At 36.2% G+C, this 144,179-nt stretch overlaps 1 protein-coding gene and 1 long non-coding RNA gene across 6 annotated transcripts; both read right to left on the bottom strand.

The window, feature by feature from the left end:
• Window positions 1-61,151: 61,151 nt before the first annotated feature.
• On the bottom strand, window positions 61,152-71,830 carry LOC135444234 (uncharacterized). 2 transcript variants are annotated; one of them, XR_010439183.1, is made up of 3 exons: window positions 64,623-71,830; window positions 64,413-64,532; window positions 61,152-63,124 (listed from the first exon to the last, which is right to left on the bottom strand). It is a non-coding gene; the product is annotated as an uncharacterized LOC135444234 (long non-coding RNA). The 2 variants fall into 2 exon arrangements; XR_010439182.1 differs by having other exon boundaries at window positions 64,413-71,830.
• Window positions 71,831-88,940: 17,110 nt separating this feature from the next.
• On the bottom strand, window positions 88,941-123,981 carry VSTM2A (V-set and transmembrane domain containing 2A). Of its 4 annotated transcripts, none has more exons than XM_064705580.1 (5): window positions 123,318-123,981; window positions 120,422-120,588; window positions 119,430-119,480; window positions 115,765-116,101; window positions 88,941-100,039 (listed from the first exon to the last, which is right to left on the bottom strand). In XM_064705580.1, exons 1-5 carry the CDS (start codon window positions 123,394-123,396, stop codon window positions 99,963-99,965), a joined length of 711 nt encoding a protein of 236 aa, XP_064561650.1. In that variant the 5' UTR covers window positions 123,397-123,981; the 3' UTR covers window positions 88,941-99,962. The 4 variants fall into 4 exon arrangements, with proteins under 4 accessions (XP_064561650.1, XP_064561649.1, XP_064561652.1 ...); XM_064705579.1 differs by having other exon boundaries at window positions 88,941-99,917; window positions 123,318-123,980; XM_064705582.1 differs by lacking the exon at window positions 88,941-100,039 and adding an exon at window positions 100,055-100,177 and having other exon boundaries at window positions 123,318-123,979.
• Window positions 123,982-144,179: the final 20,198 nt, after the last annotated feature.

Here is a 144,179-nt window from a genome sequence, read left to right as displayed (position 1 = left end):
TTTAAAATGCTAAATCAAGACAAGTTGTTCTGAAAAGGAACACTTTGTCCCTCACATTTCCTACCAGGCACAGATATTTTCAGGACTCTCCAAACAGTAGGAAATCTTTCTTATAATCTGTTCACTTCATGCACTTCAGCATCAAAACACCATGTGTGGGCAATGGACCAAGATGATAATGTGACACTACAATTACTAAGATTTTGTAAATTTTAGATATAGACATGATCTTATTTATTTATTTTTAAAATATGCTTATTTCCTACTTGTAGATAGTAAATGTAAATAAAATATGTACCAAGGAATTGAGCTGTAAATTAGGAAAACTTCTTTTAAGCCATTGTTATCTATAATTAACTACATATTTGAACAGTCATGAAATTTCACCATTTACACAGTAGAACATAAAGTACTCTTTGTCCTATAAATACAGTTAGGGAAGAAAAGGTAAAAAAATTGCCTTTGTAATTTTTTATGGAAATACGAAAATAAAAGGAAAAAAGCTAGAAACTGTTTTCTCAGTAGAGTACTTGGAGCCAAGGAGATGTCAAGTACTTGCCATTACACAGGACTTGCACCACCCATAAAGAAATTACTTTTCATGCAGAACACCCAGAATTTTCAGCTGAGGAATGCAACAAAATATCTTGAGTCTTTCAGCTGGGACACTAGGCCTTTTTGAAATCACTGTCCTCAGAACAGTCTAATCTGCAACAGAGAACAGAACATCTTTCCTGCAAATGGCAATGGAAATTTGTCACTAAATTTTTAAAAATGAGGTCTGCTCCTCAATTGTAAAAAAAAAAATAATTGCTTTCTTTTTTAAAAGTTTTGTTATCTTTTAAGTGGAATAATATTATGACATAAATTGGTTTTAAACCTTTTGCTTCACGCTTCATCAGTCTGCCTCTCAAAGCAGGAAAAAAAAAATCCTAATTGGTAAAAACTAGATTCTAGATACAAATTCCAGTTGGTAGAAACTAGATTTCCCGTTGTGAAAGAAAAGTGAAGAAGCAAAAATCAGCTGACAAAAAACCCCTTAACACTTCAAGTAGTGGAAAGCTAAAAGCAAATAACCTTATTGAGAAAACACGTGTGTAAAGCAGAATTAATTTTCTTCCTTCAGAACTAAAGAATTAAGATTGGCCTTATACTGCATATTGAATATCAAGATACAAATATGAATAAGGAATGAAAAGGAACTAAAGGTGATTTGGGAAAGAAATAAGCAAACACATTAATGTAATGGACTGTTCAAAGTTGAGACAAAGTAGAGGCAAATGAAGATATTATCTGCTTTTAAACCAGAGAAAAATCAAGTAGTATAGTCAACTTTTATTCTACAGAAAATAAAAGACCATTCTAACTCATTCTTAAAAGCATGGGATTTTATCTTTTTGAGAATATTTAAGGTTAATAAAGGAACCTTATTTCTCTAGAAATGCTCATTCTCTGTGTAAAACATCTCAGTCACACTTTGACACATATACCTTGAATAAAACTGCCAAAAAAATTGCAAAAATGTAGCAACACATTTTATAATATCCCTCATTTTCAAAACCTTGCCTGTATTTATGACAGTAAATGCATGTATTTATCATATTGGCAGGCACTGAAAGTACTTTAAAAGAATGTTCTCTCTCATACTTTGTGAAAGCTTCAAAGTGATCTGTAATAGCTGGATGTGTAGTTTGTCAAATGAACAATAAAAGACCCATTGCTGCAATGTATCTGCAGGGAGGAAGCAGAAAATCGGTGTGAATGTGTTAATCACTGTAAGGAATTCAGACATTCCATTTTATATTTTGAAAGCTGATTATAAGAATGCAATAAAGGTACCACTATTTTTTTTTTCCCCTGGGACTATGAGAATAGGAGTCTGTTTATTTATAAATAGTAGCATCAACTGTATACATTTCTGGTCTAAATTAAATTTTATTTTGGTGTTGTCTTATCACTGAGAGTCAGATGGGAATTAAATTTTGAGAATATGGGGTTTTTTAATTATGCTTTAGATAGTCACTTTTATTTTATTTTTTTAATTCATCCCACGTGACTGAATTCTAGAAACAAAAGCAATCTCAACCCTAATGTAACTTTATAGTTTCTGCTGTCCCTTCTCTCTACAAAGTAAGGTGGATGGGTGGAAGGACAATTAGATGACCATCCCCACAGATGGCTGTTTAATCCTTTTATTAAAGTGTAAAAATATTAGATAGCTGTTGCATGTTGATTGCATTTATTTAACTTTGTTTTATGGGGTTTTGCTGGTTTGGTTTTTTTTTTTTTTTAGATAGTGTATTAAAGTATTTTGAAAGCATTTAGGAAACTAAACCAACAAAAAACGTAATAAATCACCGAAGGAATATGAGGACTTAAAAATAAAACCACACAATTTTCTCAGTGTAATGTTTAAAAGCACATAAAACTTAGAAGCTGACTGATATGAAAATAGAAGGATTACGGAAAAATAAAGTAAGCTGATGTTTTGGTGAACCCTTTGAAATTTTTCAGTTGTATTAAACATATAACTTCTCTAATTTAGACCTGATTTAAGGGGAATATGGGTCCAAATCTAGAAACTGTGTGGATGTGCCTGTGCTTCATAATGGAATGAACTATAAAGATAATTAAGTTTGCTGGCCCAAGCTATTTTATGTACATAATTCAGTGAGTACTAGGCAAAGATACTGGTTAAATCTGGAAATTAGACCATCAAAACTTACTAAGTATTTTCACAGAGCCTTATCTGATATAATTTTTCCCTTTTGTTACAAAAAACCCAAGAGGATCTAGACTACCACTGACAAAGTATTTTTAGTATGCAGGAGAAAACAGTATTGACAATTTAACTAATTTAAGAAAAGTGACCAAAAAGTATTGCCTTCCTAAGACATGAAACAAAGGCTTGATAATATTTTAGGGTGTGTTTTGACTCCCCCTCCAAAAGGCTGGGAGCGAGAGTTTGAATTCAGAACTCATACTGTGGTGAATTGTTTTAATCCTCCAGAGGCTGGACATTCTTGGATGTGTGTCAGTCTTTTAGAAAGCACTGTAAAGTAGAAAGGCAACCAGCTATTTCCCAGAGATGGTCCTGGTTCCAGAGCAAGAAAAGTCAATGTTGGTCCATAGCAAATAGCTTGGTAGTACTGTCGTTACTGTGACCTTTAGACTTTAATACTGGAAAAACTGAATGACAGGAAACCCAAGAGTGTTTGAAATACTGAGGGATGGGTACATTTTCTATTATAAAGAAATAGCTTCAAGCAAGGAAAGAAGATCTTCATGTGTCTAGAAATAACACCTTTTTAATTGCTATTTTATAAGGAAAGTACTGCGCAAGGCTGTGATCAGACTTCATTTGAACAAGTCAGATCATCCTTTCTGGAGGGGGGAGGCAGTAGTTGCCAAAAGGCAGAGACAGCCTGCTTGTGAAGCTCTTTGGACTCTGCTGTAAGAAAAGTCCAAAGAGCTAACCAAAAATCAAAACACTGACTGAGAGAGAAAACCTGGAAACCTATGCTGAGAGTCTAACACTGAAGAGGCAAAATAGCTATTACAACAAAAATGCTGCAGGAAAAAAATTATATAAACTACTGATTATTGGGCAGGAAGTGTAATGAGGAAAAAAGGAGCTTTTGAAACAGCTATCATAATGGAGTGAGTAATGTACGAAAGAAAATTCAACTTAAATACAGATAACAAAAGAACACAGTGATGTGGTGATAAGATTGGACTGTGACCCATTACATCTTTTTCTCTGTTATTAAACTTTTCCATGTTGTGTGTAGTATCTATTGTTTTGATATACTTGGTTTGAGTATCCCACAAGATGATGGGACACTTAAAATTTGGGCCTCTCTAGCCTCAATATTAAACAGCTATGTCACGCAGCTGCTGCTGACATTGCCATAGATAAGCCTAGATATCCTTTCACCACTTTTCTAGCCTCACCATTTCTTTAGATCTCCTGCTAGACAAGCCCGTAGAAGTATGCCTTATAAATTATTCTCTCAGGTATGGCTTTCCAACATCTTAATTTCTTTCATCATTAATCATTTCTAGACAGCTTCAATTAACTTTATTGAAGCTAACAGAGTTAAAATTAGACCTATCCTAAGTAACTTCCCAAGATTGTGAATGTTCCACTTAAACTGATTTTTTTAAAGCTTTGTCCATTAGACAAATGAAGATACAGTACTATATGCACTGATATCCTTTTTCATCATTGAAAAATAAACAATAAAAATATTGTATAAAGCAACGGCATGAAGGAAGATTTAGGCAACTGAAATGTGTAAGTAATGCAGAATCTAAATCTCATTTAATAAAATTGAAGCTGGAATTAAGATCTAGAAGCTGTCAAACTTGTGTTTTCTTTCTGCAACATGTTATGTTTCCAAAATAGGCATGCATGTTTACCTCACAGATGTTGACAAGTATATAAACTACTCATTTATGTTCTTCTACTGTAATGGCTAGCACAGTCTGAAGACTGGAACTATTCTCTATAAGGGCTCAAGGTGGTCCTGAAATGAATTCTACCTGACAAAAAACTTGTATCTATATTCTAGAACTAACAAAATCATTATTTTCTGTAGCTGGAAGGCACGCACTTATTACTAAGGGTTGAAAACAATTTCTTAAAATCTAAATCTGCTACTGTTAAAATGGTAAATTTTACTGTAGTATTTTTTGTTTCCTTAAATACTTGTTTATATTATCCTAGTGGCTAGAAATCTCAATTGTCAGAAAAGATTCTTGTTTCTTCACCTATTAACTAGAATCAAGAAAATACAAGTGTCTGACAAAATAAGCCAGCTTCAAAGAAAAAAAAAACATCCTTAAGGATAGTACATCTGAAAAAACAGGTAGAGGGAGGTACATCTGAAAAAAAATCAGTCTCTGTTTAGAATTTTCAATATTAAATTACATTGTAAAAATGACATCATGCAATCCATGGTAGACTTGTTCAGTGAATTTAAACATTTACTAACTGAAATTTTTTACCTTTATCAAGGAAAGTAAAAACTATGTTGACCAAATAATCAAATGACACTGGAGAGCCTTAAAGGAAAAGCTTATTTAGCTGCTACTCAGGGACATAGTTCTGTGTAATTAGCGTACTTCAGGTAGCAGCTCTGTGGTCTTGATAGCATATGCGATGGATGATTGGTAACAGAAATAGATATTGTATACTTATAGTTATGCTTTCTTTAATGACACGTGTTTTAAACTCAGTGCATCTAAAGAAGAAGAAAATTTTAATTTTTTAATTGCTAGAAAACATTATCATAACTCATGGAAAATGTCAGAAAAAAGCATTCAGTAAGGTAATGTATGCTGGTGAAGAATATTCTCAAATGACAGCACCCTCTGGATCCAATCCTGTAGAACTTCAAATATTTTTTTTCCTAAAGTAACTTTAGGCAATATTAAGAAAAGCACTCCCATAGACTTCAAAGGAACTTTGCTTATACATTTTAGATTGACTGAAACTAAAATAATCCATTTATCTTAGATGCAGAAACAGACAAAAATTATGTTATCAGATGCTTTGTACTTGTGGGACAGAACTGATAATATCTGTTAATTTGTTTCTTGACAAAAGGCAGGAAAAAATTTGTTTGTACATAGTTTTTTGGCAAGATGAGTCTAGAACATGTGTCTTGTGGTTGAAAACTTCATTTAGAAAAGGTTATTTCATTTCCTGTTTCCTAAAATGGAGCTTAGCACAGGTTTTTCCTGAGTTGACCTTGATTAAATATCAAACTCCAAGTCACCTATCTTCCCTCCTCAACACAACAGGAGAAGAAAGTATGATGAAAAAGCTTGTGGGTCAAGATAAAATCAGAGTGATACCTTATTAGTTACTGTCAGAGGCAAAAGAGATTTGACTTAGGGAAAATAAATTTAATGCCAAATAGAAGAGTTTGGGGATGGAAAGAATCAAAGATAATAAACAAAATGTCTTTCTTCCCTATCTTTCAGATTTTTCTTCATGCCTTCACTCTCCTTTCTTCCTATCTCCTCTGCCCATTCTGCCCCTGGAAGAGCACAGGGGACTGCAGACATTTCCCAACAGCTTCTCTCTGGCACTCCTACTCTTCACACACTTTTCCTGCTCCAGGGTCTGTCCTTCCGGATGCCACAGTTTCCTGAGGAAATGGGCACTGGATCCATCATGGGGTCCTTTCCAACCCTAGAAAGCAATGTTTGCTTTGCCTCCTGTAGTCTCTCCTTCTCTGTCTTGGGCTTTTCAGGGTGCTATCTCCCTATTTTTCTATCTCCCTATGTTCTCTCCTCCTCTCACCACGTTGTGCTTTCTGCCCTTTCTTATGTGTGTTTTCCCCAGGGTACCACCCCTGGAACTGATGGGCTCAGTCATGTTGTGCTGGGTCACACTGGGTCAGTCACTGGGTCTATTACAGAGGCAGCAGAATTGTCTGGATTTAGCTGCATCCAACACAGGGCAGTCCTAGCCTCTCCTTACAGAGGCCTGTTCTGTAGCTCCTCACTGCCAAAGCCTCCTCACTGGGCTCCTGAATCCTAACAATATACAAAAACTGGGGTTTCACTAAATCTATTGAAGAAAAAATAAAAATCCTTGTAAATGTATTCTTTTGAGATTTGTAATGACGAACATAACCACAGGGTATATTAGCTCACAGTCTTAAAAGAAGGAGTTGTTTATGCAGATGGAAAATTCAAGTCATTAATCAAAAATCATCAGGAGCTCTGAACTGTTTTCTTTCTTTTTTGAACACCTGTTTTCACATGACATTTCTTTCTGAAACACCTGCTTGCTCTGTTACGTATTCTGAAATCATCAGGTATAGGAAAAATACAGACAAAAGATCAAGCTTTCCATAGGAACTCAGATCACAGATAGAAAGAAACTGTGGCTAAAGCTATTTTACAATACAGTAGATGTCAGCGGAAGAATAAATAGAAAAGAGGCAACTCTTATTTCCAGAGGAGACCCTGTCAGAGGCTATCTGAATTTGCAGTATAGGTGCATTGGCTAATGGGCTGGCTAGTAGGAGTTAGTCAAGAAAAACAGAGAACATGACCAGTGTAAGTTATTCATGTTAATCTGAATTGGTTGCAGAACAATCATGAGGTTTTGGCAATCCTACAGCTACCCTGGAGAATTTCCACAAGCCAGTGAGCTGAGGGCTAGCTTAGTATTTTGATTAGGAGGTTGCCATATTGAGACTTCATATAAGTAAATTTTACTATCTCTTGCTTTTTTATCTCTAGACTGCGTTCCCAGGGCTTTGGCTTTGATCTTGCAACTGTCTTGATGTCCACAATTTCAGCTCTAAAACCAGCTGGGCAGTATGTAGAGAAACTGGAGATACCACACTGAAGATATGGTTAGGCCATGGGGTTTTTTCAGCCTTCTGCTATTGGACGGGAATGCTGACAGCTTGAACCAGATAAATGCTAGAAACTTTCAAAATAAGCTTTCAAGCAGTCAAACTGTATAACTCTTCAAAATACCTATTTGTGTTATGGGAACTAAACCCATTGAATTAAATCAGGTTTGGATTCTCACTCAGGAAAAAGATGCTAAAGTTGAGAATTTGAGGAAAAATTACAGGCTATTGGACAGCAGAACTGACTGTAAGCATAATGCTTTTTTCCAAATTAATCTTTGAAGTGCAAGTTAGAGAATGATTTTCCAGAAGCAATCCCCAATTACTTCAGTGGTATTATTTATGACTGAAGTAGACTCCATGTCTTGTAGATGATACAATTTTTTTATCTGCAGGTTTACTCTCCATTTTTCTGAGTTAGAACCCTGAAACTTCACTGGCACATTACCTGTAGTTTAGGTGTTATTCACCAGAAGTAGTTCTTCTTTTTGCAGGACATTATCACAATTAAATCAAATACACTGCGGCTAGAGGGGGTGATGTTTCATTACACTCATCCCCCAAAATCTTAAATTAATTCCTTCTAAGCTTTCAAGCTTAACTTTAAACAGGAAAGACTGATCATTACTGCAAGTATGATCCCCAAAACAATGTTAATTGCTAATAAATTCATTCCCAAGTAAAAGCTGGAAAAGATGACTCCAGAAAACACATTTCAAAGAGATTAAGCTGTCACAGGCAAAGGTTTTAAAATAATTAAGATATTGCTCAGTATTGTGGATGAATAATCAGGAATATCATCCACAAAAATTAAGGTTCTATACCACAGTAATACTGTCTAGGAGCAAAATCCATCTCTTATTACTGATATTTTAAAATAATTCTATCTCTTAAAAACACCCTGTTGATATTATCCCAGCAAGAAATGTTATATAAACACAAGTGGGATATTTCATCATTACAGATTTTTTCATACTTCTACTTTTTGAAAGAGCTGGCTACTTCTTCTGTGTGATGTTTTCTATTATTTTATTCTCTACTAGGATATGTAAAGAAGAGCTGGACATGAACATGACTAGAAGCTTGTCTCATCTGTTAAATTGTTATTCTCTTACCATCTTGCTTTTATTTTTGAGCATATCTCATACTATTTTCTATAAATAACTTATAGATCCTAGTGGATCTGTAACTGTTTTATTGAAAACATCATGCCAAAGGTTACTTGGCACATTCTCTAGACTTTTAATAGAGAAATGACCTGAATAGTGTGACCAAAATACAGTCAGAATGCAAAGTTTCCTTCTTTGTGTCTTGGCTATTAAAAGTGATAAAAGCAGCATAGATAGAAGAAATTATTTAAAAAGTTGTCTGACCTGATGTTTGTTGTCTTGATGTAATATTAGATGTATGGTTGTTTTTAAAAACAAGTACATGAAATACCAGGAAAGTTTTCTGGTCATGAGGATGTAGGGGTTTTTTCGCACATGTATGACTTACAGGAGTTAAAAGTGAAGGTAAAAATGCGAAACATTCCTTGGAAAATTGATCTTCCAGGCATTCTGTAATGAAACAATAGTGATTATATTTGTTTGGAATCACTGAAATCTTTACATGTGCACTGGGATTGGGATTTATGGAAATTAATATTCTGAAGAAAGCCTTTATATAGGTAGCATGCAACTCAATAATAGAATAATTTAATCTAGCCATACTATTTTAGGTAGACACCAACCTCTACTTTTTATTTGATTTACGCTAGTCTGAATGATGAGTTGCATAACAAAATTATCAGCCAGTGTCACCAGTAGGTGTTAAGAGTCCTCCAAGAAAGCATCCTGATATATCTAACTTAAAAGGCAAGTGTTGCTTAGGGTTATTTAGGGTCTCCAGCCTCATTCTGTATGAACTTTTGATGTGAACGGTAAAATGGAAAGGTTTAGAACTGAATTTGGCTCTTAGAGTGGGACAGAATGGGATTTGTCTGTCTGTAATAATATGCAAGCTTAAGGTGAAATACCCACAGGAAATTTTAGCAGGGCCTTTGATCACAGGTATTAGAAAGTTATTGGTTAGGTATGACAATACCTTAGGTATGACAATACCTCAGAACACATTATGAGCTTATTAAATGCTTGGATGTATGTATGGCTTGTGCTGGTCTAGTAATGCACTGATTTCTCAGCCTGGTTCTGAGTATTACACATTTGAGTTAACTGGACTTCTGTTAAAACAAAGTCTAGTATCTTATTCATGATTGCATTAAAAATATTCACTGGACATTAAATGAAATCTCTTATTCCTCAGAGATATTGCAAAGATGACTTCTAAAATTCGATGGGGATTTCCTGGTTCATTCATATTCTGTGTGCAGTAGAAATAATCAGACCTGTCCCTGCTTTTCCCAGTATAAAAAAACCTGTCTATATTCAACCCTCAAAACTATTACTGTTTTTCTTTAGCTTTATCCTGGAATAATGGGTGTTTGTTCACTTGGATTTTGAAAGAGATCTGAATACAACCCAAGACTGACTAAATTAGTCTGTGACTTATTATGCTGGAATAAACTTAAATTAACAGCATGTTTCAGCCATATCAGCCTGTAAGAAGGATGACTTTGGGTAGTTCTTCGGTGTTAAAAGAGTAAAAGTCTAACCTGTAAAGAAACACATTGTGGAATTTATATCTTTTTTTTAAGATTATTTTTGACTTAATCTAAATTTATTTTGGTTCTCTTTCCTAATCTATATCAGGGAATGTATTACTGCATTTGTTGTTTAGAGCTGTTATGAATGTTTTAATTAAAAATGTTGGAGAAATATGTTGAAAGCCTTGTAAGTATCAGGTATCAGATGTTTGGGGTTTTGTTTTAATGGAAATGCTGTAACTAAAAGATAAATAGAAAGATTTTTCCAGAGATGTCTAGTAACAAATATGATATTTAACATCTTTTAAAGCTGAATTGCTTTAGAAGCAAAAGGAAGCTGTGAGTCAGGGTGATTAAAAGTAGGATTTAAATTTTCATGGACAAATATTAGAGGGATGGGCAATCTCCAGCCCTGTGAAGTTTAACAAGGTAAAGTGCCAGATTCTGCACCTGCAATGGGTCAGCCTGGGTTGTGTATATAGACTGGGAAAGGAGAGGCTGGAAAGCAGGGCTGTGGAAAGAGACCTGGAGGTCCTGGTTGATGGCAAGGTGACCATGAGTCAGGAGTGCCCTGGCAGCCAGGAGGGCCAACCCAGTCCTGGGGTGCATCAGGCACAGCATCACAGCCAGGCAAGGGAGGGGATTGTCCCACTCTGCTCTGCACTGGGACAGCCTCACCTCGAGTGCTGGGGGCAGTTTTGAGCACCACAATGTAAGAAAGGCATTAAATTATTAGAGAATGTCCAAAGCAGGGCCATGAGAATGGCAAAAAGTCATAAGGGGAAGCTGTATGAAAAGTGGCTGAGGGTGCTTTGCCTGTTCAGCCTGGAGAGGAGGTGACCAAGGGGAGACCTCATGAGGGCAAGCAAAGGGGCAGGTGCTCATCTCTTCACTCTTGTGATCAGGCACAGGATTCTGAGAATGAGCATGAAGCTGTCAGGGGAGCTTTAGGCTGGATATTAGAAAAAGGTTCTTCACTCAGAGGGCAAAGGCTCTCCAGGGCTGTAGTCGCAGCACCAGCCTGACAGAGTTCAAGTGTTTGGACAATGTCCTTGGGCTGTGCTCCTAGGGTGTGCTGTGTAGGAGCAGGAGCTGGACTCAATGATTCTTGTAAATCCCTTCCAACTCAGCTTATTCTATAATTTTATGTTTCTATGAGAGAATTATTTAGGTTTTCCACATTAGTGAATACTGTCTTAAGATCTACATTATATTTAAAGATGAATCATAGAATCATGTAATAGTTTGGTTTGGAAAGAGCCTTAAAGATCATCTAGTTTCAAACCCCCTGCCATGGACAGGGAAAACTTTCCTAGACCAAGTGGTTCAACGACCTATCCAACCTGGCCTTTAACTCTTCCAGGGATAGGGCATCCACAGCTTTTCTGGACAACCTGTACTAGCGTCTCACTATTGTCACAGTGAAGAATTTTTTTCCTGACATTTAATTTAAACCTGCCCTCTGACAGCTCAAATCCATTCCTTCTTGCTTTATCACTGACTGCACTTGCAAAAAAATCCCTCTCCATTTCTCTTGTAACCCCCTTTAGGTTACAAGAAAACTGTTTTAAGGTCTTCCTGGGTCCTCTTCACCAGGCTGAGCAATCCCAACTCTCCTAGCCTGTCTTCATAGGAAAGGAGCTGCAGATCTCTGATCATATTTGTGCCCTTCCTCTGACCTATCTCCTACAGGTCAATGTTGTTCTTGTGCTGGGGGAACCCAGAGCCAGACACAGCACTCCAGCTGGAGTGTCATGAAAGCAGAGTAGAAGAAAAAAATTCCCTTCCTTGCCCTGCTGGCCATACTGCTTTTGATGGAGCCCAGGACACACTTGGCTTTCTGGGCTGCAAACACACATTGCCAGCTCATGGTGAAGCTTCTCATCAAGCAGCACCTCCAAGCTCTTCCCAGCAGGGCTGCTCTCAATGAGAGCAAGTATGAACCTGCATTATCTCCTGCTGAGCTGGTTTCTTATGCAGTGGTACTCAGTGCCTCCAAATATTTATTCAACACTTCTAAATGGCCTCTGAGAACTGCAAGACTCACTAGACTAAGTATGACTGGTGTGGGGGTAGCTTCCTGCTGAAATACAATTTAAGTAAATCTTTGTTCATAATGTAATTACTTACCATTTGGACACATTTCCTGGGGCTATGTTTTAAAAAAGTAGTGCAGAATGAAGTTTTATTCTACTGCTGTCACTATTCCAACTATTTGCCTTTTTTTCCCATTTTAGAAACTTCCTTAGCCCAGATTCTGAAGTTAAGAGGATGCAATTACATTACACCCTTACAGATCAGGATTGGAAAGCCACTTGTGCTTAAGATGCACTTGATTTCAGTGTTATGAAGACTAGGATTTCTTGTTATTCCTACATCTTTTCTAAAGCTGTTCTCTACAGTGCACTTTCAAAAGCCTGTTTTTATTGCATCTGTTCGCTTTTAAGAGTATCCCCTGGTGCAATTGCCAAAGCCAGGAAATGGAAAGGCTGAACAGGCATCTAACAGTAAGATCTGTAGTAACTTGAGACATGAGTGTTAAGTGTGGTGGCTCTTTCTAGGTTACCAATTCCAAAGTAAATAGGATCTGTTGCCTTTGAAACAAAGCTAAATTCTGCTCAGAAGCCAGTTAAGTGAACCCAAGGAGTCCCTGTCTTCTCCTGTAGTTTGCCACCACCATGGAATTTAGCAACAAAAGGTCTCTTCCACTGTTGGCACTTCCTAGTTCCAAGAATTGTCAAACAATGTCTTTGTATTCATTGAGGGACAGAGAAATACATTTTTTTAAACTGTCTTAATTGTCTAATCCAGACAAAATAGATTCAGGTATAAACTATATTTAGAAGAAGCCTATCAAAATAGCAATCCATGTGAAGATTCAAAAATCAAAAAGAAGTACGGATTTTAATTCCAAAAGTTGGAAATTACACCTAATCATGGAGAGAAATAAAAAGTCCCTCTGAATGGAATGCTAGTTGCAGTAATTTGTGTAAAGAAGTGTGAAAAAAGCTCTGCATTTCAGATGAGCACTAAGCCACAACATACATAGAGTAGGCAGGAACCGATGCCCAATAGGATTGAGAAAGAGTGGAAGAATTAGGACTCTGTAAGAAGAAAATGTAAGACTTAAAGTTTAGAATGTATGACCCAGGAAATATTCTTTGCCAATAGCCTTTAGTGGAATTTTGTGCAGAAGAAAGATTGCTAAGATCTAGGCTGCCAAGTGATCTGACCTGAGGTAGATACATTTGTCTATAGTGCCTAACACAATCACACACAAAAAAAACCCACCCCCCCCCAAAAAAAACAAAAAAAAAAAAAAAAAAAAAAAAAACAAACAAAAAAAAACCACCCAAAAAGAATAACAAAAATCCCCAACCAAACAGAGGTAGTTCCAGAAGCCAACATCCATTCATCTAGCCCAAACAACTGACTGCTGCCATGCTTAGGTTAGATATGCACTAAATCTTAGCTATTGCCATTTTACCAGGATAAGTACAAAGAACAAGAAGAGGAAAAAAAAAGAAGAGGAAGAAGAAGAAGAAGAAGAAGAAGAAGAAGAAGAAGAAAGAAAGAAACAAGAATCTGACTTATCACCTAGAAAATTATTAGGAAAGTGTTAAATATCTTTGTCAGAGGAATGTATAGCTGAATATGAAGCAGGTTTGGGAGATAAGTATAGAGATGACCACGTTTACACTTTACTAGAGGACAACTTACTGGGTTGTTGACATGCGCTTCTAAACAGATAAATTGCTATAAATCTGGATTGTGTAATTTATCACAATCAAAATAATGTTGGGTTTTTTGCTTCCAGATTTAAATGTCTTGAGTGTAGTAAAAATTGTTTTCATGCTAAAAAATATTTTCAAAATATATGGAAGCCCAAGTAATCAGTCTGGAGTTTTACCCTGTTCTTGCTTACACTTTACAAAATCTTACCAGCTAACTTTTAGTGGGAGTTGGGTTTTTGGAGATTTTAAAAGAGTGTATCATCTGTTTGGTTTAATACTGTATTATTTTCCCAAAGTCTTATTTAGGTTTTTTCAAAAAGAACTTCCAAGCAGAAATGGTAGGTCAGTCAATCAGTGTTGTTTTTCAACAGCTTTGTTAGGATAAAAAGTGTCCTATACCATTTGATTTTCTCTCAGCATCAGAAAAAAATTGATAGTGATTTCCCCTCTGGTGTTTTCAATACTCTTATGTGAACAGACTTGCATTCCGATCTAAATTATGAAACTGATCTGTGTGCTGCTTGTGCTAGAAGCATGAGTGCCATCATGATATAAACAGAACATCTCCCATTCAGGAGGTAAAGCTGAAAAAATTGTTCCTGGAACACAGTATTTTTTGGTGAGATCATAGAATCCTCTTTTAGTCCTTTTATTACAAACATAATATTGTACTATCCTGAGAATTTTGCCTTAGCTTTTTGAAACATATTTCTTATAAGAAGCTTAGCTACTCAGATTTTATTTACTATACTTTTACTACAGAGAGGAAAAAGATAATGGAATACAAATATAGGTCACTCTCCTAATCTTCATCTCCTTTATGGTTGGACTTTCAAGTTGCAGCTCGAAAAAACCCTAGTCCCCAAGTTGTTTTACACTAAATACAGCTATCAATAAGTAAGTAATGAGAATAAAAGCATTTTTTTGAGTAAATAGAAAGAATAAGAAACTGGTAGAAGCTATCTAATATAAACATTAGTGGGAGGACAATTGTTTCAATTGACACAAAGGACAGAGAACAAACACCTAGTGAGAAGAAAAAATAAATAAAAAGTCCCAGGAGCCACTAAAATTTGAAACCAAAGTCAAGTTACAATAGTTGAGAACTGTAACAGACTCAAATGATAAATGGAGTGATCCTAGTCAGAATTCACAGATAACCCTTTGGCAGGAATACATTCTGAAATGTTATTCATCCAAAATAAACTCCTTAGAAGTCACAGTAATCCTGATGCACCTTATACCTAAAGCTGCATTTTGGCAGAAAGGGTAGTCAAACATTCACCAGAGGCAGAGATTATAGACTGTATTTGTAGAGATATTTTCATTTTCAGTGATATGGTAAATTCTAGAAACATGTGAAAAAGTATCAAGGGGACAGACATGAAATATCTTTGATAAAGGAATAACTGAAGAATCTGAAGTCCTCTCCATTGGGATAGGACTGTGCAGGATACCCTGTCACTCTAAAGTAACAGCCTGATAATTTTCACATATGCAGCCTGTAGCAAATGCAGTGGGGGGAAAAAAAGCACATAGATGAAGCAAGAATGGAAACATTTTGCTCCTGACTAATTTGTTTTACCAGGTGCTAGGTAGTGAAAATATATTAATCACTTATGTGCTTCAGTACTTGAAATGAATGAATGACTTGCTCTGTGAATATCCACTGTGTGGATTTGTAGAGAGGTAGGGGTGGGAACAAGGCAGCTGGAAGTTATAGCTGAAACTCAGTGCCATTGTTCTTTTAATTCCAGTCAAAAAGAAAATGTTCACAACCATATTATTTGTCTTATTTCTCTTAAGCTAAAAGCTCCCTTGCTTTTAGCAAATGCTAAAAACAGCATTCTTGATTTTGTATAGCATGTGCTATAGTCTTCAAAATACTGAGGTTGGTTTTAATACTTTATCCTTTTTATCCCTTTTTTAATCCTTTATTTTGTCACTTTGGTATATGCCAATTAGAAACACAAAAAAAAATCATCATTAAATCATGCAATCCCAAAGTAATTTGGTTTATTTAAAAGGTCTTCTGAGCTGCATTGTCAGTGTTAATGCAATACATATCCTAAATCAAAATGGATCTGAGTGTCATTAAAGGATTACAACATTTGCAACTTGCATTGGGCAATGGACTGTTCTTTCCAAAGTGCAATAGGAAAATGTTTAGTAAAAGATAATTCTTGGCAGACCTAAGAGAAGAGAACATGCAAAAGTAGCTTTGACAGAACAATAATTCTAACTAAAAACAAAATAAAAATCTACAAAGCCATACTGAAACAGCATAGATGTAACAGGAACATGAGCTGAAAAAGTATCAGTAAAGGAACCTATGGACTAACCACAAAAACTGCTCAAGAGGGATGTAAGAGTACTTCTCCTTAGCATTTTAAATGATCTGCACCATGTAAAACAGTTACAAATATTTCTTCTTTACTTTACTTTCTTTAATTTCTCTTCTTTATTTCATTTACTTACTATTTACTTCAATATTTGTTCTGAAAAACCCTGAACAACAACAACAAACCATTCCAAAACAGCTCTCAAAAAACAGACCACATTTTTTCCACTGTACTAGAAAAACAAATTACTTTGAAGTCCGATATTATCTTGTAACTCTATCAGATGGAAATTGAAATGAACTTGAAAAGGAGTAGAGATCTATTAATTTAAGAGATATTATAGAATATCCCCAAGTTAAACAGACTTTTCAGAATGAAGTAAATATATCTCAAATAGTTTCATATAATAAGAAAGAGACATCAGAGATTTACGTCATGTGTGATATGCTCACTAATGAGAAGTGTAGCCAGGATTATGTTCTAATGCTAAGACAACCGATTGTTGCACCTGGAGAAATTTTGTACAGTAGAAATAAAAATTCTTGCCAGTGGTATAGGCTGAAAATGGGTTTGAGATCAGTTCTGAACCTGAAAAATAAAATTAGCCAAATATAGATTTTTGAATAATGAATCCTTTGGCTACACTTACTGATTTACTTTTTTTTTCTGACCTAATTAAGTGCATTGAATTACATGAATATATAATTATCTTATTGGATTTTTAGGAAACATCCAATCAAAACTGAAAACAAAATCATGCAGTGTAAAATTCCTTATTTGTCTTCTTTATCCCCTTCCTATTCATTGTCATTTTTGCATCTGTCACCTGCATTGTACCACCTGGGAAGTTTCAATTAATTTTCATACTGTTATGCTCAAGTGTTGACATTAATCTGTTAAAATATTTATCAATTGACAGGAACAAATGTGCCCACTAAAATTTATATAAGAGATGAGCAACAGTTCTGAATGCCAGATTCATATGGGTGGACATCCATGCAGAACAACCTATTGTTATGTGATTAAAATGAACAATTTAGTAAAATTTTTACTGAATTAAAACTCTTAGTTTTCAAAGAACTATGGGAAGAGAAGCAGTTATCAAGCCAACTTTTTTTGACTGTCCTTTAGCAAAAGTTTCACAGGCTTTGTGGGACTTCATAACAAAAGCAGCTTGTAGAGCTACAATAAGAAGAAATCTACGGTGCATCCATATATCCAGACAGAAAAAACAACCTGATTTTCTGTACTTGTTGACAGTGATTAATACATGAAGCTCCTTGGAAAGCAATCACATGATGTGCTATAAAACTGAAAAGATGTATGGAGCAAAAAACACCTACAGCCCTGAGATGCAAAATGCCGAGAATGATGAAGACCTCCCTCTTCAGACTGGGACCTCTACCACCAGCTTCAGCTTTCAGCCAACAGAATAAAATGAGTCACAAAAGAATAGGAAAGGAAATGGAGCATCAGAATATGTGACTTTAAATTAAAGCAGTTAATTTGGGTGTCTGTCCATAGGGCAGAGGAGCTAACATTTTATGTTAAGAGGTTTTATACATGAAGCAATGGAGAGTATTTTGCCTTTTTTGTGAAGTCAAGGTCTTGGAGCAACATTTTGGGTGTGTGATACTTCTTTCTATGAAGTAGGAAGGAAATTCAATGTATAGGGACCAGAGAATTTGAGTCAAAGTCCTCCTACAAGTTTCATGCGGGTATGCTCTGCAAAAAACACAGATGGGAGTCCGGAACCAGTAGATCCAGAAAAACTAGCCAGGTATACCAAAAGCAGGAATATCACATGATTGAAGATCTTTTATAAAAAAAAACCCAGAGAAGACAAAAAAAAAAAAAACCAAAAAAACCAAAGCCACAGCAATAAAAAACTAAACATAAAAACCAAAATAAACAAAAAATGCAAACCAAACCAAAATCCAAAACCAAACTCATAGTACTACCACGATTGTACTTTATGATGCCCTGAAGTATTTTTCCATTACAATAATTCTGAGCAGGGAATGGCACCTAGGGTCAACAGTAGAAATCTGTTCTCTCCTGATTTCTGGCCAGTGTCAGGTGGACAAAGGGAAGCTAATCTTCTGCTTGTAACCCCTGGCCTGCTTTTTCTATTTCAGTCAGAGCTGTCCTAGTCTATGACTTGGAAACATCAACTTCTGTGTGCTCCAGGAAATACCTGCAGCTGTAGAAGAAAGCAGACTGGAAGCAACTACTAATCTGAACTCTGAGCCCCTATTGAGAGAGTTCTAAGTGAGAAAAAATCAAGCTAGTTGCAAGTTTGAGGTATTCTTATGGCCAAAGTTTTTCTTAACTCTTACTTGAGCATGTGCATCTGGGGGCAGAGTACAGAAGATCAAGGAGAGCAAGACTACTCCTAAGGTTCTTACAGTAAGCAGCTTAGAATTTCAAAGAGAAAGTTTGGAGGAGCTAGGTTTTATTAATCCTCTCCCACTGTGCTGCTTCAGACAAGTGAGCTGAGAAAGGCACATGATTCACCCTTAAGTCTTCAAAAGGAGGTGCTCTCTCCTCCATCCCCAATTTCACATACCGCTCCTGCTTTGAGGGTAGCTCTGCAGAGCTCATGAGAATGTGCTTTTACTCTTTATAGGAAGGGATCATCGACATAATGGGTGTGAAAATTTTTAGCTTAAACCCATGGATAAGCATGAAGAAGCAGAGGTCGCTTTTGAAGATTAGAAGCAGTTTGATTGTTAAGTGCTACCTTCAATTAGTATAATCTTCCTTTTCCTTGGACCATGTTGGAACATTCTGGATAATAAAGTTTAAAGCCTTGTTTGTCAGCTGGCCTTCACAGAAACCATCTTTTTGCAGGTTTGCTAACCATGGGCAAACCAAATAGTACTTTTTGGATATTTATAAGTATAGGAGAATGCTACTTAAGAACTGCATTTAACAAATATTTGGAAAAAGACCTCTTGATAATCTTATTGGAATGAGAAGGGTTCTAAGATGAAGGACATAGAATAGCAGTATCTCTGGAAAAAGAATTAAAAGAACAAATATAATTATATAATCTATAAGCTAGACTTCACTGCTTGGTGGATAGGAAATATTATTCCATCTGTGATTAACTAGGCAGGTACCGAGTATGTTTGAGAAGGCTTGCACTATCTAGATTTTCAAAACAGCCCAAGTTCTTTCTTCTGACAGACTTTCATCCCTCATTTAATTGAGTAGAATTGTGTGATTTATTATTATTTGGAGTGAATTTATGTATTTTACTGTGTTCATGAGATTTTGTTTGGTTACTAACAGATCTGAACAACAGGTTATTATTTTCCCATGAGTATAAGGAGTAATTAGAATCAGTTTAGAAAATAAAAGATCTCAGCTAGAGGACACAAATTCAAAAGAAGTTATAACATTTCTGGATCATCATTTACTTAATTAAATGCACTATTTTTCCATTTCTGCGGGGAGAAAAAGATCCAGACTATTGATGTACATGATATTCACAAAATTGGTTGGTTGGTTGGTTGGTTGGTTGGTTTATTTGTTTGTTTGTTTATAGGGTTTTTGTTGCAAGCATACCACCTAAGTATAATTTTGTGAGTCAATCAGTAGAAGGTCTTTAAAACTTCAGCTCCGATTACTAGACTGGACTTTGCAGACCCTTGAAGAAATAAGTTGCAGCTGATGCCATAGGTATAAGCACTCATGCCTCATTATTGCATCTTCATTTTACCACCATGTTCTGATTTTGCAGGCCAGCAGCATTTAATGCAATTAGTGATCTTCTATGATTTAAAGAAAGAGAAAACTATATCCTGACAGTTCACATTGTAATACTGGTGCCACACAAGACAAATTGGAGTTCTGAGGACAAAGAATTTAAAGAAAAAATTCCTAATTCAATATTTTTAGCTTCAAATTTCAAATTCTCAAACACAGAATTGTAATTAAGGACTTTTTTTGCATTAGATATCTGTAGTTGTATGTTACCCAAATTTTGGATGTGGGGAAATGGCTGTGAATAGAATTTGATAAAATAAAAAAAAGAATGGTTTGAATTTATTTTTTCCTTGGACTATGTAATGTGCAGAATGAGATGCAGTTGAACTACTCCCTAATATAAAGTTATATCATTAAAAAAAGTTTTACAGGCTGCATTTACAAAATGTAAGTGTGAATATTTAACAAAAAAAGAAACCAAATGAAACCAAGTCTGTATGGTTTGAAGATAGTCAGATGTTGATTGGAACAGTAGTTTGCATTATGAAACTGTTTTTTACAAAAAGTAGTAAATACTAGGGAAAGCTGAGTAAGAAAACTGAGTGCTCTGTGTATCTTGCTATTCTGGTTCCAAAGGAAATACTCTGGCTTTTTGTGTCTATGCTCAAAATAACTGTATTGAAAATTTAGGAGGTACAGAGAAGAGGCATTAATTAAAAAGGAAAAAAAAAAGAAAAAAAACCAACAACTTGGTGAGTTCAAACTGACTGAGTTTTTTTGGGTTTTTTTGTGGGTGGTTTGTTTTGTTTGTTTTTAATTTTTTTATTGTTGTTGTTTTGTTTTGTTTTGTTTTGTTTTGTTTTGTTCTTTTGTTTTTGTTTTTTTTTTCTGAGAGAGAGCTGCTCAGTGATTGGTCTACAGGTAGTTCAGTGTGAAGCGATCTTTTAGATAGCAATAAAATATTGTGAATGCCCATGTTTGGAAGTTAGACTAAGACAGAGTAGAAGTAAAATATAAATATGATGAGTACATTTTAACTGTGAATCATTGATTAAGTATGATTTTGGTGGATTATTCATCATTTGAATTCTATAATTGAAGATGGGATATTCCTCCTCCAGACAGTGTTTAGTCCAAAGAAAAATTACTTATGATTTATTCTTCTTACAGAAACTCTTCTGCTTATCTCTGTACTTGAAAAATATGAATACTTTCTTATACCTCTAAAGTGAAAGACACTTTCTGAAATAGGACCAGGAATGAAATATTCAGCCCAATTAGACTTAAATAAATTAATAGAATTATTTATAATAAATCTAGCTGTTTAACTTACTGTGAGGCTGTGAGGGTTTTTTTTTTTGGTACTATATTGTCCTGGGCAGCTTTTGTATCTTAGGCTGGTTTTAAGAACTGAGAAAAAGAATAAAGTAGTCAGGGATCCCTGTGCCAACCCTTACAAAAATTTATAGGAACAAAGCAGACTGGTGTTCATTGTATAAAAGAAAGTTCTTTATGCAGATAGTAGTTATGTGTGAATTTAGTCACATTTGCTTTGACCTTTAGTGCAAAAAACTGTCAAAACAGACACAGAGAACAAAGCTTCTAGGTGGACTATTTTATGTTAAAATCCCTATTAAAGTGCTTCTCAAGTGCATTTTTAAGAAGAAAAATTAAATTACAAAAGAACTTTCTGATTAAAAAATTATTTTCCTGGGTCTTTTAAAGAAATTTGAGTGGATTATTTTGAAAAACTGGCCAATTTCAAAGAAGTAGTTATCACAGTGGGAAAGGCTATAACTTGTAACTACAATAATATCTCCACAGGCATGATAAATGTATCTGTGATTGGACCAATTGGGATTTCATGCTCTGAAGCATTATGAATTTGTCAGTTCTGTTCAATTGTTTCCAGCAAAGTGACTCCATCATATTGTTCGTATTATTTGAAAGAAAAAAAAATGTAAAAATCAAAATGAAAGGGTTTAAAATTAGATTGTGTTCTGACTCCAGGCAATCAGTCCTTGTCCAGAATCATTTTCCTATCTGTTGATAGATTCTTGCTGTAATATTCACGATCCATTTGTGGCTAGTCACAGCCCATTAGCCATCTGTTCTCCTATTAAGCAACTTTCTTTTTGTAATGTGAGTATTTAATTTTAATAAACTCTATCTGCTATGCATCTATCTTACACATAATAAGGAACCGTTTCAAACAAGATTGCTGGGCCTTATAAAAGCAATATTTTTTTATGTACTTCCTTAGATATAGAATGGAAAGATAAAATTAGAATAGCTTGAAAATTTTAAAATATTTAAAATACAGATTATTGTAAACAAATACTAGCTCTTTAAAGAGTGATATGAACAACAAATTTTGCATGCTGAAACATTGCTAGCTGTAACTTTGATTTTATAATTTGCAACAGGCAGCAAAAGATCTCATAACAGCAATGTTTATAAAACACTTCAAACATAAAGTATAGATGACTAGTATGTTTTAAAAAATCCACTTACCTGTCTTTCTTTCTTATGACAGTTTGGCAAATATAATGAAAAATATCAACCAACAACTATGGAATTATATCTATGAAGTTTAAAAAGCATAGCAGAAAATAAGAGGATTCTCTGAGTGATATTCAGTTTCAAAATGTACACATGGGCATTGTGATAATTTCTAATTACCTAATTATAATTAATTTCTGGCAAATTTCTCAATGAGATAGGACTCCCACAGAAATTCACATGTGGGTCAACCTAAAAGATAATGGAGGAACACTTGGCTTCAAGTGTTGAATTTTACAGCAGCAATAAAATTACCAGTTTTAGTGGAAGTGTTGTTACTACAGGGGGAGGGGGGAAAGTAGAGGGTGGGTTTTTTTGTTTTGTTTCTGTATTTATTTGGCTTTGTTGGTTTTGTTTTTGTTTTGGGGTTTTGGTGTTTGGTTGGGTTTTTTGTCATACTGTTTGTCTTTGGTTACAGTGTAAGGTGTAACCGAAGTATGTATTCTACCACCATCCTTATTACCTTCTGATGAGCTGTTAAAATGGGTGGAGAGCTGCTTCTTTATCTTTGCCATGACTCAACTGTGATAACTCCCACTGGGAAAGCAGCCACCATTCTTAAGGGGCCATCTCTGCTAATGGACCTCCAAGGACTCCCTAGAACAGCTCACAGAATTACACCACCCCATTGTGAAATTCCCCACCCTGGGGGTGGTACCAAACATTCCTGCCTGTAGATAACCTGGGGCTTGGGACACCAAGATCCCACTATTGGATATCCAGAGGACAAGAGGTCCTGACAACCACCACTGGGACTCCAGAGAAGAACCAGACCTTTCGACAGAATCACTGCTTCAAAGAGATCACATTCCATCACTCCAACAGGACCGCAGCCACACTTCAGTCAGACTGCTACCACCACACTGACCAACAGATTGTCAGGTCGTATTCTGGCTTGGGCAGTTTAGGCCAGTGTCTCTGTGCTATTGTCTTTCTTGTAATTGTTCTATGAAATTGTAGCTCTGACTTGGAATCTATCAAAGGTGTTTCTGTGGGGATATTTCCTTCTGCTCATTAACCTTGAAACCAGCACACTGCATTTTTTAAATTGAGTTATGTAGGATAATAATAGAACTCACTCAAGCTGTGAAGGCTAGAGATCCTACCTTTGATTTGGAATTTCAATAAATAGTTTGTGGTGAACTCGTATTATTTGTCCCAGTCTCCCATTTTTTTTGGTTGGCTTTTGTTTTGTTTTTTTTTAATAGTACTGAAATCATCTGCTTACCAGTCACCTTGGAGAAAACACTAGTTATCCTATTCTTCAGTTCACTAGTGTGTTGGTTTCTTTGTTTTTTCCTCTCACTCACTTTGTTTCTTGGCTTTTCATTTCTTTCACTTAGGTGAAAAATGTTCCCCTGCAGTTTTCACTGCAGTTGGTCTGGTTAGCATAAATCTGAATATTGGTCTCACTCCAGGAAATTTTTTTGCTTCATATTTTGGATTTAACAGGAAATAGGAAGGTGATGGAGATAATGCTGTTATTGTGCTACATATAAAATAATGAAGTTTAGACTAAAAAGATGTACTTTAACGATAAACAATTTGGTTTAAGTAAAAGAATGTCTGAAAGAATTCCTTTAGCAAGACAGAAGGATCTTTCTTGTAGAAAGAACTGAGGAAATGACAGCATTCATATTCTCTAGAAATGTTCTTAACATTTATATGCTTTTAAAATTTTCTCTTGAAACAAAAGAAAAGTTATCTGTGAGGCAAAATTCCAGAAGACTCTGCATTTAAAATTAAAATATGGTCATATGTTTTTAAATATTTGGACATATCTAGGAAAAGAAGTTACTACAGCAAAATTTCCTGAATAACTGAATTTTGTTCCACTCTCTTTGTGACATGGAACTTATTCTTCAGTAACTTCTCAATTCAAGTATCCAATCTGGATGGAATTGAACAAGGGATAGTCTTAGTCTTGAAGGCTAAGCTCCAGCACATTTTATTAAAGGGCTGCCAGAGAAGCTTCAACAAAGATACTGCTTTATTGCTTTATTTTGGTTTCAACTGTGATAGAGTTATTTTCTTCTTACTAGCTGCTACAGTGCTCTGTTTTGGATTTAGTATGAAAATAATGTTGATAACACATTGATGTTTTAGCTTTTGCTGCCTAGTAATGTACATAAATCAAGGATTTTTCAGTATTTCATGATCTGCCAGTAAGGAAGTGCACAAGAGACTGACCTGAACCAGCCAAAGGGACATTCCACGGCATAGGACATCATGCCCAAAGTGTAAATTGAGTAGTGTTACCTGGAAAAAGCTGATCTTTCCTTGGGGCCAAGCTGAACATTGGTTAACAGGTGGCGAGAAATTGTATTGTGCATCACTTGTTATTAGTATTATTGCCATTATTTTTTACCTTATTTCAATTATTGAACTCTTTTTATCTAAACCCACAGATGGTGCTTTTTTACCCTTATTCTCCCCCTATCCCTCCAGGTTGGAGGATGTGGAGAGAAGTGAGTGAGCTTACTAAATTACATGCTCACTTGCATAACAAGCATACTAAAAATAAAATAATACGTAAGATTAACTGTATTCCACAGAGAAATCCAATCTCCATTTGTTTGTTGCTAATGGAATTATTAAATTGATTGTTTTCAATATTTTTGCTTTTTACTATTGCCAGTTGCAGTGCCTTCAGAAAGTACAGAAATTGGATGGAATTTCAAGAAGCTGTGCTCTCAGCTGTAAGACCGTTTAACGGTTTAGAGATTTTAGTTTCCTAAATTTCATCTAGTGTACACCAACTTTCAGAACAAAACACCTGTCATTTAAAGCTGAATTTCATTATTTTTAAGCTCATATAGAGTTTCAGTAGTGAAACATTGGTGTAGTCTGATTTAAAGGTTACATGGCAGCCAGAAGATTTTGAGTAAATAACAATTAAAAATACTAGGAGAAACTAATAATACATTGGGAAAACCACCATGTCTGTCTAAATTTCAGAAAACATTCTCTCCATTCATTGCTCCTGACCCCATTGTATTGTGCTTTTGTGTTTATTAAGAACTCATGTCAGACCTTTGTCTTCTCAATGCACATAAACTTGTGAATGTAAAACATTCTTCTTCACAACTGGCTACTCTGGTCAAAATCACCTGCCTATTTTGCTGCCCAAAAAATTTTGCATTAATTTTTCACAGAGGTACAAAATACATTGTTAATGAAATTTTGAAGCTGTACTGCTATGCTCATTCCATGTCTCTTTCTCTTCAACACTGTATTCGAAAAGAAAAATAAAATTAGTTGTCATCTCTCAGCTACATTTAGATCAAACCAATACAAGTAAGAAGGAACATGATACAAATGGTAATTAAATATTGCAAATAATTTCAGACAGAAGGTGAAAATGGATGGGTTTGTGTGTATCTTTCCAGCTCTCTTTTTCTTACCTTAGACCTCATTCCACTATATCTAAGAGGGGAAGAAAGCTGAAAAGTGAAAAGACAGAGTGCACAGTATCTGGCCTAATCACTTTTGACATCTGTGGGAATATACATGCTTCCGTTTTCCTTGGCCACTGAAGGTAATGTTGGAAAGTTCTGCATTGGACTTCGACTGCCAGCAGTTTGGAAACCAATCCCAAATCTGTAATTGAAGTACTATGTGTTTGGAATTAAAATCCACAGCTGATGCTAAAGCTCACTTCTTATATAGATTTTTTCATGAGGAAAGTTATTTTTAGCAGCAAGGCATAAAAATATGTCCTAATACCAGTTAGAAGGAATGTTGGTTCCAGGCTAATTATAATCAATTCACCATAAAGTGTTAAATAAGTAGTTCATTTGTTTTGTTTTTTGCTTTTTTGATTTTGGCTGTTTTTTTTCTTTTTTTTAATATATATTTAGCAATCAGCCTTGACATAAAATATTTTAGATCACAGTTTGAAACCTGAGCATGTAGATGTGCATTTATCAATGTCAGGACAGGAACTTCATCTTGAACATTCAACAGGAAAAAATGTTATGATCCAAATTCAATTTTACTTGGGTTAATATTGATTTAAACATTTGCCATCGTCTTGCTTTCAGAGTTGCCCATTCACTTCAGAGAGTGTGATCAAAAAGTTCTCTCGTCCTGAACAAATGTACTATTCATCTCACACAATATGAAGGGCCCCAGCAGGTGTAAATTGGCTTTGCTCCATTGAATTCAGTGAAACTGTGTCAGTTTTCCATGACTGGAAATGTGGCCATTTTAACTTACAGAATAGGTTACGTTCAAAGAGGTCTTTAATCACAAAGTTTAATGAAGAATTATTCTTTCATCTGAATGTTGCCCTAACTCCAGCCTTGACTGTCCTTTCCCTGAGCTCTATAGGCAGCACTGGCTTCATGATACAGGCAAAGATCTTTTATTGCTTTATGTAGTTGTTAAAATCAGGTTTATTTAACAAATTTAACCACTAAAATAAGAAGATCTTTTGCTTAATTTAGAGAGTGTTTATAAATGAAGTAGAGTTGTTTTTTTTTTTGTTGAAGGTTGCTTAATAGACTTCTCCTGGGAGTTGCTATAGTAACACAGTACAATAATTGAACCTTTAAGGTGATGTCTCATTTATGTGGAAGATAATGCATACAAAGGGAGAGAACATAGAAGGTTTTTTTTACTAAACCATTTAAGGTCTGTTTAAAAAGCGGTATTAAAATGGCAAAATTCCTAAGTTGTTTTTTATTTTTTTCCCAGGTTTTGTTTAAGGAAAATGTGAAAGATAAAACCCTGATCAATCTTTTTTTTTTCTCTTAGGTGTTCAAGTGAAAAGGAATGCAAATATTCCTTTAAACAGAATTTAAAATTTTTATTTAACCTGTAAATGCAATTCAAATTTGACTCATCAAGAATTAAATCTGCTTTCATTATAAATGTTGCCATTCCAAATGACTGCATTTTCATACTGAAATCTGTAGTCATTCACTTGTTCCCAAGACCATGAAAGAAAGAACTTTGTGGGGCATGGTGGTATTCAGAAATTTCTTGAATTTTGCATAGCTGGTATCAGTGATAAGGCTTAAGCATCATTTCTGGCTCAGCTAGGACACAGCTGAAATTATTTTCTGGGTTTGACATCTAAGGGTTACACTGTGCATTGACATCAATATCAAAACTAGGTAGTAGAATTCTAAAATAATGTTCTGTCATCAGTTATTCTCCACCTGAATTACAGTAATCTATATATCTTGGTAAATTTCATTAATATTTAGTAACACCTGTGCAAGCCATTAATTGATTCCTTTCCATAATCTCCAGTGTATGCAGTGCCAAACAATACTAAACTTTGTTAAAGGAAGTTTGAGGATACAACCACAGAAGAAAAAGTGGATTTTGTTTCCTGGCATTTCACCTGCTTGAGCCATTGCTGAGATAGAAATTGAAAGTTTAGTTTCATTTAGCTGCCATTCAGACGAGACGTTTTGGATCTGGTGCGTGCTAAAGGACATGACTGTATGGTTCACATCATTTAGAAGCACTGTCAGAGAAGTGAGGTTTCTATCCTTGCAAGCCATGAAACTAAAGATATGAATTGAGGGATATGCCAGGTCACAGCTGGAAGGAAGGGCAGAGCAGAGATACATTAGATGGTGTTAAAGTTGTGAGAAACATGGAGTATGAGGCATCAATTTATGTCACTTTGAACTTCTTTTTGCACTCAAAATTCAATCATCCACATTCAATAAAGAATCATGAGGCTACAACTCATACACCTGTAAAAATAGGAAATATACAGGTCTTCTGAGAGGAAAATCACAGTGTTTTACTGTACTATTTCATAGATTAAGGGTATGAGTGGAATCTCTAAGGAAGTTAAAAGAAGAAAAAGGAATTAAAATACTTTTGCTGATATAAGAATTATCTGAGAATAATATTACGAGGTTAAATCTTTCTCATTCTATTAATTTAAACCATGATTCCTATATGTGAATGGGATTTAAAATTAATACAAGAAGATATGAGAATTTTAATGAGGCTGATACTAAGGTGAAATTATGTGTAGACTCTAAAACTTATCCCTAATAACCTGACAAAATCGTCATTTTTTCTACAACATGACAAAAATTATAATGTATTTTGCTTTGAAATTGGTTCTGATGGATGCTACCTGCGTACAGACAAGATTTTTCTCTTCAACAGAAAGCTTCAAGTAATTTTGTGATTTTTCTGATTTTTTTTTGTGTTTGTTTGTTCCCAGGCTCCATTTAGGTGCTGGAAGATTGCTATAATGTATCCCTAGAGCCTTCTCTTCTCAGGGGTTGAACAACTCCAAGTCTTTCAGCTTTTCCTTATAGGAGAGATGTTCCATGCCTCTAACAGTCTCCATTACCCTCCTCTGGACTTGCTTCATCAGGTCCACAGCATGACACCAATGTCCATCAGGATATGAAGCTGTTGACCACAATCCCTTTAATAAGAGCTAAATTGCCAGTGTTGTTTAAGTGCCCATGTTCTATTTAGAGTCTGCTCACCACTGATTTTCAGTGAGATGTGGGCACCAAAATTAGAATTTTTTCCTCCTAAAGAAGTGCATAGCAGAAAACTTTGCCACTAGCAAGATGCTACAGGCATCAGAACTGTACCAATGAACTCAGAGAGATATTTAGTAACTGGAATGCAATGGTAGATAAATTCAGAATGCATATGATGTTGAATATCCAGATGTGGCACTGCAAGTTGATTGTACAGTAACCCTTCCTGGCCAGTTGCTCTGACTAACCCACAGTTCTTCTGAATAGACACCAAGAGAAATTTAGCCTGAAATTTTGAATTTGGCATGAGAAGGAAAAATGAAGTGGTTTTGTCTGTGGTTTTGTGTTGTTTTTTTTTTTTTTTTTCCTAATGTATTTTTATTTTAACACAGGCACAGCAGCAGGTTGATCAGGACATTAGAAATATGATGTAGGTCAGGAAGGAGATGAGCACAGTTCTGCAGCAGAATGACCCCACACAACTGCACACACTGGGACTGACTGGTGAGTAAGCAGTCCTGCAAAAGAGAAATGGAGTTTGACCTGAATGTGAGTGGGCAGTGTTCACTGTAGAAGACAGACTGCATACTGAACTACATTGCTGTGACTAACAGATCAAAAGAAATTATTAGCTCTTTTTGTTCAGTGCTACTGAGGCTGCATTCTTCCTATGCCTTTTATTCTCCCAGTTCAAAAAGCTGTTGAGAAAACCAAGTCCAGTGGTGGAAAAATCAAGATAATCAGAACCAACTGGAATAAGAAGTTGAGAAGGTTGGACTTTTTTTAAGCTGATGTAGTTTTTGTTTAAGGGTAATTGGAAACTACTTGGAGAGGAATTACAAAGGTCACAGACAATTCTCAGTAGTGACAGGAGAAGTGATAAAACGATGGCCATGAGCTGCAGCTTGGAATTAGATATTGGCATATTAGATATTATCCTTCCCTAGCCAAGTTGAAGGGGATGGGAGTACAGATATATATATATTTATAGATATATGTAGGCATGTGTGTACATAGATATAGATATATATACACATATATACATATATACACATATATACATATATACACATATATACATATATACATATATACACCTATATATATATATATATATATACGTGTAGCATTGTGTCAGTTTACCTAGAGATGTCATGGAATCTCCTTGGAGATTTCCAAGACTTCAGTAGGCAGAGTCATGGCTGATCTGACCTAGTTCTGAGAAAGTTACTCTTCAAGTAGAAATAAAATTAGGTGACCTCCAGAGACCTTTTTCAGACAACCCTTTTATGACTCCATCAGCTGCTTAAAGTTCTTACATCAGCTGCTGAACTACATCTGAAAGGACTAAAATATCACAATGGGGAAATTGCCAGGAATGTAAAAATGGCTGAGGAAAGAGAAGCCTCTCCCTGTGTACTCCACCTACTAAAGTAGTACTAACCAGAGGAGTGTGTCCTTTCCCTCTGAAATGACACTCAGTTTATGTACAGATGCAACATGATGTAGTACAATTTATATAATGGATAATTTTGCCCTCTTACAATTTTTAATTTATTTTTTAACTGGCCAGTTGCTTTAAAATATATGTGAAAGAGACTGTATGGTTAGTTATTGCTTCTTCCAGCAATTTTCTTTCTGTGGGAAAAGTAGTCTCATTTTTTCCTTTCGAATGTTGAACCTCCTTGAAAGAGAGAAAAGGATGTGAGTGTAAACTTCCTTTAAATAAGCTTCCCCTAAATAAACTCAATTACATTTTCATTGAAAAAAAAATTCAAACTCTAATAGGCTTTGATTTTTTCGTATTAATTTATAATTCCATTTTTCTTGTTAATCTAGGCCTGGCAATACCTGGGTTTGATAGTCCAAGGAAAAACTAAAAACTTTTGCTTCCTGTATCCAGAGACAACTGAATGAAAACAGAAGATTTTCTTGTATCTACATTTCGACTTCTCTCTGAAGGCTGAAGACAAAGGCTTTTTTCTCTCAGTAATTCTCTGACTGATATTTCCATCTGTGCTGTTAGTTTAAAATACTTTTAGGTTTTATTATGTTGTATGTCTAGTGTCTGGTCATAATGCACAGAGAAAAAGACCCATTGAGGATCAGATGATCAGACACATTATACAAGAAGGAATGCTTGTGCCTTTCTCCTAAGGCTATCAGAGGAGAACAGTCAGCCCCACTGTGACCCACCAAGAGAGTTCCATGAAAGAAACTTCTTTCCTGGACCGCCTTGAAGACTGCAGTAAGCTACTGATACAGTAGCCAGTATGGGGCAGAAAGAGATTTGGGGAATATCTAAAATTTGCTAGAGGATATTTCAAGTGGGAAACTGAATATGGGGTTCTTAAGTGGGGGAGCAAAGGTAGGGAAAGGGACAACCAGAGGTAGACCAAGGAAGAACAAGCACATGAAAACATGCACATGAACAAGAATATGAAAAGGCAGAAAAGAAAATGTTACTGTCAGTTGACTGTAAGCAGATGGCTAGCCAGCAAATTTATCCACATTTATACCCTGTGGTTGTGACTGTACTGTGTCATGTCTTCTTTTTAAACCCTATCCTTCTTTTCCTGGGTGGAATATTCTGTGTTTGCACAGCACTAGTGAAATAATGAAGAGACAGATGTGAGAGTTAGCTGCTGCAGGGAACATAAATCCAAAACAGCTTCCAGAAAGACAAGGGGACCTGAAGGTCAACATCAGCAAAGATCATCAGTCTGGACAACTTATTGGAGAGAATTGTTGAGAGAAGGAGGTGTAAATGCACTGTCTATGCATATGTTGGTAATGACAAGAAATCCAAATACCATCAGCTGCAGTGGGGCTGCAAATCTCAAATTCTTGCATGTCCTGGTGAAGGTAGCCAAGGAGACTCAAGATGTCTGGGGGAAGGCCACTGGATAGACTTGAGTGCCTAAGGCACTCAGCCTCTGGAGTGATCCATATTGTCTGCTCACTGTTGTGCAGTAGCTGACCTCAGTACTGCACAGATGGACAGGAGGAACAGGACTGGCCCATCTGTGCTGTTCATATTTGTAGGAATGTTACTTTTATTCTCCTGTGTGTTCTGCTAAAGTAACATTTGCTGCATGTCCAACTGTGTATGCATGTGTAGCCACATATGGGTAGTACGTGAAGTGCAATTTTTCATATATTTACTGTTATCCTCACTATTGGCCAAACCTGGGGACATGTAGCTGCAATGTCATTGCATCTTTTAGTCCATCATATTTTTTTTTGTAAGATACAAGATGGTAAAGTAAATATAAAATGCCATACTTCCTCAAGTTTGAAACAAATTAAAATGAAACCAAAGCAATAAAATATTAGCTTGTGAATGCTCCAAAAATTAAATACTAACCAAAGATGACTGTCAGAGTTTGAGACTCCTGGAATTTGTAATAAGAAAAAAGGTAATCTCAGAAGAATGAGATGGAAAGGAAAAATAGAAGTCACAATCAAATTTTCATCTATTTTGCCTATATATATAGACTATTTATAAATACTAGAAGAAGGCAGGGGGAGAGCCCTTTAATATTATTGCATACTACATCAAAGAGTCATCTTAGACATTGCAGAATCTTGTTGTAAAATTATTTCAGGCATATATGAACCAGGTGTGCTGAGAATAAACAATGGACCAAATTATGCCTTTCAGAACCCCTGGACAGTTGAAACTTCATAATCAGAAATGAGAGCAGAGACTATAGCCTCTGTTTTCAAAATATATGGGTAGTGTTTGATGTCTCGTGGGAAGTTAGAGTAGTTCCAGCTGAATGGCTGGGTGTGTAAAGACTCAGCAAGGACACACTGAAAATGCCAGTCAGACACCACTGGGCAGTGAGGGCAACAGACAGAGAATGACTCAAAATATACTGGCATTAGGCAATGTGGGCCAAATGCAGTTTAGGTAAAAGACTCCAAAACCTCACATTACAGTTTCCCCTATGCTTCTCCAAGTTCAGGTGTGATGATGTGTTTTTTGTTATCTGACAGTGGTACTTGCAAGTGACTCTAGTTGCCGGTACAGACTTTAGCAAATTCATCTTTTCTGTGTGAGTTTCAGATTGACACTTTTGCTTAGGAGTAGTTTAATTTAAATGTTTGTTTCTAGAAGTTTATATTGTTTGCACCTCTCCCATCAGCAGCCACGCTAACCCAGAAGATTTGTTCCCATCTGTTAACCAAAAATTAAGAAAAGAGAAAAACACTTCTCAGGTCTGAGTTCCTTGATTCCTGAGGTCCCTCTCTTTCTCTGTCCAGCTCACATAATTGACTTAGTTTCCTATTTTTTTACCTTATAATATGTGATTGAGGCCTTGGGCTGCAGAGCTAATTCCATTTATTGGCGTTTCTCTCAGGGAATGAAGTCACAACTACATTCAATCCTCTTGACCTGTCCTTCTGGCTTGTATTATTTAGCTGTCAAAGTCATTATAAAAATATTGTCAAGGGCAATTAACAATCAGTTGCTGCATCCTTCTAGGAATTCGGCCCTGTGATAAACTGGTGAGGAAATTCCATTAACATTTTGCGAATTTAATTTCTCATGACAAAGCAGTTCCAGTATTAGTCTCTTTGATAACATAAGCACTCTCAGATCATATTTTGGTCTGGCTCTAAGATTTTGTATCAGATTCCTACTACTGCATTAGCACTTTATTCTTGATTATCTTTGTACAAATTATATAGCCATATCTGTTACATCTATTAAGCCTTGTTACTTTGTAGTCTTGGGCATCATGAACACAAAATGTTGATTCACTCTCTCTATGCTTTTATTGGCTTGACAGGATATGAGTATCTTTCAAATACTTGCTTTTGCCCCAATTACTTCTCAACATGATTTGTCATGAAATGTTGCCATGAAATTCGTAATGAAAATTTTGTTCTGTACACTTGACTCACAAAACCCCTACATGATACTTCCAGTTCTTTTACTTAAATTGTATAATGTCTGCTATTGTTCTGACAATTAATGCAGTAATAAAAAGAAGAAATATTTCAAAACTGAATATTTTGCATAGGTGACTTAAAATTGATTTTATTTATGGAAGGTTTTTTTAATATTATGTAAGTTTCAAGTTTAAAACACAAATGCACTTGGTTTCTTCACTTATAAAATACACAAGGAATAACAATAAAATAAGGAATTCACAAGGAATAATTATAAAATTCATGAGAATTGTGCTGAAAGCTAACTTAGTTGAAGACAAATACATATTTAGCTCAAGTATTAGACATTAATAATATTTTGCTAATTAAAAAATAGTTTCCTATTCAGTGGAAGTTAATAGGTGAGTTATATCGAAATTCTTTGGATCATGACCTTCAAATGTTGTCATACTTAGAAAAATCCTGAGTCATGTTTTGACAACACGTAAATATTTCTTTGCTTGTGTTACTTGTTAGCCAGAGACAACAGATGTGCAGTTACAACACTATTTCAATCACAAGAGCAAAGTTACTTTTTCTGATTATGTACACCTCTTCTAGAAGGAATTTCCCCATAAAAATTCTGTAATATCTGCCTACAAAATTAATTAAACAAAGCTTATGAGATAATCTGGGAGAATGAGAGAACTCTTAAAATTATAAGGGAAAACCAGAGGAAAAGATATGAAATAATCTGCTACCAATTTGGAATTTCTTTAAGTGTTTTATTATGTTACTAGTGCTTCATTATGTTATTATTTATGTGCATTATTGTTTAAATATAATTTTTTAAATGTCTGTAACATCACTCTTTCATAATACAGCCATACCATATAAATTAAACACATGTATGGCATATTTCATTTTATTCTTCCAATGGAGAAACAGAAAATTCTAATAAATTTTCATACAATCTATGAATTTTATAGATATATAAATATCATATATATAATACATAATAGGTATATTATGAAATGTACATCCAATTCTTATTTCTTAGTTGAACTTGCTGGAAACGACTTTTCAAAGATTTTGTGGTTAAATTGAAAAAATGAATGTTGGCGAGAAAGAGGAGTAAGATATTCCCAAATCTTCTGTAGTATTGCACTGATTCTGGGCAATGATTGATAAACTTAGACACTATTAATGTCTCAGAGTTCATAGGCAGTATTGTGTCATGCAATTTAACCTCCTCCTTTTACCCATGGAGAAGAATTTCACAGATTAATTAAAAAATCTTTCTACCAATTTAGTTATTGAATTACATATTTATACAGTGTATAAGGTTCTTGTCACAATGGCATTTGTAAAATAAATAAGTTTAATTTTTTTTTGGCCACTCCTTCAGGTGGATAAATTAGTCATCACTCAAACCCAGTCCTGTCAAATGAATTGCAGTGATTTAGACTTGTATTGTGGGTTACATTTTGAAAAGTGTAGAGCTGCATATTTTCAAGAGAGTCTGTGGGTGCACAGATTTCTATCTCTTATTGAATCCTTATAATAGGATTTATAACTGTGAGTCATGCTGGTGCCTTATGAAAAAGGTTTAATCATCCCTGGAAATATGTGTACTATCTGACTATACAGTGACACAGAGACCAGAGATTCAGGGTGAAGAGCAGAAACAGGGTATTACCTGGTCAGATCTGCTACAGTTTCTGGTGACTGACTTATTCATTACTTTACCCAGGAGCACAGGGGTAGACCCCTCTGGAGTCAGGGGGCATTCAGGCTTTGTGCAGCTGCTGGCCTGCCCCAAGAAGGAAAGGGTCAGAAGTGTGCCTTCTTCTGTGTTCTGATTTGCAGAGTGGACAAAGAGGTGTTGGAGGCAGAGCAGAAAGTATTTCCAGCATCCTCGGATGGGAAGCAAGGATAGTTGAGGTGTATCAGGGCCACATCGTTGTTCCAGGCCTGAGAACAGATTGCTCTGGCAGGGCTCTAGTTGAAACTGCAGCTCCTTCTCAGCAACAGTGCTGCAGGAATTGTAGTTCGGCCCAAGGACAAGCCAGCACTGCCAGCTGAGGATGGAGCCTTTAGCTAGCCTCTGTATGCTCCTCACTTCTAAGACATTTTCCCTGTAATAACCAGGGAAAGGAGGAATCTTATGCTGAGAGAAAGTCTTCTCATTTGGGAGCAGTGGCAGTGTAATGCTGGTGCATCCCAGCCGTACCCAGTGCTGAGCAGCTGAGCTGCTCTGTGAGGTGTGCTCTTCCTCCTGCCCAGCACACACCACCAGCAACCACCACCTTTGCCTTCAGGCTTGAACTTGCACCTGCTTAAGGAAGAGCTCTGTCTTTGACCTTTAGGTAGGCTATTTTCAAGTCAGCATTGTCTACCTGGTACTTCTGCACATAGTCTGAGCAAGATGGGGCTGTTTATGCATGCTCTGACATGAAGGCTTACTCTGTGGTCTGGTCAAGATGCCTGTGAAGGTATCCCTTGCCAGCTACTTGGGAACTCATGGACAAAAAGGTATCTTTTTGGGGGTAAAAGACTGGAGAATATATCCTGAGGGATGGAAAGGTGTTCCAGTGCCTCAGAACATGCTTTCAGTTTATAAAATGAGATTTCAGTGATTGTGGATACTAAAAGGTTAGACAGTGTTGTTCAGGAAAAGAATGTGATGCACTCCACACTTGAAAGGGATGGAGAAATAGGCAAAAAATCACAATTTACATTCCATAGTCTATCCTATTTTGGCACATGTTAAGAAGAAAATACAGTACTAAAGAATTATTCAGATCTACCTGTAACAGCTACTGCTCCAGCCCAGGAGTTTAATTATGAATTGATGCTATGCATCAATGCATAGCATAGTGTGGTGATGTTCACAGGGATCCCAGGAAGAGGGAAGAGACGAGGCTCTGACTCCATGTTTCAGAAGGCTGATTTATTATTTTATGATATATATTATATTAAAACTCTAGTAAAAGAATAGAAGAAGGGATTTTATCAGAAGGCTTGAAAAGAAAGAGAAGAATGGAATGATAATAAAATCTTGCTACTGACCAGCCCATTCGCGAAAGCTGGACGGTGATTGGCCATTAATTAGAAACAATCAACATGGACCAATCAAAGATCCACCTGTTGCATTCCACAGGAGTAGATAGTTATTGTGTACATTTTGTTTCTGAGGCCTCTCAGCTTCTCAGGAGAAAAAATCCTAGCAAAAGGATTTTTCATAAAATGTGTCTGTGACAATGAAGGGGTATAGAGGGCCAGGACTCAAGTCAAATGTGGATTATGGTCCTATTATCCCTCTGGTTTTGTTTGCTCCTGTTTATTTTAGAGAGTCCAATAAAATCATCTGGAAGGAGATGGGAAAATGATCCTTTTTAGAGGCTATTGAGGTGTCTCAATATGCAAAGTACTTAAGAATTTAAAGTGTAAGGCTAGAGAAGAATTTCTATTTGCAGTTTGAAGCCTGAACCTCATGGATATCAAGAAACTTTTCAAGACTGGGAACTGAGAACCAGACTAGGGATGACATGAGCTATGCAAGTGTCTGCAACTCTGAAAAAATATCCCTGAACTGGCTGTGATAAAGGCCTTACCTCCAAGGCTGCAGTGTGGAGTACTTGTCAACCCTCCTGTTTCCCTACATTGGCTGGTGTTTTGTGTATTTAAGAGTTTAGAATTTTTAATTCAAATGATCTATGGGGCTTTGCTGCTTTAGAAATCTTTCAGTCTTTTGCAGAAAGTCTAGCCACAGTTATCAGTAAACCTGCAAACAGCACAAGAACCACTTGTCAGTAAAATTCCCAGCGCTCACTATGCCCGAGATTTTGGTAAGCTTACTTTTGTTATGAAACACAAATTTGCTGGAAGCAGCAGAGATGGAGATCAGGCTCTTTGCCTCATAGAGAAATGTGTGATGCCTGGAACCAGAGTTCAGCTGAAGGATGCCATCAGAAAAGAGAGCTGCAAGCAGGGAAAGAGGTTTAATCTGCTTTATTCACACACACTGCATGCTCCTCTTTAATAGCTCTGCTGCCATGAGTGCTCCTAGTGGTACCAAAAACATGAAACCCACTGAGCTGGTGAATATTAAGGGTTAAAACACTTTTACATCTCTCAATAAACTTTAATCTTAAATAGACACATAGAGAGGAAGTCCTGTGCTGACTTAGGTTCCTCAGGGGTTGGTATCAAGAACAGTGCTGTTAAACATTATTGTCAGTCTCGTGGACAGTGGGATTGAGTGCATCCTCAGCAAGTTTCACAATTACTCCAAGCTGTGTGGTATGGTTGACATATTGGTTGACATGGTGGGGAGGAATGCCAACCAGAGGGACCTACACAGGCTTCAGAGGAAGTCCTATGCACACCTCATGAAAGTCAACAAGATCACGTGCAAGGTCCTGCACCTGGGTCAGGGTCTGATCCTCTCCACCACTGATGGGAAGAGGACATAGCAGGAAAGATTTTTGACCTGAAAATTTTTATTTCTAGCTTTGATTTCTTTTCTTACACTGATGTTGCACTTGCACTCTTTGAAAGATGTGCTATCACTTCCAAATGTGCTTTGTAGAGCAGTTATGATTTCTTAGGATTTGTGCTATAGAATTAATTACATTTTGGTTAGTGCTGTGCACTTTACATGTGAGGTTCCTCAAGCAAATTTCCCTAGGTTCTCATATCCAATCTAATTAACAGTAAGCAAATTAGTTTCAATCATAAAGATAGATAAGTAATGTAAATATTTGTTCCATCTCTTCTGTTTTGCTTAGTACATAGTGGGATTGCACCTGCTTTAATTTATTCTGGATTTATCCATTTGCTTATGACCTTCCTGCATATTTTTCAGGTATCTTTGATTCTGGTTCACATCATCAATGGGAAACCCACCTACACCTCCATGTAACTTTTAAATGAGCATTATTTTCTAATTTCTTTCAAAGTGCTGTCAAAAGTCCTGTATTCTCTAAAAATTTGTTCATTAATGTGCTAACAAATACAGTTCAATTTTTACCTTTTTTTTAAAATTTAGAATGGTTAAACAGTAGTTGCACTTATGTTAGGTAGATGTTCATCAAACACATCCAGAATGTGAATTCAAGTTTCTCCTTTCACACTCAAGTAAGTGCACATACTATAAATGTGTACTGTGGGATTTTGCCACTCTAATTTGACATGTAGCAGTGATTTTCATACTTTTTTTAATGCAAAATCTTTTCATTAAGAAAATATTACCTGACAGCTGGATTCTTGGGGTTGCTCAAAAAAGTTCAGCCTGTCCACCTTAACTGTGACAGGCTTTAGTAAAAAAAAAAAAACTTTTGAAATCCTATCCTTGCCATTTGGAAAAAGTTGCATTCCTAAGATTTTAATCACAAATCATAGAAGTTAATTAGACCTCTAATTGCCCTGGTTTTCTAATAGCATTACAGGGTCAGATTACTTTAACATTCACTCCTAATAATGACAAATTTCAATCCAAAATGTGTAAAGCTCACTTTAGCAGAGAAATTTGGTTACAGTGAATATTAGCAGCATCTGACCGAGAACACCCATGTTATACCAAGTGGCTTTCAAACCCTGGAGCAAAGAAAATTAAGTCAGGTACAGAGTTTGTTACAAAACAGAGAGAGATGAAAATAAGGAGACAATGAGTATCAGGGAAAATTTGTAATGCTGAAATAATATGTGTTGTGAATATAATGAAAGCCTTTTTGATTCGGATTCTAAGTGCTGCATAATAGAAAAGCTATGGGGAACTGTCCTGTGCCTGCAAACAAACTGACCAGACTAGCTAATAACTTGTTCTGCATTCAGCTATCACCGTGAGATAACAGACCTGTAGATCAAAGAAGTAAATTTGAATTTCATGTTATGCAGAATCAGACTAGTCACTAAACCTAATGGTTTTTTTTGAGTACAGATCTGGATTTCCCATTAAATAATCTGGGGGGTCCTCAAGCTGATTTACAAGCTTGAGAATAATTGCATTTTAAGCAATAGATTAGAATGGAAAGAGAGATCTCTCTTTTCTGGCAGCTTTCCATTTTTGCAATTTAGAAGATAATTTTTATTCTTTTACTTGATAATTTTTATTCTTTTACTTGATCATACTGCCCTCCCAACAGCACAATATCAAGATGCAGTGCTACTGCCAGTCTACAGCCTTGAGACAATTGCTGGTGAGAGGTTAATTTCTAATGTCACTACCCTGAGAGGTTAAGGGACAGTCAGGTGTGGTACATCATGTTAGTACATCTTGACCTGCAGTTTAGGTACATCTGGCTTGTATTATTTGAGTTCTTTATTCTAAACGATGCCAGTTTTTGTCAGCTTGTAGAAACCCCAGAGAGTGTGAGATAAGGTCCAACTTTGTGTAATATAACAGGGGATTTTAATTGTGGATCTTGTATTGATTCTTTCCCAGCTACATCTGAAGTGTGCATGCACCAGTAGAGAAATTAATTCTTCTCACAAGTTACAGTCTTCTGCGTTTCTGAATTGTACATGTTAACTCTGCAGCCACTTTAGTTTATTGAAAATAAAACTTGGAGTCTGTACGATCAGTCTTGAGGTATGAAAAGTACCTGTGGTGGTGCTATCTCATAACTTCCAACAGGAAACACAAGTCTGTTGCTGAGTGTGCTGGCAATAAAAACTGGGGAAAATTTGGAATTATGATAGCTGTAAAAAACAGTTTTACAAAACCAGTCAGATTCTGTCTTTTAACAATATATGCCTGATCTATTTGTTTTGTGAAGCTACATGGGAATTTTATATCAAGTAATATTGAAGTTTGTAGTCATTGCTTATGGGTAGTACCAAGGGGCTTTTTTTATGTCTAAGAAATTATTTATACACTGTCATTCCACAGAAATCTAGCATTTCCTGAGCCATTTCAGTCCCAGTGGAGATGAGAAGGTGTAGTTTAAGAAATGGCAAGGACGTGCCAAGAGTAGCCTGCATAATTTTGGCAAGCAATAGAGTTACAAGTAGAATTTAGTCTGTTGATGCTCAGGCAGTTTGTCATGCTACCTGAGTATTAATAGAATTGATTAACTAAGATAATTATGCCCCTGGGGTGAAGGTGCAGGGCTTCTCAGCTACTTTTAATTTTTCATATTCACAGAAACTCTTGTTCTTCATTCAGAAACTTTGAAAGAAAACTGAAAAATGCAGTTTCCAAATTAATAAAATTGCACTGCTGCAAAATATTTTGAGGAAATTTAAAAGGTTAAACTTTCATAAAATAATTCTCCTTGCTTTCTGCTTCTTGTATGTATTACACTTACTGAGGCACTAGCCCCTAATATTCCATTTAGTTTAAGTCTTGAACCTGAAACTTTTTATCTAGCTAAAATGTTCCTTAAAGTAAGAATTAAGCATGCCTGTATCTAGAGTGTGTATGCTCCAGACTCTTCTCAGCCTTTAAAGAAATACATTTTTATGCAAATCAAAGAAACTGCTCAAGGTAAAAGTTCAAGAGTATCTAATGTGTTTAAATATTGATGTATATTCTATTGCAATTTTTTTAATGTGCCTTGCCAGAGCTTTGGGATGCATGCACAAATCAATTTAAAGACACACAATCTTATGTGGAAGCATGGAAAGAGAATCTTCAGCAGAATTATCAGTCAGAGGAAAGCTTATTCTCACTAGTTAATTGAGAAGGGTATGGTATGGTATAAAATATATATGCTCATTTGTGTTTTCTCTTTATAAACTTAAAATTGAAAAGGGAAGGTCTTCATTACTTTTGGCACAAGTAATAGAGCTGAATATAAATTCACTGCTAAATCTCAGTAGCATTTTTGATAATTCATTTGCATTCATCTAGTATAATGCAGTATAATTAAATAGCTTTTTAGACCAACAAAATATTTTACTTAAAAGAATACTTTATGCTGAGGAAAATTTAGTAAGGATAGAATGCCAGGAGAGGATGCAAGCTTAACTCATTATCTCAATTCAGGGGGGAAGAATAGCTGTAAGACTGCAGCTGTAGGGGTAACATAGGGTTAGCCCAAATGTCCTTGTGTATATTGTCCCACAGAAGTCTTCCAGGGTTCAGAAGATATCAGGCATTTAGGGAGGAAAACTAATCTTTGCTCTGGAAATAATGTCTTCATCCAGAAACAAATGTTGAGAAAGCCAGGCAGTGGTTATATTTATGCACTATGCTGTTTTTATTTCCAAACTGTGGCCTTTACTGTTCTGGATTCGATATTATGCTGAAATACATAGACTTCTTTTGTCCAACTTAAGGTTAGGTGTTTTTCAGTGTTATCATCCATTTAAAAGTATGTGAAAGTTTTTTAGTTAAACCAGTGTGTTTTCCCAAGAATTTTAACAGAACTGGTTTGATATGTATCATTATCTCTTGAAATAAGATGATATGACAAAATACATTGAAACTCACAGTTTAACTGGGGATGAATATCAGTAGAGTATCCTTGAATGTATTTCTTTTGTGATTCATATTTATAAAGTGCAGAGTCACTGCTCTGAATTAATTTGATGATTGGCCTGTACATATCAATGATGTCAAGCACAATGATGTAATTTTTCCTTAACATTGAATAAAACCCCTGTAGATCTCCCCTGTGTGCCTTAAATGAGGCAATTAGTGCACCTTAAACCTGTTCCAGGTTTCCTGTGACATAATACGCAGCTTTGGGAAGTACATCTCAATCAGCCTGTCACTAGGATTAGTTTCATTTTTTAAACCTCTACAGCTGTGTCTATGCTAGCAGATTAATCAACAAGCATTTCTACACACTGAAATATGACTGCCTAGTCCATAAAACTATTCCTATGTTCCCTAAATGCAAATTAGTGAATCCTAAACAGTTTCTTGGAACAGCTTGATGTTTATATAACTCCAAGGGTTGTTAAGCTCACTGCAGCAAGTCCAGTGGTGGAGAATAAGAGAATATGATCATAATTTTTGAATACCAAAAATCCGACAGACTACTCCTTGCTACTCATATTTGGGGAAAGTTCCTGGGCACACTCAGTCAAGTATTGTAATATGGACAGTGTCCTGACAGCCTTCCTTATACAAGAAACTTAAAGGGAAGTCTTATCTCTGCAACCTCTATATTTCTGGAAAGCATAAGATCCAAATAAGAGTGTTTTCTAACTTTTCCATTAGTAAAATTGGACTAAAACTCTTGCATGCTTACTGCTAAAAGAAAAAATTAAACAATTTGTCTGCAGAGTGAAACAATAGCACCTGAGATTAAACAAACCCCAAACATCATCAAATTCAAATTCTACCACTTCTATTATGTAAAAAAAAGTGTAATTGCTAAAGCCAGTTTGATGTTAAACCATGCTAATTGAATGGCATGAAATAATGTTATTTGAGTAAGAAGAAAACTAAATACAATAGATTCCTTTTTCTACAAAAGATTTTTTGGTTTTTACTCACAGAAAGTATAAGGCTTAGAAGAAAATCAAAGCTTCCTTCAGAACATTCTGAGCTTGTGAAAACTGCATTTCTTACAAAATCATTCTGATTAGAAAACTGTCCAGCTCTTCCTTTGATGTATGTGTACCAAATACTTGTCCAAATTTAATTTGTATTTCAAAATCTCTCCCTCTTCAGAGTCTTTCTGTAGTTAAGAAATTTTCAGAATATTAATACTTATATTCATGCTGCAATATCTGCAGTTATTACTGTAAGATTAAGCACCCTTTTTTTTTCTTTAGGTAGGCTTCCTAAGATAAAAGTGGAGAGGAAGTGATTTAAAGCCAAGATTACCATTACTATGTGTGTGTTTGTTTGTATATTTATCCACAAATTTTGTGTGTAATTTTGTTTGTATATTTATCCACAAAATTTGTGTGTGTATAAACATACATTACATGTATGTTTATATTAATTTAAAATAATGTATTTTAAATATAATGGATTTTTTTTCCCTTCCAGCCAGAACTGGAGCTATTATCATGTAGTGATCTGAACAAAAAACAAATTTCAGATCTACAAAACAAATTATGATTCTTTAAAAAAGAAATATTTTTCAGTTCAAGAATAGAGAGATGCTGTAAATCTACATACATGTATAAATAATTGGATGCCAGTAGATGGTGCTCACTGTGTAGCATAATCTCTGGGGTTACCAAAACCAGTAAAATTTGTCACTGTGCAGTCAAACCGGTGTCTGTGCACTCTTTACAGCTACTCTGAACAGATGGTAGGAATGTTCTGTCTAATTTAGTGTGTAGTACTAGCTTGAATACAGATCCATATACCGCATGAAGACTGAGAGACTCCTTTTGCTGGCAGTAGAAAGATTTCTACTGCCCTTGCGGGTGACTGCTTGAAGTAAACATGCTGGCCCAACAAGTGAAGATAAATTGGGAGGGATTCAAAGGAGCAAGGGTGTGAAGGGACTCTCTTGAAACAGCAAATAACTAATGCCAAGAAGAAAAAATCAAAGGATACCAGCAGTGGGCTAAGGAGAAAAAATAAAGTGATAGAAAAGTGGTTATAATATTTAAGGAAATATTGATGGAGATGGGATAATAGCAATTGAAGTGGAATAAATAAAGCTGAATACAGATAAAAGACATAAAAACCAGAAGATAATTAAGAAGATTATTAGAAAAAATATTGAGGAGGTAGATATTAAGAGACAATGATACATACAAGGAAAAAGAGTCATGAGAAAAAGCAACATGTAATGGTTACGTGTAGTACTAGGAAAGAAATATTATTGAACTACTGATTTCATATTAGTCAATACTATGTTGATGTAAGATTTGAACAAGAAGAACAAGGATTAAATGTCTTGAGTTCAGTGTGCTGACTTGTGCTCTCACTTAAAAATTTGGGAATAGTAAATATCTTTTTGCTTATTTTGCTTGGGGTAAGTCTATACAGAGCATTGTTTTCTGTCTTTCTCCTGGCGGACTGTTAGATTTAGAGCAATATTTCAAGTGATACCGTTTTCTCTGTGTGGTGATATTGCCTTTAGTTGTGATTTTGGTCGCAGGGAAGCTGCTTGGTGTCCCTCAGCCTTACCACTCACTGGATTGTGCCATGGGACATGTTCTTTTGCTGATATTTTCTGCCAGGCAATAAGGCTGATAGATCTAAGATACAGCAGCTGGAAAACACCACTAGCTCATTCAGAAGGTCTCACTTCGTTTTTCTGTGGCACAGGTAAGGACAGCAGGGTAACTCTGGGCCCAGAGGACTTTTGTACAGAAAACTCCCACTGAGAATAGAGAAAACAGGGAAATGAGTAAAGCCTTCTTCCTCTCTTTCAGCAGTTCATCAATAGATGGAAGCAGAGATCTTTCCCCAGACAATCCTCAGCCAACCTGAGGTTCCCTGTTTTCAGTTCTGTGGGGCTGAGGTCACGACATAAAAGCAGCAAAATGTCTTTGCACGGTGGAACAAGTGAGGAAAGAGAGATGGGACTGTGGAGAGTAATATTAAAAGAGCAGAGAATGTCAAAGCTATTTCTTAGGTCTGTGTACACCAGTGCAACTTAATGGTGTGGAGAGGTAAACAGGGCTTTTATTTAAGACATCATTTGTGTACCTAGAATTCTAAAAGGTTTACAAGAAGTTTACTTAAAAGTTAGTTAAAAAATATTCAAAACTCATTGATTTAATACAGTTTTATTGTATTTTTCCATCTATGTTCTGCTTTATATGAAATTAAAACACCTGTAAGAAGATACTAAAAGAAATGTAACTAAACTATAGAGCAAATAAATCTTTCAAATACTATTAGTATTGCTTATTAGAGATTCAGTTAGAATATATTTAAACCTACTTTATCTACCAGCTCTTCATTTGTCTTTGCTCTTTGTGTATATTTTGTAAGAATCACTAGCACCTAAATTTAGTGAACACAGCTGATTACACACAAATTTGAAATGCAAAATGACCTGATATACAATTCATTCTGTTTAAGGTATTTAATGCTGTTTAGCTTTAGCCTCTCCAGGAACCTTGGATGTAGAAACAGGATAATCCTGCTCTGAACATGGAAATGGTGTTCCAAAGATATAATCTAAGATTAGTCACGCTTTAGCTCTTTCTGTACCTAACTAATATATCTTGTGTTACATTATTAATTACATGCAAAACATTGCACTTGTTCTTCCATTTTGGTATTTCTTTAGCTGACTGGTTTTGCACAATGTTGTGCATTTAGAGATTTTATACGATGGTGTTGTATAGGGGTGAGCATGGACATACCACCAGCTAGAATAATGGTGTATATCTGTCCAAAAGAGTGCTGCAAGTCTCTGACAGCCAATTGTAGATTGGATTGTTGTGTTTGGGGCCTGGAAGCAGCAGCCTGGTCACCCTTTCACTCAGCCTAGGCAGGTGTTACAAATAGGTGGATGCGTGGCATGAAGTGCCAGTATACAAGCTGGAGAGAGACTGAGTCCTGCTACAGCTCTGATTCAGCCTGACTTTCCCAAGTGTGCCTCTCATTAAAGATATAAATACTTCCTTTGGAATCAATGGGACAATTCACACACTTAGTCAAGCATGTACTTTAAGTAGATTGCTTAAGTGGGACCATTCTGCACCATTGAAATGACTATACACACTTCAGGAGAATGGAAAATCAGTCTCACAGTTATTTTAAACATGACTCAGAAAATGATTCAATTTGTCTTCAAATGTCTTCTGGTGGAAATGAATAGTTCAAGCAAAATATGGAGAAACATCACTCACAGCATCAGAAAAACAGATATAAAAATGTTTTCTCAGGCCATTTTGAGAATGTTACCCCTGATTTGTGGTGCTGTATCAATAAGTTAAGGAAGTGAATTGTTATTCTAACATTATCTATTTGAAGAAAGTGCTTGAAAGACGAATAAGGGATGATTATCATGTTTCATTTTTTAAACCACAAATGTAAAATTTGCACCCTCTGTAAATCCAAGCACCTGCTGATTTTAAGTTCTTTTTTTCTTTCCTAAAGAATATAGGGCTCAGTCTGTACAGACCTCTCCTCTGTTTTCTTGAAATGGTTACTGTGCAATTGTTCTTAACAGAGATAAAATTTGATATATTAAGAAACTCATGAGGTTTTCACAACACTGATATTTTGTTAGTAGAAGAAATAGAAGAGTAAATAAAGGTAAATAAATTTTAAATTAGAGTTCACTGTTATGATGACTTAAACCAGCTAATGATGGTTTTCAAAGGTCCTTGATCACCCTTGCCAAATGTAGCTTAGTGCACTATGTAACTGGAACCCAGGTGAAGCAGAACAATGGGAAACATCTAAAGTAAAGACAAATGTGGTCTTTCAGCATGTATTGGACTCAAGGTACAGATTTTGTTTTAGAGTAGCAGAATTTACTTGCTCTGTATGCTTGGATTTTATGACTCTGAAATCCCATTCCTGTTTCATTCCAGATTCTGCATTTTTCTCATCCAGCAAATCAACCTGCATAATTGCAGAAAGGTCAGTTTTTGTTTTTATTTTTCTTCAGCAAACATTAGCTCTCTATTTATGTAATTTTACTTGGTAGCTACTGCTTTCCATTATACTCGAAAAATTTTATTTATAAAATCCTCTTGACTTGTTGAACTGCCCCCATCTCTCTCCTTAATTGCCCAAATATAATTAGAGGTCTGGATGAAATTAATCACCTTGGCAAAAATTCATCCAGTTTTATTGCCAAATTCAAAGACTGAGTGAGGGGAAAATGGTACACTGGTACACTTGATTTAAAAATAATTCTAGATGTAGCTGTGTGTAGTATTAATTCCAGATGAAGCTCTGGAGACTGATTAATCAAAATGTATTGTTGTAAATCCTTTGTGATACCAAAGTGATGCAATACCAAGTGTACCAGGCCAGATTGTGGTTCAGCATCTGTATCCTAGAAGAGAGTAAATTGTCAGTTGTCTCCTTGCATGGCCTTCTACCAGAAGGAGAAAATGGGATAGAAGCAGTAAATGTCTAGCTGCTATTTTTTATTTTCTTAGCAGTGGCCAAACAGTGGCAGGAAAGAGTAAGGAGCAAAGACTGATAGCCAATATGTCTAGATTGACTCAAGAGGGACCTGAAACTGCTGCAAAGTGGTACACAAAGCACTTCAATTAATTGATAAAATAGGAAGGAGGGCAGATCAGAAACCACCCATTTTTTTCTTTGTGTGTCATTCTTTCTGCCCTCAGAATGTCACCTGAGGACATTGTTTCCAGAGTCTGAAACGTCTGCCATGCCTTTCAGAGTATGAGTCCATGGCTCATGTTTGGAAGAAGATTGGGGTGCACCAGCTGAGGTGCCCAGGAAAAAATAGGTACCTGCTGGAGGTGTGGTGGCATGGGCTCTGCCCGAAATTGAGGCGGTGGAGGCACAACAAGCAAGGACAGCTCAGCAGCTTCAGCTGTTACAGAGGGTGTGTTCTGTGGAACGTGGAAATGGGGAAAAAGGAGTATGTGGAAGAATTGAAGGGGAAGGAAATGGTAACTTTGCTATGGTTAGGGGAGTCATAGCAGAAAAAAACCTGAAACTCAGAGATATGTGGTAAACTTGGAAAGTTTTGTGAGAAACAAAGATTTTCTGCAGTGGATAGGAGATGTAGGGAACAGCTCCCTAGGCAGTCTAAAGAAAAAAGAAGCAGGTTATTTGAACATTCATGTAGAAGAGGCTTGGGATACCACCTGAATGCTTCTATAGGATTATTAATCAGGGACTAATACCTCTTTCACTTTGCCTCATCCCCTGAAAGAAATATGAAAATGGTAAGTGAAGAAAGAAGGAGGTGACACCCATGGACACCCATGCTCACTCATGCCTATGAAAAAATTTTCAATGCTGATCTTACTCTTGATAGTTCATTATATTATCATTTACATCCACAAATTTCTCTGAGGCTGTGCTTTTTAGTATTAAAATCAACTCTGGTATATCTAGGTTATATTTTCATTCTACCTACTACCACCAGCTAATTGTTTAAACTTGTACTCTATTACAGTTTCTGTTTGAATCTCTTTGAACAATTAGTTCTCAAACAAACGATTATTTATGGCATTCTGTTCTTGGGGACTCTTCACTGCTCCTTTCCATTCTTCTGTCATCATTACAAGACCAAGCCATAGCTGCTCTGAACTTTTTAGTAGATTTTTAATTTCATCTGGCATCATTATCATTCCTTTCCAAAAGAGATCCTTTTGGGTTTGTTGTTTGTTTTTTTTTTCCCCTTTAAATACATACTTCTGTGTTTCAGTTATCAAAAAGTCATTTTTCAGTTAATATTCAAATGTCTTCAGGCTAGACACTCTGACCTGGGCACAAAATGTTGACAGCACACCTAATCCTTGAAATATCACTCACTGAAAAGTTCCCACTGTATTTAACTTAATCTTTCTCAGGATGTAAATGCTCAACCAGAAATTTGTAAGTGTGAGTTTCCAACCTGGAAAGCCAAGACACAAATAGTAAACACAACAGTGTTTATAGGATGGATTAAAAAACAAACAAGACATTGCTATCAGAATATTTATCCAGAACTTGTCCAAAATAGACCTTCAGCTTTCTGTAGGTTTTACTAGGCTTTTTTTCAATAAATGTGAGCAAAAAAGTTTTAAATATCTTCCCCATCTTTTTATTTTTACTTCTTACTTACAGCTGCTTCCTTCACACTTCTCCTTTTCATAAACATGACAAAAAACCCCATCTGATTTGTTAATTTTCTTCCTTCTGCTAGCTTCCTTAGAGATTACATTCATCTTCCACCATTTTTATATCCACAAGCTAAAAGATGATTGTGGGAGGTGTTTTGACTATGGAGAGCATGCTCTCCCATCTATGGCAGTATACAAATGTGTCTACTTACAGAAGGCTTGTTTGGGGTTCTTTCTGGATAGATACCAAGATGTGTAAGTTTATTGATGAAACATGCTTAAGTGAGGAGAGATTGTAACATAATTGCATATTTTCCACATCCTGCATAAGATACATGCTTTAATAGTATTCCACCTGCTCTTGGGTAGATTTAGTTTCCAACGACAATTTCATCTGCAGCTTCTTTGAGAAGGATTTGCATATGGAATACAACATTAAACTCCAAAATTAAATTTCTGAGTTTTACCTATCTCTGTTACCCATTAGGAAAGCAAGATGCTATATTTGCTCATCTTCACAGAGGTTACTGTATATGAGACAAACTAAAAGAGCAGAAGAAGAAAGATTCTCAGACTAATTTACACATATCTGAATTCACTGTTAACTCCATTTATCATTTAAAAAATTATGAATGATGTAGATGAGGTAATGAATAAAAAGGAGAATATAGAAAAATGCTCTTCCACATACTATTTTGTAAAGTTCTTTCAAATTGTTTCATTTTCTACATACTTTTCTCACTCTCAGAAAAGAAAGAAAATGGCATTACCCAGATGTTGTTTTCTTTTCAATAAAGTGAGGCTAAATTGCTGATCTAACTGTACCATAGGTAGGAAATTATATTACATGAGCATTCCTTAAAGATGGTAAAAGCTAGTGCAAGATCATTAACTCAAACTTGAGCATGCCACTTTTACATATCAGCCAATGTCTGCATATTCAGAAATGCAGATCCATGGTGAATGTCCTAATGGTTTAATTTTCACAGTATAGAACTGAAGTAGGAATTTCAGGTTATTAGCTGACAAAATCTGCTTCTGAGATGAGACTCTGAATCATGTATGTCAGTCGTGCATGCGTAGCAGAAAAAGAAAATTTAAGTATAGAGAAGCATAGATACCCTAATTAAGTATTGGAGAGAAAGTTAGGTTACAAATCTGGCGTTATCTTCACCACTTTGTGCCCCTGCACTGGATTCCAAAAAGGACTGTCATGGTCTTACCCCAGCAAGCAACCAAGCCCTGCTGAGCTACTCTCTCACTCCCCCACCAGCGAGGTCAGGGAGAGAATCAGAAGGGTAAGAGCTAGAAAACCTACAGGCTTGGATAAAGACATCCAAATAGAGAAAGCACAAGCTGTGCACACAAGCAGAGAAAAGCAAGCAATTCATTCACCTCTTCCCTTGGGAAGGCAGGGCTTCAGCCAACCCCTGGTAAGCAGGGCGAGGAGACAAATTCCATCACTCCAACAAACACCCTCTCTCTTTCCCTCCACTTTACGCATGAGCATAATGTCATATGTTCTGGAATATCCCTTTGCTCAGCTGGGGTCACCTGTCCCAGCTGTGTCTCCTCTCAATTTTCCATGCACCCCCCAGTTTCCTCAGTAGTGTGGCAGTACAAAAAGTGGAAAATACCTTGGCTCTATGTAAGTCCTGCTCAGTGAAGGGGAAAACATCTCTATGTCATCATCATTTTGTTCAGCACAAATCCAAAATGCATGCTAGGCACTGTAAAGAAAATTAGCTGTAACCCAGTCAAAACTAGCACATCTGGGTCATAGATGTGAGCTTTTATTGCAGTACATCTTGCAGCAGTCAGCATCAGTTTAGGCAGTGTTCTCAAGTTCTTCTTGAATCTGTATTTTTTGGAATCGAGATCTGTGTCCTGACTGGTAAGAGTATTGTGGGAGTTGGGGTAAATGCAGTTCTGTTATGTGTGAGTTTATTTGTAGACAAATTTTTAAGACTTTCTTTTTAGGACTGATACTCACTCTGGTATTGTTTTTATTCTTTCAAACCAGACTACCTTGACTTCATCACCAAGAGAAAAAACATCTTTCTTGACTTGAAATTATTACCAACCAGTGTTAGCAATCTTATCTACAATTACAAGCCTCTGGAGAGACAGAAATCTGTAAAATCTAGCTCATATTGTAGATAGTTTTGTTCCATTGAAAATTAAGTGTGCATATCAGCTACTTTGTTTGTACATCTGTGGAAATGCCTCAAAAATATTTATCTGATGTTAAAAAGTCTTAGAATTAATAGAGCAACAGATATTTTGCAGCAATAATAGTGACATCTCAATGCATAACAAGGTAGAATGTTGGACTCCCCTGACAGTCTTATTTGTCTATAAGTATCAATAAAATAACTTGCTACGATTTATGCTACAAATTGTATGCTGCAACAATGTATGAGCACCATTATTTTTACAAGCAGTTGGAAAGGTATTCTACTTTAGCAAATGATTAATACTAACAATTTGGATGTGTTTTCAGTTCTGGAGGCCCATAACGATTATCAGGAGCAGATTAAAGTGGAGTTAGCCACTCTTGGAATGCCAACAGGACACTATTTCACAGTTGTCTGGAAAGTGAACACAAAAAAACATTGGCAGAAGAATGCTTATCAGCCTAGAATAATTACTTCTGAAGATCTGAAGATATTGGGTCCTTTCAAGACCTGGCCTGGACAGAATTTCAAGAACTAGAGTTAATTTACTGGTAAAATTCAGTGCTTTAAAAGCTAAGCAAAACTCAGGCTGCCATATTCCCCTTGCAACTGTGCCTTGTGGTTGGTTCTCCACTGATCTGTTTCCTCAAACCTGCTTGTTTGCTGAAGGGAGGAGGTGGGAGCAAGGGAATGAGTGATGGCAAGACTGCAACTGTGCTAGTGTAAATTACCTGAGGAGAAGCAGCCAAAGCCACAGTGCCACAAGTAGTGGAGAAAATTAAAACTTGTGGAAAATTCCTATCTTGGCAGGGAATTAAATGCTCCTTGGAAGTGACTTTGTGTGGCTAATTATACCGGGCAATTTAAAAGGATTGGGCATTTCATTAGAAAACTTAGGTGACATAAATGCCATCCAAAATATAAACTAAGAATAACATTGAAGAAAATAAGAGAAGTAATGATTAATAATGAGGGAACTAAAAAAATTGAGAGAAAAGAGGTAAGATATATGATTTGAAAAACAGCATAATTTTGTGTGAGGAAAAAAATAGCATTTCTATCCTGCTTGATCTGTGAAATAAATAGCTGATAAGAAAATCTAGGAAAATGGATTCTTGGGGAAAGCTGCAATTAACTGTATTATGTAAAAAAACCCCAAAAACAAACAAACAAACAAACAAAAACCCCCATGTTTTTGGGGGTTTTGTTTTGTTTTGTTTTTCTCTAAACTCTCTTTTGACCAGTGCTACAACAAAGCATAATTTGATTCTACTTTATGGCATTTTGAAGCCATATTAAAGCACTAAAGAGGATCCAAATATTTTGTTTTTACACATCTTCATGTAGACCTTACTTTTACTATGTGTGCTTTGTCCATTTCAAGAAACTGGAAGCTCAACTTAAGTTAGAAAAGTTTAAATATTTGCTTCTCTCCTGCTCACTTTAAAAAATAAAAAAATGTAAAAAACAAAACATGTTACTTATGTCTGGAGTCTTATTTTTATTCCTGCAGCTCATGCTCCAAGATTCAATCAGTTTGTGTGTCATGGGTTTGTAAAGAAGTATTTTCAAGGAAAATTTACTATTGTGAAACCAGATAATGTCTTCTTATGGAGTATAGGATGGCAAGCAAGAATTGTGGTAAATATTAATTCTTCTTTTCCCATACTGGTTACTTTAATAGCTTTTCTTTCAAAGGATAAAAGGTATAAATCCAGGGAAAAGCAAATGAGAGCCTCTGACAAAGCATAAGTTATGGAGATTCCTATATAGACTAATATGCCATTGTAGATTAGAACAAGTCAAAATTTGCCCAGTTTTACAGCCTTTAATATGGTCTATATAATTGGTTGGGGCTTATTATTTTTATTAATTGTGTTGGAATTATATTTGTACTCTGACTGAGAGTAGCACATTATTTTGTTACTTTGTTCTCGAAAAATATGCAGCTCATCATTGTCCCAAAAGACTGCAGGCTGAATAGACCAACAAGAGGCTAGGAAGAAATTGGAGACACAGCTCTGAAGGTCACACAAGTGTCCTGCTAATGACAGAATCTTTGTGTTCTGATGGGAATCAAGAAAACTCCATCTCAAAAACATGAATTGCTGAAATCTAGGAAAAGCTGGAAAAAGAAATAAGTGTTAATGGTCATCCTATGCATCCATGTGTACCTGATAAGTAGCATGAACTAATTTGATTTATAGTGTTAAAAAAAAGTCATAATTACTTGAAAACATAATTGATTGCAGCACTTTGGTGCTGAAGTGGTGAGGTTTTTTACAATTTATGTTAATTGCTGGTTGGTGTTATCTGTTTTTTCAGCGATTAGGAATTTTATTCATTATTTCTCTTTAATAAAGATAGAAAAGAATGGGGTAGAACTCTAGTAAAAATGCAGGATGAGTTAATGCACACTAAGTTTGCACTGTGCATTTGAAGGGAGAATAGGTCTTCTAGTGTTTCATAATATGAAGACATTGAAGACATATGAAGACATTATAACAATAAATACAAATATACATTAGGTTTTTTATCATGGTGGTGGTGAAACACTGGAAGAGGTCGCCCAAGGAAATGTGGCATCTTGAATTGTTTCCATGCCTGAAACATTCAAATTTAAGCTGGGTGAGGTGCTAAGAATCCTGATCTATTTGAAGATATCATTGATCATTGTATGGGGATTGGATGACTATTAGAGATTCCTTTCAATACAAAGTAATCTATGTTTCTATGATATCCAATCCCTAATTTTTCCCTCATTATGCCTGTTTGCAGAAAAATGTTTAACTGGTGTATGTGTCAAAATTACTCTTGAAATGACAATGATAATTTGACAAATAAATGTCTTCAAGCAGTAGTTAAATTAATGCTTTCAGTAGTATGGAATAAAAACTTAACGACAAACACTAGCTCCAAAATATATCACAATGTTTCAGCCTTGGAAAACTCTGTACACCATAATATAATGAGACTATGCTTTATATATAATTTTCCAGGGGAAATTCAATTCTTTTCTGTGAAGTCTGTACATCATGACTGTTACTCTGCCTGCTATTTTCCAACAGTAACATTCTCTCTTGGATCAAATGTATCTTTAAATCTTCTCTTCTTTCTTAGGGTCTTCTCATCATTTGAGCTGCTGTGACAGATGTCAAGTTCAGTGCATGGTGTGTTTGTATGTAGGAATTTGACACCAAAGAAAGTCATGGTTAGTGCTGGTCTATAGCATGCCTTCCAGTCTGTAGCACATGCCATCACTTGCTAAAGTTCAGAGATACAACTCAAGTCATATTTCATTAAGGTGTCTTCACACAGGCTGCATAAATTCACATCAAAGCTTAGCAACTGTGTGAAAAATAGTCATTTAGCAGACAGCATTTGTGTTAGTCTGTCATGATGAGGTCTTCCATACCTTTCCTTGATAATAACTAGAGACAAAGAAAACTTTCATCTTCACCACCTCAAGCTGAAAACTTAATTTGTGAAATGATGATTTTGCTTAGGTTTTCATTTCTCTTGTGACATGTTCCATGCAATTAGAAACTGCTTTTTTGAAAAGCACTTGGTGTTTCCAAAGACAGTAGACATACATTTCTTGTAGAAGAAATTCCATTCTAAAGTAATATTGACTTTCCTGAATTCTTGTGTCTGAAAAACCATCTCAATTTTGAGGATTGTTTTTCCTTGTAATATTTCCAGTATTAACTCATTTATACTAGAGGGGAAAGAATCATCTCTCTGACCATTTGTTGCAAATGAGTGTTTTAGGTTGTTCAAAGGATCAGCAAATGCATCAGCAAAACCAGGTACGGTATTAAAGTGAAAGAGTGACATGATCAGTTGTAAAAATTCACTCTACTACTTACTGAAGCACACAGAGAAAAACCAATCAATCTAAAACTAAAATCAACCAAAAATGATCTGTTTGGAGTTTGAGGACGTAAGAACGGTGAGGACAGAAAAGGGTAAGGATAAAAAGGAATAAAAGACTCTCCCATTGAATCACAAGGTTCAGAGTAGACCCCCTTGCCAAACTTCACCCTGGACTTGACCAATGGTTTAGGCCTAAAGGTTTTAGCAGCACTTCAACTTAACAAATACTAAATTTATAGCCTGTTTTAAATAATTTAACAAAAGATTTTATGGGATTCATTATAAGCACAACAGTAACTCATTTAAAGGACTATCTCACTTAGGAATCTAAGTTACTTAAGAATCTATGAGAGCAAAGTTCATAATACATTTTCTATTGCATATTCACAGCCACACACATACAGACCTAAAGAAGCATGCATGAGATATATACCTGTGAAAAATTCTCCTCAAATTTAGTGAAGTACTCACATTTTTGCATCTCTACAATGGACAAAATGTAGAGCCTCAAGAAGTGGGGGTATCAGCTCAGTTTCTGTTGTCATTGTTCAGTCCTCCAAGCACAGCAAACTTGAGAGTTCACTGTCTCTGAGAGGCCTCACTCAGAGGGAGGTTGCTGGTCACAGCCCACTGGGGTCCAGGAGAGCTCAGAGCATCTCACTTAGAATGGCTGTTCATATGGTTGCAAGAGCACTGGATTCAGATGTGGTAATTTTCCATCCTGCCAGAAATTTGGGTCCCTAACTTTCTTTGAAAGTTTAATAACAAAAATGTTGTTCCACTTGGGTTGTTTTTCAGGCAAGAAATGTAAGTTACCAAAGCTGTTTGTCAAAAAACAGGAGCTCATTAGACAGAACTAGTTCCTGGGAGCTGACAGTGTTTCTGAGAGGCTCAAGAGGAGCTTAATTCTGGTGCTATTTGTCAAGGCCAAGGCCTAATGAGCATTTCTGAAATCACAGTGGGGGACAAGGAAAGGATGTGGGTGGCATGCACCATCACAACCATCAGTTGTTCTTTCTGTCCTAACAGAAACAGAGAACCTAGCAGAGCATGGACATAATGCCAGTAATTCAAAAATACATAAAGGAGAAAGACCTCAGGGTTCAACTTCATATGGAATATGTTCTTATCAAATTGCATCATCCATCCATAGTTAAAATAAACTATACTGCATTGGAGGAAAAAAAATGTAATACTCAAGAAAGATTATATAAAAAGTCTTGTGAAGATCTCAAATGAATCAGCATTAGCTCTTATAGAAGCAAATCAGCATATCGTTATAGTCCCTGCCAAATTTCAACTGCTGCTATCTAAACAAATCTATATTAATTTATTCAAGTGCTTACAGTAAATTTTAATAATTCACTGCAACTGTTTCCTCCTAAATCAAACCATTGAAATCAGAATGCTTCAAATTCCTGCGGTTTTGTAGAAGCCTAAATTGAGATATATTTGAAGAAAGCTATTTAAAAGGTAATGGTCTCAAACTTAAATCTTTCCTTTAAATAAAATTTTCATCAACTAAAATCTTTTCCACTAGTAGTGGAAAATGCAGATTTTTCTATCTGCATTTCTTTCCTGTTAACATTGCTAGATTTGCCTGTTCAACCAGGAACAACTTAACTGCAGGGTTTCCTTTCTTGCAATAATTTGCATAAATATTCTTTTAAATGTTTATATTTTTACACCTAAATACTGAGTTTGCTTTTCTAAGAGTATTTAGTAATTAAAAGCACAACATATTTCTGTATTTAATTATTACTTTTAAATGTAATTAGACAGTGTATTCCAAACTGAGACACTAGATAATTTTGAAAAATAGTTACACTTTCATGTTCATGTACTTTTCTTGCTTTTATTTTTGCAATGTTTTTTCTCCTGTCTAGTACTTTAGGGCATATACCTAAACCATAGATATTTTCTTCCCTCAGCCCTAGCAATTGAAGGAGAGGATGAGATGAAAATGGAGTCCCTCTGTCTACAGAGGCAGTGGCCTGAACAAGGCTTTCAGCTGCATTCATAGCAGGAAAGGGGTTAGTGTTTCAAGCTGAGGGTGTCAGCAAATAAACCCTTGTTTTTAAAGGGTTTTTTTATTCTTGTTTACCAGAAGTGCTTACAGATTTTACATATTGGCAGAGAACATTAGTTTTACGGTGGTGCAGCATGGTCTAAAGAAAAAAAAAAAAAGGCTTGAGTGGAGCATATGAATAAGTTTGCATGTATTAATATTTTTTTTAAATAGATAGTGATTGTTGAATTTTATCTGCTATCATATTGCCCTTTCTTGAAAAGTTATTTTAGAGCTTTTCACCTTCAACCTTTATTTTTATGACCTCGAATAATGCATTATCAGGTTTATCGCCTCTCTATTCACCAGATTTTATCATTATTTTAGAAATATTCTTGACTGCAGAACTCAGTGGGCTTTCAGTCCTTGCTTTGTAAAAACTGACTTTTAATTCCCACATGTTGGTAGCCCACCTTCTACTAGTTATTTGTTCAAGGCAACAGTGCCTGTCCTAAAACTTCTGGACAGCAATTTAAACCTGCTTCTTCTGCATATTTCTAGTGAATACTGAGAACAGTTTTGAATAGTGAGAACAATTTATTTTTTTCTCTGACTGCGTAATGACTTTGAGTTTGTTTATTTGAAAGAATGACTGGTCTTATAAAGGGTTTTCCCTTTGATTAGGAGATCTACTCTCCTTATTCCCTGCATTTGACTGTTTTCTGATTGTTTATGTTGTGGAGAAAGCAATGGATTTGCTGCATCTACATTCTCCATTCTCTTTTATGCCCATAGCAGGGAATAACTCACACAGAAAAGTAACAGGCAATTATATTCCCTTATCAGACTGGAAGTTAACCAGCTCACAGTAAAGTCCTCAAAGAAAGAGAGCAGTAACCTAAATGAGTTCTGTATTTAATATCTTAGTCAGTCTCCAATTACAAGTGTATCTCAGATTTTCCACAGCATCAAAGGAATACTGATCCATTTAACAATGCAATAGTCTATAAAGCAGCTGTCACAGCAGTAAAGACAACCATTTTAAAATCTAAGTTTGTGTATACTGATTTGAGTCATTAGTCTTTCAGCCCATTTTATATGGTTTAGTAAGTATTGACCTCAAGGTATTTTTAATTGGCGAGACTGCAACTGTCCCTTATACTGCACTTCCTCTCAAGTGCTTACATGAATGCTTCATTTAATTGCTGACCTTGCTTTGTTCTCTTCTGGCACTCTTCCTGTCTTAGGAGCCAAGGGAAGGAATTAGAGTTCTCGGGACCTCATATGTTTGGTGGTACTTCCCTGAATTTACCCTTCTTTCCCTGGTAATGATGTTAGTCACTAATGAATAGTCAGTGCAAAACTGCTAAACCAAGGCAGTCTTTGTTTTCCTTCTCAGCTGAGAAAATATCAGTAACCAAATAGCGTGCATGGAAAGCAGTTGATCAGTCATGCTGTCTTCCTGCAAAAGTACACTACAAGCATGAGAGAGAACAGGAAATTAGCATGCATCTGTGAAAAGGTGTAATCCATTTTCATTGATCCAGAAAAGATCAGTTGAATGGCTGAAGAAATGACAGAAAACATATCCCAGGGTTGTTTCCTCCCTGGCATCCTCCCCTTTTGCATCCAATTTAATGAGTACTATTTTCCTAAATTCTAATTCTTTGTTTCATTCATGTCATTTTTAGTAAGTACTAATTTGCTAAAAAAAATTACACAGAATGTATCATCTCTACACATCATTGGATAACTAGGGAGTTCTGATGTATTCTGCGACATCCTTAGGGAGCTAAAAAAATGCTATAGGATTTCATGAAGAGAGCATTATAATTAATACATTCATAATTTGGTCCCTCTTTGGTTTTAATCAGAACTATATAGTTATTGTAGCATATTATATTAAATGAAAATCTCCTAGTTACTTTACATTATACTGCAGTAGGAAAATATTATACATTTCATTAAATAGATTTTATTTTATTCATTAAACGACTAAGTAGTTTGCTTGTTTTTTTTGTGTATTATTTATTTATCAAATTTTCATTGTGACTTCAGGGACATCTTTTCATTAATGCAAATTTTATTTAGAACAGAATCATTTAGTTTTTCTCCAGGGTAGCCTATTGCTAAACGGGACCAGATATAATGGAATATGTAATAGCAGGAATGTTGTAGGCACTCTCTGGTCTGGGCCTCTGAGTATTTCAAAATTCCATGTACAAAACAGGTTGAATGGAACCCTTTCACTTGCATGACCATATGTATATGCAAAAAAAGATTTCTTCATGTCACTAACAAGACAGGGAGAGTCTGCAGCCAAAAAACAGTTTGTCACAAGCAGTTGCAGTACCCTAGATGTTGTTGCATCTGGTTTCATCATACAAGCAATACCTGGCTCTGCTAATACTAGGTTGGGAAACCACTAAGATGTTTTGAGGAAAACAGGGCTATGACTGTGACTGAATTGTTATTGAGCATGGAACTGAACCAATATTGTTGCATAGCTCTAAAGCTCAATTTTCTTCCTCTGTGTGAAATACCAAAAACACCGCAAGAGTTACTCTGTCTTTTTGGTCATGGTGGAAAGAAGAGAAAAAGAACTCCCAAACCATTAAATAAAAAAGGGGAAAAAAACCCACAATTGCTACAATACATAGAAATTCAACTCATATGAGCAGAGTATACTGGCTATAATGGAAATAGGTGCCATCACTTCCAGATGACTTTCAGAATTTTTAATCTGGACATTTATTCTTTTTTGTTGATTTGTTGCTTGCTTCAGTTCCATACCTTTTTCTCCTTCAGGATGTTTGCACTATCATCCCTCCATTTTCCCTATTTGCTTTCTTTCTATGTTTTCATGGACCTTTTATTTCTTTCTCTTCAGTTATTTTTTCCCTTTCTTTCTTACCCTAATAAATTCCTTCTGTTCTGTCTAAATTTTCACCACAGGAAATAAACAAGTATACACAGCTGCCAAAATAAAATAGAATAGAAGAAACCCCACACTTCTGTGAACATGTCAATCTTGGCAGGATTAATTCATGTAACAATAAGAACAGGCGTCCATATTTTTCTTTCTGTGAAAATAGTGTTGTGCTATTGACAACCAAAACTTTGAAAAATAGAAATCCTGTTCCTTTTTTTTTTTCCCATTTGTGATAAAGTGATATGCAATCATACCCTTTAAAGCACTTTCTTGCTAGATATATTGAGTTCTTAGCAAGTGTGGTGGGGTTTTTTTTGTTGTTGTTTTTGTTTTGTTTGTTCATGGTGGCAGGGACTTAAATTGATAAGTGGTACCCAATTGCTAAAGAGTTAACATTTTCTACAGTTTTGTTGCCTTCCAATACTTCCACTGTAGTGGTGAAATGGCAGTAGAAGGTTGGCAAAGATTCTAAAATTCTTTTTATTCAAGAAGTGCATCAGTTTTTGATAAGGTCAAATGGGTAGCTATTGGTTAAGTTTCTTGGGTGGAAATATTCAGCAGACTAAAGGGGAGAGAAGACACCTGTATGCCAATAAAGCAATTTTCTGAGTTTGAATATGTTCTGCTGGTTTGGACCGGATAGAACTAGAGTGTTGTTTAATGACAGGAATGAATAGAGCTGGGTTGAGTTGGCTGAAATAGTCTGCCTCAGGAACAGTCTTGAGCTCCCTGGTATGCTCCATTCACTAATAAGTGACAAGAGTGAATGACACGGCACTGCAAATCAAGAGTCAATCTCTTTATTGTCAGAGAACTAACATTCTTCAATGACATCTTAGCATTCAGAATAATCTCTCACCTGAGCCTCACTTAACTATAAGAAGTTAAAATGTACTGCCAAATGTAGCTTTGTACATGCAAATAATCAAAAGTGTTTGCTGTAATCTGAATTCCAGATGCTCAGCATGCTGTCTCAAGGGCTAGATCCATGTGTATGCTTTTAATGAAAGCACTTAAGCATTTATCTTATGCATCTATACCTGTTCACATTTGTACATCTATGTACAGAAATTATTTGTTATTTAACAAGAAAAAAAGAGTGTGAAAAATCTAAAGGTAATTCTTGATAAAAGACATAATAGTAGGGTTATCTCTTCCTTTTGCTTTGAGTCCAATCCTCTAATCTCCTCATATATACATTTTTGCATTAGACGATGATATTTGATAGCAAATAAATCTTCCTAACTTGTCCTATATATCTCTGGTATTCAGAACTCCAGGAAGTAAAATAATTTAACTCAAAACCATCATGAATCTTGCATTAGAAAGCAACTTTGACCATTGTGAGGCATTATGACTAATAAATAGTAGGTTTGGGAATCTGAAAATATATTCACAAAATATACATTCTTTTATATCTTAATCTTAAAAAGAAATCTTTTGAGGGCTGCAAGATGGACATTTATTCTAATGTAGTCAAGTACATGGGCAATTTGTTGCAGCAAGAGTTACAAAGGACTGTCTGGTACATCACGTGGAGCGCATTCTCACTCTCCTTGTCAGACCTTGTTGCTTGCAGGATCGTTTCTCACACTTTCTCCGTTCTCTCATCTCTTTAAATATACTCTGATAGTTGTGGGTCCATTGTGGAGAAGGCTGAAACCAGCTGAGCCTGGGACAAGACTCATTCTGATCTCCTGTCAAAGCAGCCATCCCTGTAGCCCTCATGTTGCCCAAAATCTTGCCACCTACACACAATACAAGGGGAATTTCAGAGATGTATTTAGTTTCTTGGGTGTTTGCAGCCATTAGAATTTGGACATGCTATGTCTTTGATCATAGAATCATAGAACTCCTGGCTTGGAAGGGACCTTGAAGAACATCTCCTTCCAACACCTCTGCCATGGGCAGGGAGTTTCCAATCCCAATGGGGATTGGGCCAGGTGTCTCAATCCCCCTCCAACCTGGCCTTGAACACTTTCAGAAATGGGACATTCTCAGCTTTTCAGGGAAATCTATTCCAGTACCCTCACAGTAAAGTATTTCTTCCTAATATCTGTCTAAACCTATCTTCTAGTTTAAAAACATTGCCCCATGTCTTGTTGCTATATGTCCTTGCGACAAGTCCCTCCTGCATTCTTGTAGGTCCCCTTAAGGGACCTACAAGGTAGTGGAAGGGTGCTATAAGGTCTCCTTGGAATCTGCTCTTCTCCAGGCTGAACAACCCCAACTGCCTCAAGCTGTCCTCACAGATTAAGAGTTCCAGCCCTCTGATCATCTCTTGTGGCCCTCTTCTGATCTTGCTTCAGCAGGTTCACATCCTTCTTATGCTGGGGAACCCAGAGCTGTATGCAGCCCCCCAGGCGGGGTCTCAGGAGAGAAGAGGAGGAGGAGAATAACACCTCCCTCACCCTGCTAGCCATGCTACTTTTGATGCAGCCCAGGACATGATTGGCTTTCTGGGCTGAAAACACATTGCCAGCTCATTTTGAGCCTCTCATTAACCAACATCCACAAGTCCATCTTCTCTGGGCTTTTGTCAATCCGTTCTCTACCCAGACCATATTTGAGCTTGGAATTGCTCTGACCCAGATGCAGCACCTTGTACTTTGCCTTGTTCAGCTTCATGAAGTTCACATGGGCCAACTTCTGCCTGTCAAGGTCCACCTGGATGGCATCCCTTCCCTCCAGCATCTCAACGAGACCACAACCTTGGTGTCATCAGCAAATTTGCACTCAATCCCACACTCTGTGTTGCTGAAAAAGATATTAAACAGCATTGGTCCCAATACTGAACCCTGAGAAACAATGGTTTCAAATCATGCGGAATTATGATAAAGATAACAACTTTGGATGTATTCTCAGTCTTGTGTCCTTAGCTACACTGAGTGAGTGTTTCTCAAATTATGTGAAACTCTACCAGCAACACTATTCTATGGATAGTTCAGTGCTTTCAGAGATGGCCCAGTTTGCCCCAAACTTTTCTCAATATACAAAATTATGAAGATATGTTTAAAAACAGGGATCAACTTCTCCTTTAGGAACATATCAGACTGACCATTTTCAGATTGAAAAATTGAGCAGCTAACTCAGGATTGCTAGAATATGCACTTAATATGTGGGATAGTCTGATACAAACTCCAGTTCCAATTGCAGTTGGAAGTTGGTACGAGACTGTGGGCTATTTTGCAGTCTATGTCCTTCCTTTTTGCAGCAGTTCTACTTTTAGAAAAGATATATGCCTGTGTATGCCTGTTATCAAATAAAAAGAGACACATTATCCCAAGATATTTAGAAAATTTATACATTTCCAGCATTCTGTTATGATTTTGGGTACATGCCACAATCAGTAAAATGTATTTTACTTTCTTCATCATGCATACTTGTTTCGCATAAATTCTAAGGTGAAAGAATGTCTTGAGCCTGAGGAAAAATCATTTATTGGATTTTGTTCATTTAGTATTAAAACAATGGACAGTGGCCAAAACATTATATATAGAGAATGACCATATTTAATGTCTGTAATTTTCAGAGACTTTGCCAGGGTATTGGCAGCAATATAGAATGCTTTGAAGCAAGGCTACTATTAAAAATACAGTTGTTGGAAACATTTGATAGTGATTAGGTTGTTACCAGCATTTGAAGCCTAAATGAAGGAGAAAATACAATAACAAGATGAACAACCCTGAGAAAGGATTTCTTCTTCGACTGGAATCATTAAACTCTGAAACCTAGCTTTTCAAGGTCCTTCATTCTAATCCATTATCTTTCATTCCCCTTTGTGCTACAAAATTGTCAGTTTGATGATATATTACACATAACAATGTCATTACATTGGCATAACATGACAACTGGGACTCATTTGAACTTTTAGAAATTTCTAATCCCTAAAATAAATTATGAACTGAAGACATTTCAGACATAGAAAATAAGTCACTTGTTAGAAAGAATAAGGTTCTTCATATGTTTTGGAGAATTACACTTTTCTGAGACATTTTCTTTTTCTTTTTTTTTTTTTTTTTCTTAATGCATATAATAAACTTACCAGGAAATATAATCCATAGATGTCCTTAAGCTTCTTGTCCTCAGGCTTACTGAAGTAATGAGTCCTCCTGTAGACAACAACTCATCTACATCAAATCTCACCACATTTTAATTCATTTTCCTGGAACCAAAATAAAAAGTTTGCCATAATTTTGATCAGAAAAATTGTTAACTGACCCCTTAACTGCTCTTACTTTAGTTTTTTTCTTACCTTTAAAAAATTTTGGGTGCTATTTCTCTCTTCCTTCTCTGTTGAACTGTTTTGATTCTTGATTTTGGGTATTCAGTGAGACATATAGCAGACAGGAAATAGCAGACAAAGGAGTTTGGGGTCAAGTGCTACCAGATGTATGCATCCTCATTGTTTCCAGCCTGCTCAGCAGCTCAGTACACAATCACAACCCTTGAAATGCCGGCCTGTAACCACAGTGCCTTCTGGTCAGTCACAACTTTTGGACCAACAATTTGCAGCAATGGAAGATGCTTATCTTGAATCTTCTAGGCATATTTCCCTACTGAAGTAAAGCCTATGCAGATAGTTTCCAGGAAGAAAAGTCAAGGAAGGCTTATCTCTTTGTGCTGTTGGTGAAGAAGGAATTCTGTGGATCAGTTTCAGGTAGAAGACAGTTCAATTCCTCTGAATTGTTTTCTGGAGTATCTTCAACAAGGATATCTTGTCTCCGGAGTTATGGTTGGATGCTCTCTGACATTTGGAAGGCTGAGAGTATTTATCAGTTTTTTGCATGGTTTGAAAGCTGCAGAACTTGTCTGGAGCTTGCTGGTTGCATGTAGCAGTCTGTTTTGGGACAACACTTGAATGTGGTTGTATAGCTTCAACCACATTTGCTCTCTTGTGAGAAAAGGTGGTCAATGGGTTTCAGAACAGTGGCCAACTTCATGTTATTATTCAGGTGCTTTGGTTTATAGGAGATTGAAAACTAAACATGAAGCTGGAAGTGCAATTGTAGATATTTTTAGGGTCCTCTGCAGCTAGAATTCTGATGCAAGCTGTGTGCCTGTTTCTCTTGCAAGCTGCTTTTTAATGAAGCATGTTGTGAATGTGTCTTGTACTGGAACATAAACATAACTGATGGCTCTATCAGGAAATGTGTATTTTCTGTACATTATAATAATGTGACATAAGGGATAGTCAATTCTATTCCAAATAGTTGTGACTGTGCCTCCTACTAGGTTTAGGGTTAATTTAAAAATTTTTAATAATATTATTCTTGCTCTGTAGTATATTGTAAAGTTCAGCAGATGTAAGGTTCAAATTTTTAGTCTCTTGGCTTTACAAATAAATATAAAATGTGTTTTCATTTTGCAGCTAGTATTTTAAAGCTTCTCACAGATTTGCATGATGATTCAGCTCAGCTTTACCATTTTGCTGAATTCGCACAGTTAGTAAGGAAATAGCACTTGTTTCAATCAAAGCCCATAGTCTTTCAGATTTTGAGATCTGCTTGAAGTAGCTGTAACATGTGTGCAAAAAAGTGAAAATGAGGGGATTTTTCGGATGCCTTCAGCTTGAAAGTTTTTACCTGGTGCTGGAATAGCTTCAACCTACTTTGCCTACAGGCTGCTTGTCCTGCAGAAACATTTCCGTGGGGAAACCATATTCTGTGTAGTCTCTTCTAATGTTTTCACTTACATGCTACTTTTTTGCAGGTAGCAGCCAATATATTCTGGTAATATGTGGGGTATACACTCCCTCTTTTTTTGTTTTGTTTTTTGGAAAGGACATATGCAAAAGTTTGGCTAAAAGTATTCATTTTCACTTGAGAAGGGATGATCCTAATATCACTCTGGTGTTTTAACATGCACTTTGTGCTGATGCATTGCCCACTTTACAGTTTAAGGGATATGTGAACAGATGCTCCAGTTGATAGCCTGAAGTATAATGAAGCTTTGTCAGAGTAGGTTGTTATAGAAATAAATGCATTATATCAAGTGTTTCTTCCATTCCATGTTACTTGAAACTGAAATAAAAACTGTTATTCCAATAGCATTCTGTTAGGATTAAATATCTTAGACGTAGACAGAAAGTCATAAAAGTCTTTTTCCTTCAAATGCCTGAACAAATATATATAGCCCTGCGAATTTTTTTTAAATGCAAAGGTTGGTACATACAAATTGGAAAGAAGGGTATGTAGAAGAAAAAACAATGTGTAGAAGATTGTAGGAGAAACTGTTCCAAATGAACATCAGGTTGCATGAGTTTAACTGAACTAGAGGGTTATTTCCTTGTGATGAAACACTAAAAAAATCTTTCAGTACCATTTTTCAGGGATCTAAACTTAAGTTTCTATCTTCCTAAAGGCAAAAATCCTGCAAATCTTATATATGTACACTAAGTATTTTTTCTTTGGGTAATTTAAATCTTAAATAGCTATTTGAAGAATATTTATTCCTTCAAATAAAGGAATTTAGGAAATGAAAGGAAAATAAAGAAAAAACAAATTAACAAACTCTTTTTTATTGTGGAAGAATCAGTAATAGTAATAAAGTAAAATTATTAAACATGGACTTCTTTTTATCTACCCCTTTCCTTGCATTTATATTCACCCTTCTACTGCTTCTTGGCCTCTTGCAGTTGATATCTTCAGTTGGACATGCAAGTTTTCAGGATCCTGAGTGCATTGACAAGAGCAATATAATGTTAATGGTAACTGCCTCCCCCTCACTGTAGGAGCTGGTTTGGGTCATTTACTTGTTCTTCTAACACACCACGCAAACTTTGCTCTTTCTTTGCAGGTCTGTAGGTCCATGTTAAAGCTGAATTTAGTATATAGAAAGTGTGTTGCATATACTGGGCACTTCTTGCTTTTTTCCTAGTTACTCTGCATTCCTTTAATTGTCCATAGTTAAGTTTACAGGTCTAGGCTCTCTAGAGCCAACCCTGAGTCACTTCTCTTACCATCCCATGCCTGGGTTCCTCTACATTCCACGCAGTTTCCAACCCGCTTTTAAATCCTCCACTGCCATAACAAACCTGCATTTCTCTGCTTTACACTATTATGTCAGAGCCATTACTATTTTGTTCTACTTGTTGCAAGAGTATGTACAGGATTACAGTTATTTAATACAGAGCTGTACAAAAATAAAGCAAACCAGTCATAGACACCTAGTCAGGCTTTTATAGCTGAACGATCGAAAACAAAGTTCCAGGCAGGTCAAGAAAAGTACAAGTTATTCCTGACAAAGCTAATTTCTGAGTGCTTGCAAAACCAGTGCAAAACATATGGCCTAGTCTTTGCAATACTATGTTTGGTGGGCTATGGGGTTATACTGACCTCTATGTAGTGCACCTGGAGGGAAAGAATGCAGTTTATGAATTCCAGTAAAGGAAAATTTCATATTCTGAAAAGACAGAACTCTTAAATGTTTTTAAAGTCTGTGAGTTGTTTTCCTGAATTTCTGTGAGAAGTTTTCCTGAATTTCTTTTGTTGGGATGAGATACATTTAGCACCAAGCAGCTTTTGTTTCCTTAGCTGTGGCATTCATATTCCTTACTTGCCTTCTGATTAAGGTGCCTCTTGAATTTATTAAGCTGCTTTTTTTTATATATATGTTGCATGTGAAAAAAGTCTTCTGTGTAATATTTAATACACCATAGAATCCATGACAAGGATTGATTTTATATTTTTTTTCCTTATTTAAAATATCTTAGAAAATAAGTAAGGCAAAAACTATGAATTTTTCTTTTAAAGGATGGAATTGACCAATTTGTATTTACAAGCCTGTGTATTCACATTGTACACATCAAATAATATTATTTCTAGTACTCATCAAGTCACAAATATATAAGAAAAAACTGCGTGATTCTTATATTTCACAATGATTCATCAGAGCTGAAATGATTTGAAGTTGAAAAGATGCATTATAATTTTCTAACTCTCTCAGTAATCAGTATTGAAATACACATTCTAAAATCTGTATTGAGAATTCACTATTTTGCTTGCAATTCCACCCAAAAAATTAAGAACATTTTAAGTGGTCTTGGTGATCTATCTCTTTAACAAGAGGATATAGCCAGAATAATTGCTGTAAGGAGAGATTGTTCTCAGCCTCAAATAGAAGAGCTGGACATTTAGATGGAAATAGCCCATTATTTATACCTTTATCTCAAAACATATGCTGTAATTAGATACTAAAGACAAGACTGTGTACTTTAAAACACCACAATGAGTACATGACTTACTCTTGTTTGTGAGAGAGACTTGCCTTAATCTTGAAAGCTCATCTAGATTGCAGTACAGTGATGTGTATCCTGCTGATTCAGACACCAGTTGTCTCTGTAACAAACTTTCCACTCTCACCTAGGTCCTTGAATTGGTTTAAGTGTCTGAACTGGGGGTGGAGGTGAAAAAAATAAACAAATTTATACATGTACACACACACACATATATATATATATATATAGATAGATAGATACTAAACCAGTGAGTATTTCCTTTAATTTTTCTGTCACCTAACAGTGGATGGATGATTTATGTGTTTTCCTCAAAAACCGTATAAATATGTAGTCAAATGCTTGGGCAGCCTCACTGAATGTGGGAAATAAATTCATGTTTGCAAAATTTCAGGGTGCAGCATGAGAACATACAGACCTTGAGGTTTGAAATCAAATCAAATAAAACATCATATTGTGTTATTTACAGCTACAGCCTCCCTTTGAAGGTAGTAATTTTAATGCATTAAAGTGACTTAGCTTGCTAGCCCTGTTTTTCTATGACTACACCTTCTTAAAAGAAAGCTTGAAAATCCATGTTATAATATTCTAAATGGCATTTAATTGTGCACATTTTACTGAATAATTTATTACTGTTAAGCTCCCTCCCCTAAATAATTTCAAAGACAAAACATCAAGGACTCTCATGTAGGGGTTTTTTTAGAGCTAAAGTGTTCATCATCTCTCCTTCAGCTACCCCATGAAATCTCACTTTTTAAGTGGCAAACAAGGTGGATGAAGACATTATTAATCACTGAAAAAAAAATTGAGATCTATAACTGTTTTTGTAAAACATATTCAATTTGCTGTTGTATACCAGCAACCACTTGTATGCAATAAAAATAAATAAGAAATAACTTTTAAAAAGAGCATATGATGAAGAACTGCTGTAACTGCTTATTCTGTTTGACTTTGAGGGGATGTTGAGTAGATGGCTTATATAGCTAATTCTCTTTGCCAGATTTACCAGGTGAGCTAAAGAAAAACATATATAAAAAACTGAGGCTTTGGATGGTATAACCTTGTATTGCATTTTATCTTACAACAGAACTTCTTGTCTGAGCACCTAGATTCCTCCTTAATGCTGCTTTTATGAGTGAATTTAAATCAGTCTTTACTCTGCATGCAATGAATTCAATTTTGTACTGAGTGCTTGCCGACAACTCATTTTTTGTTCTGATTTTTGTTAGCATTCTGTAGATATTCCTGTTATTCGCATTTATCCTTTTCCTTTTTGTTCCTCTTAAAAACAAACAAACAAACAAACAAACAAAAAAAACAACAAACAAAACATTAGGTCTCCTATGATCAGGCTTTGCAGAGTAGAAGAGTGAAGGAAGTTTTTGAATGCTGGGGATTTATTTTGATTTGTTTTTGTTGTGGTGTGCCAGAAATGCAGTAGGTTGCAGCCAGTCAGATTATATTCTATTACACAATTACCCTGGGAGTCTTACGTGCCCACTGGGGATCTAAGAGCACTCAATGAAGGAATTGTGTGGAGTTGTGCTGTGGCAGCAAACAGGAATAAAAGATGCTTTGGATGCTGTAAAGTTAAATTGATCCCCACAATGACAAGCACCAGCAATAGATAAGGTTGATGAAAATTTTGCCCTTTTACAGAGCACTGAATCTTTGACCCAAGGTGAATCACCCTTCCTCTTTATGCAAACTATGGCTAAATTTGACCTGGGTAATGGAGACACTGACATATCCGTGGTGACTGAAGCTATTCTTTTCACCTTGTTGCATGTGTACTTCTCAAGTAACAGCCACCTGAAATTGCAAATGCTTCTAAGAATAACTTTTTTTCAGTTATGTCCAAAGCATGCTAAAATTTCCTAGGCAACCATCTGTGAACATGTGTCAAAATCCACATTCATTTTAAATAAGGATGAAGGACTTTGTGGACTAGGCACTAGATTTCGTGAAAACTGTTCAGGGAAACTTTAAAAGTGAAAATATTTTATCAATATATTTATTGCAAGTAATTCAATACCGCAGGTTATAATTTGTATTGTAGAAAATCCCAGCTAATGCTCTTCAGAAGCTAATATTTGATTTTTGTTTAGGCTACAACTGATTTCTTTAACCCTTTTGATTTTTCATAGATCAATTTACAAGACATGAACCAAAAATTAAAATCATAGTCTATTGAAGAGATTGCAAGGGAAGAAATAAAATTAAAAATTCTCTGCCATTAAATATGTTGTGAAAGAACTTTAATTAATTTTAAGCTAAAAGTACTTTAGAAAAATTAGAAACATTCTTGATTTTCACTTAATTCATCATTATGGGCCTTACTTGATAAAATATTTTACAGCTAAACTTTATGTATATCTTGAACTCCTTATTCAGCTAAGCACTCTGGCCTTGCCAAATTGAGAGTGTTGGTACCCTGTAGTCCCCAGTCTGGAAGCTATTTCAATTCTTAATGCTTATTGATTTTATTGAAGGTTATTCGGTGGCTCGAGTGTGTTTTAGTGTGCTTAAAGGAAAGCCATGTTGTTAAATTAAAATTGCACTCCTCTAAATTTTTGCTTAGAAGCAGTGTACACAATATTTTACGTCCAGTTTAGCAGGTCCAGAGACAGTTTGTGAAGCTCACAGTTGTTCATCAGCAGTTGGATTGTTTCACTAATTAATGTATTTTGGGGTAGAGCTAAAATAAGTACAGGTGAAGAGGCACAGTTGTTATTTTGACTCTTCATCTTCCTGTATGAATATTTATCCTACCTTGAGCAGGTGCATTTGTGTTTTATGCATTTGAGGAGTCTATCCTGACTTTATGCCAAAATGTCATGTGTTGAGTAATTGTAATGTTGTCCAAACTTCTAAAAGGTACCCCTAAATAAATACATTCATTAGCATTTTATACTTTGCATTATGATTTTCAAATCTGTATTTAAAATTAGGCCAGTGAACCTTCGTTTTATTGAAGTAGCAGACCATATGGTATCATAGAAGTGGTACAAAAAATGGTTACAAAAACCTCTCATATTCTTTATCATGCTCAACATGCTTCTTCTGCCTGTTTCATGGCTTTCTAAATTCTGTAATTTACCACAGTATTTTCCACCAGGAAGTTAGGTTAAAAAGCTATATCTGATATAAAGAATTTATTTGTTAATATGACTACACATTTTTCTGAACTGCATCATGATTTAAGGGTAGTGTTTTAATCACATAGAAATTTCATTACTGTTTTCATTGATGGAGGACATCCAGATTTGACTTTCTTTAATTTTTTCTTGTCATCATTAACAATTTAAAAGGTTCCATATTTTATTATATTTTTAAATGCATAAATAAATAATCAATAAGTTAAAATACAACTATAAATTTCAGATCTGCACACAAATGTTCAAAAATATTTTTAAATTACTTGGTATTTTTGCAATAAAGTAATCTAATCACTGTTTCAAAAAAATCACAATAGTCTTCAGAATTTATTGAAATTATGTAGAGAATGGAAGTGTTTGTCATGAACACATGTGCTGCATATAAAATACTAACTATTGGTTCCTCTGTTTTGTGCACACATATATTCTGCTTATGATTTTTTTTTCTTTTTGTTTGTTTGCTTGGTTTTATTTGTTATATTTGATTGTTGCTTTGTTTTGGGGGGCATTGTGACTATGGATCTACTTAGTACTTTCTGACTAAGTAGATTAAACATATAGTTGAAAACCAAAATTTTTTTATTGATGAGTTTACATTTATCTGTTAAACACAATTAATTAAAACAACACAACACAGGATTTGGACAGTGTTTTAAATTACAGAATTTGATAAATAATATCAAAATCCTTTATTTATATAATATAGCATGAGTGTCAGGATCTATCTTGACTTTTTAGAGAAGGCTAATGCAGAATGGATATTGAAACCAGGAAAATTTTTTATTTCTTAGTATAAATCTTACAATGTGGTGGCTGAAGGAAATGATGATTAGCTTTATGATGGGGGATTAAATTTGTGTAACATGCTTTTGAGACAGACATTTTATATTTTGAAATTTAAAAGTGATATTCTGTTTTGCGTATGACAAATAATATGAAGATAAATAGAGTAATTCAATGTTAATGCACCTGTGTGTAGAAAGTTTCCTAAATATATGAAGCTATTTAGAGAATGATCATTTGCCACTCTTCAAGGAAGGGGGCAAAAAAGTCTTATGAAAGTTAAGCAATGAATTTTTTAAAGAATATTGTTAAATCATGTACTAGGACTAGTATGTAGCTGTAATGAGAATACTTAATAAATTCTGTTTGGAGGTTTAAGACAGAAAAAATACTTGAGACCACTAGCAGGAAGAGTTTACTTAAGCTTTAGCCATCTTTTTTCAGTTGCTTCCCAAGCCTGCGCTCAGTTGCATGCTGACTTCTCTATGTTCTATTTCCATTTTTGCTTTGCATCTTCTGAATACCTCATCTTTGTCCATCCCAAGGTTCATCTAGTCTTTTCTCCTGATTAACTTCTGCTTAGAGTCATCAAAGAGAAATCCTTGCCAAGGATCCATAGGCAAATCCTTGCTTTTTGCAGAAATTTTCTGCAAAAGGAATTTTGTCACATAGGAAGTGTTGAGATAATGCTCTTTTGTCCTCAATCTCTTCAAAAGTGAAAATACAGAACCCCCTTTCTTCTGATTTAAAATTGTTTCAAAAATACCTTTGTATACATTAGAATATTTCACTTGAGTAACATTAGTACTAAACTGTATGTTAACCAGGTATTTCTGATGACTGATGAAGGCACTATTGTCTCTTTTATCTCATTCCCCTTTATAGCTCCTGCTTTCTTTTGCCCCAACAAAATGGGTAGGTTACACTGAACAGGTGCTAATTTTCCATTTCACCCTGATTTTTAGTGGGAAATATTCTGTAGAAAACCCCCTCCAGAAACCTCTTTCAAATAATGGGTTTGGATGAAAAAGATTTTTCTTTGAGGGGGACATTCTATGAATGCAATGCTGCTAGAGTATATGGAAATTCCTGTGGAGATTAAAAAAGAAAATAGATTCTCAAGTCTGGTTATGGCCCTTTGGCTCCACTGAGACTCTGTAAATGACTTTATCCAACCATAAATAACCAGAGGAACATTTTCCTGCAGGCACATCTGTGCCACTGATGAGCCATTAGTTTTTCCCCTTCGGGTCCTGCGCTGGTAGGAGGCATGTTGAGAGAGATGTAGCTGACCTTCATCACTCCAGATGAATCCTATAGTGGCCCTGGCTTCATTAAAGACCAGTGTCACTAGCATTACAGTGGCCATAGAGCAGATTGTCAGATGAAGAATATCTGCTCTCTAAAGACCATCATCATTTGTACTGAGTGAAAACTGTGTAGTTGAGTCATAGCTTAATTCTGAATACTTCTATGTACAAGAGTTTTTGGCCTAGTCTGTAACTGCAGTTAATTCAGTACTTGCTCAGGTCATTCTCAGTAAGGAAATCTGCCATTTCAATATTACTCCATGAACGCTTGAACAATACGAGTTACATTTATTAGCAAAGACTGCTGCCTAATGGAGAGAGTCAGGTTTTTTTTACGTAAGAAATCTTCAGATGAAAATGGCATTTATGCCTTTGGCTGCCTCATATGAGATTGATTCTGTCCACTTACTTTTCTAAGAGCTTTCTGTCCTTCCAAAACTGTGATGCAGAGCAGCATATGCTGAAACACTATGCCAAGTGGCTCATAGCCGAATTTGCTGTTCCTTTTTACCCTGTCACAGTACTGAAACAGTCCTCTCCCAGACAAATGAAACCATCTATCAGCATGATTGATTGTGAAGTTCCCCAAATAATAATTCTTTTGAAATATCTTTTTACTAACCAAGGAACCCTTTTAATGGAGTGCTAGGTTAATCTGAAGGAGTCTGCTGATAGATTTTGCTTAGCTGTCTTCATTCCCCAGCCTTCCTGAACTTTGTCAGCTGTGCATTTTGCAATATTTCAGAAGTTGGACATTTAAGCTATTTTCTCTCTGCTCAAAGTGAGTCTTTGAGGAAGAAAACAACCAGTTAATAGTTTGATTTGAAATCTGTATTCCATAATACTGCCTGATCTTTTCGTCATCTGACCATTGACTATCAAAAGAGTGTTAACTTCTACACTGTCAAGACTTTGTCCAGTTACCTGAGTTTTTTCTCAGCTAGGGTGTCCTTGAAGATACTTGGTGAATCAGGTTAGGTTAGAATATGTAGCAGCCCCTCAGCAACAGTGTAGTAATAAACGTTATTTTCACCAAAAGTTAAAAGAGCCTTCAAATTCTTGTCTCTGAGAGTAAATTACCCCAGAACTCTGCCACTGTAGCCATTTTGGCAGTTTTCTTGGGGAAAGATTAATCAGCCTCATAGCACTGCAAATCCATTTTTGTTTGAAGAACAGAAAAATATAAAAGTCAGATGAGCCAAGAGAATCCCTGAAAAATAGTTTTGTACCAAGGCAAAGGATGTGTGTGAAAAAGCAAGATGGTGAAGGGTTCTTTTTGGATCTTGGCAAGAAAGATCTGAAAACAAATGGCACAATAAAATAGCTGTTTTAATAGGATAGAGTAAAAAGTGGAATGCAGACAGCACGTAAATCTTGTATCCCTCCAGAGGCTGGGACCCCTGCTTTTATGCAGCATTGGATTGACCCCAAATATATTTTTGCATTACATGCTGTACAGATCTTATTTGTGGGTGCAAATCCTCTTTTTGGTCATTCAAACAATTATATAAATCACTATTTGACATACAATGGTTTTCCAGTGTGAATCAGTAGAGAGACACTTGGTTAAGATCTAGTACTGTCAGGAACAAGCTAGAAGGAAGCATATAGCTCAATACAAACTGGTAGAACTAGTTTTCTGAAACACAGGTGTTCAAGTCAAAAAGCTACAGTATACCGGAAAATAGTGTTTTATATATTATTGAAGATTTTATGCATGAGGAGAAAAGAAGTTTTTAATTCCCTATGGTCTAGTATTTGAGAGGTTGTGAAAGGAGAGTGTGATTTTACTTCTTTTAGAGACAATGACAAAACTCCCATGATTTATATGTGTAGTAAAATTTTTATAGAAAAGGCTGAAAAGCATTCTAAAAACCTGTATTTATTGAACTTTAAGTCCAAGTTTAATTCTTAAGCTTAAATGCTTCTTGAATTTCTCAATAAAATCTGTTACAGAGTGATTCTTTGCTAATGCCTGCTCAATTAGCAAATATGCAAATATGTCCTAGAAAGCAGGTGGACATAATTTCATACTGTGTTGGTGGTTTTTAATATTTATTGTAAATGATACAGAAAATTATCGACCACTAGTTGGGAACAGCTTGTGTTCATAGCAGGTCATGAGGCTCCAGCTTTCATGACCACAGCATATGCTGCACACTGAGGAACTTGCCCAATGACCTTCCACTCCTTGGCACCGTAGTAATTGTGATTGCTGATCTAGACAGTATCCTACTTATCCTCTGGTTCATTTTAAGTGAAGATTGCTTTGAATGATGGCACTGAAAACACGTAGGAGTCTTTTTAAAATATTTTCTTTCAGGATCCTTGTTTGGATGTGATAGCATATTTCAATAAAAAATTGCAAAATACTCTAAAATCTTCATTTCTGAGCCAAAACCTTTTTTTTCCCTATAATTTATTAGCTCCCCATGATTGTATGCTTCTTTTTTTGGACCCACCACTTGTTCTGCTGACTTTGAAGAAACTCTTGTGAGAGCTGTGCTCCTTCTCAGTATCACCATGAGTATATTGTCACTACAGGCTGTGCTTGCCTGTTGACTGATGGCTGTGAGTTCACTTTCATGATTTACATGTGGGCTTATCTGTGTTGTTTCCTTTCTATACATTCAGAGATACATCATCTCACGTATCTCATCTCAGTTTGTCATCTGCACACAAGCCCCCCTGTGCTAATTGACATGATAAGGATGTGCCACCTACAGAGGAATGACAAGGTTTTTTCTGTGCTGTGCCGTATACTAAGATGATTTTTTTGTGGGTGAAATGCATGACATCACATCTTCCCTTCACAGCCCTTAAAGCTGATATGATTTTGCTGTGTATATGAAATATATAATGTATAACTTATATTCACAATCATCCTGAAAACCTGAAAACTAGTTCTTACTGATAGGTCATATATGTTAATTAGACCATGGAACCATTAGATAGGGACATTAAATAGAGAGTTAGAGAAGCTTTAGAGAACATATTAGATCTTTCTACCCTGTGTAAGTGTGTTGAACTCTCAAGAAAAAATTCAGTATATTAATTAAAATTTGGTTTGACATAACACATGAGGCAGTTGTTACTTTTACCAGCTTGAACATCAGCTTCTGAAATTGCAAAACTATTATAAATTTGTGGGGTCTTTCAACCTTACATATATGTAATGACTATTGGTTTTTACAGAATTTCTGAATGGGAATACACACCATCATGAAGGATCCTGAGATATTGCAGTTGCTCTGTGATTTATCCCATGTTTGTGCAGAAAAAGTTCACTAATGATTATCTAAAAGCTGGTACTCCTAAACATTACACAACCTTTTTCATTTGGTCAGTGCTTGTGGTTTATATTCAGGCAGCTGTTACCAGATAATTATGTTGGTATTCTAAAAAGAAAGTCACAGAATTCACAGAATGTAAGTCTGTAGGAGTGGTAATAAACACCTGAAAAAATTAATATATTCTAGTAAAAATTTCCGTATCACGTCACAGCTGTTAATGGAACATCAACACGGAGTTTTCTCTCTAGAAAAAAAAAACAGACAAAATTGTCAATCACAAAAGAATTTTTTTCTTCTGTTCTACAGAATGAAGTGCACCAGTTGAATAGATTGATGATCACAAGGGGAGTGCAAGACCTAAGAAGTAGATATTAATTTATCTACTTACCCATAACATAATGCTGACAACGATCATGGTGGCCTTTAGTGGAATCTGGGTATGATGGTGATCCTTCACATCAGTTTATCCATTCAGACTGGGGGTGTCTTCTATAAAAGAGTAGAAATTCTTCCAAGATAATTACCAGAATAAGAATCAGCATTTGGGGAACCTAACTCTTGATGGGGAGATTCTTTGAGAGTTGATACTTTGATTCAAAGAGTTAAATTTTTCTTCACAGTAAAAATGCAAAAGTATGTAAAAGAACCTCATATGAATAGATCATCAGAAGACTGCCAGAGCTTCTTGTCTCTAGAATTAAGAATGTTGTCACATTGAATAGATGTGTCAGAGCTGTAATTCATAGTCAAATCATTTACAACAAAGAAAGAGGAAATGTTGTCTTTGGATGCAACTGATTAGCAGAAGAGCAGTTTTAAGCAAATATATAAATTACATGCAAAGCTTTTAGAAAAAAAAGTTTTGAAAACACTTTGTGCTTCTGTGTCTAAACTTTTTCTTTGTCTGAACTGTTTAAATGTCTTCAAATGCTTGCGATTGTGAAGAACTTGAGGAAGGTAAAAAGCAATCTAGTGAATTGTTCTATAGCCTATGCTTTGAATAAAGCTTGTTATACATTGGATATTCATTGTGACTGTACTGGACACACTGGGTACTGGCCTGCTGCTCAAATAGTGGGATAAATTATTTTATATCCATTCATATATTCTTGTTTCATTTTTTTAAAACGTTATCTGCTCAGCCCTGGGGCTCCTATAACCACTATTCAAGAGTGATTGCAATGGATTTGCATGTGATATCAACAGAAAATTCACCATATGTCAGTTGACCAAGAAAAATTCAATTTCATTTTCTGTCTTCCATATTTTTCATTGGTCTGCTAGACTGAGTAGAATAGATATATCAAAACTATAAAGTAGTTCTGAATTTTTAAAGACTGGCTGCAAACCAATGTCTGTTTCCATTTGCAAATTCAGATAATTTAACAGGTAAATTCCATGCCAATATCAAATGACAAAATTATTGCTTTCAAGAAATTTAATCCTTTTTTCACCATCTGCTATCTGTAAGGGAAAATCTTTCACATAGACTCATGTGAGATAGTCAATAATTGCAACTAGATTGAATTTCTTTAAGTTTACTTCCAAGTGTCTGTGATTGTAGGTCCAATAGTCTGGGTCTCTTTCCCAAGCCATCCTCCAAAATGACTCTGGCAGGTGCCATGGCTTATGGAAAGTGCCTCTTTTTTGGATGTATGATCTGGTCCAGCATTTCTGAGGAGGGTGACTGCCATATCAAAGTATAGAAATCAGTTGAATATTTGGCTTCATCTATTGCAATATAACGGAAACTCATTTAAGTTAAATGTATCTATAGATCCCAAACTCTTTATTACTAGTAAAAATGACACATTTAGAGTTCAACTAAGAAAATCTCTTGCTTTTTCCATTTATGTTTCTGTTCAGGAAATACCACACTGGCTTTTATAACCCACTTGCATTCAATTTCTGTAGAAATTACAGGGCAATAAAAGAAGAAGTTGTTGTGATATCCTTCTACTGTAGTATCTGTAGGCATTTGCTTAAAATAAATAATTATTCTATTTTACCTGTGGTTCCTGGGGCTTTCTTTTTTCACAAAACAGCAACAGAAGAGGTCTTCACAGTTTCAGAAGAAAGGCAGAAAGCTTTTGTGAAAATGTGGTGGACTTTTTTCCTAAGACTCTGTCTGTTGAGTGAAACACCTGGAATGCTAGCACATTATTAAAAGGCAGCAAGATGAGCATATCAGCTAATTGTTCATCTGCAGTTGGACCTGTTGAAGTTCAAGAACACCAGGGAAAAAATGAATATTGTTCCTGCTGTGCTTGCTTGTAATTGTTCAGATTTACCAGCAATATACCAGTTCAATTAATCAAGTTAAAATATGTAAATACAAGGGAGTAAAAATCCACCAAAACTTTGAGCTCTATGTAAATGAGAGATAAAAATCAGATGTAGAAATGAATGATTAGAGAAGATATATTATAGATCTGGTGGCAGAATATGCAAGATATTCACTGTTCTTAGATACAGGATACATAGCCTAAGATGAATAATACAACTTCAGTAACATAAAAAATCAAATAGCTGTATTCGTACTGTGACAGAAGAGACGTATATTTCATTGTTATAAAAAAGGATCTGGTAGGTGATGTGGAAGGTTGTAACTTCCTGCACTTGCCCATGGTAACAGCTTCATAACGTACAGTCATAGGTAGTCTTAAAAACTGGCTCAGCTGGAGCTAGTGTATGCAGTCAATGTCACCAAAACCATGAGTGTCTGCAAAATCCAAACTATAAAAGCAAATTAGAAGAGGCTTTGTTTACAGTGATGTTGTCAACTGAGCATCTAGGTGTTTTAATCTTGCAAGACCACAAAAAAAACCAGAGATGATAGAAGCAAATCAGAGCCTGAAATCAACCTGGGTCTTTCAGGAGACAGTCTCACTCTAAATTATTAAGAAAGAATGAGACTCTAAGATTGTAATTTGATACTGTTTAAATGGATTCAGAGTTGCTCCTGCTTATAGCTGAGAACTAGGCTTGAGACTCACAGACCATAATATCAATTTAATAATGTGTTTTTGTGTAACCCACAGGAAAAAACAAAGCCACCCACAAAGTAGTACAGACATATTATAGGATAAAATGAAGCATATTTTTACAGGTAAAAATAACCCCACCCATTTCTGTCACATATAGAAGCTAAAAATCTGTTATAAGAAAATCTCTTTTCTTTGAAAAAGCACTGTTGATGTCCCTTTAATTATAAGTGGAGACTTAGGTGAGCAAATGTTGCATATTGGTAGAAGACTGAGTTCTTTAAATGGAATGATATTTTAAATATGAAACTTTCACAAACATCAGATGAACCATACTGGTCTATGAGTGCTAGCCAAGGTAAAACAGGTCTCATTAATTAATCTTGTTATTTAATGAATAGCATAGAGAGTTCACCCTAAAAAAATCATAACATGGAAACAGCAAGTGAATGATGATCCTTCTATCCTACTCTCTTTCTCATCAGTATACTGCATATGAAAGGCCAATATAATTTCAGTACAGAATTTATCAGTATTATTCAGTACAGAATCACAAGAGTGTTGGGAGTGTACATAAGAAGGAAAAGAAAGATTGGAAGAGGACAGGAATTCTCCCCTAAATTCAAAGCTATTTCTCCTGAGTACAGTCATCTGAATATGATATGACTTCTCAAAAAGAATTCTCTGCATATTGTTTTTATCTGTTCCATTTCCTGTATGGTGATATACAGTAGAAATATGGGAAAAGGTAGTGCTGGCTAACAAAATAAGTATTCTACTAGTATTTAAAATGTTACTAGGACTTCTCATAGTCAGTAAAAGTCAGTAAATAAGTCATTTAGAGAGTAGGAAATAATGGCATGCCTCTAAGAAATATTTTTTATTAAAGAGACTGTGAAAGCCCTGGAAAATTTTTGCTGACATATGCTTTCAGGAATTAACTTTATTTTATTTAACAGCTATCTTGGCAGAAGGAAGAAAATTTTTAAGTCTGTCGAGCCAAATGACCTAATTGCGTACTTGATGCTCCTCTCTTACCAACCTTTCTGAAACAGTTCCACTTTTCTTTAAAAGCATGCACTAATTATTATAAATTGTTTTATTAATGTTGGAATTTATGGCCAACAGTATTGAAAGTTGAGCTGCAGCAAGCAGACACACTATGTGGACAGACAGGTTTTTCTAGGGCTCCTTGGCAGGATGGTACCCGGGGTAAGGAGCAAGGGGTACCAGTCACACAGAGATAAATTATCCTGGGCAAATAATGAAGGCTCATTTTGCCTGGGGAAGGAGGAGGGGAGAACCACACCTTTACTACATGAGGTTGTGTGAAGCAGACATCTGCGGAAGCTCTCCTCATTTGTGAGTAGAGTAGCAGAGCTCACACAGACTTCAAGAGTTCAGTTGTTGGGTTTGGATGGAATTCCCAAAGTCAGCCTTGCTACTTTACTTTCAGATCTTAAGGTGAATGATGTGGCACTTCAAATGTCATCAAGTTTTTAAACACGAGAAAAAAGCCCCGCAAAATTAGAAGGAATGAAACAATTATCCTTTAGTTTCACAAGGAAAAGTAGTGGTGTTTAATTGAGCAGACCAGTAGAAGAAATTACAATTGGCCTTTGTACTTCAACAGGCCTTTGTACTTCAGCATTCAATAATATGAAATAAATTAGAAGGGATTATGGAAAGGACTAATGAGTAAGTGACTGATTAGGTGGAATTTTATGAATACTACAGGAAAAATAAAATATACTCTCTATACCTCTGGTGATTATAAGTCTGTTGCTTTTTCTTTGCTTTTTATCTTTTTTTCTTTTTTTTTTTTTTTATAAAAGTCCAGGAGGCAAGCATACACTGAAATGAGGAGGTAATTTTCTGAAGTATCTGTAAGAATCAGAAAGGTCATGGTTTTCTTTATTTTTGCACTGGCATTATTGAAAGGTTCACAGAAAATTTGGCATATTTTCAAGGGTTTTGTGACCTTTCTTGAAACAATGGCAAATGAGTAGTAATAAAATATTTGTGTAGAACTATCTCCCTTACTATTTTAAGATTCTATTTTTCTCCAAGTCCCTTTTTGTTGCCACTGGTGGTGCAGCAAGAGATCCAGAGCATTGGAATGAATATTACATAAGATCCTTGCAAAACAGATGCCTCTAGAAATTCTTTTCCATCCTCTCATTATCATGGAAAGCAGTCTTTCAACCATCTTTGAAACGCCTCCTAAAAATGTGCTCTAAGCTCATCTACTCGTGTCTGTGAGCCACCTGCATGTACATCTGTACAGGAAATGCTGGTCATATTGGCCATCATTACCAATTGTTCTTCTGTTTTCCATTTCCAAGGACTTAATATTGCACTATTTTCTTTTTCTGTTTACATTGCATGCAAATATTTGGCTTGGTAGTACTAAAGTGAGCAGTGAAAACCATTCCATATGATTAGTGTTGTTCCACATGGTAGCTGGAATCTATTCAATTTAATGACCTTAACTGGTTTTTCAAGTGGGATTTTTTTTTCAGTCAGGCTGCCTAATTAGATTTCTGGATTAACATTAGAAATGCCCTTCAGGGTGATAGCTGAGGGAATTTTAGCACTGCATTTTGTCTCTGACCTTGGCCACTCTCAATGTGTTTGCATTTTAAACTACCATGCCTGAAAATGGGTGGGTTTAGAGATGATCCTGAGCAGCTTTAGGCAGTATTGCACTAATTGAGTTACCCTATAAAATATGTACACTGTGTAATGTAGCATTACACTTTATCACACTAGACACTGTTTTGACTCATATTGTTCTGTTCCATGGCTAAATTTGACATTACCTGCAAATGTTTAGGAAGCTGATGGGTCTAAGTTTGATAGCTGTTAAGGTTCTCAGGATGGAAAGAGATGAAATGGGCTTTACTGCCTCTAAATTAAAGAGAAGGAAGTGATGACATGACTGTGAAAACACTGTTAGAAATCTATTATCAGCAAGACTTTTGATTCCTCTGCAGCCTTTCAGGTTTTGAATGTCTTGTGTGGTGTCCTATTACTTTTTTTTCTGTTCTGTTTAAGGAATAGGTACTTGGGAGGAAAAAATCCTATTGTTACCTCAAGTATTTTGCCTTTTACCGTAGATTCAGATCTTCATTTTGTCTCACAGTCCTTTGTGTATGGAGCAATAGAGAGGGGAACAAAAATCAAACAATGTGCTAAAGGTTGAAATATCCTTGATAGGATTATAGAATGTGTTGCACACTGTGTCTGAACAAAACAGGATCACAGAAAAGAAGGCAGGTCAACTTGTTGCTCGCTTGCTGCAGAAAATTTAGAGGCAATGGAAAAATGTCTATGCATGTAAGAGAAAGCAAGGGACTCAGATTAAGAAGCTGGCAGAATCAGCAGTGAAAGAAGCCAAGAAAAACAGACGCCAGATCTAAATACCAATTCTGTAAGGACTGAATCACTTATTCAACAGCCATACATTGACTGCCTACAATAATTGACATGGGTACAATGCTGTTGTCTGCTTGGGGAAGAGTTTTTGCAAAGTCAGATTGAAATTATTCAGAGAGGTCAAAAACGGCTGTGAAATCATCTCTATTTTTTGTTCATACAGATACTATAATGATCCAGATGTCTGTCCTTCTACAAATCATTGAGCAACTCTGTGGGCTATAAACATAATGTTCAAAACATATTTCACAACTTTGACTACACATTGCTGTCTGATACTTTTAATGTATGTGTGGGTCCAAATACTTTCAAATGTATTTACATTATTTATTAAATTCATACTTTTGTCAGCTTATGGTCTAATAATCAAAGATATTACAGACTGCAAAAACATGGATTAGAGCGATCAATGCTGTATTATTTAATCCTGTATTGTTTGGAACTTATTGAAAAAGCTATTGTTGATATGACAAGGTGATTGTTCATGCTCAAAAATGTCAATGTCTTCTTTCAATTTTGAGTTTGTTGCTAATTTTGTAAAAGCCTAGCACTTAAGATGTAGGATCCTTGAGAGCCACCAGTTTCATTTTGCTGCTCCCATAAAGGACAAATTGTACAACAAAATTTCTGATCACTGTTTGTCTAATCTCTTTCTTAAAGACTCTAATGAAAGAAGTTTTCTGATCACATTCAATAAATTAGTGAGAAACTAAAGAACACTGTGGGAAATGGGCTTTAAACTATCCAGGTTCTGCAGGTAAATATTTAGAGAAGCCTTCACTGTACAGTGCACACTCTTTTCATTGAACCATGTCTAGTCTTGCTATTTATGTACGTAGATACAGTATGGAAAAAATACATCTAGAGCAGTCAATGGATACATGCTATTAAGCCATAGTATTGCACAAATTAGGAAGTAGAAATAAATTGTAATTGTAATATTTGTGGATTATGGTTTTTGAAATAACTTTGGGGTTTTTTTTTTTCCTCTTAGAGTTTGACATACTGAATAATTTTAATACATACTCCAATGTGTTAGGCTTGTTTTAATTAAAAGCTTGTCTGTTTTTTAAGATGGAGGAGCAAATTGTTATAGCTGGTTTTCCATGTGGTGAACTTCATTGATTTTTATTAACTGTATGCAGGTATAACAACTTAATTTGGATTCTTCAGCATTTAGAAGTAAGGAAGGAAGAAGGCAACTCTGAGTTTCCATAGTATATACAGTTGGTTGCTGTCAGTGAAGAGGATGTCATTTCACTTTGTAGAAAGCAAGCACTGTATAAAGCAAGGCTATAGGTTATTTACTAATTTAATATTAAAGAAATATCCTCTCATTTTGATCTTAGAATTCAGGAGACACAAATGGAAACAAGTCTTGCCTGCCACTTCAATGCTTAATGTTGAAAACCAGATTTGTTTTGAAACTGGTGCAGAAGTTCTGTTACCAGAATGAATAAGTATGTTCAGTTACCATAAGGCAGCATCTTAATATCATAATTCTCTAACATGAAAGAAGGAAATATTTGCTCTTAAAAAATGGCTTGTTTACTGAATGTTAAGTGATAAAAGTAAAATGCCAAATAATATTAAGACTTCTGCTTATTATAGGTCATTAATTTTTTCTTGGTGGTCTCCTTAAGTGTAAAGATAGTATACTGATCATTACACTAATTTAGTTACTTAGTTTGTGTATATTTGAAAACTTATCCTTGCATTTTCACCTTTATTTGTTGATTTCTTTTGCTGTGAAGGTGTTGCGGAAGGTTTCTAGACAGTTATGCTTCAGCTGAGATGTGCATAAAATTCAGTGTCGGATAAGGTGCTTCTGATGTAGAATTTATAAACTACATTAGGACTGCATGAGAGAAAGAACTGGCAAGACAGATAGCTTGATGCATATGCCCAGCAAGAGATAAATTCTTAAGCAAGGATATATTGTCTAAGCAAGCCAGGTATAGCAGACTGCTTCCTGTTGGGAAATAAAATTTTTCTTTTAAAAATGAGAACTTTGTTTTTAAAATTTTACTGGCAGAATTTTTCAGGGGCCATCAAATCTTTTAAATATTTCTCTAATATTTGTAGAGATGGACAAGATTCTCCTTTTAGTTACCAATCTAAAATTTATTCTACATAATGCAGGGGACAGGATTAAAAAGAGAATTTGAATCCAAGAATAACTGTTCACAAATTAAAGTGCTGCCAATTTTCAACTTAGAGGTTGAAGAAGAAACAAAAACAGAACAGAGTGTTATTTCAGCTCAATTGTAAAACTCAGCGCATGTACATCAGGCACTCTTAAAAACTGGGAGTGGTAGGAATAATAGAAAGGGAAAACTTTGTCAGAAGGAACAGAGGGAAGAAATATGGTCACAATAGATGTTGTGGATAATACACACAAAATGCTTTAAAGAAATAAATATCCAGTAGGAATATAAGTAAAGCTTTCAGGTATTAAAAGAGTTTTAAGAATTCTTAGATTAGTTATTTAGACTAAATTATGTTCATGGAGTCAAATAAATTTGAAGGCACATTTATGGTTTCACCTGGAGACATCAGTGACAGCAGTTATAGAACCTAACACACTTTTAACAGCTGTAGTGGCTCAAGCCAAAGGCTGAGTTGTGTTCTGTATCCCTCAACATCCACAAGTGAATGGCTTGAAAAAGGAAGAGCAGGACAAGGTTATAAAATGACACTTCTGTGTAATGCTAATTTCACGCTCCAGCTATTTTCACATTGAAAATCTCCCGAGTCTATGTGGTCCTATTAATTTGCTACCCACTATGAATTTCTCTTCCATAAACCTTTTCAGTCTCCCAATCGACCAACCTACATGGACTTCTTGGATCCACATTATTTTTTACAAGGTCTCTTGCACCTACTCTTTTCTGTCCTGAAATGTATTCCAACTGGCTCAATTTGACACCTCCTCTTTCTTGCACTGGAAAAGAAAATGAACTATTTCTGTCCATCTTACTTTATGCCACTTGGAGTTTTATTATCCTCTATAATTTCTCCTTTGATATTTTTTCTTTTCCACAAGAAAAAGTGACAAGTCACTTCACAGGTCAGTATACAAAAATCACTGAGACATTTTCTAATGAAATTAAAATATCGATAAAGTGCTGAAGTTTTCAAATGCATAGGAAAACTTAAAAATATAATTAATTGTATTGAGTGATTACCAATTTAGCACTCACCAAATAAAATAATAGAGAGATGTGATACATTCACAGAGATTTAGCTGGATCAATATACTTCTGTTGATTTTATTAGTTGTATGCAGAGTTTTATGTGATAATTTCTGTTCCTTTACCATGCAGAATTGAGCAAGTGATGAAGAGTGCTTTCTCTTTATCTCTCTTTTCCTTTGGTGTTACATAGCTTAACCAGTGCCACAGAACAGAGGCAGTTGATTGTTGAGCTATTCAAATTGCTCATCAGATAAACTGGAATATTTTGTGCTTACTATTTGTGCTCTTCTAAACCATTTGTAATAGGTTTGTTGTTATCAAAACTTTCTCTATTTTCTTCTTTTTATCTCTTTACTGCAGACCATCTTTTTTTTCCCTGTTTCACACAGTCTCAGCTTTTCTTTTCATACATTTTTACCCTTGTTGGTCTGAGGCTGATTAAGCGATCAGAAATCTTTAATGATTTCCCTCTATGCTATTTAAGACCATCATTATCACTGCTCAGAATGACTCTGAAGAAAAGTTGAACCTCCTGTTAAAGCATTATGGGAGGCAATTTTCAAAACCTTTCATTTCTCACTACAAAATCAGCTTTAGAAAAAATTCTAAGAGAAAAATTTGACACCGAAAAACCTCCTACCAGCTAAAAACTTTTATCACTACTGAAGTCCCTTAGCTAGCTGAGAGAAAATGGTACTACAAGTAGTCATTCAAAGACATGAGAATACGTGTTTTAAGACCCAATTCTAAATATATTCAATTTCCTATTTATTCTGAATGCCCATTCTTGACTAGTGATATTTTGGGCTTTAGTGACTATTATTTTTAAGACTAGAAACATAATTCTTCTTTCTCATGTCTTTCCTTTTCTCATGAATCTAATGCAGGTATGATTTTTATGACAAGGTGCCCTCATTGATAAAAAGTTCCAGCCTCTATCTGGTTTTGGAGCTCCCTGCTCACCAAATCTTAGTCCTTGAGAGGTTTCTTTGATACTGCTACTTTCTCATTTTTAAAAGACGGTATTCTAAAGAAAAATAGTCTTAATTTTTCTCTCTGGCCTCGCACTGACTGCTTTCCCCAGCTACCCATGCAAAGAATCTTACTCATTTCCATCTGGGGAAAAATATTTCTAGTCAAGAGACACATCAAATCTTCTTCTTCCCTTTTCCTTGTCTTCCTTCCTACAAGAGACATAAAGAACTGCAATGAAAAATAAATGCATGAATAAATAAGCATTCAGAGGATCCAGCAACAAATCACCCAGGAGGAAAGCAATGCAGAGAAGGAAGCTGAAAGAACCATCATATTTACCAGCAGGCAGTGATCATGGAAAAAAAATTACTTGTTTGAGGTAGTCACCCATGGCAAGTACATGGCAAGGACATCTAGAGAAAAATTGCTAGTTTGCTTCTGTGATGATTCCTTATAAAGGTTGAGTTTCACAGATGACCAGTTTGTTAACTAACCTTCATTCTACACCTTCTGATATTTAACCTTGTATATTTTGACACCAGCAACTCTCTTGAGCAAATTATAGAGATTTTGTAGGAGGATAAAAAAATCTTCCCCCCCCGCCCCCAAGCTGTTGTAGCTGAATGTAAGGAAACAAGGACCCAGAACCTGAGACATCTTCACTTTGTGTGGTCTAGAGCTGAGTGCTCTAAACCTCTGACCCTGATGAAGGAGGGAGTTGCCCATTTTGTTGCTGACAGAATGAGAATTAGCTCAGTCTGAGATTGCATCTGCATGCAAATTCCAGAACTGTTTAAAGAATTCCTACATTTTCCTGGAATGAATCAGGCAGGGAGAGAGAGCTTATGAAGTGTCTTATACTTGCCTTTGGGTCGCTAGCCTCTGAGATCCAACAATCCACTCCAGAAGATTAGAAACAACATAAGGATTTGTTGAAATTAAAGAAAAACCAGACACATCATCCCATGCAATCTGCAACTAAGAATATGTGAGAAGACTTAAATTTTTTTACTTCTCTTTTTCCATTCTTCTTTTCCATAAAAGGGAAAGGTATGATATGTTGGTCCTAGCTGGTAGGCAATCTCACATCCAGCTACTCCCTCAGTCCCCCTCCTCAGCAGGACAGGGGAAGACAAGAAAAAACAGGAATGAGAAACATTTTGGATCAATATGGAGTCAGGAAGACCACTTACTAATCATCATTGTCAGCAAAACAGACTTTAATTGAGATGAATAAATTTATTGTCAATGAAAATAAACACGGAATTACTTATTTGCGTATTGGAAGGAAAAGGACAATAAACATTTGCATACTTTGAGAAAACAACTTTCCTCCCCTTTTTTCCACGCCCAGCTTCACTCCAAATTCCTCCTTATTATTGCCATGATTACACTCATTCCCTACAGTGAGGCAATGCACCATGCAAGGCTGGGGCAGTGCATGTGTGTATGTGAGAGTTATGGTCAATACATAAGCAGCTTCCTCCAGCCATTCCTTACTTTTCATTTTCTCTGCTCCTGTTAGGTTCTTTGCACCACTACAGCAGAGAAAAGTACCTGAGTTTGGATTGAAATAGCTTGACTTTTTTTTTTTTTTTTTTTTTTTTAAGCAAATATGTCTTACAGTATGTACATACTTAGAATTCCAGCCTGGTACTTCTGCAATAAAAATCAACAGGATGTGGCTCATATAGGAACCAGCTATTTTTAGGTAAAATTCCTGAAGTGGGATATAATTTTAAGTCTTTTCTGCATTTTTATTTCTGACACTGCTTGCTTCAGGCTTGAATGATACATGATTAATAATTGAGCACATCTTATTTATACTTCCCTTTACAATAGATGCATGAGAAGAAACCAGAAAATTACAAGGGTAGGAGAGGAAAAGGCAAAATTATGTTTCTATGGTAGATCCTGCCAGAAAGACATGAGCCAGTAGTGATGGTAAATTTTATGCCAATCTACATGTGTTTAACCTTTATGTATTAATTTTACATTCCTTCATTTTCATACATGTCCCATTCACTCTTGCTCAAATGAATCAGTAGAAAGATTGCTGCAATTGCATTAGGATTAAGGCTAGACTCTCCCAAAATACATGCTGGTTAATGGGGATAGAAGCCAGTTTAAAAATCAATACAAGGTATGTTTCTTCTAAATGGGATTCTAGGCAGCCAGCAGAATGACCTAATATCTTAGGCTAAGTTGATAGTTTTTCTTGGCATGTGATAATTCTTTGCCTTTACTTCCAACCAGGGCAAAATAATATTGTTAATCAACTTCATTACCAAATCTTATGAATTTTAAAATAAGGGTCTCAGTTACTCTGCCTTAAAGGATACTACTAATGCTTTACTTGTAATATATTGAGTCAACTACCAATCTACCTTTCTTCCTACTAAGAACTGCTGTCAGTAAACTCATCATAAACCACCAGTGTCTTCCTTTTGAATATTTTAATCTTTTTCTACAGAGAAGACTATAAAAAAGCATATTGTCTTCACCATTCTATTCCAAGGAAATAGGAATCATAGTGCAAAAAAGTATTGAAAATTTTGAAACAGGACTTTGTTAGAAGAGGAGTTTAAAAAGGCATAGTGTAGCATTACAGTCTTATCAATTGCCACGGTCCTTCCTGTGTTCCCAGTCAGAAAAGTCTCTGCAATCTCTGCATTGTCCATTTTTGCAGAATGCAATGACGTCCACCTTATTTAGTATTTAGTATTTAGTATTTAGTATTTAGTATCTATATGTTTCAAAGAGATAAGCAGAACTATTCTCCTGGAATAATTTGCACAAGGAATTATATGTCGAAGGGTTATTTCATTCCCCACTAGCAGTAGGTGTTTGTTATGTTTACCTTTTAAACAGGAAGATTTATATACACAGAGTCATAGATTAATTTAGTTTTGAAAGTATCTGTAAGACCATCGAGTCCAGCCATTAACCTAACAAGTCAAATCTCCTACTAAATCACATCCTTAAAAGAGAAATCTAAATGTCTTTTAAATACCTCTAAGGATGGTGACAATCATTTTTCTGTTCCAGAGTTTGACAACCCTTTTGGTGAGATAAATTTTCCTATTATCCAAACTAAACCTCCTCCAGCACAAATTGAGGTAATTTCCTTTTTTCTTGTTGCTTGTTACTTAGTAGAAGAGGCTGCCCCCCCACATTACTGCAGGCTCCTTTCAGGTTCTTGTAGAGAGCAATCAGGTTCTTCCTAAGCCTCCTTTTCTCCAAGCTGAACAACCCCCATTCCTTCAAGTGCTCCTCATCAGATTCATCAGACTTGTGCTCCAGACCCTTCACCAGCTTTGTTGCCCTTCCCTGGACATGTTCCAGCACCTCAGCATCTTTCTTGTAGTGAGAGGCCCAAAACTGAACAGGAATTTGAGGTGTGGCTTCACCAGTGCCAAGTACAGGGGCTGAAATGTTCCTCAGTCCTGCTTGCTACACAACCACAAACTTTTAAAAAACTCTTCTACTAGATCTGTAGGTTTTATTATTAAGTGTCCAGTTTCACTTAGAATTTTACTATTTATCTTTAGTACTCATATAGTTAGCTCTTGGGATACAGTGCTTTCGGCCATCACAGCTTCATTTTGAATTAGATCTTTATCTCACTGCCACATTCTGGTATCAGGGTTGTCAGGAATAATGAGTTTAAACCTGCAGATAGTTTTCTTCAGCAGCCTAAAACCCAAACATATGTCATGTCATTTTATTACTTGCAGAGTTTATTACGTAGCTTGTTTCATATATGTCATAACATATTTTCTGCTTGTTTGCCCATTAACTACTACAATGGTGTTTTCATTGATTCTGACACATTGAGCACATTCGCCTTTCTCTGGAATATCTACAGTTAGTACAGAAACAAATTATTCCAATGTTAGGAACTTTGTATGCCGGTTCATTAGCAGATCTTGTGTCACCCTCCTGAAGGTGTGTTCTTCTGAAACCTCCCCCTGACAGTTATGATTGTTTTAAAACATTTCTGCCACGCCACTTGCTTGTTACTATTTTACAGCTGGGCAGTCTGAGCCTTCAGAGATGACCTGGTGGAACAGATTGTACAATGTTTCTCATCCACTTCAGCTAGGTTGTGCAACTTATTATCCTAAATTGTTGAAACAGAATACAGAATACAATAGAGCTATCCACAAGAAAATGGGGACAAATAAAACATTTTAGAATTTTGCAACAGGAATTTTTCATGTAGATCCTCCTTTTTTTTGACATATGTAAGGGCAAATCTTTCTGAACAGTGTCTCAAGTATTAATTTTATATAAAAAAATTCATCTTACAGTACAATATTTTGTCTTTCTTTTCCTAAGGAAAATCTGATTGTATTTGTCTGGTGAATATACTTGAAGGCCCACATACTTCTATATAAATGCCCCGTCTTTTTTCCGTGCTCTATATATCCACAAACTACCAAAAGCCTAGTCTGCTGTAAAAAACGAAGCTAATATGAAAAAAAAGCACTGCATACATATTTCCAGAACAGAATTGACATTATTGCTGACAACTTCAGATCAGTAGGAAAAGTGTGAAGAAAACACAGGTCTTCCATCTGCTTCATCCATCTGCTGAGAAAAGGATCTATGTTACCATTAGCAGATCTGTCTCTACAATTCTGCGTCTTCTATGCACATTTTCATGACAAATGTCTTAAACATCTATATTTTTTACCTCTATAGATAACTGTAATAAATAGCATTTAATTTGAGCTCTAAATTTGCTATTTTCCTGAAACAAAATGCATAATAGAGCATAATTCCCAGATTTCTCCTTAAATTTCCTGACTACAAATCAATGATTCTTTAAAGTGCCTAATAAAAGAGTCTAGTTCCATATTAGATATACTTGACAAATCATATTTAATTTTTTTTGACTGAGGATTTTGGCACAGAGTGTTGTTTGGCTAGTTTCTATTTGCCTATATTCCATTTCAGTGTTGACATCCTTTTCAAAATTGCAAGAAATAAAGTTGGGATATAAACTTCAGATCAAATAGTATTCTCCAAGTCCATGTGTGGAGGTTATTGTTGAGGAGATCAGTTTTGTTGGACTTCTACACAAACACAGAGAGTAAGAGAGACTCATGAGGAATTCCACTAAATATTCATTATTTTTCAATATGCTATATTTTATTTGTACTCTGGGTTTGGAGCTTTAGTAAGGAAACAGATTTTCTAGTTACACAAATTCTGTCCAGAGGCGGCAGTAGCCTGTATCTAGCAGCTCCAGGCATTAAGATTTCTAGAATCCAGACAAGGCCAGGTATTCTGCCCTTGTGCACAGTGCTCATATGTAAACTCAGTAGGTCCTGTGATTCACAACAGAATGACAGCAGCATTGCATTCATTATTTCTGCTGCTGAACAGGCATCATAAGTTCTTTCAAAATTTACTCCCCTTCTATGTCCAGGAAGTATACTGGAAAGGTTAAAGGTAAACTTTAGATCACTATCACTGGAATCACTCCAAGAGCTTTTCTGGTGACCTAGCAGCTACAGACAAGGAAGATTTTTGTTTGTGATTTTTGGGTTTTTTCTGGTTTTGTTTTAGTTTTTTTTTTTTTTTCATTAGTGCAGGTAGTTCTGACACATAAACAGCTTTAGAATACTGCTGTGAGACTTTTAAAGCCTGTTCTGTTATCTTGAATGCTAGGAACTATTCAATAATAAAACTCCAACAAACTATCTACAATGCTTATGAATTATATAAACATTGCCTTGCTTTTTAAAAATAAAGTTAACTGAGACAAAAAGATTTTTTCTGTTAAAACAGTTTAAAAAAGGTGTAAGTATAGAAAGTTATTATTCTGCAATATATATTCATCTTCTGAGTACCTTCATGATTAATAATCTTATGTAGGACAGAAATGGTGAAAGGGAGACAGCTGAGTCTCTCTGGGGTTGCCATTGTGCAGTTGCAAGAGGTGGACAAATACTTTGCCTGTTCAAAGCCCTAACTGCAAGACCTTCTTTCATATCAGTGGGGAGAGTAATAATTTTGGAAGAAAATGCTTTGCATTTTGCTGAAGAAATTGCACTCAATTTGATTATTTTTCACGTTATTAAAAGGTGAACTACAACTGTTACTTTTATAGCAGTGATTTGTTTTGTTAGACCCTGTGAAGGTTCTTTGTTGTTGGCTGTTGTAGGGAAACAGAAAGAGTCATACCTCAGTTTTCCCTCTTGCACAGCATTTCAATTTGGAGGTGGAACAACTAGGAACAACTTTCTTCTGTCTTTTTTCAATGCTTAGCCCCATTGAGCAGATTAAATATATGAACAAAACATGTCTTGTGCATGAATCACCAAAGAAAAAGACATTAAGGTGGTTTCATAAACATGTTGACATTTATTTTTAATAAAATATGGATTACTTCTTTTCTATTAGGATGAAAAAACAACATTTTTAAAATGTGAACAAGTGCTGGTTAATATGCAGAAACTAAAGTGTATTGTAGATAATCAGAAAAATTGGAATCCTTTTTTTCCAAAGTATGGTTGCCAGTAATTTAAAGGGTCTTTTAAATAATTTGGTATTGAAGACAATCAGCAGCAATAAACATAATCTTCTATCAGAAGCAGCAAAAGAAGTTATTATCTCCTTCCTTCCCAATTTTATATACAAAGATATTATATATAATATATATAACTTTTCTTAAAAATCTAAGCCCCATATATTTCAAAAGGTTATAGTTATACAAGTCATTTTAATAAGGAATTTGTTTCTTCAAAGATTTGAATGAAATAGTTTATTTTAGGCAGCTAGTTTTCAGATGCAATCTGCTCTCTTGTTTTTCAAGTTCATGGCATATAAAAACAAGAAAGGAATTAATAATCTATTATGTATATTTTGGCCTCTTTATGAGCTGTCACTCAGTAAATAGTCTCACATACACATAAGACCTCTTTCTGTGCTGTAACATCAATGTAAAGGAGCATTTCAATAATTGAAAAATTCATTTGCTCCCACCTGAAGGCCATCTCAACTATCAGCATGATAGAGTTGGAAATCAAATTATATATATCATCTATATCTATATCTATCTATATCTATCTATCTCTCTTTCTCTCTCTATATATATATTAATATATCTCAATATATTTTGAGGTGATAGGACACTGTAAACAGTGAGAGTTTAAAATGCTGTTGAATGCAAAAATTTGTTTTTCCTCCTAGATTTTTCATAACAAAGTGACATTATTTTGTCCTGTCACCTTGTAAGAAGTAATAAGATATATAGTATTGTTTTAGAAGTTGATTGAAATGTTGGCAAAAAAAAAAAAGGCACAAAAAGGAGAATTCAAATAATGCATTGCAATTAAACTTGACTCTCGAGAAAGCACACATTTGTTTCTTTGCAAGTATCTTCTCCAGTTGATTGTAATTCATTGTTACAGACAACTTTAACTTTCTTCATACATTTCTTTGCATGAATAACAGTAGAAAAAACTATGTAAAATCTTTCAGCTATGTCAATGTATGTGCAAACTTTATGACTGTGAAATGAAATAAATCAATATTTAGGAAGCTCAGAACAAAAGATTGAAGGCATTTATAGTGAGTTGCATTAATTCAATTTACTATGTGCTTAGCATTGTTTAGCTGAGCTAATCATGTAAGATTAACCTTTAAAAATTTGTATTACAAAGTATGACGATCCCAATCTTGGTTCCTAATGCTTTTAGCTCTATAAACAATGTTTGACATTTACCAACAGTAATGTCGTGGAAAAATGTTCCCATATCCTGCAAATGACAAAGGTTTGAATTTTTATTTTTTTTTTAGGAAGGAATTTAAGCTTGTTACTTGTGTTGGTTTTGATTTTTTGGGGGGAGGGGGATATTGTTGGGTTTTTTAAAATATCGATTTCAATGATGACATCACTTAGGATCATAGGACATTAAGATCATTAGAAATGAAAGATCATCAGAAGTTAAAAAATATCAGGCAAGCATTCAGATTTCTTGCACTGGCCAATGTTTCCTCACTTTATTTGAATGAAGAGAAAGTACTTCAAAGGATGAATGTGAAAAAACCTGGTTTCAGCATGTGTTCTGGTCTTGAATCACAGTAGCACTGAATTAGAAGAAAAAGTATGAACTTCCAAAGAGTCCCATCATTTTTGCCATGGTGTCTCATGTTTATACCTACTTCTGATCTTTGCCTTCAGGTAGTGCTGAAATGTAAATATGTAATATTGAGAATGAAAAAGAAATAAAAATTACTTTTAATAGATTCTGTGTTTACCATTCAAATTTTCTAGTACCTTTCTTAATAGAAGTTCTGAGGAACTGTCAATCTTAAATTAGTCTGCTAAGATATTTTAAATCCATGGTCTGACCTTTCTCATGCTCCACAAATTTCTTTGCAAAGTTTGCCAAATACAATTAAGAAAGATTTAAATATTTTATGCAGCAACCTCTATGCATGAGGTTCCAGAGCTTAAAAGAATAATAAGTAACCATTGGAAAGGAGAATTTTTGAGACAGGCTCTGTTGCAGTACTAATCCCTGGTAGCAGTACCAAAATGCCATGGATACTTCTCCATGTAATACAAAGGCTGTCACTGACAGCTCATGGGGCTGGAATGTGGTTTTTTCAGCCTGATGATACATCAGATCTCAAAGTGTGTGAGTGTAGGTGGCATATATACCTTGAATACAAAAGCATTTCATACTCACCCATGTTTATTCTTCTATGAAAAGCAAAACCTGTTGGAAAGACCTGAAGAATGTCACCATATGCAACGAGGCTTTGGGGACACAAATTGAGAAGCATGAGTCATGTAAAAGACCACCTCAAAACTGGGCTCATTTTGTAAAAGGGATAAGGACATTGAGTTGACAGATGTTATGACTGCTAGATACAAATTGCCTTTCTAGATACCCCACTCAACAAGGAGCTTTTCGGGATTTAATTAAGCTCCTTTTTTAAAATCTATTTTTGTTATGTCCAAACAAGAACTGCACCTGGCAGAAAAGGGTAGTAGTTTCATTCCTATGCTAAATATTATTAATAACAGAATTCTTAGAAACAAGGGTGTCTACTGTATCTTAACTTCCATTTTGAGAAATTCTAGGAGATCCAGGTGGATTCTTAATTTGAAGAATAGCTGTTGAGACACAGTTTAAAATTTAAAAATGTAATACATGCTCTTGTTGCTGCTGCATCCACACAGATTAGCCAAAACTAAAGCTGTGCTCTAGATCTGCAACCAGAAGGGCCCAATCAGCCTCATCTAAAGAATTTGGGTATGTTGTTTCAAGAGGGAAAGGAGGACAATTTCTGTGTCCCATTAGCATCTCATGGAAATCTTAAAGGCTTTTCAAGAGTCCCACAGATTTCTTTTGTCCATTTTTTTTTTTTGCTAACACAGTTGTACAATAGCAGATCCTGACATGGCATTGTGTTTGGGCTTGCATCACACTAATCCACGTGATCTAGAATTCTGCTTTTAATTTCAGCTTGTTCTTTAATCTGAATTCCTAGTACATGGTGATTTATATCCAAGCAGCTAACAGCATAAAGCAAAACACATATCAGTTCAACATAGTAACAACTTAAGCAATGTGAGGTTAAACTGTGCTGTCAAATTCCATACGCCATGATGGGTAGTCTCTATGTGCATACATGGAATATTCATACAAGATATATGGATACAGTAAGCAATACAGTAATGTGACATTAAGCATTTGGTTCCAGTTAAGACCAATGGAAACTGAAGTTTCCAAGCTCCAAGCAAGAGATTCTCACATAATCCAGTCACAGATATCCATTTCAGAAAGAAAAACTGAGATTTTTCTCCAGAACTTGTGGAAAGTTCGGTTCCACAAGTGTGTTCAGAAAGCGAGACTTTAAAAAGCTCTGACCCTTGACTTTTTCTTTCCTCTTTGTGTCCTCTCTGATCCACAATATTCACTTTGATTTGGAACATTTTAAGGAGGGCAGTTTTTCATTTCTTTTCAGTAGCCTAATAAACTGTTACAACTATGGAGAAAAACTTTTTTAATATACAACATTCTAAGTGGGTCATAAATTTTATGTTGAAATAAAAGAAATTTTATTTCTACTGATGGTTACACCTGATTTGCTTGTATTATGCTGAACTTCTGCTCTCTTTATTACTGCTAAGACTTGTCTAAAACTGAAGACTGACTACTCCCAGTTAAGCCTATGCTACAGAATTTATGGAAAATTAGATCTGCACAAATATGTTATCCTGTTCTGAAGTACTGGGTTAACAAAATGTTGATTCTATGCCTTTATTTGCTCTTTATCCTTTGAAAGTATTGGGGGAAGACATCAGACTTACAAGCACTTTGAAATAAAAAGTTAGGCCTGTAGACCACAGACTGGTGAGATTATAAACATACTTTTAAAATTTCTTCTGCAGTACTTACAAAGTGAGGAGAAATCACACAGCTGACCACACTGCAGCTACTTAATGCTGCCATAAATAGATCATAATAAGCATGTGGTGTATGTGATTGTCTGTGCTGATAAATGAAAGGGTGTGAATTTTTCAGCATCAGTGGAAAGATGGGAAAAAGCAAAAAACCTTCCTGATTGCAGCTGCAAATGGTAGCAATTTTTGCTTCCTGCATTAATGAATGTAATTCATGTAACACATATTACATCATTCAACAGCAAAATTCTCACATTCAGTTCACAGACAAAAAGTATTTTAATTAAGAATATCAATGAGTAATGACAATCCACTTTCAGAAAAAGCAAAGAAAGACACTTCTTTGGCCATGTAGAAGGAGCTGTGATGCAAATATATTTTATCAGTGTAAGAAATTCACTTTCCTGAAACTCTTTACCAAAGGAACATCCTTAAAGACATGTTCTGGTTTATTTGTCTGTTTTCTGTTTCTAACCTTCCTTTATGTGCAGTATTTGACTGCAAACCTGCATTTTACAGTCTCTAGTGATTGAATCACTTCATCTTCTATAAACATCACAAGTTCAAAGAGCTTTCAGCATCTGAACTTCAACACAACATACAAACTAAAATAATTCATTGTCTAGAGACCGTAACAAATTTTAATGTGCATTTACAGAGTAAACAAGGGCTGAAGGGAGTCAAACCAGTCAAAGTGAAGATATGCATTACAAAATCCACACATTACTGAATTAAAAACTAAAAAGTGGTGTTTTGTAAAAAAAAGGAAATAAAGATGTTTCTTGGTGGCACGACATATAGATAATATTAAAAACTGGCTTGCATGAGGACCAAAGTATGTCTACTCTGAAGTTATATCACACAGACTGTAAGCAATTTACAGAATTTAAGTTGGTTTTGCATATACAGGAGTTGCAAAATTAGAGAAAACACACTGAAATATAGAACGCACACACACAAAAAAAGGGATGTATATATATAAACCTCCACGTAATCATCAGGGGTTGGCCTAAGTTGGTACTTGCCATCACTGAACAAGAAACAAACAGAAAGACAGGAAAAAAACCTCAAAGGGGGGAAAGAATAATATACTGGAAAACAAAAAGGAAAAACAACTCAAAAGAAAAATATCCTCATAGATTTTTCAGAAACAACATCCCCTCATCTGCTGAGCTGCTTAGTAGAATATTCCTACTCCTCATGCAAAAAAAAAAAGAAAAAAAGAAAAGGAAAAAAAGACTTTTTGATAAAGTTTGTGTGTATTCTATTTATGTTCAATCACTATAGTTTGTTTCATTATTTGGCCTCTTTTTGCTTCCAGGCTGGAACCGTTCTTTCAGCGTAGGAAACCAAATGTCATCCATGGTTAATTCTGTAATACTGAGGACTCGCAGGCCAACCCCTGAGAAGTCAAGGATGAGGCTTCTCCTTGCCGAAAGAAAAGGAAACTAGGTCTTGCTGTTACAAAACGTTTGATTACATCACACCAGTTCTCTTCAAAGAAAATATCAGTGATAAGCCAAAGAAAATAAGATATATCAAGAAAACATGTGGTATCCTCTTCTTTTTTATAATATTTATTTTATTTTATTTTATTTTATTTATTTAGTAATTTTGTTTGTACTTCCTGAAGAAGGTGCTCCTTGTGTAGAGATTTAGAGTACATTGGGTGCAGAGTGGTGGTTGGAGGTTAGGGTCAACTTTGCTGTCCGCTCCGTGGATTTTACAGGCGATTTGCTCTTTGCTTTAAGAAGAGAAAGTGATATTGGAAAAAGTCAGCACTTTTAGATTAAAGCAAAGCACCCTTCACAAAGCCACAAACAAGAAGCAGGACAGAAAGTCCATGGCTTGTAGCTATCCTCGCACCTGCGGAAGAAGTTATAAGATATTCGCTCATCTTGCAGATTTCCAATGCTCCTTATAAGGCTGTTTTAAACATATACATTTATTTATTTAATTAGCTTGCCAGGTTGGCTCTGGTGCCCATGAATGTCTTGGCATGCACTGCAAACAACAACACATACAAAGTATTTCAGTCCCAGGGAGGTTTTTTTTTGCTTTGATTTGCTTCTTTTTTTTTTCCTTGTCTTTTTAAACAATGTTACCCAATGAAACCATAAACCAAGTGGAACAAAACCAAACCACCTTCCACCTCAGAGTGTTCTTTACAAAATCATTTCCAGCATCACATCATTGACTGCTAACAAAAAGTCATCCAGTGGCAAAAGAGTGTTTTCTTGTAACCGGGGGAGATACAGGCAAATGACTGTGCTATTTACAAGGGGGAAATAGACTGCCAAAAGGTTTGGACTATATATTTTTTGAGAAATTGTATTATCCCAGACTTTGTTTTCTTTTTAAAAAGCTATGAAAACAATGGTCTGTCTAATTATTTCTAAACCCACGACTGGAGTATGCTAGCAGAATGAAACCATTCAGGCTAGACTGATTAAACTGAAATGCTCACACACCAAGGGCATGAGTATTTAGCTATCTTACATGCCAAGTCTCAGTGCTTGATAACTCCCTGCATCATTTGGAATTACATTCAGAATTTGAAACTAATTACTTGAGGTCAAAACTGTAAATGTAATTTGGTAGCACTGTAAGTAGAAGTTCAGCTTGTAACAGGTTGATGCATGATTTTATAGACATATTTTATATATTCGTCATGTATTTAAAAAGGATAAATATTGATGGTTACAGGCATCAGTCCTATAGCAAGGTAACAATGGTGTTATAAGCAATCCATAATGAATGATGGACTTGTAATACACTGTTGGGGTTTTTTTAAATCTATTAATCATGTATAAGATACTTTTGTAAAGAACTTAACATTAAATTAAATTGAGGATTTCATTGCAGCTCCCAAAAGTACTTTTATCTTATCATAAAGAATGTACACAATGAAAGCAAAAAGAAATCCAGACAAGTGCTCAAGTTTTTAAAGTTTCCAGATGTAACAGTTCTATGTATCTGCTAACTATAAGTGAAGCAAGAAGTCTTTCTGTTCCTGTCTTTAGTAATTTTTTCCTTTTTGAAATGGGGATTAAACTAAACCACAGATTTTAGATAAACACTGCTTGCTTTGCTAAATATGTAGTGTGAGATGTTACATACATAGCAGTTTCCATAAAACACCCCTAATCCTCTGTCACATACACAAGAATATCAAAGCAATAGTGATATTTCAATTATACATGTGTGAACTGAATTGCTAAATAAATATTAACTTTTAAATGAAAACCTGTCTCAAAGACGTTGATAACATTTTTCCAAGCGAAGCCCAAGGGAACTTTGAGCTTAGTTTCTACTGAAAGATTGGGAAGCCCTGCTGTTCTCTTGCCTGTCTGATAACCTTACTCGTACTACACTGCCGTAGTTTGCTGTGCTTCTCGGGACACTCGTTCTGCATTACAAACAGGCAGATGCACAAGAAAGTTTGCTGCAACTTTTTGCTGTGTGCTATTCTCACACCGTATTTATGATCCTGAACCCAAGAGTTCAATTTCTGGCTTTGGTTTTACTGCAGCATGACTTTGTTCTCTCTCTCTGCAAAAGCTGGCAGTTGACAGATCTTTATGAAGGCTTTTCTTTCCCTAACAAGGTTAGCAAAACTGAGTTAGAATCTTTGTTAGTGTTAGATCATTTTCTGATGTATTGAATTATTTTTAGTTGCTTTAATCCATTTATTTTTTTTTTATTGAACTAAGGAAACATGTCTCAATACAACTTTAAAGAGGTCTTTAGAGATACATTTTGTCTACACAAAATACATATAATGGAACTTCGAAGAAGCTCATGAATGCATTTTAGAAGAGTTTTTATAACAATTAATGATGTCACAATTTGAGAATTTTAAAGCTATGCAGAAAAGAAAAACTATAATGTAAAATAAGTTTAACTTAAAATATGTCACAGTGAGAAAAGCAGCACCGCATCTGCAGACCAAATATTCTCTGATTTTTGTTTTCATTTTTCTTTTTTCAATAAAACAATGTGTGGAACCCCAAAGTAGGGGTAATATCTAATGCATGCACATAACCTTTTAATTTAAAATGTTAAGTTTCTGAATAAATCATGACATCCCTCCAATTAATTTCACATGTTCTGCATCCATTTTCTTCTCTAAACAGCAAGTTTGTTTATTTTGCAGGGGATTTAGACTAGAGTACATGCAGTAGGTGAAAGCTAAAACAATTCTAAACATATTGGAAAAAATAGGGGAAATAACAACTAAAAAAATTCAGTTTCTATGTGAAAAAGGGGCTATTAGGATTATTGGAAAAGAACTGCAACAGACAGCATCTTCTGCAAGGTTTTGGGAACTGGTTATTAGATCTTAATCTGTTTTAATAGTTTCTAAAATGCTGTTTTATCCAAACAGAGAAATTTTCAGTCATATATCAGCCCACACAAAATTTACTTGAAGTATACAGTGACATATGTGGCTGTTAGGTGTGCTCTCACCTTTTCAGTGATGCTTTATGAAATAAAATTTAAGTAAAATACTCAGTTTTCATTTTTCTTTTCCAGAGAAGAAGAACTGTATTTTTTCTTTCATTAACCTAAGTATTTGCTTAGATTTTGCAAGAGTCAAAGCTGCAAAGGTAGAACAAGAACATAGCAAAACTGAGAGCAGCTTTTTCATATTTTTTTCCTTTTCCTGTTCTGCCATTTTGCTCACATTTTATTATTTTGTTTTTCATCTTGAAAAGACAAAGTGACAAAAATTATTCATAAATTTTCATTTTGAATCAGAATCTGGAGGTCACAGCATGCTTAAATCAGAAGCTCAATTGCACTGTGTCCAAATTCAGGCTCCCATGCAGGTGTGTTTTTAGTCTACCATTCTGACTAGGACTTGAATAGAATCACCTGAACTGTGAGCATGTTAATGTAAGTTAAAATCTGTCTATCTGACTGTGGATTTGATAAACTGATTACTCATTATCCCACCATTTCAAGCATTATTTTCTAATTAACATAATGAGAGCTAAAAGAAATTTTATTGCAGGTCAACAACACTGGGTAAAGCTGAGCTGCAATTATGTAATCCTCAAAGACATTCACTCAGAAGAACTGTCATGTAATGTATGTGTCTATTATTTCTACATTATTAGTTAAACTCCACTTGATGTGTGGGTCAGACATTCTCACCACTCTCACAGTTTCACCTGTCAGCCATGGGGACCCAGTTAAATTCTTCTTGTGATATGTAAATCCCCATTAGTTGTCTTTTATTTCCTGCTCCTAACATATATCCAAAAGGGCAAGCGTCCCCGAAATACTTAGCTTTCTCCTGTAAACAAATGTTATACTGCCAAAGGCATGTGAGGATGAGTTTTTGTGCAACAGCATGAAAGATTAGTTCATGACATTAAAGTGTTTGAAAATGTGTTTTATTCGAATTTATTATTTACTTAAATGTTAAGAACACAAAGAAAAAAATTAGCAATAAATAATTGTGACCCTAGTGTTTAAAATAAAAAAAAAAGTCTCTGTCACAAATGCTTGTATTTCAAGGCTTGTATTTCTGGTGTAGGAACCCCAGAGCTAAACATCAATTTTGCTGTGTTAATGAAATGAATTTTAGAGCATCTAATTATAAAATAAAGCCACCAGAAGTTATAAATTCTTAGCAAAATGCAACTGATCAAAAAGGTAGTTACTCATTCCATGCCTGAAGGCAAACAGGGAAATGATCCCTTGCCTTCATCAAGATATTGATCAGACAAAATTTGTGTATGATACATGGGATTTGGGGATGCAAGCAGGGATGGTTTAATAATTTTACCCATTTATTTTCACAACTGGATTAAACACTGAATTGTGAATAAAGCGGCTGCCTCAAGAGCTACAAATTTAGCAAATTTACCTTACATGGTAAACCACCCTGGGTCTCAAACAGTTTGCATCTGCCAGAATTGAAGTTTAACAAGTTTGGCATTCCTTGTGCTTTGGAAGGTTTAGGATTTCTCTGGGATGTAATAGCATCCAGCATTCAATAGCTGAGCCTCAATAGCTGTCAGAGCCTCTGAAAATGGTCTCCTTACAGTTGTGTGTACAATGCACAGTCAATTCTCATACAAATAACAGAAGGAATCTGAAAATTCAACAGCATTTCTTTAGTACTTTACTAAACATATAGGTTTACTTAGGGTATCCTAGAGTTTCCTTAAGTAGTAATCCACTGATCACAAAATTACTAACAGTAATGCCTTAGTAGAGTCCTGGCTTTGTGCTGACCAGTACAGGAGAAATACAGCCAGTCACACAAAAGTTCATCCCAGATTCTCTGTCCAGATTACATTAGGCCAAAATATCAACACATATATTTCAAAGACATATATTTGGGCTGTTCTAGGTATGAGTTAATTTTGTTGTTCTACTGATTTCTGAAATTACAGAGCTGTTGAAACCTTGGAAGCTTCATTTTTCAGAAATTTGTGCTGAGGTTTTCCATCTTTAAATGCCTGGTTTTGCAACATTTAGCTTTGCTTTATACTGTTATATTTGAAATTGAACCCAGTTGAACCCAGACAAAATCATAATTTGGTATTATTTCCAGGAAAAGTAAGTAAAAGTTCATGTGATACCTGCCTTAATTTTACTGGGGATATAAATGAACCATAAGATTACTTAGAGGATATGTGCAGTTCTATTTCCATGAAGACGGGTAAAACCAAGTATGACTGATTTTATTTGAAGTTTTATTTGAGTATGTCTCACACAGGTTTTCAATAAATAGATTCTTCCCCTCTGGCCTACCAATTGCTATCATTCTTATTCTTCTGAATTGCATAAATTGCAATGGTGTGTATCTCCTCTACAGTGATGGGATAAATATACCCACACTCAGAAAGAAATTTTCTAATCCACAAACGTAAAATCCCCTTTCCTTCTTTGGGGGAATGACTTCTCAACTGTGTTTTAGGCCTCAGTCATCTGTGTTTAATTTTGGGGAACTGAATGACTGAATGAAGATGAGCAGTAAATATCATTCATATTCAATGGAGACCCCCTTTTTTACACTTTTACTCCATCTTTCTCCATTGGTTGTACAGTAATCAGCTTTCAATGTGATTTGCTCATCACATACTGCAAAGGGCAAATGAATTTGTCTCACGTACCAGAAGAAATTTGCAACAGGTTACGTATTGAATTTCCCTGAAGTTTACCCAGACTTTGCATTCAGCATGTAGCCCTGTTCATGTGATATCTATTCCTTTTAGTGATGCCCAGAAGAGAAGATGAGAAAGAGAAATGGGTTTCTAGATGGATGCTTAATCCTTAGCTTTTACCTGATAAGGCACCCAGAGGTGTTCAGTCTTGTAATAGGGCAGAAAGAAGTTACAACTTTCCAGCCCTAAACAGAAGAGAGAGTTCTTCCAGAAATCTGCTCCACAATAACTTATGGAGCCCTTGGTGGTCTAAGGCAGGTCACAGCCTTTACCTTGCTGCCAGCTACACCTCAGGTCATGTTCTATGCAAACTTGAGATGGAAATACTTGGAAGAGAAAAACTAGAGGAGACTTCAAATATTGGTAGCATGTAGGAAAAATTATGCTTGGCCTCAGACAGCAGTCCAGAACAAGCCATAGCAAAACTATAAAAAGACAACAGATAGCAGTATGAAAGGAGAAAGAAAGAGGAGTGGGACTTTGAATGACTTCTTCATTTTCACAATGCCAAGATGGACAGAAATAGAATTAAGGGCAAACTGGTGTGAAATAAACTGAAATTTTACATTCAGATTACTTTCTACATAATTCCTGACATTAACTCCTACCTAGAGAAATATTTAATTTATGTCAGTTTTGCCTTTCTACTAGAACATATTTGAGAGTCATCATTCCCTGTTTAATTCTTAAAACAGTGCTCTTGTTCATATCTCATTTTTAAGCCTCATGAGTAGACCCAGGCTTCCTAATTGGGCCATCATGCACTATGAAGAAGCTAAGAGAATCTCTAATGTCTTTCTCAAAGATGAAAATGAGATCACCAAAATTATTCAACCCTGTCATCCTTTTGCCTTGAACAGACAGGAGGGAGGTGTAAGATCCTTAAACATATAATTAAAATGGGCAGTTCATCAACATTTATAGATGTTTGTACTTTTCTGATGAAAATAGCTAAAAGTGACTGTTGAGTTTGAACACAGCTTTTCAGAAAGATTAAATGGATACTTGACTTAGCCAATTTCTCCACCCTTCCTGACTTTTTCAGGAGAATGACATTTTGCCTAAAGTCACAAAAGAACAAGCATCAGCCATTTGTAGCAGACATCCTATTTCTCTTCCATTCTTTAGCTGGTGTTTGGACTTGCAAAGTTTTAAAATCTTTTCACATGTGTATGTAAAGCATTGACTTCAGCTGTTTCTATTTCAGTGAAAGAGTACTTTTTGGGAAAAGCGTTGCTGAAAGAGATGTTTGCATATAGCCTGTGAAATATCAGTGTTAACTATTTAAACAAAACTTGTGTGAGAAGCAGTCCAGGAAACAATGCCTATTGCACTATTTCAAAGCTGAGGGGGAGGGTTGCAATCTTAACCAAATGCAATTGATAATTGTTATTGTTTCAGAACAACTGGCAGTAGTTTTTTTGACTGCTCTTAACAGCACTAGGCACTTTTCCATCTCATTCTTCTCTTTCATCCTATCTCTCAAAGCCATGAACAAAAAATATCTTAGACCTTTTCTTAAGTGTGACAGAAAATATATAAACTAGTGCATTTGTATTTATCGGTACGAAATGGCTGATTCTAAAGCAAATGCAGTTTTTTCTGACTGTTCTGTGGTAACTCATCCTCATACTTTGATGTCATTACTGTACTTTCATATCGTTATGCCCTCTACTGAATGAAGGTGGAATTTAGGCTGTTAAAAAAACTGCTTGAATTGGCTCATTTTTTTAGTAGCCAGCTTGTGCTGTTGCAGATAAACATGCCTCCAACACAAACTGCTCAGCATTTTTGTAATGTGTATATAAATTTGTGTACATTTGATACATACCACATTTAATTAAACAGTAAATTGAGCCATTCTTAAAAGATACCATAAAGTTACAACAGGACATTTATTTGAAGAAAAAGAGAATTGCACTTGTCCTTTTGCCCCTTTGCTTTTTGTATCTCATTAATTTTCTCATCAATTGGAAAAAAAACTTTAAGTGGGTGATACTTAGTATTACACTATCATCTTCAACAGCACTGTCATGAAAAACATATGCAAAGAAGGTATTATAACACAGAGAGAATAAAGATTCTGACTTTTTGTCAATATTTCAATATGTGACATGCAGTTCCCCTTTTCTCATTTTTCATACCTAACACTTAGGTTTATGTTTGACATACAGTCAACCCAGTCTCCTTCTGTTTATATCATTTATATAAGAACTATTTTCATTAAATTCAGCTATGTTTCCACTGGATGAGTGTGTTTTCTTCTGTCTATTCCTAGATAGCAAGTGTTTTGAGGCAGGGACCATTCCTCTGATCCTTTGTTTGCCTGGTGAATAATGCAGTTGTTACAGAGATTAGAACAATGACTAACAGAAGGTGCCTGTGTCTAAGAGCTATGACTCACAAGTTTTTAGTGGGTTTTACTGGAGCAGTTTAAGATGATAGTGCCTTCCATCTCTCTGCCTCCCCCTCTTATGGAAATTAAATCCCCAATAGTAAAAGTGATACTAGCAAACCTCATGTCATCTCTTCACCTATCTCAGTTTAAGAGCCCTGTTTTAGCTTATCAGCTGTCATTGATGCCTTTATGACAGTATAAAGGCTTGACACTGTGAACTAGGAAAGCTGAGCAGTGGACACCTATTTCCTCCTACCATCCAGATTTGGGGCAATAACATCTGATTGAAGCAAGACAAATACTTTGTCTGGCAACATTTTAAACTGCTAGAGCTAAATCAGTGTTCACAATCCAAAGCCTTCACCCCTGGTATTTCTGTTTTGCAAATAGGAAAAAAAAAGCAAAATAAAAAAATAAAATTATTTAAAAATCACCCCTACAACGCCAATACACTAGTTGGAAATTGTGGACTGTGAGAATAAAGCTCAAAGTATTTGGCCAAATACATCTGAGATGTGGGATCATCAATCATAACCATGAAATATCATTAATCAATAAGCAAAGACTCTTCAGGTAAAAGACGGTCACTGAATAGTAAATATTGAATGTGTGGTAATAATTCAGTAAAGTACAAAATAAGTAATTGACCTGTTATTTTGTCAGCATTTCAGACAGGCACAAACCTATGTAGTCATATTATTTAACATTATAATTCTACTAAAGGGCCATGCACCCTCTGAATGTACAGCTCCCTGTGAGACCTACTGCTAGTTCTTGGCTTCATGATTGATTTATTGCTGCTCCTTGACAAAATATCTTGTCTTTTCCACTTTTTCTTTCAGTGGCACAGAGTGAACTGGAGATGGATACACCATCTTCTGCAGCCTTGCTGAAGTAATTTTTATAATCCTTATTGCCCCATGGCTGTGATTTGGTGGCCAAAATCCTCAGTCAGTGTCACAGGAAACAACAGCAGTTGAGGTAATAACAGCAGTATAAACAGAAATGTCAGCAGAAGTAGCATCCAGATTTTTTACTTTGTATTTTTGTTGGTTGATGAACACACAGATTGAATGTTTGAAGCACTGTAAATGGGGCTGTGCAAGTAACTTTCACGTTTTTATTCACAGAAGATTAGGCAGCTTTTCTCCAAGATAGTAGCACTCGTGAGTAGGTGGGGGATCAAACTTCAGTGAGATGGATCTGACTAGAACACCCACACACAGACAAGATAACAATTTGCACTGCCAAAAGGTACAGTGGCAACTTCCTTATGATAGAGTAAATTGGAGTTTGGAGTATCTTCTCAAGGAAGGCAGCAAGATCATTAGCTTCTCTTCAAATACCATCCAGCTTTATCATCAACAAAGAAGAATTGATTACTACTCTAGCATAAATATAGTAACAATCTCTGGAGTATCTTTGAAGCTTTTAAATGATTGAATAAAATAACAAAATCTCTCTCTAGAGAATAAGAAGATACTGATATTGTTGAGCTTTCTAGCTAGTCTAGGCCAAGGTTTCAAAGAGAAACAGTACAAAAAAGTTATCAAAGGTAAGAAAAAGCACACAGAAAAAACTGAAGAAACAAAACCCACCATCGAGAACGCCCTCTCTCCCTGAATCTGCCAGCTGAAAAGAGCAGTTTTCAGGTGTTTTTCTTCCCTTCATTCAGTTACCAGAAACCTTTACTGTCCTAAACTTTATCAGGTGGTGCAAGCAGAACAAAGTTTCAATTCTTCTTGTGATTCACTCTCACGAGTAGAATTCATCTTCATCCTCATCCTTTAGCCAAATTTTTTGCTATTTTAGATGAATGACATCCTTTAGACTTCAGCAGAGTTGTATCCATTCCAGCCAGCAGATAATTGCACCCATTCTTTTCCATTTTATGTGACGCAAGGAATTTTCATAATGAAGTAGGACACCATAGAAGGGAAACTTCCTGCTTCTCATCGGAACCAAATGAAAATATCCTCTGCTTTGCTGTATATCTGTCATGTAACAAATGGGTTGTGTTCTGAAGCAAGGAAATCCCATCAGTTATTTCAAGAGCAGGCCCTGTCACATATGCTGCAATCTCTGATGACCCAGTGCAATCTGTCTGATTGTGAAGCAATGAAAAGCAATTTGAGTGAGCTGACAAACAAATCAACATAGCTTCTCCCCCACCCTTTTTCTTCCTCTTCTTCATTTATTTTCTTCTCATTCTTTACTGAATGAGTCCCCACCTGCAATATTTCTAGTAGTATTTACCAAAGAAAGTTGTATCAGCATGTAGAACAGAACTACTGTGATTCTGCTACTCTGGGACATCTTGAGTGGTCTCTTACCAGATCGTTGTATGTGAATTTTGTTCTAAACATGAGGTTGGTCTGAAAGGTTTATTTTAAGCAGCTAAAAGAGAAGAAGATATATGATAAGGTGGATATGTAGCAATGACAGTCAGCGAAACACACTGGTAATGCTACTAAAAGAATAGGAAAGATCTTAGTACGTGTACATTATATAAACTACAATGTAGATGGGTAAAGGGCAAAATTATTTTCTTAGACTTCGTGCATTTAGTTTCGTGTCTGTTCTCGTTTCATGAACAGCTTCATAAGAAAAAAATAACTAATGCAGCATCCAAATACCATCATTTTTACAGAAATATGAGTTACAGTGATGCTGTCATATATTTAACAACAAATCCCAAATATTGCCTCAAGAAATTTCAGAAAACCATTATTTTCTCTTGTGATTCTTTATTAGTGTTTAAACATGGGCGTAACTAAGGTTGAAAATAATATCTCTGATTTCCGAAAGAATATGTTTGTGATGAAGCATACCCAAGTACTCAGTCTGGTATGGGCATGTGGGATTGCACAACTGCTCAAACTCGTAAAAAAGGAAAAGGAACAAGTACTGGCTGGTGATTGCTCTCTCTTCTTAAGTTCCAAACCTGTGTTTTTATAAGAGGGATAGAAATGAATAGAAATTTACAGCGGTATAGCATCAGTGATTGGCAACGGCAATGAGGGATGGCTACAAAAAGCTGGTAATTTTGTGCTTGTGGCAGAAGTTAGAACTGCAGATACACCAAGAAGAGTTTGTTTCTGAGTCTAGGTGAACTAAGCACTAGGAACAGAATTTTAGGTACTTGTATGCATTTTGTTCTATCTGTAAGTACACATACAAGAAATTAAGATGTGAGGTTTTTAAAAGAAACATAAGGCATTATTGAGTTGATTTTGCATTGGAAATTCTGGCCTTAAAAAAAACAAAGGGTGAAGAGTTAGCTGCTCTAAAGGTGTTGCTTTGTCAATTAATAAATTCAGTGCACATTAGCACTTCTCAAAAGATGTTTACAGTTTCAAGGTCAAGAGCTAACCAGTTATTAGGGCTACATCAACTAACATGGTTTGAATTGATTCCATTATTATTAGAAGCTAAAAGAAGTAGAGCAGCATCTTTTGATGAAGAGGGAATCAAAGTGTATATTTCAAGTACAAAGAGAGGTTGCAGTGTATACAGGTGTAAATTGGAATAATATTTTTGCAAGCATTTCTGAGAACAGCTGAATAAGGTTCAGAACAAGAAGGACAAAACCGTATTGGGTTTTTGCTCTCATGAAGTCCAAAGAAAACTGAGACATGACATTTTGCTCTGCCACAATCACAGTAATGGCTGGTGCCTCCCAGACTTACGGGTACTCAGTTTTTAAAACAGTAACTATGAAAGCCAAAGATTCTTTTAGGGAAGAAAGCAGTAATGGTGGCTGTCACATTGGTGGAGGCTGGAGCAGACACTTTGTTCCTTTGCTTTGAAAGGAGATGGAACATAAATGAAAAAGAATAAAAAATCCCAACATGGAAACTGGTTTATATCCTAAAAGATTCCAAACTGGACATAAAATTAGTGCTTAAAACAGGTTGATGACCAACGTTTCCTAGATGCTCTAGATAAAAATGGAGACAGGAAGTAATGTCCTCAGTTTATCAGGATGAACAGACTGAAGAAAAAAAAATTAGCCTCTTTTTTTTGCATTCATGCCTGACAATAAGCTTCTCAATGTGATTTAAGATGCCAAGAATCCAGGTCATTCTGCCTAGGTAAGTATCACCTTCTCCTTTGAGTTACTTTTTAAGTCATTCATTGGAACTCTGCCATCATCACAGGAAGTTTTGGCATGTAGATAGCTAAATAGATGAATTTGTCATTTCATGAAAGAAGAAGAAGTTGCTAGAAATGTGCAGAGTCTGTATATAAGCAGGCAGAAAATTGACCTAATTGTCACTTCTTCATTTGTAATTCTCTGAGACTGATCTTCTTGAGTCTGAAAAGCAACTAATGGCTTTGAGTGCTTTAACAGAGCATTGGCAGAACAGGAAGAGCTTGGGGAATATACTCATCCTCAGCACAAAAAATTCTTCAGCTGGTTTTGTTGCTATAAATGTTGAGTGATTTGAATGCAGACAGCAGCGTTAGCTTGGATTTGTATCCATGAAACAATGACACTTGCTGAAGCTTGGAGATTATTTAGCTTCCTTTCACCTGAATTCATTTTAGCTCTTGGACCCCATTTAATTCCTTAGAATTGCAAAGCTTTGTCATAACTCTGTACTATTACCTTTGGACTAAGATAGATTGTTATGAATAATTCAGGAAAAAGTATGTCTGTCACTCCACCTGCATAGGACATTTTTTGGATGTATGCAGATTACTCTGTCAAATTACTCAGATTCCTATTAAGCTGTGATGGGTTACTTCATTTGCTGCAGCCCATAATTATGAAATGAAAGGGTCAAGCAGTGTTGGCTTTGACTTCTGCTTTCCTGACTTTTTTGACTTTGAGATAGTTATTTAGTGCTTCTTAGTATATTATATGAAGACTCTGTGGGAGATGTTCTCATTAGCTATTTCTTCCTGTATTGAATCTCCATTATACTTACAGTAATAAATATATATTTTTTTTTACACTCACATAGTATATTTCAGAGCAGTGCAAAATACTGAATGGGCCTTGTAGCACTTTAGTTTGTCAGCTGTGGCTATATAGCTCCCTGACAGTTATCACTGATATTAATTTTGAACAGAGTAAGAGAATAGCAGAAATAACTGTTCAGTTGGGAAGTGCTGATGTTTTAAAATGGTAGTGATTGAAAAATGTTTTTACAGAGCTACCTATTAAATATAAACTGTAAAGAAATAAAAAATATTCTGCAGTGTACTTCAGGATAGAAGAAGTCGAGTAGAGTGCTATCTACCTTTTAAAAACAATTTGTAGGGACAAATTAGTCATATAATCAATGTTTCATATATTAGTAGCCGAGTTCTTCAGCAGTAGCTGAATACAGAAGTCTCAATAATTGCACGGTGTCATGTTTCCCATTGTTGTAAATGCATTTCACAATAATGTGTGAGCATGGCAGTAAAATGTATTGCTTGCCAATAACTACATACCGGCTCTTTATACTGGGGAATATTTGGTATAGTTACCTAGGGTTAGTAGTACTTTTCTCTTCAAGCAGTAGTGCTGAAGTCAATGCTTTACTCAACAAGAACAAACATCACAACCTGTACATCTTTCAAGTACAAATATGTACTTAACTATGATACATTTGTATTCAAATGTGTTTCAAAGTTCTAGGCTGGGATGAATACATTGCTTACATATAATGTAATCACACAGCAGTCTTGTGCATGCATAAATACAGTTAGCATGATGTTTAAGAGGAGAAGACTCTGATAAAGTGAGGAGGCTGTGTTGATTCTGTATCATAAAAAGATAGACTATTAACATCTATGAAACCTCGTTTCTGCTTTATTTGAGGTCTCACAACTGACATACCCCCTCCCTCAGCTGAAGTTACTCCTCCAAGTTAGATAAAGATAAAAACTCCCCATTTCCTTGTGCTCCTGTTGGTATTTCTATTACTGTAGAACAACTGTAAAATGGAATGAAAATCCAAATCTCACCACATCTGGAAGAGCCAGGTCAAGATATTCTCAAGTAAAGGAAAACAAATCTTGGTTCTCAACAGTTTAACTGATGTTTAAAATCTGATGTCAAAAAATATTCCAAATAATTTGTGTAGCAAGTGACCTTTAAATTGAAATTAGGCATATGAGTGATTCCTGGTACACTTTTATTTCTTCAGTAGATAAGCTACACCTCTGATGAATGTAGCATTTGTCTGTGCTTTGTCATAAAAAATGAACTAATAAACTAAATTATATTTTATCTGTTCAATTTTTAAATTATTTTTGATTAGGATTGTCTGTACTTGATCTGCATTAATCTTTGCTCAAGTAAAAAATTAAAGATTTTTGTTTTCTTCTAACAGGGACCATTCCATGGTAAGAACCTCTAAGATCTCAAATAAGAAATGTCCAGTAATCAGTCAAGACATTGTTTGGACCAAGGACATAATACTATAAAGTAAATGATATATCCAAAATGATTTAGTGGATTAGCTGTTTTGTGCACACTTCAGCTGCAATGCAGTATAGTCTGTTACTACATATTTCATAAACCTCTGACTATTTTAATTAATTTCACATAAGATGGAATAGAAAGCAGAGCTTTCCCTTTATGGAAAAGTCTGCTGCTTTGAAGTGTATGAGTCCAATAGAAAATAAGAAGTGTATACGTTTATCTGAAAGGAAAGCCATGGTAGAATGGTTGTTTTCAATCAAGTGAAATATTTATTTTCTTCTAAGAGCTTAGATATTTTTGGAAGAGCTTAAAAATGAAAGTGGCTCCATTTGAGGGAAAGAAAACTGAATGTAACTTACATGAATTTTAAAAAGTGTATACAGTGGTAAAATATTGATAGTATATACATCAACTTTTTTAACAGCAATAAGAATTTTTATATGAATAATCATATTGTTCCAATTTGTAAAGAAATGCATTTACTTCAGAAAAAAGTATTTCTAACTTTTCTTGCCTCCAACTTTGAAGTAATTTCACAATATGTGTGCTGTGAAATTTTTTGTATTCAATTTTTATTTAACAACATGCTAGCAGAAAAATGATGCATCAGGGTTAATTAGGTTCCATTACATATTTTAATCTATGCTGTGATTTTGTGCCTTTCATTGGCTCTCAGTTTAAACAGAAGTAACTCAGAAACCTTTAAACTTGCAGTTTGTTTTCCAGAGGATATTTAATAATTTAAAACATCTGAGTTTTTTATCTTGTCCATTTCTCTATTGCCATCATATAGAACTGACCCTCCTGTATATTCATGTACTTTTGCATCACTGTGAATTTTATGGTATCAATGTAGAAAATTAAAACTTATATTGATTATAGGTTGTGTATGCAGTGAACAAAATCTCCCCAACAAAATGTACAGAATGTTAATTTCTACATAACAGACAATGGAGGCACTGCCATTTTAATCCTTGATTCAAAGCCAATGATCAAGCACTTGAAGATGACAAACACACATTCTCTGATACACCCATGGTCTTTCTAAAGCCTACACAACAGTGAAACTATCTGGTGTCTCTATAGTCTGCTTAGATTTAAAAGTCAAGTTCCTTTTGAAAATAGGATTGTCAGTGAAAGTAGATTAATTCTAACAAGTATTGAAGATATAAGTTAGGCGACTGGTGTAAAACAACTTAGGAAGAAACACATCTGGATGAGTGTTTTATTTAATTTATCATGCACAACATCTTATAATGAGATGAGTCATTCACTGACATGCCTCTGTCTCTCCACACACACTACAGGGAAAACTAAGCTTTGATTTGAGAGCTAGCCTTAGGTGGGTAAAACTGGTAGAGATAAAATCCACATATAGAAGTTTAGGACTTTTTGCTTCTTCTGCTCAGAAACTTATTCTTCAGCTTTTAGGAAGTAAAGAGATAGCAGGAAGAATAGAACCAGAGAGAAGGAGGAACAAATGAGCACCACACTCTTCCTAGTCACAATTCCTGGTTACCTTGTTGATTTAGCCTCCTTTTACATGCTGGTAAGCAATCAAATGAAAGCTCAAAATGCTTTACCATACCTGATTGTGGACTTTGTTTGGGGATTTTGGCTGCTGCTTCGGGGCTGGAGGTGGCACGTACACGCTGATTGGCGGAATTGTGGATGCTACTTGGGACAGCTGCTGAGATGTTTTTACGAGGTTTCATGTCTTGCAACCACATTGGGGATGCCTCAAAGGCTTGCATTCGCCGAGAGTGGCTGTTAGCATTGACTTTGAGAAACGCCTGGGCCTTGTATTCCTGAAGGTCTCCATAGTTGGCATCGGTCACCCTGCACTCATACAAGCCTTCATCCTTTTTCCTCACTTTTGAAATCTGCAGCTTGTGGGAGATGTCGTTCCCTTGTACTTTCACTGTCTGCAAATTTTCCAGGAAAAAAAAAAAAAAACAGAGAAAAAAACATTGTCATGAATTCTTCTTTCTTAGGAAAAACTCTATGGGCATAGCACCAATTTACTCAATGGTGTGATTGTGCTTACTACAGGGAAGTTACATCAAGGATGAGTATGGCTAACTGTATCTGTGAGGATGCCTGACATCTTCGTTCCAAATCTGCTTAGATAGTTTGCTCTGAAATTTCATTAGCCTCAGAAAAAAAAGCCCAAGCTACCATGTTCATTCCAATTAATTGCTTAAGATCATGAACATTCTTAATGAGCTTTCTTATGTAAACCTAGTATCCATGTAGTTTATTGGTTAAAGCTTTCCAGTTAGTTGGCTTTATTGAATAATTCAGTTTCCAAACTAGTGCATTAACAATTTTGTTGGACATGAAGATTTAAACCATGTAAATAACTATTTATTAGATTAGCTTGTACTCTTCACTATATTGAAACTATATTTCACATTCAGTTTGTCTCCTTTAAGTGTGTCTAAATTTTTGGTATTTTTTTCTGTTAATGATAACAAGACGCATTGTGTCAGGTTGTTTCTTTTGTCTTGTTTATCTGTGTACTTATTAGAAGCACATGTTAAATGTTGCCAGCTAAAAAAATGCTCCTGATTTATTTTTAATTAGTTCTAATATCTGAGGGCAACATAACATATTTTTATTTCTGATAATAAAAACACACATGAGTAAATTATACACCCAGAAATGTGTGACAGGTATTAAGATGCATTGGGAAAAGTTAACACAGATTCCATTCTGTATGCTCATCACTTCAGAGAATTTATATTTAATTAATTTTCAATTATTCTCTATCTGAATTAATATCTTTTGCCCCACAGGAAGGCAGTCAAAAGGTATTCCATTGGATATAAATATTCAGCTCTGAACAACTCCTGAACCTGGTTTACTTCCACCATTACATAAACATGGATGCAAAGGTTGCTTTGAGTCATATCAGTGACAGCCAATAAGGAGACATCATGATGAATACATGATGGATCACAAAAACAGAGAACCACTAGATAGAAGCTAGACACATGTTATTGGGCACTGTACAATAAATTGCTTCTGACAGCTTGGTCTACTGTGGTAACTAGTGTTGGCAAGGCACCTATTATGCCTCCTTGATAAATTGAAGAGCAATACTCGTGAATATGTCATTGCTGGATGGACTTTATAGCCTGTTGTGTTGTACCCAGCTCTGAATTTATACTTGGCAAACGGAGTTGAAAGTATAGATTACGTACTTACAGGCATAATGTATGCAATATTAATTGCACAGAAAGTGCTGGATAGTTATTTAAATCATATTCAATAACAATATATATCTCTACTGAACAATTCGTGATCAGCAAAAGGATTAAAGAAGATTCATATGAATGGAAAGAGTATTGGTAGGTCATATTGTGACTTCATTTGTTCCTATGCAAGAGCCTGAAAATTAACAGTGCTGCATAGCCCTGGTTAAAAACAGAATTGTTTTTGACTTTTGCATTTGAAATTTAGGAATTCTTGCAGGTAACACATATGCATGTTTTCAGTTTGTGCTGCTTTCTCATTTAGAACAGACAGAAATGGTGTATTTCAGCCCACATCTATAATTTTAAGAAATATTTATTCAATGTACTTTAGTTTTCTCTTCATTATGATAATTTATATTAGTACCAATGCAGCTGTGTATGCCTTTAAAAAAACAAGGCTACATTGTAAAATGTAGATAAAAAGTAGATTTAGACATCTACTAATGTTGATTGTTTTTATTACAAATATAAAATAAATTTTTTATGCAGGGTTATAGGAGCACCATAAATACCTTCTCATGAATTAATATTATACATAATGAAAGAGATTTGTAACTTCAAAGATGAGACAAGCTTTATAGTCTATATTGTGTCTCAGTTCTTATGGATTACTTCAGGGATTTCAAATGAGCCAGTATTGATAAGGAATGAATTATGTGCTAGCCCTATGTCTAGTAGAATAGTATCCAAGGACCACATGAGAGCCTTATTTGTAAGATAGTCTACAAATGCAACTGAAGATATGGTCCCTGACACAAATCGTTTCTAGTCGATGGTAAGAAGTAGCACAGAAAATGTAAGTTTGGCTATAATATGTATTGTATTGAACAAGGCAAACCTGAGCCCCCATTTATAAATGCCCTGCAGCTATACTTAGGTGTACTTTGACCTGATGTAATTATCTGGTTTGTTATTTGTAGGCATCAAAAAACAGCTGAATAAAGGATTTGTCAGAAATTATTCCCCTTTATTTGTTGCTGTTTTAAGCTTTGCTGGTACTTAAAGCCTTGTCTGCAGCTAAAAAACACTTCCAAAGCGATTATGCCAGAGAAAGGGAAAACCCCTCTGGGCTCAAAGGGAATATTCATGCTGCAGTATCTGCTTAGTATCTCTGTCTTTCCACTGCAGTGAGCACCACACCATCATCCCACCACCACACATTTCTTGGGATGCTGAGGGAGGAGGACCTGACCTATTCTGAGGTCAGGAGCAGCCTTCTGGCTGTGCCTGACTCAAGGACACGAGTTGGCTGTGGAAGGCATCCTCTCCCTGCAGGGAGCAGCAGCAGGGGGAATAGAGCAACGCTGCTTTATAATTCTGTTGAGATAAGATTCTGGTTTAATCTCCAAGCACCAGACTGGTAACTGGTGTCAGAATCTCACTTGTGTAAAACTGAGTCTCTGTGGCAAAGAGTTGAGATTGCTCCCAATGGGGAGGTTTTGTCCAAAGCCTTTCTGAGCTCTCTTTCTGCCAGTGGGTATGGACGTGACAAAACGCCCATCTCAGCAGTCGCACACCCCACTAAAGGAAAGTGCAGCTTCATGGACAAATTTCAGTCTTAAAACCAACTTTGGAGGTCTGCTAAGGAAGACTCAGCAGTTGCCCAGGGCAAATGAGAACAAGAAAGGCAAGGATTGGTGCAGGCTGAATTTTTCACAGGTACAAACAGGGTCTGCCAATGGACTTTGCCTCGACCGTGCTGGTCGATGCCTCCACGTCCAAGGGTGTGGGGGCTGCACGGGGAAAGGCTGCCCTAACACCCTCTGCCAGGACTGTCAAGGAAGTAGTCACAGAATTATAAAATCAACTATTTAGGTTGGAAACGACCTCTAAGACCATTGAGTCCAACCGCTGAGCTGCGGGCTGCCAGCCGCCCGCAGTCTGCGGTGGGATGGGGAGGAGATGCGGGGCAGGAACAGCACCCCAGGAGGCCCTCACTGGGGAAGGGACCCCCGGCCGGCGGGGACTGCCCGCGCCCTGCGGCGACACTTACGCTGATCTTCGTGCCGTCGTTGTCCAGGTCCCGCTCGGGCAGGAACTCCATCTGCAAGGAAAGGAACGCCGCCGTGGGTCTCCGGCCCTCGCCCCGCTCCCCGTTCCCCGCTCCCGCCGCGGAGCCCGTGGAGCGGCGCGCCGCGCCTGCCACCTGCGGGCCGCGCCGGGGAGACACAGGGAACAGCCGGGAACAGCCAGGAAGAGTCGGGAACAGCCGGGAACAGCCGAGGACAGCCGGGGACAGCCGGCACGGGCGGCCGAGGGACGCGGACCCGCGGACCCTCCGCCCTTCCCGCCTCGCATGGGCGTCTTTTGCCGCCCCTGGTGAGGAGACAGCAGCGGCCATAGGAGCGTCCCCACATGGCAGTGTGAATGGACATGGCCCATCCTGTCCCACTCAGAAGGATGAAATCACGCAGTTGACTGATTTTGGGTTTTAAATTCTTTAAGGGCATTGGTAACCCCCTGCCTCCCCAGCCCCCTCCTGCGTGTGCCCTCCTGTGGCAACTGCTTACGGAGTTAGGGCTGCCAACTCCACTGCGCTAGCTGGAAATTGGAAGGCACGTGTAGGATCTTGCCACATGGGAAATATAAAATTCTCACGAGGAGCAATCTTTGAACAGCTGCTTTCCAAGGGAAAATGAAATAGGGAAAAGCAACAATAATAATAATAATAAAAATAATAGTAATAATAATAGGGGAAGGGGGTGTCAGGAAATAGACTTTGGGAAACCTATATGGTTTTGTAAACAGCCCTAGCTGCATCGTGGAAGTGACAGACACCAAAAGCACCAACCCTTGAGGTGGGCATTTTTCTCTGCAGGTTCCTGCTCTGTCATTTCATAGTCAAAATTAAGTCCCTAGGGAAATGCAGTGCCTCTCTCTGCTCCTTCCCTCTGCTCTTCCTTTCTTTCGTTCTCCCCTTTCCTCCCTATCCTTTCTGTAGCATTCTCCACGTGGTTTTAAGACCCCATGGCAGAGGATGAGTACCTGAGTGCCTGTCACCTCAGCTCCAACCTCTGGGTCCTCAGCTGCCCGCAGAAACCACCACTGGATTTCAAGGTACACCGAAGTAGAGCCACTTTGGAAAGCACAAGACATCTCCACATTCTGCCCTTCAGTGGCCGTGACATTTCGGGGAAACTCTGTGAATTTTGCTGTAAAACAAATGCATAACATATTGCTAACTTCTAATCATTTATGCTCTGCTTCTTGTGTTGTGTTTTTTTTTCTTATTGTTTCCTTCCACTCCCCCCCTTTTAAATTCTCTGTTTTCTTTTCTTATTCCCACTCTCTTCATTTTTTATCTCTTGAGTGTGCCACACATTATCTCCCCCAGTTTTTCTCACACCCGGGTATGTTTTTCCTCTCTTATGCACAAATCCACCCTCTTTACACTCTCAATTCTGCTAATGGGAAATGCTATATATCCCTCTGCTTGCTCCCATGAGCTGGTGAAGTTTCACATAATTAGGTCCAAATACCCTTGGGCAGAATGCAGTATTTCACCAGACTCACTGAGGGATTTTGTACAAGACCACTTTAGGAGAGGAAAAAATCAACCTAATTTATTGTATTTTGTAGGGCTGAGCTGTAGACCTGTAAATTGTTAAACATTCCACAGCTAGCTGAAGCAGCTGTTGGCACAGGAACCTCTGGGTACTCTTCTGAGTAAGTGTTACAATCACTCCTCAAATGTCCTTTTTAAAGGCCATACCTGACTTAGCTACTCAGATTCTGAGAACCTCTGCTTGCATAATCAGACCAAAAGTGAATTCACCTTCTGTTTCTCAGTCCCAGCAGACACTTTCTAGAACTAACCTTCATATTTGTATCTCAGTCCTTTAACAGGATCTGCCCATTTCAGTTTACCACTGCTAGGTATAAAAGCTAATGCTGATAGACATTGTCCAAGGCATCAGTAATTCTTTAAGTCTCAGTCTTTAACTTCATTCTCATCATTCCTATCACTCACTTTAAAATTGTGCAGCATAATGAATCATGATAGTCAAGTGAGGGGGACTGCAGACAAACAATCTAATAAATAAATGTGGTGTTTCAAGAAGAGGAAAAATTGGAAAGACTCTTCAATGTCGTTTTCTGTTATGAATTGCTACAGATTGACTAGGGCACATTATGATCTGAAGGAAATGTCATGCATAAGAAATATTGCTCATTGTCTCCTCCCCTCTTCCCCTCTATATTCAGTCTTCCTAGCCAACCTGAAATTGGTGGGATATTTTGGTAACCAGTATTACTTCTCTTTACCCTTACATCTGTGCCTGGCAACAAATACTTTCAAAGCTTCTAGCTTTATATTCCACGATGTTCATTTTTCAGACTCCCACCCCCTACCAGCCAGCCATTGCTAGTCACCGACTTAAACTGCCAAAAGGACCGTGCATTTTGTGTGTTCGGTGCTAGTAAGTTTGTTTTGGGGTTTCTTTTCCGTTTGCTCCTTCTCTTCCCTCCTGGTCAGTAAGCGTGAGAGGCGTGCGGACACGGAGTGGAACGCTGCCGGCATCCCCTCGGTGGCACCGCCAAGCGAAGCCGCGGGGAGCTGCGGGCAGGGGAGGGAGGGCAGCCGGGGCAGCATCGGCGGGCAGGGGAGGTGGGAATGGGCAGCAGGAGCAGGACCGGGCAGGGGCAGAGGGCAGGAGCGTTGGGAAGGGGCAGCAGGAACAGGAGCCGGCGGGGGCAGCAGGCAGGGGCGGTGGGAGAGGGCAGAAGGAGGGGAGCAGGAGCAGGCAGTGGAAGCGGGCAGGGGGCAGGGGCGGTGGGAGAGGGCAGTAGGAGCGGGTCCAGGCAGGGGCAGTGGGAAAGGCAGCAGGAGGGGAGCAGGACCAGGCAGGGGCAGCGGGCAGGGGCGGTGGGAGGGGGCAGCAGGAGGGGAGCGGGACCCGGCGGGGGCAGCGGCAGCGGGCAGCGGGCAGGGGAGGTGGGAATGGGCAGCAGGAGCAGGCAGGGGCAGCGGGCAGCGGGGGTAGGAGGGGGCAGCAGGACCGGGTAGGGGCAACGGGCAGGGGCGGTAGGAGGGGGCAGCAGGCGGGGAGCAGGGGCAGGCAGGGGCAGCGGCAGCGGGGGTAGGAGGGGCAGCAGGAGCAGAACCGGGCAGGGGCAGCGGCAGCGGGCGCGATCTGTCCGTGGTGCTGACGGCGGCGCCGCAGCCTCGGGGTCCCGAACGACCGGCTCCTGCAGCGCCGGGGCTGCTTGGAATGCAAGGCGCGTCTTTCGGCGGAGAGGGAGGGAGGGAGGCGACGGGGGTGGGGGAGGTATTCAAAGAAGTCGATTTTGTCTTTTTCTCCCTTTTTTTTTTTTTTTTTTTTCTTGGTGGGGGGAGAGTGGTAGAAGTGCACATAGTCACGGAATAGGAATGAAAGTCTGACTGTGAGGATTGCAGGATAATAAGAGAGGAAAGGGAAAGCAGCACGGAAGGACACTGCAATATTTTAAGGGAAGCAGTAGGTTTAGCCAGCCGGTACTTGGTGTGAATGCAATAATTATGCATGCACGGGTAGGTGTTTATTGTATGCAAACATGCCTCTGTAACAACATGCACAACTCAAACACATGCATGCCCGTTCCCCAGCACCCCTTCACTCTTCTGCAAGGTGCCTGCTATGTCCCTCTTTGCATTTGGGTAACGGAAGCCTTTTCTATTTCTACTTTGGGGAAACTTCTCACTTCTTTTCCTATTTACAGGTAATCTTGTCTGTAAAAACTAAATGTAAACCTGATGCTTGCTGTTCTCATCTCTTACACATCTTCGTTGTTTTTCTTCTTTTCCCCTTTCTTCCTTCCCCCCCCCCCACCCCCCCAGCCTGTTTTCAGTCTGTTTTAGCATAGAAAACCAGACACACACATATTTGACAATAAATGATCTTACCTTGGGTAGAAAGTCCTTGTTCAATATACATAACTGAAAAGAAAATGAATCCAATATAAGCTAGAAAGATCCCCATCATTCCAAGATGAAGAAGTCACATCAGGGAAAAAAAAAAAAGAAAGCCAAAGGTGTCCTTAGAAAAGAAAGAACTGATATATAAGTGTATATATGTATTTCAAATATCTGAACAGAAAGAAATGTGCAATGTTACAAAAAGGCTCTGTATTGTAGACCTGGCTGCGACACTGGCAGCATTCTGCTGCTCAGTGGAGTCTTTTTCTTTGAGAAGAGCAAGTATTGCAATACAGCGTGGTTCAGATGAGCTGTCTCAGGCGCTGTGTTGCTTGAAGTCCAGATACAGACTAAAAAAAAACACAAACCGTTGAAAAGTGGGTATCAGCTGCCTTCTGTGCCTTTTTTCAGCTACCTGGCAGCTTCGTCCAACGTCAGCTCTTGCCGCTCAGGATGGCGTGATGACTGCCCTCCCTACACACTGATCCAGCTTGGGAAGAGAGGAGTAGGGGAGAGAAAAGGAGGGGGGCAGGGGGGGGAAGAGAAGTCTACTGTGCTTGTATTGCCACAACTTTTCCTTCTAATGGCTGCAATAATGCCTTTAACCCTTCCCTCTCCCTCCTCATACTCTACACCTCTACCTGTCTAACTTCTACTGCCTCTGACGCTGGGCTAAATCTGCAGGGTTTTTGGTGGGTTTGCTTTTTTGTTTGTTTCTTTGGGGTTTGGTTGGGGGGGGGGTGTTTGAATAGTGTACTGCTTATGACAGAGGGAGCTTTTATTGTACTGATGTAATCTTCAGTCTTTCATCCCAAAACACTCAGTGGCTAAGAGGCAATGCAGTGGTTTGATTTTTGGTGAGTTAAGCTGTTTCTGTTTTCTTCTTTTTCTTTCCCTCTTACAGGATCTGAGGGGGAAATAGTAGCTCAGTAATCCTGTCGCACTTGCTATTGCCTGCTCCAAATAACTATGCTTCTAGCATCTTACATTAAAATGACTTCATTTTGTCTTCAAAGGCAGATAAAGAGGATGATACTTAGAGTGTGCTTAGATTTCTTTATACACATTTCTACAGAAAATATTTAACTAAATAAAAATGGATTTTCATATCTTACAGATTACTGGCATTAATGCATATATTTATGTGCACCAGAGAAGGTGTTTACAGTATATTAAAGAATGCTTCCTCCTGCAGTGAATCTTTTCTTCCTTGTTCCTGTTTTCTGCCTATGTATATTAATAATGTTCAGATAAGAGACTAACCTTGACTGTGTTAGGTATTCAAAACACCCTGAAACATATCTGCACTGAGAGAAGTTCTCTGGCTGAAATCGCCCTGATGCTTGCAGTAAGAAGCCATCTAGAAAGTGCTTGTTGCACTAAGCAATCACCAAATACCTTCTGATGGCTGAGACAGAGATTAAATAGAAACTGAAAACAGCACCTGATAATCACTCAGCCAAATAGCTGAACTTAACTGCTAATCACACTAAAAAAAGCTACAAGATGGTACCAAATTAAGAAAATTTTATCTGCCCTGGCAGTATGTTTTTCTGGAACAGGACAGGTTCTGTCATTCTTGGCAATGGAAGTGCAGCAGTTGCACAATGGCACAAAATTCAACTTTCACCTTACTCACTGCACTAGCCAAATTATTGCATGCATACAAAACATCTGACACAGCTGCAGAGATCTCTTTCACAGGATTAATGATATCTGATTGGAGAACAATATTTTTGTCTAAATTTTAGGTTTTCCTTTTTTCTTTTCGTAATTGCATGAGTTCCCGTTTATTTTTTATGAAAATAAGGGAGCCATTTCTCCATGGCACTAGCCTATTCCACTCATGTCATAACTTAAGCTTAGCAATATTTCTGAATAAAAAATTAATACAATAAATCAAATATAATTTAAATTATTAAAATGATCCCCCAAATGGGAAAACAATTGTGTTACATGAAAGATTTCCTATTAGCACAGAGATTTAATTACTTTAAAGGAGGTCATGATGGATATATTCAAAACCTAAGAAAGCCTGTTAAACAAAAGAGAAGCACCAGTCTTTAAAGGTGGTAGACCTAAATTATCTGAAATAGTCAAGGTCTGTCAGTTATTCAATTATTAAATACACACTGTAGAGACCTTTACGGGTTCAGATGGTGAATGTTTCAATAATTTTTATAAAATAACTCAGTTCCTTTTCAGATGGGTAGCCAAAATCCTAAGTCACTCTTGAAATGAAGACTGATTATAGGATTCACTTCAAACCCATGTACGTCATCAGTAATCAGTTGAAATTACAAATTAGAGACATATTATCAGCAGCCAAGTTAAATGTAAATTAGACAGGAGGAAAAAGAATCTAAGCAGTATCACCTGGTTTAGAAGGAAAGCAGAAAAAAAACCAGGTCACTTTTTTCTCTTTTATTTGCTTCTTCCAATTCAAGACACTTAATAGGTAAATTTAATTTTATCAATTTTTTATTTAAAAGGAAGAATAATTCTCCCAAATAACTTGTAGTCAATGAAACCAATAAAATCTTAAATTAATGACATATAAAAAATATATATGGTTAATAAAATATCAGAGCAGAAGATGTATTAGGAAATGGATTTAATGGAAAGAATCCTTTAACTTGGTTACATGTTTATTATGTTTATTTTTTTCATGTGCTGCAACAAGCCATATGATTCTATAAAATAACTTAAAGAGAAAGCAGAAATAATCCACCTCGCATTATCAATGTTAAAATTCATCCTGGTGGGTGTGACTTCTCCACAACCAACCATGCTGTATGAATCTGGGCAGTGAATTTCTCTAGTTACCTTGCATGAAATGTCTGCCTGTTGTGCTGTAGAAAGGCTTTTAATATAGTCTAACTTAAGTGAGAAGTACCAGTTGTGCTTTATAACATGAATCATATGGCTCCTGTGAGCTTCCTGGTGCCTTTTTTCCTCCCTCTCAGTGATTCTAACAGATGAGACATCGCAGGACATCCTCCCAGGTCAGAAAAAAAGTGTCCATGCACAGTGGAATTACTTTTCAAACATGCCAATGACATGTAAAAGTGGAAGACCCATTTATGATACCTTGGAGCTGAATTATGTAGATCTCTTCTGTATCTTATTATGACTACAGTGCATGTTCCATATCAAATGCTCCTTCAAAATCATTAATGGCTCTGCATGTTTGCCACTCTGCCTAGCTTAGAGATCCCAGGTCTATGCATCTGTTCTGACTCTTAAGATAAAAAGTGATTATGGAAGAGGAGATTCCAAGATCAGTGAAGGTTAGAAATGAAAGTTATTGTTTGGCTAATCAGCAACAAGGTTGGATTGTTTTGGTCCCATAAAGACATGGACTGATATGGGCTGCTTTGCCCTGCAGGAAACTGATCAGCTGATGTTTGAGACCATGACTGTGTTGCTATCCAACAAGTCAAACTAAAAATGAAAACAAAAAAGTTATTTTTTAAATTATTTTTGTGTTGACTGCTTGATATTTTCAGCTCTTCGATCATTATTTCAATGATTTCTTTACAGTTTCAAGGCAAATTTTTTATTGTTTGATGAAATTTGTGACAAATAAAAGTTGAAATGGAGGCTGATTCTCCTCACTGGGGATTGCTCTTTGGTTTTGTTAACGCAAGTGCTCATATGAAGCTCTCCCAACATGTCACCGTTGTTTCTTTCCAACAGTATGCAATTATATGTTGGAAGTAGCACCATAACTCAGTAGCAATTATTTTGGTAATAATTTGAAAAACAGTTTTGCAGGGTTGACTATCAAACCTGAGAGTATCAGGACTTCTTACACAATTGCACATTTATGCAGTTAAAGGAGATAAGACATACATAGAATTATTACCACCCAATCCAATGAGAGCCTTGCCTAGTCTCAGAGAATTGGTGATCTTTAAAGAGAGAAAATCTAAACAAATTTTTGCATCAGTTCTCTGAGTACAAGAATTTCTCACATTTGTATATGTGAGATGTCACTGTGGGTTCCCTGAAATTTAATACAATTGACTGCAATTTTATGATGAAAGCAACATCCTTACCTAACTCATAACAGAGAATAAATGTAGAATCCTTCAAAACAGTAGCATTTGAGACAATTGCCTGTTTGAAGAACACTTGCAAAGTGATGCTTTTTGTTACTTCCATGAGACTGCTTGTCCTGATTACTGTTCTGCATAAACACAAGCCATACTCATAGATTGGAGATCCATACTTTGTGAAACTACACATTTGGGTGTATAGCATGTTTCTATGCTAGCTTTGCCTTTCAGGGTTTCAAGTGTTGGTTGTTACCTTTGGGTTTTCTCCACTTATTCAAATGTATATCAACTATCTGTGAAACCAGCAGTGGAAGAAGACAGTATTATAAAAATATTACAAACTAGTTCTATTTTACTTTAAAGATCTTTTATTTTAAATACTCTTACACTCTTCCTCCTCAAATCAGAAGCATGATATTTTATAGAGGTATGATTTGTATTTGGACATTTCACTCTTGTGAAAATTCCTGCACATTTGGCCATTATCAAAAATGTGAATAAAAATGGATTTCATATGCTCAATAGCAGCTCACATCCCTTAGAATCTGTATTTATTCATGGTGCCTAAATTCCTCAGAGCCCTGAATGCTGACTTAGTACATATATGACATTTTCACAGAGTGAACCGACATGCAAATGATCTAGCTGCACAATCCTCCCTGCCCCCTGCAATTAGTATCTGGAGAAACTGGAGAAAGGTAAATGAAAAGAAAGATTCTACAACAAAATAAGGCATCAATGAAAGGGTTGAAAGTCAGAAAATATTATAATGACGTTTGTCCATTATATTAATCCATTTCTTTCATTCCAGGCAATTATGATCTACTTCAGGGGAATCCCTCCTATTTTTAACCTGGATTCATACTTCACTTATTAGACAAAGTTCTGCGAGTCTAAGAATGGATTCTTGCTTAGGCCTGGAAGGTAAAGGATGCTGTCATATGTGGTACTTATACTTTACATGCATTGGAGGAGCATGAATGTCTTCCTCCCAGGAAAGTTAAGTTTTGCCTAGAAGCAGAGTCTGTCTCTGACCATCAGAGCTCCTGAGGGACTCTCCACAGTCCCTTACATCAGATGTTTCACACAGGGTCAATAACAGTGTGCTCCTCATTTCTGAATGCCCACCTCAGGACCCTGATGGCTCAGATGAAGAAGCACTGAGCAGTCACAATTGCAATTAAAGTGAAGAGATGCCGTGATTGAAGATGCAGATTATTATAAAATGTGACAAAATCCAACAACTTGGACCCTAGGTAGTTCAGTACTAGCTGTTGTCTATGTGTCTCTGTTGCCTGTCTGTAAAGTGGAATATATTACCTTGTCACTTCGGAGAGGTTTTGTTAAGATAAATTAACCTTCAGGAAGCTCTCAGAGCTTTGCATGATGAGCACCATAGGGAAGCCCAGAAGGGAATGAATAATTCTGTCTTCAGCTCAGTGTTTGAGTGGTGTGCTTGGTTGAGGCCTAGGGAAACACACTGAAAAATAAAAATAAGCCAAATGTTGAAAACTTGCTGATTAATTTAATTCCATTTTTCACATGCCCATAATGAGGTGGGGGGAGGATCTAGAAAAAATCCCTGTGTCATGGTGTATTTAAAGACTACATTGCTTTTGGATACAAAGGGAGGGAGCTAATTCTTGCTTTGCTGTCTCTTGAGTACTTGATTTGAAACTTTAAAAATGGTCTTTCAAAACAGCTTTTTACGTATAGTAGAACATTTTATAGCTCTCTCTGTACCATTGTCTCTGTACCATTAGGCAGCTGGGAGAAAAGCTCACAGAACCTTAAAATGAGACTTCAGGCATCAATCCAAATGCTTTTTCCTGGTTTTTCTTAGCTTTTAAAAGAGAAAAGCAAAAAAAAAAAAAAACAACAAAACTGTTTTAAGCATAGTCTGTACCCTGAGTTTATAGAAAACATGTGAAACTAAGCTTTTTACGCAGAAAACCTTGATGCTATATACTCTTCTTATGAACCTCTTACTTTTTTCAATTTCTTTTTTTTTTTTTTTTCCCAGGTTGGTTACTGGTAGAATATTACCCAGAATGATGTTGAAGTATCTTTGTGGTATGATACATCCATTTTGACTTAAGAATGTTTTTGATACCTGGAGTTCCTAAATTGTTTAAAATCATATGATCAGAACTTTTTAGCAAACCAAACAAATAAAAAAGATGCTGAAGTGTTAGGGTAGGATTTTATACTGCCTGAATTATGTGTATTAACTGCATTTTTTTCTGAATTCAACCTTCACTGATATTTCAGTTTGATTTCCTCCTTTTTTAGCTCTTGGTATCCCTGAGGGTGTATCCCAAACAAAATAGATGTTGGGGATGTTTCTTGGAAGGAAGGCACATTGGAGAGCAGGACAGTAACTAGGCTGTTTTGTCCATGCTATTTAGAGCACTGTTGGTGAGGGATGTGCTCACCATGTCTAAAAAAATGGAAAGGACTGGAGACAACTGTCATGCTGGCCAGATAGAAAAATTCATTCCCTTCTTTGAATAGTGCTAAAGCAAACACATTCTGTCCATGAAAGAATTCTATTTTCTTTTGTGTATAGAGTTGGCTACAAATTTTGCTTGATTCCTTAAGACTTGTGTCCTGGTTTAGAGCAAATTTGGGAGGAAATTTACAAATTTTTTCGTTTGTTGAAAAATTAAAAATTTACAACCATCAAAAAATCACCCTAGGGCAACCTGTCAGTTTGATGAAGGAAAAAGTGTTGTCATAGAGCTCAAATAGCATATTTAGTTTCCTTAAAGAAGTAACAAATGGATAAATCCTGATGTATTTTTATTTTTCACATTGTTAATTTCCCTTTCTTCTCCTGTCTTCACTAGCACGGCCATGTTGGGTATAAGTGAACACTGAAAAAGCAGCAAAGAAAGCAGAATGGATGTTGCATTGAGATTATTGGTTTTTTGGTGTCTTTGTTTTTTTGGGTTGGTTATTTGGTGTTTTTTGGTGATTTTGTTTTTTGTTTGGTTTTTGGTTGGTTTTGTTTGTTTTGTTTGTTGTTATTGTTTTCTTCCAATTTTGAAGGTTTACAATAAATCATGAAAGTAGAGAGTAGCCTTAGGGAAAAACTGTTTTCTTGCAAGACAAGCTCCTTATTTAGCACTTGAAAATACTTCTGTTGTTCCAAGGTATCTGTTATCTGATTGTTTGGTTTTGGAACAAAATCTTAGTCAAATAAGTCTTTATGAACAATGCTGCTCTGTGGTCATTTTTGCTATGTTGTAATTTTCAATTGTCAGTTAAATTTTAAGATCATCCACAAGTTATACAAATTTAACCATACTACAGTCTTATAAATTTCTATCTACTATAAATGTTGCATTTCAGAAACATCCCAGTCCATATCAAGATTAAATAGTGACATTGTTGTCTTCATTAAATTTTCAAGGAATTTTGTTTTGTGTTTTTAGTCTGTGCTATGCCTAGCCCTCTTGTGGACGGTTCTTTAAGGAAAGAGAAAGCTGAGGATAGGAACAGATTACTGCAGCTTTTCCCAGCAAACTGGAAAACTGGAAGCTGAGACAGTCAGTGCAAGTTCCAAACAAGACACTCTGTGAAAAGTACCATTTGATCATTATCTGTCTGTGATCAGCTAGGACAAGATCATTATTGCTGATTATTTATCCAGGAAAGCATAAGGCATGTACAAATCTTTTCAGCTAAGGAATTCAATTCCTTTTAGTTATTCCCTCAATACCTTTATGCATTTTTTTAAATTCTAAAAACAACAAACAAACAAAAAAACATGCTTCATAAACCAATGTAGTGAAGTACCTTTAGCTTGAAAAGGGAGAGAGCTCTGATTTAATAAAACTGTAATCTTTCATTATGCTGCTGATGAGAGCAAATATAAAAATTTCAAAATAAAATGGGCTGTTTTGTCAACAATGGATATTGCATATCCCTTTGAGGTAAGTCAATGACAATGCAAAATGCCTACTATAATGCCTTTTCAACACATTGGAAAACTTCAGAGAGGAAAGGATGAAAAACATGGCAAAGCTTCAGATATTTGCATACCAAATTATTCAATTTTTATCAGTAAATAAATTCACTTTCATCATTTTAACTACAGGTATTTCCTTTGCTTTAATTTTTATATAGATCAATGAAACAGCTACCATAGCGGTTTCAGCCTGTGAAAGGAATTTTCTGGAGAGGCAAAAAGCAAGTGTCAGCATTTGTCTTCGGGCATTATTTTACTGCATTTGTCTGCCTATGAGACAATAGTTTTCAAGTAAATTTGATAACTGGGAGGTACTTCACAATGCAGGAAAGAGAAGCCAAAAGGGGACTGGAAGTTCCAGAGATCATTGCAAAATGGGAAAGCTTTTCTTTCAAAGGTAGCTGGTAAGCAGAAACCCATCCAAGACTAATTTTCATCTGAGCCTTAGCAGAAAGAAACTGTCCAGTATTAGACATACGCACCATATAAACAATCTCTTTTTTATCTCTCTCTCTCTCTCACTCCCTTCATTATCCAGTGAATCAGTAAGAATTTGTCCCACTGTTTTTTCACACATCTACACTCTGAAAAGAAAAATACATCCTTGATATGTAGTATCAGTATTGGTGACATAATTTGCCCCATGGTGTTCACCCTGGTACAATAAATCCATTGTACTAAGTAAGACCCATGGAACAGTAATCTACACCCTAGAGAGAAGAGCCTTTTCCAATAATCATTAATTAGATATTCAATTTCTTTACCATTCAAAATCATATTTAAAATGGTAAAAAAGCCATAAAGATTTTGAATGTTTGAACCTCTTTTGGGCATGGTTTATTAGACTTGTCAGGACTGGATTAACGGTTGGACTCAATGATCTTAAAGGCTTTTTCCAACCATAATAATTTTATAATTAAATGATTCTACTTTAAAGACAAATATTCTGTAACAACGAAATGAACTTTTGATTGGCTAAGTACAAGTATTCATCATCTTGGTACAGGAAAAGCCTTAAGGGCTATTCATGATTCTGCATTTTGACAACACAATTATTAATTAGAAGCTTAAAGACAGAAGTGGATCCATGTTGAAGTGTGAATATGCTTGTGATTAAATGTTAGGATTTGTTGATTAGAAATGATTGACAGGTTACTTTGTTTTTCCAGGATGATTTATCAATAAGATTTAATTTGAGCTTTTGTCTTTTTGGTTGCTTGGTTTTCTTTTTTTGTTTGTTTTTGAGAGGTCATGTTTTAGAAGTATGGCTTGGAATATTGTGAAAGAAAATAAGCCACAAACTAAAGCAAAATTAACTTTATTTGGGTTAGCCTATTAAAATAGTTTTCTGTCTTTGTGGCATTTCTCATATCTCCTCATTTTAAGTTTGACAAAAAAGATTATTTAAATAATGGGAGATGTTTTTTTACTTCAGTGGCTGAGGATTTACAGCTTCTCTGGATGATATAGAGGAGTGCTTACTATATAAAAATTCCATTTGTTTCACTTGCTTGGACACTGTCAATATGTTTCTTAAGTCAAACTCTTTAAAATCATTCTCAGGAAAAACCACACTCATTTAAAAATAGCATTTCTGGGTTGGTTAGTCAAACTGTCGATGTTTAACACTTGTGTGGTCAGTAGGTTCTGTGTTTTTGGATTATAATGAAAAGACTTTGGGAATGTAAAAGTCTTGATTAGAACTCTCATTAAACATTAGATGGACTGGAGGTGTTCAAGGAAAGACTGGACAGGGTGCTTACTACCATGGTTTAGTTGACTTGAAGGTGTTAGGTCTTAGATTAAACTCAATGATCGTAAAGTTCTTCTTCAACCTGATTCTGTGATTCTATGATTCAATTTAACTGGATCAAGAACTTTGGTATCTTTTTAATCACTTTCTGGGGTTTTTGGGGTTTTTTTTGTTGGTTGTTTTTTTTTGTTTGTTTGTTTGTTTTTATTCTTAAGTATTTCTGTTCTTTAAGGTAAACACATTACATATCTAAGAAATACCCTTTGCAGATAAGTAGTTTTTTGAATGCTTTATTTTTCACCTTGATTACTAGCTTGTCATTTTGAGAGGGAGGAAAAAAATTACCTGAAATAAAACTTCTGAGTAGTAGATTCTTTCTTTATTTTTTTATATTCTTATCTTTCCTTTTTTTTTAATTTCTAAATTCATTTCTGAAAAGCTGTGAAATATCTGGGATACGGGAAATACAAAATAACACACACAAACCCTAACATTTTAGAGCAAATATAACTGTAAGTGCCCTTCTTTGAAACCTTGTAAAGGATATAATTCAGAAGATTGGAGGGGAGATCTATGAGAGGAGACAGAATTCAGAACACAGCATGCTGTGTAACCAAACAAAAGAGTGTTGCCTTTCATTGTTTAATATTCCTAGTGGTAAGGTGGTACCATTTTAGGATGTTGAAAAGTAGCACATGGTGGGGCATATAATTAAGAGAAGCCTGAAGAATAATTATGCTGTTAAAGCTCAGCAAAATGAGAAACCAGGGTTGAAATTTTCAATATCATATTATGACATTAAGTACAAAATAGAAACGTGAAGCTAATGCATCTCTTGAAAATTGAAGAAAACTGCAGATAGAGGCATTTTAACAAAAAAAAAGGCACTTTTACCTTCTATAGAAGACTACCAATTCATATTCCATTTAAGTAAAATAAAATTTTATCTATTAAGGGCTTAGTAAATTTCAGAAGGATAACCTGAGAATATTAATTGATCTAAATGGAAACTGGCTCCTTCTCTCTGTTGAAATATTTATATTTTTCTCTGTAGTCATACAAATAAAATGTCACAATTACTCTGAAAACTGCAATACCAGTTTAAGCCAAGTATCTGAGCTATTAGAAGCTATTGTAAACTGAATTTTTCATCATGAGCCTGTTCATGAGGGACAGCTCTAGGGTTGCCACAACAGCAGCTTTTTGCTGCCACTTCAGAAGATTACAAGGGAATTTAATTAATACAGCATTTGGAAGAGTGAAAAGATGTCTGTCCAAGATAATTCTCTAATTCTGGGACCTAGCTTGTGTTGCAGTGGGCTTTCCTCTGGCTACGTGAGATGGATTTTAAAAGGACAACCAGAAGGTGTTTTGAGCTTCATCCTTGTTTCTGCCACTGCACTCGAGGTACAAGGGTTATGAAAGTAACAACTCTTAAGTCATGTTTTTCTGGCAGTTCTTGGGTCTTTAACACTTCTTTGAAAATAGAACAATGCAGCTGCATATCCTACTGGTGTTACCAGGCTTCCTAGAGTATTCCAGGTGTTGGCATGGGGTTGGCAGTTTCACGACTGAGTGGGTGATTCTAAATATGTTTGAGCACAGCTGGACACGAGTCAGGATATTCTAAGGTGCCATTTGGACACAAGGCATATATGCTTAGGCAACCAATGCACTCATAATATTTCTGTGGTTCTGTCCATTTTTCCATAAAATAAATGTCCAAGAGAAAGACATTAACTTTTATCTATACTAATATAATCATTTAAAAGGATGAAAAATATAAGATAGAACACAGATACAGAAATCTATGAAAAACAAAAAAAAAATACTTATGGAAATAATATTTTCTGAGAATGATGTTGCTTCTCTCCACAAAATCATGATATTAAGCTTTGGTAACAGAGGAAAGCTTTGGGAAAATGATTCTTCTGTCGCTGAAATCACGTGATACTACCTGACATCTCTCTTAGATTAAAAAATAAGAATTCTTTTCCTCAGGAAGATTTTGGCAGGATTTTGGATGAAAAAATTATCTCTTTAAACTTTAAAAAGCTTTGCCTCCTGGTGCCAAAAGCGATGTCATATCATTGGTGTTTTACCATGAATTGTAAGGGTGTCTTGCACTCCTAATAGCCTGATTCTATAGTTTTGGAAGAAAGCAAAGAAAAAATTTCTAGCTGAAGGAAAAAAATGAACTTTGATTTCACATGTCTATACAGGCTCCTCAGAAACTCCATTTCACTGAATGCTTTTAATTGTTTTCAATTTAATTGTTTTAATTGTTTTCAATTACATGTACAAGTAGTAAATATATTTGATGGTGGCTGGTTTGTGTTATTACAAAGTAATGCTAAGAAAATATGAATTATTGGCACAGCACCTGAAGCAGAAAAAAATAAAATAAAATATCTTTTGCATCTAGGCACCCATCTGATTGAAGATAATTTAAAACATAGCTTAAAATTCATTTAAAATGTTGCTTGGTAAACAAAACCAGGGAAAATATGGCCAGAGCACAAAATCACTCAGATCTCTACAAGTAAAAATGTGTGTCACTTATTGTAGGAAAGAAGTTGGCTGACCCTGCTGTTCATGTCTGACAACCTGACCCATAAACATTAGGAAGAAGCTACCTGCCAAGAATGCTCAATTTACATTGCCTGCCACATCTTTACAGCTGGAACAGGAGATGCCTAAAAGCTTTTTTTTTTTTTTCTCTTTCCTTAATAGCAAGGCAAAAGTCTGCTTTCTCTTGAATCTGAAGTAGGACAGTGAGTCATTCTAGCTCTTTGTACTGTAAAGTTGGAGGCATTGCAGAGGGCACTGCTCTGTACTATAAAACCAAAGGGAGCGTTTCAGGTGTAATTCTCTCCAGTGCTGGTGTAAGTACTGCCACAGCAGTTACCACATAATGCACAGCACTGCTACACAAGTTGACCCCCGGGGAGCATTTAGTAAATTGTAAAAGACTGTGAAAGCACAAAATAAAGAAAGATGGACTTTTCTTCAGAACACACTGGTCTCATTTCTGCAGGTACTGTGAAGAGCCATAAGGAAGTTAAAAGTTGCCCAGCAGCAGCAACTACCTTTGCTTTACGGAAAAAGATAGCTCTATCCTTGTCCTGGAAAACCAAAAAGTGATGCTTGCAGAGAAATGCCTTCCACCAACAGCTCACAGGAAGGGTGGAGAGCAGAGAGCAGGGTGACTTTAACACTGTGACTAGTGAAGGCTTTTGTGAAATCATACAGATTTTTTGATCTATCACTGAATAACAAAGAAAATAAAGGGCCAGCCTCCACCCCAACATTATCCTTTCCTAAATTGATCTGAAATGCCCAGAAAGTATGAGGAAACTCCACCCAATCAAGAATGTGAATTTCTTCCCCCCTAGTGAACTATCTACATGTCAAAATTAAGTTTTATAACGTTTTGACAAAACCCTACAGTCCAGCCAGCTGGTTGAATCCTATCAGGCATAAATTCAGAGGAGGTCAGCTCCTATCCTTGTTCTGATGTTGACTTTCCCTGCATTGGGAATGCTGCATAGAATTAGAAGACCTTTATCCAGATTTGAGTTAAAGACATTAACTCTGTCCGAAGGACTCTGGAATTCACAGATGAAAGCTAATGTATTGGTCCTAAGTGTAACTTGTCAGTGGTCACTCACTAAAACACCCTGTTTGCTGTAGCACTCTGTCATTTCTTTTTGTGCCCAGTTCCTCTGAGAGTGATGTTTTAATGGCAGTGTAACTGAGGTTTTCTGGCATGGTACTGCCCTTCCTGGGAATGTCATATGTCAGAGGAACAACATGAAAAAACCTTAAGTGATATCCTTAGGCCTACCGGCTTGAGTGAGTTGTAAAGTTGAGTTGAGTGTATCTTGTAAAGTCTTACTATTAAAAATGCACTGGGACAGAATTACCTGCAGGATTTAAAAAAATATTTTTATCAGGGACTTTTGTCTTCACACTTTGGAAGGATAATGAATAGGAAAATGAATGGCCAAAAAAAAGCAAAACTGACCTTTTCAGATATTAACTATAATTTGGTTTGGATTCTCTTTGAATCTGGGGTGCAGGTGTGATTTTTTCCTCTTGCTTTTCCACAATAGCTCTAAAAATCTGTCAAGGCCTTTCACAAAACAAATTCTTTGAAAATGTGGCCTTTTTTAAGTTATTTGTATTTATTTATTCTTAGAACAACAGCCATGTAAGACCACTTTAAAGGTGAACAGCGGGAGCAAGTCCAGACAGCAAATGCAGCACATCAAGCCTTTTCTTATAAATTCTTCTTACCCACCTCTCTCTACCCCCCTACCCACTGTAAATAAAGGACTGAAGTAAGGAAGAAAATGCTTACACAGCATCATTTGCATCCCTGCCTTTAGCTAGTCACATTTTCCTAGCTTGAGGTGGTATGCATTATTGAAGAATGTCCAGCACTCTCAAGTAAATGTGTGCCACTCAAATAAATAACTACTCACTATGCTCCTCTTTACTCTTGGACAGTGTTTATAATAACCCACATACAGCCCAGTTTTCATTTTTCATCCTTTGTTTCATTTTTCAGGGCACAAATCATATAGCAATGGGGGCCAATCAGAATGAACAGATTGTATTAATTGTTGAATCAGTACATCAGTGTTGTGACAAAGCAATACTCAAATGTTGTCAGCTGTCAGCCATTTAAAACCATGCATAAGACAAAGATCTGCACGACAGCTGGTATTATGAGACTTTGGTTGTCTAACCTCAGGTATCTGGCTTAAAATATTGGATTTGCATTGCATAAAAGTATAATTAGTTATTACCTAGAAGTTAATAAACCAGTATAAATTAATTTAGTAACATCTTCTTTTTATTGCAGCTCGACACAAGGAATCTACAACAATATTTAGTAAATTGTAACTTGAGCAATTGTCCCGTAACTGCATAATTTCTGTCATAGATTCTGCTTCCCTAAGTTGCCCCACTAAGCATTTTAATGCTTATAAGTGAGGATAATTTTAGTGGACTGAACAGTGTCTGAAAGTTTAAAACAAAGCTTTTGGGAGTGGTGTGTAATGGCTCTTCCTTTTTGTGGCTACCTGAAAAAGGTCAGTCATTTATCATTCCCTTGATTTGTGGTTCATTTAATTGATACCTGTGTGGTTTTGGTGTATGGCTACTACTGTGATCTACTGGCAAGATACAATTGTTTCAAGGTTACATAGCAGAACCTTTCTCATCATGAGTTCAAAATTCCTAATTTATTTGGAGTTTGGTGTTTTAGCAACCTCCATGAACTCCATAAAAGAAATTTAAGGTGAAGCTCTCTACATTTCATCGTATGGTGAAATGGTATCTAGTGTATCTGCAGAGGAGACTGAAAAAATACATATTATTTTAAAGAATTTTAAACATCTTCCAATTTTGTTTATTGGAACAGGCACAAAATCACTCATTCTTTAGTATTAAAATGCCCAAGAAATTTCTGTGTATCTTTATACAAGGGAATAAAGTAGGCAGGACTATTTATACTGGGCATTCAGTTCTATTAAACAATATCAGCAAAGCTTTCTTGATATCATCTGCTTTCAAGCCTATAATGCCCCTTGAATATTTGTGAACACCTTGTGTTTGTATTAGCTGGGAGCTGTAAAAGACATTAATCAAGAGTTGTTCCTGTAGACAATGTATATCAGAGAAACTCCCCCCTGTTATGGCAGTTGCAGGGCCAGAACAGTCTATACATTCAAACAGCTTACTTGACACATTCACTGTCTTAGGTTACACATGGCAATCACTATCTTGATTTGTGCATTTGGGTTAATGCACTCATCATTTAATGTGCAGGATTCAGGATAATTTTTCTTCTGAACCCGAGGGTTTTAAATGTTCAGTTCTGCTCCACAAGAAAAATGTGCTAAACAGGTCTGTAGGCTATTTTGGATAAATATATATATTTTAGTTATGAAGGTTTCTGTTGTAAGATATTTTGCAGGAAATAAAACTGTTTAGAAATTAATTAGGCAGCTCTATTTAATGAATGTTCATTGGTGACTGTTAAATACACTAGCATGGATGGAACTTCTGCCTTGAAAGAAAGAAAAAAAAAAAAGAGAAGAGTGTATGAGAGAAACCTTAAGCTTCTTATTTTTGCAAGATAGAAAGTTATGTCAGTCCATATTTCAACGTTTTCTTACACTTTTCCTCTAAGTAACCTCTATTAGCCATTGTTAGACACGATACTGAGTGACCTTTGGTCTGTTCCAGCATAGGTCCCATTGTGCACTTAATGACACATCTCTGCACTCTTTGATACCACAGGACCCAACTTCAATCTCAGAGAGGGCAGACTGGAAATTGGGAATGAAATGCCTTGGAGCATGAGGGAGGCTACTTCCTCAGGGCCCCCTGCCTCTGTCTTACAGAAGCTGGAACTTGTACCATGCATGAGGCAAGGCTACAAAGGTTACCTCCTGATGAGGTCATTGAAAAGCTGGTTTCTATTTCTGTCCCTGATACTGTTGCAGAATTTTTGCCTGATGCTAGGCAAGCTGCTTAAAATACATTTTTTACAGTGCTGACTAATGACCTTTCCCATTTCTGTAAGACCTGCTTTTGATACTGGGTAGGAGTTCCCCAAATGGCAAAGCAGCCGGTGTGGATGGACTGATGTGGAGGCTGCAGCGTTTGGGAAGTGATATCCAAGAAGGGTGGTGATATCCAAGCAGGCAGAACAACCAAGTCAGAGTCATCCCAGACAGTGAGTTCCTCAAATCAGTGGTTCTCAGTCTTGGTGCTTTAGCTACCTAGTGTAAAATGAGAATAATATTGCAGTCATACTTTATGGGCAGTTGTAAAACTAAAGGCATTGCTGTTTATGAAATATAGTCATGGGCACCACAGAGAAGTCTAAACAAATGGCTTCAAAGGAGAGTTTGAATAATGCAGTGCAAACAAGACCTAAGGCCATACTTTACAGAATGTGAAGAGAAAAAAATTTGAGAACCTCATTACTGTCCTGAATGTAATCCATCTTTTTATGGTGGAAAACTGGGGTCATGTGTAAGGATTGGCCAAGTAATAAAAACACAACACTGAATTAACACTGCAGAGGTGACTTTTTCTGCATGTGTGTCATTTGCTTTTATTTTCTGGCTCTGGGGGTGTTTCTAACATGGCGTAGGTGGGGAATATGCATACAAGCTAATATGAAAATGAAGTTAACTGTGCTTTCAATTACTATAATCCTCAAAACCTTAAGAAAAATTGTGACCTTACTTTTTTTTCTTGTTAATTTTATCCAAAGACAAGATTTTTTTTTTTTTTAATTAAGGGTCAAGCTCCTAACAGTTGATTTTAGCAATGACAAATTATATGGTGGCTGAAGGAGTTGGTGAAATCCCAGTCACCTGGTATCACCAGCCATTTGCCAAAAATTTTTTGATGGGTGCACTCCGTTAGTTTCAGAGCCATTAACAAAGGAGAATCTTCTCCTTATATATTCCACAGATTACCTTATGTTTTCTAGAGAAGCTCTTCTGTAGCCTCAGGATATGCTTCTAAAAAGAAATTAGGACACCCATAGCAAAACAATCATGCCTTTTCATCCAATGGATGGTGCCATACAAAAATGGATGCTTTGGGCAAGTGAATCAAAAACAGAGAAAAATACCTCAGAGGCAAAGGTGTGATGTAGCTTGTACATGGCATTTAGGATAAATTTCTCAGTTATGTCATCCTGATGGAAATATTTTTAATCTTTTTTCCAAATTTCTAAATTAAATTGTGGGAACACTATTTCTGATTTCTTTCCTGTGTCTAGCACATATTCAGACCCACAAGATTCTGTATGGTCCTGAAATAGCCAATTAGGAAAGTGATAAATAGGCTTTGCATTTTAGAATTTGTTTTTTTTTCTTTTAATTTTACTGGACTTTTGGTCAAGTGTGAGCTAACAGGTTTCGAGACATAAACCACTGAATTTCCCTCATGTATCACATTGTATTGTTTATCTATAAAATGGGAGTAGAAAAGTCAGATGCCTACCAAAAAAAATGAAAAGGAATGAATAAAAATCATTGAATAGTCATCAACTATGTATTTTTTTCTGGTTTTCATTATGAAAACATATAGTTCCATCTAAATTTTGTGGATGATTCTAGCCTTTGCTTCAGTGTCTTTTTTTCTTTTAATCTTCATGCTTTTTGAGTCCTGAACCCTGTAAAACCTTCCTAATATTTTAAAACAGAAATGAACAATCCTTTTTATTTTATATCCTTTGGGAGAGAAAGATTGATTCTTTTTGGAGCTAAGGGGTAGGGGTTATTAGATTTACATATGTGAAGAATTGATGGAAGAAAGCTCAGCTGAAAGAAATGAATTTTGTATTTAGTGTCAGCTGAAAGAAATGAATTTTGTATTTAGTGCTGAAAGCAATAAAAGGTCATTTCTCAGCCAAGCACCTGTGCAAATTCTGTGATCCATATTCACAAACCTCTTCCTGCAGCACGGCAAATTTATTTGTTCTAGTGAGAAAACATTATTGTTGGGATCTTGCAGTCACTGTGAGAACTGATGTCAGGGAAATAGATCTGATCTCACAAAGCCCTCAAAAGACCAGCAGATTTGCCTTAAACTGGGAACAGACTGAATTCCAGATGCTGGAATTACATCTTCATGGAAGCAGTATGAGATAAAGCAACTGATGCTGATTAAAGATACACATTAGTTTCTTTCTAACATTTGTTGTCTACAGCCTTTTTTTGAGTGTGTGTGTGCTTTATTACTTCTCAGCTTGAAATTTGACAAGTAAGTTCTTAAGAGAGAAGGTTATACTGAGAAATGGCATCTCTTTTTTAACTATAAAGAGAAAAGGAAGAAACATTGCCTTATTTAACTTTATTATCTAATCCATTCATATCACAATTAGTGGTACTGGTTAGAAGTGAAGTAAATGGAAGAACAAAGTCCTTGGGTCTCAGCTGTGGATTGCATCAGTCCAAGAAAAAACTTGCTGCAGTTTATCACATTAATGAGGGTTGAAAAGCAGACTATATAAATATAATTTAAGGTTTTTTGGCTACAGTGAGGTACTGATTTACCCTGGTTCTTGACAATGAAATATGTTAAGGTTCTTTATGGTACAGAGGTATAGTTCAAAATGAAAAAAAGCCAGTGTACAGTGCATCAAGGTCCCAGATTTGAGGAACACACACAAACACGTATTGAGACTTGTACAGTGTTGTCCAGCGTTTCAGAAATAGCTGCATATGGACATGCACAGCACGTCCTTTATCTCTCTTTAGCTGGCCACGGTTTTAAACATGCAGGAACAAACAGGCAAGAGTAATAAACAGTCCAGTAAAACTATTATGGCAGAGCGCTTTTGCCTGATACAAGTTCTAAGAAGGAATTGCAAATTACAGTTAGGTAGGCAGGTAGCTAGGTAAGTAGATGGTTAGTTATTGAAACAGTATGTGCCACTGTCTGAAAAAAAAAAGCTTCAGAAACTAATGTCATTAAGTACACAGAAAAATTGTCAGTTTTCTTGGTAAGGAAGGTTATGCTAAGAAATTTCCCCTGTGAATATTCATAACAGTGTTGGTACTTCACAAAAAGACTTGTTGAAGTGGTGGAGAGTAATGTTAGTATGAATTCACATCCCACATTTTAGGTTCTTATAAATATCTAACTGGAAATTCACATTTAAAATACATATGCATTCCTTGTTTCTCAGAGACAGACAACTACCTTTTGTCCAGTTCTGGGCCCCTCAATTTGGGAAGGACATTGAGGCGCTTGTGTGCATCCAGAGGAGGGCAACGAGGCTGGTGAAGGGCTTGGAACACAAGGCCTGTGAGGAACAACTGAGGGAGCTGGGGGTGTTTAGCCTGGAGAAAAGGAGACTCAGAGGTGACCTTATCACTCTCTACTTCCTGAAAGGTGGCTGTAGTCAGGTGGGGTTGGTCTCTTTTTCCAGGCAGTAACTGACAGAACCAGAGGGCACAGTCAAGCTGTGCCAAAGGAAATATAGGTTGGATATTAGGAAAACGTTTTGTACAGAAAGAGTGATAAAGTTCTGGAATGGTCTGCCCAGGGATGTGGTGGAGTCACCATCCCTGCACGTGTTTAAAAGAAGACTGGATGTGGCGCTTGCTGCCATGGTTTTGTTAAGGTGTTGGGGCATGAGTTGGACTCAATGATCTTGAAGGTCTCTTCCAGCCTAGTGATTCTGTGTGATTCTGTGAATCTGTCGTGGACTGACAGAGGGCTTGAGCTCTCCACTTTTATTCTTCTGACATTCAAGAACAAAATTAGTGGGATAAATATTCTCCATTGTCTCATAATGATTCCCTGATTGCTTTTTTTTTTTGTTTTGGGGGGTTTTGTTTACTTTGATTTGTTTAATGTTTGTGTGTGAGAGAGAGAGTGAGTCAAAAGATTGATTTTTATAACTGCCTTTAGAATTCTAATTTAACTAGGATTCTGCTCTTCTCTTCTACATCATCATCAGTAATAAATATTCTTCAGCTGGAACTCATCTGTACAGTTTGGTGATGATATATGGACCAGAGTGAAATCCTATGCAGTCTTTGAAAACTGTCCTGGTTTCACAGTGCTAATATTACAAAACCTTTGTTTTATTCAATAAAATAAGCAGATATACATAATTTACATATGGGGAATAGATCTACTGGGTATGAATATGGGGGTTTTATAAACCTTTTCAAGCTGTAACTGTGCTTTAAAGCTTTGAAAGTGGTGACACGGCTGGTTTGACAGCATCACCACTTTAAACCTTTTAACACCACTGCAGGGTATATTAACACACCTAGCTTTGCCATAAAGGAGAGGATCACACTCAAACCCTGAAGTAATATAGTAAGTGCTTCAACAAGCATCGTCAGCAGCTAACCACCGACCCACCCTCTGCCTGGGATAAGCATTTCTTGCCAGTGAATTTCACTTATCTTCTTCTTAAGAAAGCAATTGATTGTGAAAGAAGGGGAGTCTTATGTATTAATGGTGCACTTGAAACTCTATTTAGAGTACAAATTTGTTTTTTTTCATGA

The sequence above is a fragment of the Zonotrichia leucophrys genome, chromosome 2, assembly GCF_028769735.1.
Source record: "Zonotrichia leucophrys gambelii isolate GWCS_2022_RI chromosome 2, RI_Zleu_2.0, whole genome shotgun sequence".
NCBI lineage: Eukaryota > Metazoa > Chordata > Aves > Passeriformes > Passerellidae > Zonotrichia > Zonotrichia leucophrys.
This window is presented reverse-complemented; position numbering and strand designations above follow the sequence as displayed.

Bases quoted from the DNA above. Each gene is read 5' to 3' on its own strand.
- VSTM2A (XM_064705579.1), bottom strand. From the start codon at position 123,396: ATGATGGGGATCTTTCTAGCTTATATTGGATTCATTTTCTTTTCAGTT. The intron at 120,589-123,317 runs GTAAGATCATTT...TTTGTTTTACAG, and splicing joins ACAAGGACTTTCTACCCAAG to CAAAATTCACAGAGTTTCCC. The intron at 116,102-119,429 runs GTAAGTGTCGCC...GAAAATTTGCAG, and splicing joins ACGACGGCACGAAGATCAGC to ACAGTGAAAGTACAAGGGAA.